This window comes from Augochlora pura, chromosome 7, assembly GCF_028453695.1.
Source record: "Augochlora pura isolate Apur16 chromosome 7, APUR_v2.2.1, whole genome shotgun sequence".
Classification (NCBI taxonomy): Eukaryota; Metazoa; Arthropoda; class Insecta; order Hymenoptera; family Halictidae; genus Augochlora; species Augochlora pura.
In genome coordinates, this window is record NC_135778.1 from 38,257,410 (window position 1) to 38,386,418 (window position 129,009).

General features: G+C 39.6%; 11 protein-coding genes across 24 annotated transcripts; all 11 read left to right on the forward strand.

The window, feature by feature from the left end:
- Window positions 1–26,844: 26,844 nt before the first annotated feature.
- On the forward strand, window positions 26,845–39,324 carry LOC144473367 (longitudinals lacking protein, isoforms A/B/D/L-like). Of its 3 annotated transcripts, none has more exons than XM_078187176.1 (5): window positions 26,845–28,478; window positions 29,281–29,521; window positions 30,910–31,432; window positions 31,725–33,801; window positions 36,239–39,323. In XM_078187176.1, exon 4 carries the CDS (start codon window positions 31,757–31,759, stop codon window positions 31,994–31,996), a length of 240 nt encoding a protein of 79 aa, XP_078043302.1. In that variant the 5' UTR covers window positions 26,845–28,478; window positions 29,281–29,521; window positions 30,910–31,432; window positions 31,725–31,756; the 3' UTR covers window positions 31,997–33,801; window positions 36,239–39,323. The 3 variants fall into 3 exon arrangements, with proteins under 3 accessions (XP_078043302.1, XP_078043303.1, XP_078043301.1); XM_078187177.1 differs by having other exon boundaries at window positions 30,910–31,189; XM_078187175.1 differs by lacking the exons at window positions 26,845–28,478; window positions 29,281–29,521; window positions 30,910–31,432 and having other exon boundaries at window positions 31,995–33,801; window positions 36,239–39,324.
- A 187-nt stretch (window positions 39,325–39,511) lies between these two features.
- Window positions 39,512–40,876, forward strand: LOC144473362 (vascular endothelial zinc finger 1). The gene has a single exon (XM_078187168.1). It carries the CDS (start codon window positions 40,507–40,509, stop codon window positions 40,861–40,863), a length of 357 nt encoding a protein of 118 aa, XP_078043294.1. The 5' UTR covers window positions 39,512–40,506; the 3' UTR covers window positions 40,864–40,876.
- Window positions 40,877–43,864: 2,988 nt separating this feature from the next.
- Window positions 43,865–45,802, forward strand: LOC144473359 (uncharacterized). The gene has a single exon (XM_078187165.1). It carries the CDS (start codon window positions 43,865–43,867, stop codon window positions 44,318–44,320), a length of 456 nt encoding a protein of 151 aa, XP_078043291.1. The 3' UTR covers window positions 44,321–45,802.
- Window positions 45,803–45,806: 4 nt separating this feature from the next.
- On the forward strand, window positions 45,807–48,614 carry LOC144473365 (longitudinals lacking protein, isoforms F/I/K/T-like). Its single transcript, XM_078187172.1, has 2 exons — window positions 45,807–46,510; window positions 47,264–48,614. Exon 2 carries the CDS (start codon window positions 47,278–47,280, stop codon window positions 47,605–47,607), a length of 330 nt encoding a protein of 109 aa, XP_078043298.1. The 5' UTR covers window positions 45,807–46,510; window positions 47,264–47,277; the 3' UTR covers window positions 47,608–48,614.
- Window positions 48,615–52,395: 3,781 nt separating this feature from the next.
- On the forward strand, window positions 52,396–54,497 carry LOC144472008 (zinc finger E-box-binding homeobox 1-like). Its single transcript, XM_078184638.1, has 3 exons — window positions 52,396–52,402; window positions 52,667–53,018; window positions 54,381–54,497. Exons 1-3 carry the CDS (start codon window positions 52,396–52,398, stop codon window positions 54,415–54,417), a joined length of 396 nt encoding a protein of 131 aa, XP_078040764.1. The 3' UTR covers window positions 54,418–54,497.
- Window positions 53,256–57,679, forward strand: LOC144472867 (longitudinals lacking protein). Its single transcript, XM_078186279.1, has 2 exons — window positions 53,256–54,706; window positions 55,418–57,679. The coding sequence occupies exon 2, from the start codon at window positions 55,429–55,431 to the stop codon at window positions 55,723–55,725; it is 297 nt and encodes a 98-aa protein (XP_078042405.1). The 5' UTR covers window positions 53,256–54,706; window positions 55,418–55,428; the 3' UTR covers window positions 55,726–57,679.
- Window positions 57,680–57,747: 68 nt separating this feature from the next.
- Window positions 57,748–60,111, forward strand: LOC144472866 (longitudinals lacking protein, isoforms A/B/D/L-like). The gene has a single exon (XM_078186278.1). The coding sequence runs from the start codon at window positions 57,827–57,829 to the stop codon at window positions 58,169–58,171; it is 345 nt and encodes a 114-aa protein (XP_078042404.1). The 5' UTR covers window positions 57,748–57,826; the 3' UTR covers window positions 58,172–60,111.
- A 7,548-nt stretch (window positions 60,112–67,659) lies between these two features.
- On the forward strand, window positions 67,660–70,384 carry Eb1 (microtubule-associated protein RP/EB family member 1). 3 transcript variants are annotated; one of them, XM_078185364.1, is made up of 7 exons: window positions 67,660–67,691; window positions 68,254–68,529; window positions 68,747–68,969; window positions 69,197–69,250; window positions 69,319–69,407; window positions 69,816–69,977; window positions 70,059–70,384. In XM_078185364.1, exons 2-7 carry the CDS (start codon window positions 68,263–68,265, stop codon window positions 70,128–70,130), a joined length of 867 nt encoding a protein of 288 aa, XP_078041490.1. In that variant the 5' UTR covers window positions 67,660–67,691; window positions 68,254–68,262; the 3' UTR covers window positions 70,131–70,384. The 3 variants fall into 3 exon arrangements, with proteins under 3 accessions (XP_078041490.1, XP_078041492.1, XP_078041491.1); XM_078185366.1 differs by having other exon boundaries at window positions 69,334–69,407; XM_078185365.1 differs by having other exon boundaries at window positions 67,672–67,691; window positions 68,235–68,529.
- A 3,731-nt stretch (window positions 70,385–74,115) lies between these two features.
- LOC144473095 (uncharacterized) lies at window positions 74,116–84,704 on the forward strand. Of its 7 annotated transcripts, XM_078186661.1 has the most exons (12): window positions 74,499–74,794; window positions 75,171–75,240; window positions 76,844–76,882; window positions 77,229–77,394; window positions 77,536–77,690; window positions 78,052–78,141; window positions 78,393–78,515; window positions 78,906–79,073; window positions 80,022–80,168; window positions 81,728–81,791; window positions 82,621–82,713; window positions 83,968–84,704. In XM_078186661.1, exons 3-12 carry the CDS (start codon window positions 76,856–76,858, stop codon window positions 84,207–84,209), a joined length of 1,275 nt encoding a protein of 424 aa, XP_078042787.1. In that variant the 5' UTR covers window positions 74,499–74,794; window positions 75,171–75,240; window positions 76,844–76,855; the 3' UTR covers window positions 84,210–84,704. The 7 variants fall into 7 exon arrangements, with proteins under 7 accessions (XP_078042788.1, XP_078042787.1, XP_078042785.1 ...); XM_078186662.1 differs by lacking the exons at window positions 74,499–74,794; window positions 75,171–75,240 and adding an exon at window positions 74,116–74,283; XM_078186659.1 differs by having other exon boundaries at window positions 74,499–75,240.
- Window positions 84,705–90,579: 5,875 nt separating this feature from the next.
- On the forward strand, window positions 90,580–116,596 carry LOC144472291 (homeobox protein Nkx-2.5). Of its 3 annotated transcripts, none has more exons than XM_078185242.1 (4): window positions 90,580–91,064; window positions 109,588–109,685; window positions 109,890–110,093; window positions 114,335–116,596. In XM_078185242.1, exons 1-4 carry the CDS (start codon window positions 90,988–90,990, stop codon window positions 114,841–114,843), a joined length of 888 nt encoding a protein of 295 aa, XP_078041368.1. In that variant the 5' UTR covers window positions 90,580–90,987; the 3' UTR covers window positions 114,844–116,596. The 3 variants fall into 3 exon arrangements, with proteins under 3 accessions (XP_078041368.1, XP_078041370.1, XP_078041367.1); XM_078185244.1 differs by lacking the exon at window positions 90,580–91,064 and adding an exon at window positions 105,167–105,198; XM_078185241.1 differs by lacking the exon at window positions 90,580–91,064 and adding an exon at window positions 105,205–105,502.
- Window positions 93,243–94,383, forward strand: LOC144472626 (uncharacterized). Of its 2 annotated transcripts, XM_078185875.1 has the most exons (3): window positions 93,243–93,457; window positions 93,708–93,908; window positions 93,989–94,383. In XM_078185875.1, exons 2-3 carry the CDS (start codon window positions 93,766–93,768, stop codon window positions 94,344–94,346), a joined length of 501 nt encoding a protein of 166 aa, XP_078042001.1. In that variant the 5' UTR covers window positions 93,243–93,457; window positions 93,708–93,765; the 3' UTR covers window positions 94,347–94,383. The 2 variants fall into 2 exon arrangements, 1 of the variants encoding a protein (XP_078042001.1); XR_013494442.1 differs by lacking the exon at window positions 93,243–93,457 and having other exon boundaries at window positions 93,470–93,908; window positions 93,994–94,383.
- Window positions 116,597–129,009: the final 12,413 nt, after the last annotated feature.

The following is a 129,009-nucleotide window of genomic DNA, read 5'->3' on the forward strand; positions in this document are numbered from 1 at the left end:
AGGTATGAAAATTAGTGTTCAATACTGTTTCACAGCTGAGATTTCTCTACAGGAAAAATTGAATTTTCCCAGACCTCTAAAGAGATTCTCTTTCGTTTCGCTCGGTTCTCTGTTACAGTTTTCTGCGAATTTTTTCTTTCACCACAGATAACCTCAAAATAATATTGCACTTACATTTCGCAGCAACGTTTCTCAAACATTGGAGTTTCCAAACCGGTGCGTACCACGAATCGATTCTTCTTTATTAACGCTGAAATATCTCGAGTTCCAGGTAGCCGACACCTGCGCGAGAAGACCGTCTGCGGGCGGCGAGAACGCGTGGAGATAGCAACGGGACGAACGCGATAGGAGGTACACAAAAACCATAAAGAACTGAAATTCCACCGACGACAAAAATTCCATCCGCGTGTTGACAAGATTTGTAATCATCAGCGATCATCCTCGCAAACAAAAAAAAAAGAACCGTCTGGATACCCGGGGATCTCCTCCGGCGATGGACAGGCCGTCGGGGAGGTCTTCCCAAAGTAGAATCACACCAGAAAATAACAAAAACCCCCCACCCCCCTCTCTCTGGCCGCACCTCGTTGAGAACGTAATCGTGCCCCCCTCGTTGATCCTTGAATCCCGATGACATGCTCGTTGTTGCTAAGCTTGAGAACTTGAATGTTTTTTCTTTTTTATCGCATGGCCCGCGCCGTTGTAAAGAGCAGCCGTGTAAAAAGACGGAGAGCGAAACCGCGGTAGAGCGGCGGCAGACCGATTGTCGGGAGCTGACTAATCGACCTCGTCGAAACCTCTGTTTCGGTTTGTTCGCAGGTTTCTTCGCGAGCCTCGGCTGGAACTCGGACGGGACGCGGCGGGTACCGCGCGCGTCCGCCGGCGGTAGCGCGACGAACGCTGGCAGCGCTAGCGCGACCGCCAGCCAGGTGCCGGCACCGTTGACGCCGCAACGACGCGCCAGACTCCATTGTCCATCGCGTCACGGCGCTCGCAACGCCAGCGCCAACAACAACAACAACAACAATAATAATCGGCCGATCAGCAGCATCACCGGGTCCGGCCACGACCGGCGGCACAATTGCTCTCGCTGCGGGAAAAGCTACAAGAACGCCTACATACTGAAGAGACACCTGCTGTACGAGTGCGGCAAGGCGCCGTCGTTCAACTGTCCTCACTGCGCGTTCAGCTCCAAGTACGAGAGGAACCTCAAGGCGCACATTAACCACCGTCACGTGGTCTCCCAGTCACCCCAGTCCACCGCCCCTGTGAACCAGCGGGCCTGAAGGAAGAAGAGTCTTCCTGCCTCCGCGGAGAGGAACAGGCGAGCGAGGTTCAAAGCGAACAGGGAGTCGGGCAAACGTTAGACTACTTTCACCGATATTGGGTCTTTCGCTTCGCGGATCTCTTCGGCCCACGCCTGGTCGATCAGTTCTCTCTTGCCTTGCAACTATTTCACAATTTTCTTCCTCACGGTTGTTCACGGTTCCATTTTGCTGCTGGACGCTTCGCTGATATCGCGTAACTATAGCACCACCTAAATTTTTATTTATTCTCCTATAACTCGATGCAATTCCGAAGTCGCGTTGTTTTTTAATCCGACCGAATTCGACAAGTCGAGATTAAGAATATTATGCATCGCAATTTTCAACTTTCATCTTCACGGACCAGAGAAAATTGAATTTTTCCAAATTGTCGATTCGTCATCAATTTGTATCGCGATACTGACAATCGCTGGTTCAGAATTACGTACAATTTACTTTATTTCTAATACCGCTTCGAACAGCTAAAAATATAGGCAACGCATATTACTATATTCTAATTTACAATGTAAACTAATTAATTTTAATTTACAATGTATTACAAATCGTTCGCTATCCTTTTTTCAAATGGTTACCATTCAGATAGAATTTTTATTGAATCTTTAAATGCACGAAATTCCAAGCATTAAATGTAATTTGTTTAGACTGAAACCGTTGAAATTAGTTTGATCCTTTATCGCAAGGCAAGAGATCGATTGCACAAAATTTGTCCCGAAGAGAATCTAGTCTACACTTTATCCCAAACACGAGAGAATTAAGATAAAAATATTATCTCGAACAATTGGACAAATATTGCACCAGGCTGGGCTCGACGCTAGATAACTGGGTCCGATGATCCAGACTAAATTAATTTATACAATTGCTTTGGCATTCTATGCATTAGTACACGCTCTTAATATTTGTGGCCAGTGATAGGAATTTTTCATTTAGACATCGAAGTACGGTGTACATTCAAAGAGGCACGGGAGCAACTATTATAGGTGTTTCTTATTAGAGCGGATGAAATCAGTGAACGGAGCGTGCACTAATCCGTGGAACGATTTTCTATAATTTTCAAATCAGAAAATGCCAGTCCCCGAACTATCTTCGTTCTATACGCGGTGCGTATAAAAAAGTTCTCCTCGAAAGATTGATCACTGTTAATGTAATCGTTGTTTCGTTTAGTTCTGCCCTATTTAAGGGACATCGAGATTTCAGTTGTTTATCGAAAACGGTGTGAACTATAGTAGCTAAATAATTGAGTCAGATTTCAAATCGACGAGTCGAAAGAGTGAGGTTAGATCGCGCGGCGTAAATCAACGATGTCCGTCATATTATTTACCCTCACTCCTTCGCTTTGAAATCTGGCTCAATCGCCTGGCCACCGTGACGAAGAACCGCGTGTTCCTGAATTGACGCTATTCGAGACAGCCGCGTACATGTGACAATACATTTCCGTCATGCAGAGAAAAAAAACAGTGAAAAAAAGAAACCACTTTTGCTTTAGCTTCGCGTTGAAAACGCAGCGGACGAGGATTGATGAACGAAATGAATTCGTTCGAACGAGTTGCGTTGCCGTGGCACAATGCCGTTGTTAGGTCCCATTTAACCATGTATAAAACGGGAATATGATGTAAAACGTATTGTTGAATATTTTGAGAGGCTCAAGGAGAGCGCCGGAAAAACCAGCTGGCTGTTAACAGGCATCGGAATCACGTGTCGCGTGTGTTACGACGACACCAATTGCTTCGATCGAACAATTGGCGTCGTCACGAAAGTTCTCTGGTTGCTGATCTACGAGTTACCGATTGAAAGATCGCGCACAAAAAATCGTTAGGTAACATTCCAAAACTTTCCCTCGAAAATCCATCGAGAAAAGTCTTTGTTATCGACGACTTTGCTTAATCGTCTTAAACGAAACTGATCGAAAAATTAAGCTTCTCCAATTTCCGAACTAAAGTCATGTAAAACCATTCACGAACGATGACAGACAGAGACAACAATGGAACACGTTGAATGGTGTCGAGGCAGCAGAGAAGACGCTTTTCCGGGATCTCTTCGAGGCCTTGGCGGGTAACTAAAATCGCCCAATTATTTTTGTACTAATTATAAGTGGCAACAGGAGATGCCCATCGCATCCGTTGATCGAACCGATCGATGACCAACGCGATGATCGTGGTCAAAGCGCGGTAAAGATTGTTGACCGATTTAAGGTCCGCGACGATTTAAGTCGGACTCCTTCGGACGGGTGTCCTGTAATAACAATAGAGGGAACGTTCGATTCTCGCCGACGAGGGTGGAGAGAGTCGATGTTCTCGGTGCAACGAAAAATCTCCGACGGTAGTAGCATCCCGGTTCTAGCTCTCTAATAGTAGTTTAAGTGATGTTCAGAGAATCTAGTCAGTTAAGTATCCTCGTTCGCGACCGTTCCCGCCCGCGCGACCATCGAAAGTAACGTCGACAGAGAAGCCATAGTGAACTCGAAGTGAGCGAACTTCTTGAAATATTATTCGAGAGACGAGATTCAAGAAGGCCATAGCTTCAACAGGTCGCAACTTCCACAGGTCAAGTGGAAGGATGTGGTGTCACGTGGTGGACATAACCTAACATTAGGACCACTATATTTTTCAAGTGATCGTATAATACAGTACGCTCTCGAATTCGTATACGCGAAAATTTTTGAACAATATTGCAGTCATGTAGGAACATAAATTCAAGTATTCGTTTAAGAAATTCGTTGTGTAGTTTTAATTAGTTAAATGACGACGGAAAAGACAATTGTGTAGCGTTGATCGTTGATGAAAGTTGACGTCTTTCTTTGAGCGTGATTAGCTGCACGCTCTTATATATTTTAATTTTATTGTTGTATAAAGGAGCTTTATACGAGAAATCGTGTTGCATGAATAATGAATAATTCGTAAATTTACGATGGTCGTAAAATTTTTGACACGTTATTAGAATTCGAGGTGTACAGGGGTTTACTATACACTGAAACCTTCTGTACACCTCTGACCACTAATACAAATTTTTGCCACCATTTACAATGACATTAGTATTTCAAATAGGAAATGAAATTTCGATAAGTGAAATATTTTATTTTGCTAATCTACAGCTAGTCTATAAACTAAAGCAATACATGATACATTAAAAATTGTTTTATGTCTCTCTTCATAGCTTCTTATATGAAAAATTATTTTGTCTATATATTTCTACCAGAGAGGAAAAATACTTTGCTAAATATTATTTGAAACTTTATCAGCAATATCTTTAGCATATCTCTATGCTACTAAAAAGTATAATTCTCCGAACAAGTAATATTTCAAAAATACATGACCAATCTAAAACAAAATCTTTATTCACTGTCTACTATTTAAAGTAACGTTTTATTCAGCTTTGTTCCTTTCATCAATTTCAAAGAATTTCACGAGAATTTCTCACATGGTATTTTCAACCAAAATACCAGAATTATTACCGCTAATAATTCCAAGCGCTCTTCTTCTTTCTCATTATTTAATGATCGAAGCGCGAGAGGTCTCGAATAGTCTGAGAATGGTCGCGCGGGAACGGGATTCGTGTTATATTTGTCGGAGATTGCGAGTAGTTTGAGGATCGACGAAACGGTCGAACGTATCCCGATTTCAGTTTTACCCCGTTCGCGATCGTTCGACCAGCTTCGGTTTCGTTCCTTTCGTCTGGTGGTGTAGAATCGTCTAGTTTAGAGAAGGGCCTAAAAGTGGGCCGCTAACCTAACATAGAGTATCCAAGATAGAGAGTATATTTGAATCAAAAAATATATATATATATTATATATAATAGATTATACATATATATACATAGACATATACATATTGCATAGTAATTTTAAAGTGATGTATAAATTGTGAATCGTATACAGCGCGGTTGAAACAGAAAAAAAAAACATGTCTTTCCACGCGGTTTGGCCGGGCCGATGGATCCGTCGGGTTCGAATTTTTGTCGCGCGGGGATCACTGTGATAATGTTGACTATTTATATGAATTGGCGGGGAGGGGCGATGTTTGACAGAACCATTCTTTTCGTTCGTATAGCAGCGAAACGTTCGCTGGAAATGTAGCAGAAAATGTTATTGGGCAATTGCACGTGGAGTACGATCGATGGGCATGGCAGACAGGAGATTAAGACAGATTTCAAATCAAAATAGTAGGAGTAGGTCACGTGATGCGGTGGCCGTATAGGAACACTCGCGGTGTCCCCCACTCCGCTGCAACGTGGAAATCAACGAGGACCACCGCGACGTGTCATCTACCCCCACTCCTTCAGCTTGAAATCTGGCATAATCACCTGGTAACCATACATAAGTAACTCATTGTTAGACTGCGGATTTAATGTAATACTTTTGACAAAACTGAGTAGTTTGAATATAAAATAGCGAAGACGCGAGAAGAATTTAATAATCGAAAAATCAATTTGTTTTGATTTTAATTTTGTTTCTTACAATCGTCTCCGGAAATGTTTGCTTTGGATCTGCAGGCTAGTCGTTGCTTTTTCATTGACTCGAAGTGGAAAGTTGCCTCTTTTTATTGTACATTATTTTTTGATTTTTTTTTTAAACGATAAACTTCTGGCTCGATTTGATATCGATGAAGAAGCTCCGGAAGCTGATACTGATAAAGAAGCTCCAAATAGTTGAGATTAACTAAGAAGCTCCAAATATTTGAGACCAGTTAAGCATAGTTTTTATTTCGAAATAAATATGGAGTTGCATAGAAAGGTCCGACCCCGCGTGCAATAGCCAATACCTCGACACGTGGCCACGACTTACGATAATTTCCTTGGTTATCGAGGACAATACGAGACACATTGCGATCCTCGCGGCAAATCTTTCTCTACGCACGAGCTTCCTCCAGAGACCCAACGAATTCGAGAAAATCCTCGACCAAGGACCAAAGACTCGACAAAGAATTACTCCGTAACAGAATTCTAGTCAAAACCCGAACCCCGACGATGATTCTCGTACCGGGCAAGCGTAAATCAGCGAGAAAAAAAAAAAGAAGCGTATCGGTAATTAAATACCGTACAAGCCCCGTTGAATCTCGTATTTAACAACGTAGACTTAGAGAATTTTACCAAAGGGAAAAAGAAGAGATAACTCTTTCCAATTTCGCTACTATTTCCTCACTTTATCTCCGTCTCGCTCTATCTGTCTCCTTGGGCATTCCTCGTGCCGAAATTATTCTATAGCGAGCTCTCGCTCGCCGTAACCCTTTTACCTTTTAAAAAATTCTTCAATCTTTAATCTTGAGAATTGTTCGATCGAACCTTTAAGCTAGACATTATAGTGTTGGAAACGATGATCAGCCGCTTTTTTCCTTCGGTGGTCGTCAATATGGTATCTCTCGGCTATTCTCTCACTCGACTTATAACCCGTCTTTCGTGTCAAAGATTCGCGATCGTCTCGCCGATCTGTTTCTCCATCGGTCCGTCTCGCCATCGATCAGCGGAACGCGTGAGATTTCTCGGGTCAAACGCGAGAAACAGATCGACGAGGCTTTCGTAGACTATACTGTGAACCTCTCAGCTTCTACGTGCTCGTCCTCGTTGATCTCGAATGATTCTAACACGTTGACGGCCAGATCGGTGACTGAACAGATAGAAAACTCAGCGCAGTGCCAAAAACGTTTCCTTTCGTTTTCAAAGCGTAGCACACCTTAGAGTCGCGATGAGATCTCTAGTCGAATTAGACGAACCTAAAGTTAAGTTTTTATTGCCAAACCGAATATTGTCTACATGTCGTAAACGAACGAAAAAAGCCTTAACTTTTGATAGAAATGAGTTCTCTTCGTTTTATTATTTATTATTTTTATTTAACACGTTATACGTATAACGAACTATAATATTATTTCTGATTACTTCTTTTCATCAAGTAAAATTTGTAAAATCAATTAGCATTGAATAGCGAAAGTGAGTAATTAGTATACCGCGGATTGTTCATATTTATGGCAAAAATGAGCAGACATAATTTCTAACCGAAAATTGAAGTTTTTCGTACTTTTCCAAGTAATTTTCTTGAACTTATTAACATTGTTAATGCAGAAGAGAACTTATGGTGAACTCGAACGATGTGTAGATAAGATGGCGGTCAATGTGTTAAAACATGAATTCCGTGACGAACTTAGGACCGAATGGCGGTATCGGACAACGAAAACGCCAGCCTCTTCCGTTTCTTCGCGAGCTTCTTTGTGCCAAAGAATTCGATGCCACCTTTTGTAAAGGCGGCCCCTACCCGGGCCGCCTCCATGTGCCTAAAATGTGATCCGAGTCGCTACTGTTATCAGTGTGGAACTGAATGTTATTGTTATTATAATCGACGTCGCGTCGCGTTTTTCATATCCGTTTTCTCGAACCGCAAAATTATTTTTAGAGCACAGATCTTTAGCGTTGTCGACGAGACACACACAGACACACATATATACATATACATACATACGAACAGAGAGCACACATCACAGTAAAAAAAAAACAACAGGAACAACAGCACACACACACACACAGAAATGAAAACCGTTGTTCGATCGGTCCGTTGGTGCCGGGAGACGGCCGCGGGCCCCCGTTTTTTGCAGGTCGATTTCGTGAGAAACCGCGAAGGGGAACAGAACGTGTCTTCCAACGAGGGGGAATACAAATTAACGAGTTAATAAAGAAAATACGGACGAGAAAAAATAGAACGACGTTCGCGCGACCGAAAAACGAAAATAATCGCGAGGGCGATGCGTTCGCCGGTCTCCTTCCGTTTAAAAATTGAACAATGGTCCGGGATTTTAGCATGCGAACCGAAGAGTATAGACAGATGCGTAAAGACTGAACACAAAACTTGTACGAAGTGAGAGGTATACATTTATTACGAGGCGTCTGACGCCGCGCAGCGTAGCCGCCGCGGCAATTAGAGCGAGTGGACGTCGTTTTTCGACGGCCGCGAGCGACGTAGGTTGTTCTATTAGAGAAAAAGAGGTTCCAAGAGATCGTGACGGTGTTGGAGAACAGTTTCGTCGAACTCATACGATGGAACTTACCGCGAATCCAAGGATATCGCGACAGTCTCGCGCGAACACGTAATATACATACGAGATTTATTTAGATTTCAGGCTCCAGCTGTTTTATTAATTTTACTAGTCAATGTGTCGTTCTTTTCTTTGAATTTTCCTTTGAAGTTCCGACAAGGCTATTTCTTGCTGTGGAGAAAATATACAGACTATAGAGGAAACAGACTATAGAGCATACTATAGAGAAATTAAAAATGTTGCATTGGTGAGATAATTTTAAAATTATTATAAGATAAAATTAATATAATTATTAATATAATTATTGATATAATTATTCTAATTAAAAAATATTTCTTTCATATTATATATTATAAAATATCTTCAACGTTGGATATTTTCCTTGCTATTATTTCACTGAAACATTTCTCGCGCGTCCACTGGACAGAGATCCATCGAATGAGTTCGATTGAACCTCTTTGCCGGCGCGCTTCCGTTGATTTTGCAACCTTCGTGCCAATATAAGTAAGGCTAGCTACGCAATACTCGAGTTGCCGTTCGCGCCAGCGAATTGTTGCACACCAAATGCCTATAGAATTATTTTGAAGCCACTTTATATACGTAAGACACGTATGCCGTGTCGCGCATGGCTCGTTGTGCACGTTTGTACAGTTGAAACATATACGGGGTGGTTGGTCCTATTATTTCACTGCAATACTCCCACAAACGAACACTTTTTTATTTACGATAAAATACCTAATAGTTTATATATTTTTAGTAACAAGTCCCGAGTAACGATGAAATTCGACGAATTTTATTTTATTTTATTTTATTTTAGTTCTGGAAACGGCTGTAAGAAATCACGTTGCTAGCGTTTTTATCGGCCACCCTGTAATCACTCAGGATCGTATACATCCGAGGGGACAGAGGGATATTCTGTCTATACACACTGACACAGACACACGTGCACACGAGTACGAGATTAACACCCACGTAGTACTGTGTATGTAAATAAAGATTGTAATGTACGTCAGGTGACACATATAGGTGCCGATGATTTTTTTCGGATCGTCGCGAGAGAAAAAGCGAACGACCGAAAGCGAGACCCGGAAGCTCGACTAGGAAGTCCGAACATGGAGAATACCTCTTGCTTTCAAAGAGATCGATGATAATAATTAGCACGTAAGCGTTCGACGAGTTTTCTGTTTTCTTCTCAGTTTTTTCTTTTGGGTCCCTTCTTCTCCCTTAGCGAAGGCGGAGGGGGGGGGGCCGGGTTCGGGCAACGATTATTATAGACGTCGGGTAGATGGACTAGTTACTGTACGCGAGAGAAGGCTGGAACGAGAAATGGAGAAAAAAAAACAGACAAACTATAATTGCATAATATTTATTATTCATCTAGGTAAAACACGTGTGAAAAGAATATTACATTTAATGGAAAGATCGGAGGGAGAGGGGGGGAGCGACTTCAACGAGAATTATCAACGCGTGTCGGGCCATCGACGACACGCGGGCGTTATATATTCGATATATTCTTTATGGTTTATGATTTTCCTGCGAACTTCAAATTACGATTACCATTGTGAGTGTATCACTGATAACCATTGTGTTAGCGAGGATACTCGACGAATAATAAACAATTGAATTTAATTGTTCAGCAACACGATCACTTCACCTCGACGTATTTGTCATTCGATACCGTTTATGTCTCGCACGGACCGGAAAATAATCGGCGGCGCGATAGGATGGATCGGATCTCGGTGGAAATACCGTGCGAATAAAATACGGAATACGTTTCTCCGCGGCGAGATTTTGTTCGAAAGAAGTTTATTAATTTTATTGGTTCTTCGAGCTCGACATTCTCGAAAACGAATCTCTGCAAGACAAGCCTTTGTTTTACAATTTCGACGATTCTTTTTAATTCGTTTTATATCGTCGGTTCCGAGGTGCCTTGCATGATCTCGTCCATGTTTTTTTTTTCTTTTTTTTTCGTCGAAGACTCGTCAATTGTCTCGGGTGTCTTGTCTCCGAACGGTGAACTCGTGCTAACAATCCGTGTCCACGTTAACGTCCGACAAAAAAAAAAACGGTTCGCTGTTCCCGTACCGTACTGACGACCATCTTATCTTTTTCAGGTCGCTTTGTCTGCCACTGTGGACGCCGCTTCAAGCACCAGTTTTCGATCGTGTGCCATCAAAGCAACGAATGCGGCACCGACTATCGCTGCCAGCGATGCTCGTTCACGTCTAACAAACTATACTTGTGGCTACGGCATGTCAAGAAAATGAACTGCCGGTCGTGAGAACGGTTCGAGAAAGACGTTTCTCTGCTGCATTTATTTTTCCTTTTCTCTTTCAACCCCTTGCGCTATTATTTTCTTATAAGTCGAAATAAAGTTTAATTCTTTTGGTTTCATCAAAGTCTGGACGGGAAAATAAAGAAAGGCGAGAAATAAAAATTTATTGGTTCTATTAAGAAGAATATTAAGGACGAGCAAGGTTTAATACGATTTATTATTTGTCTAACAAATTAACAAACGTGTGTTTGTTGAAAAATGGTAAAATGCAGGCTGCATACGTTATCTACGAAGCGTATACTGTAAAGTAACATTTGTTATCACCGATATGTTCGAGCAACTACGACCATAAATGGTTCGTGTGTAATTTGTAATTAATTAATTTGCACTTCCAATTCATTCCAATAAGATCTCTGTATTCCAATAAGACCCCTTTGTAATATAGTCTTGTATAAAGGGCTACGGCATGCGGAGAAGAAAAGAGGAGGGGACAGGTTATACCGAAATATTTGAAAATCTTATTTTTTCAGGAAACGAAGAACCACGCGATTCTTTCGAAATGTTAAATACAATCTCTTCTGTACTCTATCGACGAACATTCTTGTCCACACCCTGTTTATAAACGAACAGCGGCTTCGAGTCTGTCTTCGAAGACTCCCGACATGGATCCATCGTAATCGAACGTAAGCGCGAACGACAAAACCGAGGCACGTTTACCCTGTTACATGTAAACCCTGATCCAAGAAGAAAGAAGACGAGTTTGCGTGTCGCGCGACCGCGTGACACTGTACGCGAACAGGGGTGTCGACAGCGTTTAACGTGATCAACCGATTTCTGATTTCAGAGGAGCTGAGCCTGTTCCACGTGAAAGACGAGACGTCAACGCAGCCGGAGAGCTACGAGCTGTCGTCCCCGATGTCCTTCCCTATGAAACACGTGTGCGGCTGCGGGAAAATCTACAGCCAGAAGAGCTCCCTCGATCGACACCTGCGATACGAGTGCGGGAAAATGCCGAACGTGCCCTGCCCGAAATGCGCCAAAATGTTCAAGCACAAACACCACGTGACGCAGCACCTGAAGAGCTGCCGCCTGAAATATCCGACGAATCCGGGTTACACGAGCTGTTGAACCATTCGCGAACGAACAATTACTCAGCGACCATCATTCGTTCATCGTTTCAGAGTTCTTTCGTTGCGATTCCTCAGTCTCGTCGAGCGTTTCGGTTTCGATCGAAATGTCTCGTCTCTCACCATAACTTCGTTCGAAGCTACCGGTTGATCGAGAACCCGATTTTTATTGGTCGAACGGTTTTCCATGCGGGGCCGTTCCATGGTCGACGCGCGACTTCGTTTTAGGCTCGCCGAAACTGCAATTTTCGGCTCCTCCGATACCGTGAAGCTGCGTCGACGTCGCGGCGTGAGAAGGCGAGACGGAACGACTTTAGCCCTACACCTGCGATCTTTGGGACTTGGTCTTGGTCCGCTAGGTGCTCGGTGAAACTTTCGCGCGATCGGTGAGACTGTTCTCTTTAATATTGCAATAATATTGCAGCAGCAGTGCTACACTTACACAAATGTAATATACCGGTGAACACCGATGCATATATTGGCACATCCCCGCGGAAAACTCGTGGTAAATAATTATTGCAGCTACGAGGAGCAAACGTTTGCTCCGCCGTTCCACCGAAGAAGGATTTGTTGCCGGGAAGAAACGTGTTCGCGGCCTCGAAATATTTCTCGAATGCATATCGCTTCGATGCGAACGGAATGTTTCTAGAACAAGAGAAAGAAAATGTCGCTCGTCGTTGAACCCAGTGTGGACGCAGCTTAACGTAGCACAAATTTCTGTCTTTCGATTCACGAGTATTTCGTTGGCATTGATCGCTCTTCGAACAACTATTAGTTTCGAAGGTTTTCCCCCCCCCCCCCCCCCGTGTACCGCGGAGCTCGGGCTGGAATGCGGCCAGTACGAAATGCCCTACTCCTTCGTGTAATTTTTCATAATGAAAAGCGACGTGTATTATTTTTGTAATTTATTGACCCGGGCGTGTCCGCGCCTCTATTTCTCAAATGCCGAAATAAATTCGAGAATCTGTATGAAAAGCGTTGTATTCTTCGAATCGTTTCAGGACACCGAACGCTGGACAGCGTCTCTCGTTCTATTTAACGAACGAGAGAGAGAGAGAGAGAGACCAAGGCGGAGAGAAAAAAAAAGAATCCGTGATAGAAAGAAACGGTTAAAGCTACTCTTCGTAACCGTCGCGGCAAAAGTCTCGTCGAGATTTCAAAGTGTTTTCTGTTTTGCAACATTTTGCAGATCGGATCGGAGGGAGCCGGCCGCCGTATCCGCACCGGCAGCGAGCACCGCCGGTCCACGAGATGCTGGTGGCGCAGAAGAGAAGGTTCGCCTGCGGCACCTGCGGGAAATCGTACAAATGGAAGGAGTCGCTGTTGAAGCACAGACGCATCGAATGCGGGAAACTGCCGCAGTTCTGTTGCGAGTACTGCGGCTATCGGTTCATGCACAAGCACCATTTACTGAAACACGTGTCGGCGATCCATCAGCTGGACCAGACGAACGGGACCGTCATGTTCCAGTGACGCGTGTCCGCCGTCGCGCCGGCGACGCACCGTTAGGGAATGTTGTACTTTTGTCGAATAAAATTCTGCTGTCAACGGTGAACGCGTTTTGAGCAACTACCGGTCTTCAGTTCGTATCTCTCTCTCTATATATATTTTTTTTCTTTCTTTCTTTCTTTCGCTCTTTCTCCTCACGGCACGTTTTCCATTATTCTTTGTTCTCCGTTTTCCAGAATTGTGTGTCGCATCGAAACAGAGCGCACCCGTTTCTAACGAATGTCTATTTCGTTTTCAGGTTGGCCGACGTTGCAGCCGGTCAAGAAGACTTACGGCTGCAGCAACTGCAGCAAACAATACACCAGACGCGACTCGTTGTACAAGCACATGCGGTACGCGTGCGGCACGGAAAGGAAGTTCGGCTGCACCGTGTGCGGCCGGAGATTCAAACGGAAACATCATCTGACCTATCACTTGACGTACATGCACCAAATGCTCTGAGAGGAGTTCCAAGATTCCGGACAGCGATGGTAGACCCATCGAACGTTTCATTCAAATAGCCGCGTTTTCGTGGCCGTTTACGTATTTATTTAAACGATCCGAAAGTGTTCGGGGGGAGAAGCTTCTTCCGCAGAAACTGTCACGTTTTTGCTGCGCGAACCCGTTCCAGATGGGTCCGAGCTTTTCGTCGAGTTCGGGTGCCAAAGGAGAAGGTACCTCCCGTGAACCTAGACAATTGGATTTCTCAAATATCCACGTGACTTAATCCTGTCACCGGGCTTCACGGTTTCGCACGTGATCTGCTGCAGGCGATGTTCTCGATCGCCGAGGACCACGTTCCCGACGCAAGTGACAAGATAGCATAGATCATGGACACGGCGATGTGATGCGAGAACGACTTGCGACTACCTCAAGCTTGAATCAGCAGTGTTCGGCTCGCACGTGTCGGCATTTAAGCGGCTCGGCGATTTCGATCGAAGCAGGAGAACACGTGTATCTCCCAGCAAATCGCTGCGTTCGAGGCAGCCTCGGATCGCCGCAGTTTCGTTACCCCATTGTTGAACGTGTCTAATTTGTATAATATTTTTGTTAAAATTGACGGATGAAAAATTGACATAACCTGACATAACCTAACTGCCGAGTACACGTTCGGGAGCGAGAGAACCAACGTGGACCACGCGGAGACGAGAAGCAACTTCGATCAATCAGTTAATTGTAAGATTCGACGAATTTGTACAGAAAAAAACTGGATGTTTCGCAATAAATTTCCTTCGAATCTGCCAACGTTCTGTTTCAATGTGAAACGCAGTCTCTGCTTCTTCGTTTTTCTGTGTTGGTTTCAGAACCGAATCGAAAGTCTGCGGGAAAGCGCGACCAAGAACAGCAGGTAAGCCGTCAGTTGTTCCTATCACGTTCGTTTCCAGCTCTCTATGGAGCGTGTGATTATAGATTATTTGTGCCAATCTCGCGAGTTCTGCGACGGAGAAATTAAGTATACTTCGCCAGCGTCGAAAGCTTCGAAAAATCGTCACGAACGATATTTGGAAAGTTTTCAATGTTGGTAAAGTGTCAGATAATTTCTCTAGTCGGGAGAAGCTGCGTGATTGGTCAAGAACGTTGAAGCCTATCATTCGTCGGCTAGTCGTCGTTAGCTGCTAGTTTCCGCTTCGCGACCCTTTCACACGAGTGATCGCTCTCCATCCGATCGAAACATGATGCAAATTGGCACCTGACTGGCCGCCTTCGGGTACCGTTTCTGTTTACAGAGCTGAAGAGGACCGGCAGGAAACAGCGCGGCGACCACCACTACCACCACCGAAAACCGTATCCCTGCTACTCGTGCGGACGATCGTACACGCGGAAGGACACGCTGCGGCGGCACATGCGGGACGAGTGCGGCAAGAATCCCCAGTATATTTGCTACCTGTGCAAGAAAGGCTTCAAGCAGAAGTCGAACTTCCAACGGCACAGCACGAACATCCACGGTTTCAAGATTTGAGCAACGATCTCGAAAAAAAGAAAAATAGAACACCGCGAAATTGTATTTGAGAAAGGCTCGCGAAGCTCCGGCGATCTCGTTCTCGTCTGCCGGTCGAAACGAACGCGCGGCGGCGGCGGTCGGAGGCGCCCGAAGCTTCGCGAGTCTCTCGAATGACGACGAGACCGGCTCGCTGCTCTTTTTTTTTTCTTGAAAATAAACTTGTCGGAAGTAACTCGCAGATCTCTGTCCGCGACGTTTCGTTATTTCATTTCCACCCGCTCGTCACCCGAAGATCCGACCCGGCGTCATCACTGAAGATCGACCGAAAAGCCACCTACTTCACACGCAAGGGTACAATCATCCTCACCCTCTCGAAATCGATTATTCTGTCTTATTCTTCCGAGCATACTCCTTTCACGGACGTTGTCACAATCCTAGACTCTTCTCCGTAGCAAGCATCGTTCGCGCGCGACTCTGTGCACCGTGGCGCTCCGTTCAACCCGAAACGAGATCTCGCGAAACGCGTTCTTTCATCGTTTGATTCCTTTGGTCAATGTTTTGTATCGTCGCGACGATAAACTCGAGAAGATCGATGAAGGGACGAACGGAGTCCTACCGTGCACAGAGCATACGATGGGTTGGTAAACACGCACGGGGACTCGCGAGCGATCCTTGTCGCTGCTAAGGCTGCGTTCCTAGTCGTCGCTGAATTCGGTCAGCTAGGCACGTTGCCCTGGCAACGGCTTCGATCGTCAAACGGGTTCGCTAAACACGCCGGCATCATTGAAGATCCGTTCTATGGATAAGCGCAAGCTACTACCCGCACGCACGAGCCTAGGCTCGGGGCTCTGGACCAAGATTCGTTTGAGTAATCGAGCTGTTTCGTCCTCTAAATTTCAGGTAGTTGCTCGAGGAACAGGTATTCGTTGTTTCGGGGTCAAGATTTCTTGCCGAAGCCGTTCCCGTGCTACAAATGCGGCAGATCCTACAGGAACAAGGGCAGCCTGAAGCGCCACCTCCACGACGAGTGCGGCAAACCGCCACAGTACATCTGCAGCATCTGCGACAAGGGATTCAAACAGAAGGCAAACTTCCAACGGCACAACTCGACCATCCACAGACGCGCCTTCCTCCACGATCCATGAGCAGCGGCCGACGGTGTCGCCGCGTCGCGCCATCTCGAAGAACCGTCGTCGTCGGAAGATACCGTCTCCATCGTGTCCTTGAAGCACCTTCGTCTCGAGAAGAGAACCTGAATACGCGACTTAAGACTGATTCACGTTTTCCGTTGGGCGGTGTCGTTGCGGGTGGGTGGCGGGTCTCGCGTTAACCCTCGTTGCTACGTTCAAATAACCTTTAGTTTCATACGCGATGTCTTACGCTGGGTTAACGTTTACGTCTAAGGGAGCATAATTATTTTCTAAGTGTATAGTTACGTATTAGATAACGTATGTACAATTTACTTATACATTTTTATAACGCGTTCAACGTATCGTCTAAGTATATTCTTGGTATACGAGGGTTAACGTCGGAATAGCAATAGCTCTGTTCCTTTACGGCAGCTCGGACGTTTTATCGGGCTCGTGCAAATTTATACATTGCCTAAAAGTACCAATTAGGCAGCTTCTTCGCTGAAAGGGGGGCGGGTCTATCGGCCCCCCTCTCTTTTTGTTATTATATCTGTCGCGAACATGGAAAATTGGCCGATCTTTCTTCGAAGTTTTATCGCGATGTTAAAACGGTTGTTGTAAGAAATTCGGTAGATAAAATGGTCTTCGTTGCGTTCGAACGAAGGGAAGTAATTTTAGGTTAAAGTGGGATTTTGAAACGAACAAATGAACGCGAAATTTCCTTCTGTTCTAACACGTATTCTTTTACGTGTTCGTAGATGCCTTTAATGGAACGACGCGAACGTCGCGTCGACGGCGAGGAAACGACGAAAATCAAGCATTCTCGTCGATCAGGGTTGTTATCGTCCGGCAAACGTGTGTTCCGCGTGGAGGAATAATGAACGCGGTTGTCGTCTGACGGGCAGCGTGAATCAACCCCTATTGCACTTTTCGCTTTCTTTACGTACACACACACACACACAACACGCGCGCAGCTTCGATGCCGTATTTAGCCACCGTTTCATTTACGCGCAGTCCAGTATACTATACTTTTTATCGACGTTCCTTACCTAGCTGAATAGTTAAACGATTTAAGCGATAAGGCTTGGCAAACCTCGCGAAACTTTCTCACGGATCAGCTCTTTTAAAAGAATTCGTCTCTCCCACCGTTGTTCTTAGAAGGATCTTTCTTTTTTTCCGCCGTGCTAACAGCGGGGCGCACTCGTACCGGAACAGAAAAAAAAAAGAAGTGCGAGACGGTTTTACGGGGAGTCGCGAGCAACAGCGACGAACCCATTTTTTCATTGTGATATTCGCACGGTGTGATTGCGAGAAACGAGACAAAAAAAAATTGAGGGGAAAAACGGTAATTAACAAGTTCGACCGAGATATATGGGGGGCGGGGTGGACGTTCATGGGAGGGGGAGTGACAAAGTGGAAAATTAGAACGTATTAATATTGGTTTAAGAAATTTCATTCTGTAAGCGATGATTCTGTGATACGTTGACTAATCGTTATTCTAAAAAGAGATAAATGGAAATTGTTCGCCGAGGCCTTTGGTTATAACGTAATTCTAGTTTCGCAACGCGTGACTGTAGTTTATTATAATTTTATTATAACTGTCGAAGTACGCGTAATAAAATTGTGTAATTGCAAGGGTATATAAACGCCTGCATGTGTCTGACATAACCTTGAAACTTTTCCGGTGCCGACTGTACTGCGCCGCGCTTCTCTCAAGATGGCCGTCCGAAGCAACCCCACGAACACACCGATTTGGAAGATTTTGCCAACCCGGAAGAGATCCACGGAAGACTCGTTGGGCGGACTTCGTTCGAATACTGCAAATTTCTCAAGTTCCTTGCACACTTCTTCTCAACATTTCTTTCTTCTGTTCTGCTAATAATCATTTGTTTTCAAGTCGACCATACCGCACACCACTTCTCTTAGTTCTTCGCCGTCTGTAGCATCCCCGACACCGAAAATCGGACAACCCTTTGAGTGGTCTACAATCTCGATTTTTATGTACACGGCGTGTTTCCGTCATCCGGCACATTCGAACGTCTTTGTTAGCTTTGCCGATACGCAAACTGTGATGGAATCAATTTTCTCTCGCTCGAAATCAACTTTTCCGAGCTTTAAAAATTGGCGACATTTTTTATGTATTAATATCTATTTTTTATTATGCGGCTTTGTGTGCGCACATCGAGACGAATTCGAACACCACGAGTGAGACAATAAATCTAGTTAAACGCCGTCAAAAGGATGAATAAATTTTAATTTTTAATTAGTAAAATAAATCGATGAGATAAATGTTTTTATTCGAAAAGAATGAAAATTTTGGAATGTGATAAGATGGAATATAAATGGTGTTTTAGTTTGTGACTTCATTATCTTGATCTTTTATATATCTTGGCAAGAAATGATCGAGTGACACTGAATTATTAATGAATTTGTCGTGACGTGCAATGCTGTGTCTTAAAAATTAGATGTTAATATATAAAGAAAATGACGGTAATCGTCGGAGAAAGATGACGAGAGAAAAAGCACACGAAATATTCGTGTATCGGTAAAAGAAGCGAAGACATTCGAATATACAGGATAAAAGGAACACCCTATATATTTTCTTTATACTTTCATTGCAACGTTCTCTGATTAAACCACGCGCATTACCGCAACAATTGTTCGAAACAGAAAAGTACCATATTTCTTCTATGTTTTTATCGATGATATACCCGTGAAGAGACGCTCCAAAAATGGCATTGTTTCATTAGCGAAGATCTAAAAAAAAAACAAAAAAAAAAACGCATCGTCGATTCACGAAGAACCACGCGTTCCGGCCCCGTTCGCAGAATTAACCGGTGTTACGATTTTGATTCCAGGTCAAGCCAGGTACCCGCGTAATCTGTCCCGCGACGCGCCGGATTACCAAAAGCCGTATCCGTGCTACCAGTGCGGCCGCTCCTACACGAACAAAAACACCCTGAACCGACACCTGCGCGAAGAATGCGGGAAAATGCCGCGACACGTGTGCCGTTACTGCCACAAGGCGTTCAAGCAACGATCGAACTTTCAACGACACGTGAGGACGGTTCACGGATACATCATGTGACACGGACTGCCGTAACTGCGAGAGGACGCAGTTTCGCCCGCGGTATATTCTTTGCCAGCGATCTTTCCTAATTTCTAGTTCGACCCGAGAGCTTCAAGACACCGCTCGATGTTGCCGGCATCCATGGAAAAAGAACACACGAACGTTCGAACGAAACTGTTCGCAGCGTCTGTACCTCCCTTCATTTTTCATTGACGCGATCAGCTCTAGACGACGATCAGTGTTGTAACGCTATACAGAATAAAGCCAGATTTTCCACGGTTCGGAAGTACCTCCTTTTACAATACCGTTCCTCTACCACTAACACGAATTTACTGCGATTCTTCTCCAGATGGGTGTACGAAAGCAAACGAAGTCGAACAAGGCGAAACAGAGTTCTTTTAACTGAAATCGACTTTCGCGGTGCGACATCGAATTTCTAACCTCGAAATCGAACAACGTTACTTTACGATCGGAAATGCACGCTGAACTTTCCATTCGGTTGCAGACGTTTACTCGTTGATCCCTTGCAGTGCCATTCTCTTCGCAATTACATTGATCCGAAGTGTACCGATTCGAATCATTTCTTAGAGGAGGAACCATTTATCGCGCGCCTATATTTAACCCTCTTAGCGCCGGGAGGTCGATATGCGCTGCACTGGCGAAAAGTGTCTTATACTTATACCTTTGTTATTTATGTAATTTTCAATGAATATAGAAAAATTGGAGTCAGAGTCCTTAATACACTATTTTTGAATTATGTAAATATTGCTTTTCGTTCGATTTTCATGAGCCTCTTTCCAAACCCTAGCAAAACCGCGGAATTTGGCTTTTTCGCCCGGCACTAAGAGGGTTAATATCGATGACAAGAGACCAGAATTTTGTTAATAATTTTGCTAATTTTGCTATGAAAAATCTGCGTCAGGACTCGCCAGAGTGCGGCAAGTGGTTGATATCGAACGTCGGTGCGAATGACACGTCCGAGGAGTTTATATCGAATGGTTAGAGAAATGGCACCGTGCTTATCTAAGCACTCGGTTTTTACTTCGATGGGCCACGTACAAATAAAATGGTAGGTAGACGTTACCGTTCGGAGTACGACTGACGATCGAACTACGGTTTCAGGGTGGCAACTCGCCGCGGGACAAGGCACCGTGACCAGCTACAACGTGTACCAGTGCAAGATATGCGGCAAGAGCTACATCTGGAAGTCGTCGTATCATCGGCACGTGCGGGAAGAGTGCGGCGGCAATCGGCAGCTGGCCACCTGCAAGAATTGCGGAAGACAGTACCGGTGGCGGGACTCCCTGATCAAGCATTTGAAGTACGAGTGCGGCGTGGAGCCGCGGTACGCGTGCTCCATGTGCGGCAGGAAGTTCCGGCACAAGCAGGTGTTGACGTCTCACTTCAAGAGAGTTCACAAATAGTTCGTTTTACGACATATCGATTCTCTGTGGTCAAAAAATATCACGCGCGAAAATAAGACGGCGATCGATGCAAGAAATGTCTCCTTGGTATTTTGAAAACGACTATGATTATGAAACGCCTTAGTTTTATAATGAAGTTGAGAACGTAATTATCGAGATGTTCGTGACAAATTGCAGAATCAGACGACGAATTTTTCGCGAATATCTCGGAAACTGAAGCGATATTTTTATAAAGGAAAGAAGTTGAAAATATCCGGCTGTATGACGTGTTTAAATATCAATTTGAAGGTGTCATCGAAATCGTTTGGTGATGTCATTGAAATCCTTTTATAAATAGCTGCGAATTAGATTATATAAAAATTTTATTTCACAATTAGATATCTCGTGTTCGTTGGAACAAAAATGTGAGTGAAGGGTTAAGTACGATGCATATCGAAATGAAATTATTTTCTTAATTTCAATAAGGTACTTATCTCGCTGCAATCTTGTTTAACAATGCTAATGTTGTTACATAGAATACCTATATTTTGCGAGTTACTTTCTGCATTGTATTTCCAAAGTACTGTACTTAATTGCTTACATTTTTATGATGACTTTTGGAAATCACTGAGTGGGACTAGCATAACTGAGATAAAATTCTTAATTATACAGGGTGTCTCTGAGTGGTATGCACGAACGTGTACCAGGTGATTTATTATAAAAAGACGTAAGATGATTTATCGTAAAGAGACATCTGGTATAGCAGAAATAAAATGGAGGCGTACGGAATCGTATAAGCGCCTAGTGTACTTAAGTGATATAATAAATAGATTTTTATAGTTTTTACAAGTAAAAAAGCTACGTTGACAGTTTGTGGATTTTGTTATTGAATAATTGAGAGTTGTAAAATGGGTAGAGTAGTGGAGCGGTTACCGCGGGGGGTAACCAATTACTGTGCCTTTCGCTTATCTTTCCGGTATAATTAACTTTATATTTATCAAATGATACGTATTAAATCTTGTTGTTTGAAATTCAACGAAATTCATTTTCAGAATGAATTCATCGATTAGATATTTTACCGATAGATCTCGGCTCATTTTGGGCGCAATTAGTTCAAGTCATTTTCGACTTGATCAACATGGTTCTGAGAAATCTTTACGATGATTGCATTGCATTCTTTTTTTCGTCACTTTGTCATAAATTTTGCAGAATCCGTTTCCCCTTAATTAACCTTAATTAACAATTTCTGAAAATCAAGAATTTAGTATTGCAATACTTTCGCAAGTAACTATAATTATTTTATCATATCTGTCAAATCCGTCTGAATTTCAGTAGAAAGTAAAATGAGCGTGAAAAAATTGAAAAGTATGAAAAACTGACGATGATTTTCACCACCATGATAAAAAGTGACTAAGAAAGAATACGATGTAATTACCTTCAGAGACCATCTGAACGACAGTATTAAAAAAAAACAGTTTTATAATCGATGCATAAACATCAAATTAATTTAAAACTATATCCTCCATTTCAGAACACGGAGTCAACCATGATACTTATCGTATAAACCATCTCGTTATAACTTCATTGCCTATTCTCCTGAATATTTTATGACAATAAGGTATTTGTAAATATCATAAAACCTGTAGATTATATAGAATATCGAATCACTCTATTATTACATCGGAGACACGCGATTACCTAGGTCTGTAGGCACGCGAGCGTTGAAATGACGAACGTGAAACAGCACAGAAATAATTTTTCAAATTAACAAAATTAAAGTGCGTCAATTTTTAATCGACGTATTAATGCTAAAACGAACGAAATGCTTATGTATTTTATTTTCTCAACACACTTGTTCAGTATGCAAAACAATTAAACAATCAACGAATGTTCGACGAACAACGTCGTTTCAACGCACGCGTACCGCCACAGTCATTGTAACGAAGAACGTAGGATAATTATAACGAAGACGGCTAAATCGCCATTCGAGAGACATGTTTAGTATATAGCTGGTACGCTGTGAAGAATAAAGACAGTTAACCGTCCGGTAAACATTTCTCCTTTGTCTCTTTTCCCCCGTTCACATTTCCCCGAAACTTTTTTGATTTCACGAGAGTCTCGAAGACGGACAATACTAACAAGGGGCACGCCGTAGTAATACGCGTTGATTCTGATAAAAATTTGGGAGAGTTGATCCTTGGAAAAATTGTTCGCTAAAATAATTTTTTCTTATCGACTGTTGTTCGCATTGGTGGTGTGAAAACAGCCTCCTAAATTAGTGGTTGGAAAATTCGGTCGAATTTCTGGGAAATTGTTAAAGCTAGAAGGCAGGTTAAGAATATACTAAACAGAGAATAAACAAAGAATATACTAAAATATATTATGCGAGTAACTATAATTTTTTAGACGTTAAATATAACATTTTTTTAAAACGTAAACACCAAAATTCAAGTTCATCCATATTTTACATCTATTTATTATTCATATTTTACACTTACGCATACACAGCAAGATAGACTAACATTTGAAAGGAAAATTTTTATAATATATTTATTAAACATTTTAAGATACATAAAATCGACCAACGCTATTAAAAAGTACACAACTTCACAATTCTAGCCATATTTCTAACTCTAATAATTTTCAAAATAGTCGACCAGATTCCGACTCATCTTTCTGTTTCCGCACCTTCCATACGAACAAATTTCGATAAAAAAAAATTGCTCGAATAATTGTCCAAGAGCTGACTTTCCAAAGTCTGACTGTCAAAGTTCCATCAAAATCAGCGCGCGTCGCTCGCGTCGCGTCCCCTGGATCGCGACGACGCAATGGTAACACAATGGTCCTCGGATTGCATCAACGATAGAAATGATGCTGGTTCCACGGAATTCCTCGGCGTTCTCATTACCGTTTCTCTTTGCGATCTGTTTCAGAATCGAAACGGGACCACAACCGCGTCAATTACGACGCGCCGTTCATCTGTTACAAGTGCGGGAAGCGTTACACGTGGACGGACTCCTTGACCAGACACTTGCGCGAGGGCTGCGGGAAGCTGCCGCGACACAAGTGCACCCTGTGCGGACGAAAGTTCAAGCGTAGGGACTATTTGTTGCGTCACGAGACCAACGTTCACAAGCTGCTGTGAATACCGACGAGATTCTATTGTTCCCATCGAATGGTAACGTTGCGTTTCCAAACGCAACACGCAACTCTCTCTCTCTCTATCTATCTCTCTCTCTCTTTCTCTCTCTCTAGTGATCTTTCAATGGTGTTTTTATTTTCTACTACATTCCGAAACCGGTGCGTATACCTGCAATTGATACGCGAGTTCCTTGCGTCAATCTTAGCTCGACGCAGGTTGACGCGTTACTAAACGACGACTATTGTTACTAGAGTTCTGTATTTCTAATGACGTGCGATTATGGTGTTCGTGTTCAGCGGTAGTATACCAACCCGTGTGTTTCAGAATCTCTTCAATCACGTTCAAAGAAGTGTGAACACCTATACAGTTCCTTTTAAAACCGAGATCGTCTCGCCGAACAATTTAAACGTCGGCGCGACTCTAAAAAAAGAAAGACAAAGAAAAAAGAATTCGGCTTCCTAAAAGCATCGTTTTTCGTTGCTAAATTAATCGAAGTTAACGACTGGTCGAAAACAGAAATTATATTCTTTTTGCCAAAGATTTATTAACACGTTGAGTGCTGCTAGAGACTGACAATCGACTTTTCGTTTGGTCGATATGGATTCCAAGGACTGCATCATATAATGACATCTTTTTAGTTTATCGGTTTATATATTTTAAAGAGATATTGATTTTTAATGTCAATATAAATTTATCAGTATTAATTTAATTGCTTTTACTCCTTTACAATAAAACTATAATTACGGTAAAATTCTATACCCTATGGTATCATTAATGTTTTAAATTCAGCTTATTACAAGCTGTCAATTAAAAACTAACTGTACCATTTCGACGGTCCAAACGAAATTTGATACAGTGTGGCAATGCTATCGTTCGTTTATACTCTTCAGTCGTGCGTTCGGCGTCAAGAGCTCACGCGTTGCCGCCTGAGCGGAAAGTATAGCAAGATCGGCTTAGCGCTCAACGTGTTAAACAAGAAATCTTGCCAAGAAAATGAAAGAACTACGCCGGAACGATTTTATATCTTTATGAAAAAAGAGAATTTTCTCTGCTCTCCGAATTATATGATAACGCCGACTTGATTTTACCGTGCGACGAAGAACTGTACCTTTTTAAAGCATTTTTGGTTGAAAGTGTAAATTGGTAACACCGAACTGGACATGGAAGAATCGTGATAGTGTGATAGACATCAATTTGTTAGCGTAAAAGGCTTAATCAACAGCACTGATAACGAGAATCAAAGACTTTTTGCTCGTCTATAAGACTGATATTGACTCAACAAAACCGACAACGTACTATCGAGCCACGGATGTTTTCGCGAAACATTTCGACAACATTTAACTCAACCCCCCCGCCCCCTCGATTATTTTTCTACGATCTTCAAAGACGTAAACGAAGAGGTCCAGGACGTAAAGTTGATTTTTTGCCAACTTTGAGTTAAGTGTTGGACGCGTCACGTTGTATATATAATTACTTTCGATATACCATCGACGAATGGCTAAAAAAAAACTTTCGTATTAACGGCGGTCGTCGCTCGACATTTTTACACCGTGTATACTGTAAATCGACTTTTGAACGCGTTGTACAATGTTTAAAGCTGCGGTATCGATCCGATGTACATAACAATGTTAGTAAAACCCACGGAACACCGTACCGTTTCTTACTTAACTAGCATTTATAAGAAAGAGATCTTGTAAATAAAGTGCTCCTTAGCGACTTTCTGTGCGTAAAATGCGTTGTAAAAAACAAATCCAACACGTTGAAACGTTTACTCGAGACACGATGGACGTTCGTACGAATGATCGAAACATCACGGACGGTGGAGGAGGCGTGCCCTGAAAGGGTAAGGTTATGTTCGAAAATCGGAAATGCGTCCCCCGTCTCTCGTTCTATGATATTTATTTGAATTTACGAATCGTTCTCCCGCCGTCTTCTGTGATTTCTAATAAACTCGATCGACGAGAATCGAACGTCCAAAAATTGCAGACGATCCGTACATAACCTGATATATTTCATGGACAAGAGGCGATTGAACACGATCTAAAATAATGTACGAGATAATATCAACGTCGCGATAGTTAACCCTTTGCACTCGAAGCCATTTTAACTGGAAATCTGAAGTAATCTTTCTGGCTTTATAGTATTTCCATTTTACATAGCAATGTATATTTTATGCATAGGTAATTGATTCTCGTCGTTATCGACAGAACATAACCTTAACAATTTCCAAAATGCAAACTTTATTAGTATAAAGATTATTTTGCAACGTAATAGAACAATTTTATGGCGTCTTGCAGTCACCACTCGAGTGCAAAGGGTTAAGCCACGAGTCTTACGCGGACCTTAGCCGTACAATTGAGAATCCGAAGAACGGACCAGAAATTTATTTTCTCTATCGACGATTGTATCGATAAAAGTCTATCGACAAGCGTTCGCAGTTAAGTTTCGTGAAAAAAAAAAGAAAAAAATGGTATCAACAGCGTAATTGCCTCGAACGTTTTAATAAATTATTATTCATCGAACCGAATTGTGTTTAAGTCACTGTCACCAACACCGCGGTGCTGTCTAACCACCCTTCTATCACACCGCGCATTTAGTTCATTTCTTTTGCATCCTAACCGACAAAATACCACCACCGCGAGGCGGCGTGCACATTCCTGTCGTAATTACAGAAGCTTGTTGTTCTTTCAGTTTACTTCAGCCCAGACTATTACAAGAGGCTGGGGAGACATTTCTGCACGAGTTGCGGGAAGGAGTATAGGTGGATGCAATCGCTGGTCAGGCACGCGAGGGAAGAGTGCGGGAAAGACCCGCAGCACAGTTGCCCCGTGTGCGGGGCTAAGATACGGCACAAGTGGATGCTGAAGAAGCATTTGGTCACCGTTCACAATTGGATCATCACGAACGGGAAGAACAATTAGGAAGAGAACGATTAGAGAGGAGGATTAGGATGGAGAATTAGGAAGAACGATTAGGAAGGAGAATTAGGACGAACGATTAGGAAGAACAATTCGAGAAAAAAAGTCCATTGTAACGCAGAGAGTGTAGCTTGTAGCGTCTAACAGTATGGTAGTTGAAGAGGACACTGTCGTAGCTACTTCGATGACTGTTCTATACGGCGTTAGGTGAGCCGAACTAAATGACCTTTTCAGCTGCAAATATCATAGGATTCGCGATAAAAAATCGATATTTTTATTTCGTATTTTAAATCATTTTAACCCTCCATCTGCTATCTTTTTAACCTTCTGTCGCAACAGGTAAAAGCGGTGAGGATCTCTTTGCACTCGAGTGTGGTGACTCTGGGACAACACTAAAATTATTCTATCACCTTCTAAAATTGCCGACACATGTTTTACCGTTGAATTTTGATTCGCTCATCAAATTTTGTTCACCTACAAAAATTCGTAATAATCATACATCACAATTAATCATCATAGAAGAGCATATCTGCGTGAAGCATATCTGCAAGCAAAAAGGGTCATTTATTTCTGATTAATTGCCCTAATAATTCCTACGCGAGAACAAAGGGTATTATTACCATTCGGTTATTGATTTCATCTGTAATAGACACGATTGGTTGAAAATTTATGAACGCTTGACGAACGAAATTCTAATAGTTTCTCATAAAATATGCTAGCGATTTCTTTTTTAAAAGAAGTGTATATATTAGTTCTGCTCGTAATTATTATTATATTCCATTTTGTTTCTCTGTTACAGATTCTGTTGATTCTGTTGATTCCAAGCGACCCCGAATCTTTTAGCGATAGTGTACCGCCCGTTGCTGAAAAGATGGTACAATGTCTGTCGAGAGGCAAGGGGCTACCCAGCTCACTCCTGAAACCCTATTAAATTGGTAAATAAGAAGACCAATAAACTTAGCTAATAATAATTAAAAGTCTGAGATAAAAATAAAATGGAAGAAACCAGGAGGAGGCCATACGGGGAAGCTAGACACTAATGGGAGACAGGGGGCGTGGTTTGTTTGCAATCGGCCAGGCTCGAGTCCCTCGTTCCCCGAAAACTGGGCGATCATTTGCTGCCAATAAGAGAAACGCGAGGTGGCGAATCGGTACTCTTCTCTGTGCCATCTTTTGAGCAACGGATAGTACATTCAACACCGTTAGAATAAGCAGCTAACGCGATTGTAACCAGCTCGAGCAGATTTAACTTAAGTTCTCCTTTCACTTACGTGACGATGGCCGGTCGCCAGAGCATGACAAACACTTTGCGCAAAAGAACCGTATTTCTGTATATACGGCACATGTACAAACTTTTGATAATAAAGATGTTAATAGATGGACGGATGTGTGAGATACCACGGCGACGTTTTTTTCTTTTTTTCAGTCGTGTAGAGACGAATAAAAAGTGGTGTGATTGAAGCGGGAGAAGCGGGACACGGACTAACGTCTCTCTTTGTTTGCTGGATATCCGAGACCCGCGTATCACACGCGTTACCGCGGACGATATTTCTGCGACGTCTGCGGCAAAGTGTACACGTGGAGGCCATCATTGATGCGGCACAAACGCGAGGAGTGCGGCAAGCAATCTCAACACTACGTGTGCCCGGTGTGTAATCCGCATGACCGGTCCAAAGCGACCGTTTTATGTTGCGCCTCCGTGTATGCGCGAATCGCGCGAAATAGTACAGGCGATAGAACTGTGTGCAGCTGAAATATAACATTGTGAAAATATAAGGAGAATAGTACGGTCACACCATTTTCGGTTTGTCGAAACATTCAGAAGAAAGGAAATGTCTTTATTTAATCTCTGTTTCTCACGAGTGGCGCAGATCGAGATTTTAGTGCTCCATAAAAGATCATAACACGAACGATATGACTAGATTGCGGATTTTATGCGATATAATTTCACGCTATAAAAATAAAAAAATATAAAAACAATTTAATAATATATTTACACACTATTTTCATTTCATTTGTATTTTGATATCTATTTTTCTGAATAGTCTTGGAAAATTATCATTTTGCATACAGATCCACAGTCTAAACAAAACAGATATCAGCATAAAACAAACAGTGTCTAATAGGATTTTTATTTTAGTTTTACGATGTGTAGTCTTTAAAGGACCGAACTTCTTTTTAATGCTAATTTTTAGCAAAACGATGTATGAAAATGAGAATTTTTCTACAGAACCGCAGTCCGATCGTCGACCGCTAGAAATTTTGCGAAAAGAACCGTATTTATGTATTTAATATTTTTGCTAATAAAGAAGTTGCGGATAGACGTGTTAGATACCATATGGCGGCGATGTTTTTGTCGGCTATGTTGCTTCATAGGGAGGAATGAAAATATAGGTGATACAAGCGCGGGTGAAAACAGGACACGGACTAACGCGTCTCTCTGTTTACAGGATATCCGAGATCCGCGTATCACACGCGTTATCGCGGCCGATATTTCTGCGACGTATGCGGCAAGGAGTACACGTGGAAGCCATCTTTAACGCGGCACAAGCGCGAGGAGTGCGGCAAAGAGCCACGCTACGTGTGCCCGGTGTGCCTACACAAGTTCCGTCGCAGCGGCCAATTGAAGTTGCACCTCTATCACGTACACAATTGGCGGTCTACCTACGACGTCAACGAGTATCGAACGATGTCAGAGTCTTGATCGACCAAGCACAGCTGATAGATTCTAGATCGCATGCCCGAAACCAAATATAGTTTTTAAAACGCTCGTTACGTTCTTCTCGTTGCCAGTGCCTACAGGATGTCCCAATATTAACCCTTTGCACTCGATTGGTGACTACTGTGAGTCACCATAAAATTGTTCTATCACGTTGCAAAATAATCTTTATACTAATAGAATTTGCATTTTAGAAATTGTTTAGGTTATGTTCTGTCGATACCAATGACGAGAATCAACTACATATGCATAAAATATACATTACTTCAGATTTCCAGTTAAAATGGCTTCGAGTGCAAATGTGATAAATATTCGAGTGAACGTGATAATATTTAGCGGCGTCTTAGAGTCGACCGCAAAGGGTTAAATATTGATTTCAGCTTCGTTAACGAATTATTAATAAAACACTCGGGTCAGTCACAGTCGCAAAGAATTACTTGCAATGATTTATAACAATTTTGGGACACTCTGTATATTGATCTCTTTCTTTCCCTTTTATTGACTTGACCACGCTGCTTTAAACTGTGATCACTTTACACGTTCTTTAAATTAAATGTAAATATGTGTAATATGTCCTATTCCCATTTATGAGATGTCTTTCTACTCCCTCGATATAAAAAGGACAATGCAAAATATTTTTGTAAGAACTACAAGTTACCGAAACATTTTGCTTGGGAAGAAAAATCGGTCGAAAAATCTGCAAATCAAAATCGATTGTTTACATTATTTTAATTCGCGAACAATTTTTGTTAATCTAATTTGGCTTACAGTACGAGACTCTGCAAATTTGTTTCCGACATCGTGTATTGTATTTGGAGTTGTTAGCAATGTGAAGGTTATCTAACAAATGTAATTAATAGTAATACTATAAGGAAAAGTTAAGAAAATTAACCTTGACAACATAGTTGCAAGAGAACTCTGCCAACTTCTCCTAAGAAATTTTCACGAGGAGTCGACAATTGGTTGACAACCAAATCCACAGGAGTCGCAAGATTTCGTTCGACTTTCCATTGCCTTGTGTTCGCTTCTGGGCACACGCATGCATTCTAGATTGTTTGAACCGAAACGGCCGCTTCGTCGTTTTGGTCAGCTGACAGCCAAAACATACATTGCTGAACATCCGTTCCAACCCGTTCCAAAGTATCAGATTTCTGCTATCGGCTGTGCTCGGCAGGATCACATGACACAAAACTGTTTCATGCCTTTCCCACTTCGTTCGCATTTTTTTTGTAAAATACGCGCGCTGCTCGAAAGATGCATTTAATTTGACGCGACACGAATTACGATTGACGCATGTCTAGCATTATAAAGGAGCGTGTGCCACGCGACGATAGTACAACGTTGTGTCTTTAATTTTTAGGCCCCCTTAGGAAGTTCACCTGCGGGAATTGCGGGAAAAGTTACAAGTGGAAGTCGTCGTTACAGCAACACCGTCGACTGGAATGCGGGATCGAACCGCAGTTCAGGTGCATGTTCTGCGGGTGGCGATTGAAGCACAAGCACCACCTGAAGCAACACCTGAAGAGGCGGCATCAGTGCGATTTGTCGGCGCTGTCGTCGGCGAACGGCCAGTAGATCGTGCGGGCTTCTCTATCGGCCGACATCTGTCCGTAAATAACATACCTTGGACAGCCGAACGAGTGAGCAGAGACTTGCGAAATCGACGGAACAGTTTTTTAATATCAATTAAAGGATTCTAATCCAATTTATCAACGAGTAGGATCGTAATTTTGACGACGCGCCGATCGCGCGAATGATTTCAAGATTATAGGTTATAACGAGACACGATTCCGCGTGCACGCGTAAAGTGTCACGTGCTACGGTCAGTCGAGCAACGCTTGTTAAACTAACCAAACTAAGATCTTCCATTGCGCAACGTCCCGGTATGTTAAAAAAAAGTCGTCGTAGCACATTTTTATACGTAGGTAATCAATGTTCCTGTAACCCGTTCCGAAACTATTCACGTTATCGACTAACTTTTGTTGTACGTATTTTTAAACTGGAAGATGTGCAACGAAACAATAAAAAGACGCTTTTGTTCAAGGAAAGGTAGAATCGTGAATCCCCGTGAAAACGATTTTATTTCGAATGAGGTTCTCCCCGTGCTCATCCAGCCGAACGACGACGATTCCTTTAGCGGCGCGCTGACGAATACGTTTCCGCTTGTGATTTCAGGCTTGCCGGAGTTCGGGTACCGGCCTGGCTACATGTGCAACGCCTGCGGCAAAACCTACAAATGGAAAGTGTCGTTGAACTTGCACAAGAGGATGGAGTGCGGCATCGAGCCCCGATTCCCCTGCGACATCTGCGGCAGACGGTTCAAGCACAAACACCATTTGAGGAAACACCACAAGTCGATTCATAATTACATAGACCAGGGCCAGTTTGCGGACGACTCGATGAAGAATCTCGAGATCCGATCGTTCAACGATACGACCATGTTGTGATTCTGTTTTACCGTTCGCTGTAAACCAAAGTACACCCTCGACAGTCGTCGGTTCATTTAATGGACGACGCGATTCACTTCGATGAGTCGATTCGACAGAACCTGGAATGTTTTTGGTGTACGGTTAAATTTACACGGTAACGCGAATGCTTAAATTTACACGGAAACGCGAGTGCTTAAATTTGGACGATGATGGACGAGATTCTTCTAATTAACATGAGTCGAAACATAAATCAAACTACGTTCATCGACAAGTTTGTTATTTTATACAGGGTTATACAACTTGTTTTTTTTTTCTAATTTTCTTTATTGCATATTTATGTGATACTGATCATGGTATACCTTCAGATTTTAAATCTCGTAGTTGTTAGATTATACAACTGATTCTATCAGTTCTTGGAAAGAGAAAGAGTTCGGTACATCTAACTAGCGTCGCGAATGTAAATTTAACCGTGCGCCGCAACACATGGAAAAGTATTGCACGAGAATAATCGACGCGCCTTCATTTGGCAAGTAAACGAACGAATGAAGATACAAGTACAAATAAAAGAGAACACAGAATACCTTGATTTAATGAATTGCGATGTTGTTTCGAAGATCTTTTTATACCCTATTCCCATCTGAAAGTATCATCTGTCATCGATTACGCTTGGAACCAAGCGCGTCGAGACGACCGTGTGACCAGTCTCCCGATTGTTATACCATTTTGTTACATGCATGTGTGATTCACGAACGATCGTGCAAGTAGCCATCGAGAAGAGCGGGTGTAACTTGTGTGTGAAACAAACGTGTCCCAGTCATCACGCTTCCAGTGTCGATTAGAGACCATTTCATTCGAATGTAGTTCAAGTCCGTATAAAACGTTTAGGTATTATTTAATGTATTTCTCGTGTTATTGTTAACATGAAAGTATGTCGCAGTGAAGCAGTTTTTAATTTAAAGAGAATGCCGTGGTGAACGGAATATTTTTTTAAAGTTCACAGTATTATAAGAAATTTAGTAGATTTTAACCGCGACTGTTACGTCACAGTGATAAATAATTATATATTTTAATATCCTCGATAATTTATAGGTATTATAATTGTAAATAATTCTGTAAGTATGTTCGTTCACGTGCCGTCCAGTTTAAGTTTTATTTGTCACGGTTACATTCTGCTGTTACATTTTTTTGTGAACTCCACTGTCCTACTCTAATGACAAGTAAACGATTCTATATAAAAAAAAAGTTCAGAATATAAAATAACATTGTTTCAACCGTGATTTTGTCTTCCAGTATTTAATTCCATTTTATTTGACACACTGGATTTTTCAAACGATATCTTGCCAAAGAAAAATAGATGCTATTCCAAAGCTCCGACCTATTATTTTGCGTAAAATTAAAGTTCGTCGACGCTTTTGTCACTGAAATCGGTGAAATGGTCTCTGATCCGTAAAATTGTTCCCGTCCTTTTGTTAGCTAGGTCGAGATATCTCCGTAGCCAATTTTTTATTCGTCACTGATTTATACCCCGATTACGTACGAGTCGAACTATTCTTGTGCCGTTTGATGGTTTTACGTGTCCCCCTGTTTAAGGCAGGCCGCGACGGAACGTTCGATGCTTGATAAGATTAACCGTAAAGCCCGTCGTCTCTTGCACCCACGCACGACTCCATAATTTATGTTTCAGGTGAGGCCGGCCAGGAAACCGTTTTTCCGTGCAGAGTGTGCGGCAAGGTCTACTCGAGGAAATCGTCCATGTACACCCATCTTCGCCTCTGCGGGAAAGCGCCCGCGTTCACCTGCATACTATGCGGCAGACAATTCAAGTACAAACACAGACTACAGTCGCATCTCGCCTCGAACTTGCACACGCGACAGTTTCAATAATCGGAAACCGTCGTGGACCATCGATAGCGGTTCGACGACACCGGTGCACGGTTTTTATATCGAGGAAATCCGTGCGGATCAATTTACACGACTCAGCCCCGTAAAAAAAATCGGCGAGAGAGCTCGTACGAAGAAAATTTTATTTTCAGTAATTTATTGGTTACTTTTACGATCTTAGCAGCAACGGACAGCCGAGGTTCTCCTGATTAAAATGAGTCCAAACACGATGTATATTGGTCAACGTTCGTCGAGTAGTTTAGGTTATGTAACTCGCATAACTTGCACGCCTCAGAAAACTTTAAATTAGTCGATTTTGAGAAATTTTACAACATTTCTACTAGGTAAGAACCATGTATTTAATAGTCTTTTTATAAAAATCATAATTTAAAATTTATTTGAGGTGTGCTACTTTCGCAACACCCTGTAGGTTTCTTATTAATTAACGAAAGGGAAGCTTGATTTGATACGATTTATATCGTGTTTGGACTCATTTTAATCGGAAGAATATTGGTTATTCATTGATGCAACAATTGCAAAGATAAAGGAACAATAACTAAAAATAAAATTTTCTTAATACCGCCACATTTGTTGATGAATTGATACGCTGGCTCCCGGAATCGATGCCAATTTTACCGTGCACTACTTCAACTACCGACAATGAATCGTGTTGTTACAATGCTATATCGTGCAGGAGAGTTCCGTTTTGTTTGTTCGAGCAATTGTTAGTTTATTTCAGAGAATTACGACTGTTTTTTTTTTATCAGGTTTGATAGCACCTCGAGTGCAGTAGCGTTTCAGCTTTAAGGGGAAACCTGGTTTAGATCGCTGAGATTGTTAAGAACTGCGAAATGGTGGTTTACGAAATTTTTAAGAACAATTTTCATTTAATATTTAAAAAATAGATGTTAATTTTTTTCGTTGATACGCAAGTAAACGAACAGCCTTTAATTTCTGCCATGAACGAAGGAGATTATGAATGATTTTCATATCGTCGGTGAACTTAATTAAGCATATCAAGACAAATAAAAAATTGATATATAGGGTGGCCCGAAATGATGTTACTTCCGGGTATCGAGGGGTTCGTGGTACGATTCGAAGCGACCTTTTCCTTAGCAGAAATGCAATTCATGATTTCGTTTACAAGTTATTAACGAAATACCGTGATACCATATATTTTTGGGACACCGTATATTAACGAAATCGTACGCGAGAAATCCCCATACGATAAAGAAACTTTCGCATTGTTTATTGCGAACAAAATGGTTAATTTACTACGAAGTAATGAATTTTTTTTTATTTTGTTTTTCGTTAACAAAACATCGGCATTGCATAGCTATTTGCATGAAAACGTTTTATTTGATTAATTAATTTATTTTTTAATAATTACAAAATGGTGATTTGTAGTTAGCGAACCAGGCTTCCTTTTCAAGAGAATTTCAGAGAATTCTCCGCCGTGGAAAGTTTAATATTTTTTCATTCGAATGAATTTATACCAGAAGAATTTAAACGAAAATATATAAATTTAGCGTTAATTCTACGTAATTGTGCAGACTAGTAGCAACAATATTCATTGACGAGCCATTGTACACGTACGGGGGGGTCATATTCACAAGGACGAGAGCACTTTTATCAATCGTTCGATACCGACTTTCGTCGACTCGTCGAACGTAGTGCCATATAACGATTAATAAAAATATAAGTACGATTAATACTCATTTTCTGAAACGCGAATCAGAATCACCGAAACGCCATTACTTTATCGCTTAACACGCGAACGCGTCGTGGAAGTCCAATCGAACGAATGATAAATTTCGATGGTGCCATACAAGGTGTACGTAGAGTCCGTGCAATGAACGTCGATTGTCGATCGATCAGAAAAAAGGAGTCTAATAGAACGGTCATTTTCGAAGGACCAAAAAGACTGATAGAATTCTCTACGTGTGTCGTAATCGAACAAAATCCACGAGATATTTTTACAGAAGGATATTTTAGTAGAAACGACTGGAAACTATAGGAACCTAGCCAGCAGTTCGTAACTGTAGAGATCGGATATTTTGTTACGTATTTTCTACATTTAGGGCTTCCAGAGAATTGTACGCAAAGGCTATCAGAAACGTAATAAAGACTTTATGATAACGAGCACGAGTAGCAAAATCGTCTGATTTTTCCCCCCGCGACACTGTCGAAATCATAACCTGTGTCAAACCTGTGTGTTTCTGCGCGTGTGTATGTATGTATGTATGTATGGATACGTGTATGTCCGTGTAATAGACGTGCAGCGAGAGATGACGAGAATGAACGGTCACGTTTTGTAATTAGCGCGATGCCGTGAACCCTGAACCGTTGTAACCATTGTGAAACGTTTGTTTTTTGCAGGCACCTTGCAGGAGGTGTGGATCTGCCATCGATGCGACAAACGGTATCTGAGCCACGGTTCCTTGAGAAACCACGTGCGGGTGGAATGCGGCAAAGAGCCGACATTCGCATGCCCGATTTGCGGCCGGAAGTTCAAGTACAAGCATCGATTGCAGTCGCATATGCGATCCGTCCACCACGTTGACAAACAATTTTACGAGCCGTACAATTAACAAATGTAAACTGCGAAAAAACGATACACACTTAACCGCGGCGACTGACGAAAACACAACATGAAATTGTGCAAACAAAATGCGCAACAAGACAGAGCAATTATTAACAATTTTTATTACAATAATTTCTTCGGAGAAAAAGATATTTTATATTTGCTATGCTTTAACAGAATGTTTAAATATTGGTGACAAGAGAAAAGAAATTTTTTTGTTTTCATTTAAAGTTATTTCAACGTTTTATGAAAAAGTTTCAGAGATTTTGAGAATTTATAATATTTGATCGTATTATAAATTAGTATTAATATTTAGATAAATGAAATATTCAAAATAATCATCTCTACTCTAAGAATTGTAAGAGTAACTGTCAGAAAATTATATGATTTTATTTTATAGTTTACCAAGATCGATGATGGCTCACCTTTTTCTGAACATTTGACACAATTTTTCATAATATTATCAAACTTTTAAAAATTGAATGGTGTATAATTAATATGGTATATCTAGTAAAAGGGCATTGTAAGTTTTTTTTTTGAGACCCTAAAGGATCTTTTAGCAACGAAAACATATCGTTGTCGCACGTGTTTTACCGCGCTCCGTTCAAAGTTGCCACGATCTCAAAGACAGCGCTTAAAGGATTACTATCTACTTAAAAAGAAACGTAACAACTGGAGTGGCATCGGCAGATCTTAATAAAAGCTTGCTAGGAAACAGTTGTACAAAAATATTCAAACGCTATTTGCATTAAACAGAGAAAAACTGCCTCGAAAAAGACTATTTTACGACGAATGAAAAAACTGTGTGTTTTTCAGTAAGCAATCCAGCTGAGCAAACTACTTTATTAACCCCTTGCACTATAGTAACGAGTTAGACTCGTGATACGGATTGTATGCAGGATCTAATAAATATTTATTAATTTCTTCTAAATCGAAATCAAATTGAAATTTTCTATTATCAAAGTCTAGCAATAGAAATAATTAAAGAGACAATACAAGAAACAAAAATTACCGGGTTCCATTAAGGAAATTATTAAGCATAAATAAATGCTAATCAACGCAACGTGAAAGGATTCATAGTGCAAGGGGTTAATTTCATATCTTCTTTATTAATTTTATAAATTTTAAAATGCATTCATATTCTCGAATATTTATTTAAGAGAAGTTTTTATTTTCACATGTTAATGCACACAAATGTGCAAGTACAAAAATGTTTATTTTTTACTGCATTTTATAAAGATATAGAGATATTGAAGATTAGTTTGCTCAGTTGAATTTTTTGTTTGTAAAACACGCAACTGTGCCACTCAAATCATATATGTATATAGCTTTAATAACCTGCAGGATATTTGTTAAGTTAATATCATGCTCCCACCCTTAACCGGTAGGTTGCCACCACTGCGTACAATAGTCGATAAAAATACACGAGACGAATATTTTTGTAAGCCTTACTTCTTGCCAAACCTTCGTTAAGATTTGCCCATTTTCCCGGGTATAAATCGTATTCACACAAAAATACGATAGTATTCTTTAAACCGGCATTTATAGTTTTATTAATGAATTTTTTACACTGAATACATATGTATATTATGTATGCGTCCATGGGTCGTAGCGGTCCGTATGCGCCCATACGTCGACAAACTGCGTGCGTTCGCAGCATCCGAAAGTTAACATAATTCAGTGAAATAACATTGTTTTTCTGTAAAAGTATTAACGCATTTACAAATGGTGCAAAGCAGAGGATTATTAATAGAATTAATAGGATCATTTCACTCACTAGTTAGTATAGCATTAGTCTTAAGAATACGTTTTTGCTTTCTCCAATGGTATAACATTTTTGTTTATAATTTCAGAATGATGAGATTGATGATGATTTTTTCGAAATATCTTGAACATTTAATCATAAATACAGTTGCGTTAATTTAAAGTAAAATAATACTGTGATTCTGTATATAGAGGGACACAATATTGTTATTACCATATTATTTGACAAAATACCATTTTTTTTTAAGTTCAAAATAACCCAGACACACAGTCATCAGGTATAGAATAGTTTTTTAAGTTCTAGTTGTCCTGTTACATTGTACGGCAAATCTAATTTTCGCGAAGATTTTTGTCCAATGTAACAAATACGTATCGAACTGTATAAAAATCACGCCGACGAGAATGAAATGATTTCAACGATTTTCTGTTGTACATACTGTAGAGCTTATATAGTTTCTCGCATCTCTGTTAATAAATGTGGCTTACCAGATACATTGCAATCGCTGACCATTGCTTCGAACGTGCCAACGGTCGAGTACCAAATTTGTTTCAATATCCAGAAAGTAAAATCGTAATAATTGAAAGGTCTTCTCTCCATTTTATTCCCATTTAAATTCCATTCTACATCGCGAAGTTCGCAACAACGAGAATTTAATATTGTTTTAACCGTCTATGGGACCGCGTAATTTTCAGAAGGCAATAATTTTACCTTTTTCGCAAGCTGACGTGTGCATCTTAATTGTATAAGGTTTCTCTTAAAATTATTAAAAATATTAAAACCAAACGCCTCGCAAGTTTTCTGCAAATAAACATCCAAGGTTCGACCCATAGAGGGTTAATCGTCTAAAAATCGCGTTGCAGCAAACTTCCTTACCGCAAACAATTGTACTCTAAACGTGCAAAGTTATGTTTTTAGTCACGCCCCCCTGACCATCTGCGATCTCTTTTGCTACCATCGAACCGGTGTGTCCTCTTTTCGTGCATCGTCTTTCCTCGCTTCGCGCGCACACGCTCGTACAAAAGCATCTATTCCCCCATTATTGATTTTCCTTTTGTTTCTTTATTGTCTTCCAGTGCCGAGGCTCGTGGTGAAAAAAATTGAGAACCTGGGATATATGAGAAGACCAGTGCTTTACAAGTGCCCGAAATGCAGCAAGTGTTACCAATTGGAAACGTCGTTGAAGAGGCATCAGAGGCTCGAGTGCGGCAAGGAGCCGCGCCAGAGCTGTCCGATCTGCGGGAAGAAGTTCACCCACAGGTTCAAGCTGACCCACCATTTGGCCGCATGTAGAAAAAGAAGGGAATAGCGGACCTATCGTCGACGCGGCGACGTGAAACCGAACAAGCCTTAAAAGAAACCGCCTACCGGAAGTGCAACAAGTTTCAGTGAATGTGACAATCTCTGAGAACAATATCAAAAATCTCGGCGATCGAATCGGCGACGGTTTACTGTAATTTTTCGCATGGCTGAGAGCGTACGAAAGATTTTGTACATAGTTCGGCATATAGGATATTTTAAATACCAAGAGTTAGGCTGTTAACGAGAGCTATCGAGAGATTTGTTATTTCGTAAATATTAAAAGTGGTTATAGAGAGAGAGAGAGCAACGTCAATGAAATTGACGGCGCGTTTACACGAAGAGAGAAACCCTCGTCACGACTCAATTGTACAATTTTTGCACTTTTGAATAAAAACACGTTTTCTTGCCAAGAAACACACACACACACAAACCGTTCCTCTGATCGCGCGATGAACAAGGGAATTACCATCGACGCAAGAGAAATCATACTATCGCTGGAGCTGTCGTTCCGAGTAACAGAGCTTATTCTACTGCTTGCCCGTCTGCTCTTCTTTTGCTCTATTTATATAACCTTTTTACCTCCCCTATCTCTACTTGCGACACTCCCTTTCAATGCTGCGTGTTCACCTTAGAACAAACTCACTCGCGGCAGCTATCACATCGAGCGCGTGAACCTGAGAGAGTAACTCTCCCGCAACAACAGCAACAACAACAACAACAACAACAACTGTTCAAAAGACATTGTAGATAAGTGAGAGGTACTCTCGACAGCGCGGCTGCTCGGTACCGGACACGTGGCATGCGCCTGCATTTAGTAACGAACAGACAGGAGACTAATACTTTCATGAACATGACGCTCGCGTCGTTGCATTCTCCGGCAACGGAGAATATTTTGTAAATTTCCGAATCGTCCCCGTCGCGTCGCGGGAAAACGGCGATAAGTCCGCCGACATTGGCGTCTAACGATGAAATCCTTTCGTTTCAGGACTACTGGCGACGATGCTGCTCTCGCAAGACATACATCAGCCGCGGGGCAACAGCGACGCGCTGTGGAATCAGTTGTGCTACAACGAGACGCCTTACAAACCGAACAGAACGCAAAGGGTGAAGGACCCGAAGGACGGCGAGATGAAGTACGCGTGCAATAGGTGCGGGAAAACGTACAAGGCGACCACGTCGTTGAGCCGGCACAAGCGGCTCGAGTGCGGCGTTGTACCGTGCGAGGTCTGCCCGATCTGCGACCGAAGGTTCAAGCACAGATTCGTCTTAAACTCGCACGTCGTCGGATGCCAGAAGAAGCTGCGGCATATAATGGATAAGTGCCGTGACTCGCCTGTTTTCGATGAGCCGGAGTAGAGCTAGGCGTTTCGGGATTCTATTCCTCTCGCGACGCTGTCGCTAACGGCTCGTGTCCACGCCGGTGACACTGTCGACAGCGCCGCGACGTCACGGATGAGCAATGTAACAGGTAAAGGTTAGCGTATAGTTCGTTCAAGCGACGCGACCAATCAGAATCGAAGGAGCATCCCTGGCAGCCCCAATTCTGCCGCACTGTTCATCCGTGACGTCACGGATGGATGCCACGTGACATTTTTAGGGTACTCGTGGTAAAGGTGCTGTCGACATGGGTTCGAGACTGCAAGACGAGTCACTACAGACGAGTCACCTTAATACCTTCTAGAGCTAACATGTTCACGGCGGGAGTCTAGATTTGATATACTTCTGAACCAAAGGCTTTGTCAAGAGCTACTTTGTGTACTAGTGGAGGTTACAGCTATAAATGTTAGATAGAATAAGCGTAGTTAGAACAAGGTACGTGGTAGAGACATAAATCCTATCAGAGACAAAAGGATAGAAAGAGTCTAAGGGATTCTCATTCTACATCAGTCTGTGGCCATCAAGGCCTCCTACGTTTACCAATAAATGGCTAATTAGTTATCTTTCTGCTAAAATACGGACTACCCCAAAGGTAAGCACTTTATTCATTTGACCGGCTTTTTAAGGCAACGTGTTGACTATCAGAGAAAAGAGTTACAGAAAAACAAAAATTGTATCTTATTTTCAATTTGACGATTGGTTTACCTAATTATAGTTTCTAAACTTACGTAAACTAAACTAACGTAAATAACTGATTAGGTTAATGCTATGATACTAGATGGCAATGATGAATATTACTACACTTATTCACCGCGAGAATTATTTAAAGGGGATGACGGTCCACTGAATTACTTGTTGGATTTGCAAACCACACAATTTTTCGTACGCTCAGAATAATTCGATCAAATCTCCGGATTAATTTGCACTTTTTAAATCATACAAAGCTCGTTGCATTTTAAATTTTGCAATCCAGTGATTGTTAAAAGTTCAGGGCACGGAATTAACTGCACTTGACAGAGACAGAGTCTAAACTTTTCACCTGACGACTATCTCTTTCTGTCTCCGTTTATCTCACTTAATTAGCAAAAATAATTAATTAAGCTAACCTACCGAATACCTTGCTTTCACTACGCTTATTCGCACCATTTCACAGCTGGACTTTTACTATAGCTAGCACAGAGACAAACAGATCGTAACAAGGTTCACAAGCAACTTTCTAAACTCTCGCTATAAACATGGCTGGACTACAGTCTCCGAAAGAGGAAAAAGTTCTTTTAAATAATATTTAACGAGAGTAACATTAGTTTTCAGTTGGACATATTTCAGACATTGAAAGATCGCTGTAATTTGTTTAAACGTATGCTTTGAAATACTTAGAAGCGGAGCCTGTTCAACGTGTAGACATCAAATACGCGGAATATATAAATGAATGTTAGTAGTACGATCTGTACCGAAGGCTATCATTTAGTATCCTAGTCACTCAACTATATAAACCATTGCTTAACGATTCTGAACAATTTGATACTACCCTAACGTAACTACTCGGTGACGGCTTAACGACGAACGATGTGTTAATTAAATAGAAATGAAAACCGTCGAGACGCTTCAAGTTTGTTCGAAGCATAATGTTTTATGCGTCTGCAATTAATTCTTATTTATATTCGTATGTTTTTATGTTCGTGACTTTGAGTGGCCTGGAAATGCCGTGGCCATTTAATTAACTCGTTTTGCACAGCCTGCAGTTACAGGTGTATAATAGGAATGGATCGTTCAATTCGAGAGGAACGAAGGACGCGAATTATTCAAGTGACTTGTCTTTGGTGACTCGCTCTGTATACCTAGTTTATTTTAAAAGCAACATTCGCGAATGACTTACGGGACTCAAGCTTTTCAAGTTAACAGGAAATTCGATTGTTGTAGATCTCGCGAAGTATCCGTTTGCGAATCGAAGCGTTTAGGATATCGAACGGAAAAAGATTCTAAAGATCAACAACGCTGCAAGACGGTTCAGTTTTTCCGTTTCAGACGTGTTTTATTTTTATATTTTCCATTTTTGTATTTACTCGAGGCGACTTTCTCGTTCAAGCGAAAAAATTACGTCTATTTTTAACACGTTCAGTGCAACCAAATTACTAGTTTTAGTACCGGCTTGCTTCGCCTTACTCTAAAACGATCACGTATTCGTTACATGTAATAATTAAGCTATACATTTATTAAAGAATAAAGGCACCGCGTCGCTCGAAAAATAAACTATCTCTACGATTACATGCATCGAGAGCACGCACTCAACGTGTTAATAAGTATGTAGTGTCGTCGAACGTTCCGATGTATTTCTTCGATCTTAAAGGGAACCTAATTTCTTCAAATTGTTTGCCGACGGAATTTCTCTGACATTTAAATTTCGTTCTATTCTTAAGTTCTTTTTACGTATAAGTGACAGTCCATAAACTATGTAAAGACACTAGTCTGAGACACAACCATGTACACTAAGGAACATTAATGGAACCCAGTTTTTTCAAAACGTCATGTACCATTGAAGGCTCGCGCGCCATCTTTTCATTGTAAACGCTTCAACGCTGTACTACTCGCAATAAGAAGTCATTACGAACGACGTTCATTTTCTTCGTACGACGAATCGTTACGAGAGTTTCTCGTCGCGCGTTACCCCCGCGCGACCATTCAACCGATATTTACTTTAGAGCTAGTACCATAACACGCGTTCGGTATCGTCGTAGGTGAATTTGTACCCGACGCGCAGATTGTTTTAATTTCTAAGAAGCATTTACGACCAATTGTTTGTATACTTTTTTACCAATTACGAACCCTGCCCTCTCAACGAATAAAACGTCTCCATGAATCTATCGGTGCTTGTAGTTTCTATGCACACCTAGAAAGAAACGACATCGAACGAGTAACTTGCTACATTCGACTATGCTATGTCATAATATCGGAGCTTTCGTTCGGTTTGACGCTCTGTTAAATGAACGCTGTAGCTTGGAATCGGCAAATTCAAGTAATCGCTGTACCGCCGTCGACAGTCCGTACGGAAACTGTCTATTTGTTGCCAGGTAGTTTTTCGCCGCATCTGTTTCTGTTTGTTCACGAGTATATTCGTTCGACAGGTATGCTGTCGAAGACAGCGTGGAGCTCGGTAAACAATTACCACAATCTACCGATGGACGATCTCCAGCTGAGGGACGGGGGCTACGGCGATCCGTACTATTGCCAGGGCGTGGCGATCGATCCGAATAAAAGGCAGCTATATACCTGCAATATCTGCGGCAAGTCCTACTCGTGGATGTACAGCCTGCGACGGCACCTGTTGCAGTGCGGCAACAAAGAAGCAAGGAACAAGTGCCAGTTCTGCGCGAAGAAGTTTTATCGGCGCGACAGGTTCAAGGAACACTTGTTGGCCCATCACTCGGACCTGATTTGAAAAAACCAATTTACGGACCACCTTCGAAATTAACCCTTCGCACTCGAGCGGCGCCGATTCGGCGCCCGGCATATGTGATGTGGCAACTCGAGCGGCGCCGATTCGGCGCCCGGCCGATTTGAGGTGTTACCTCGGTCGGCGCTGCTGCGGCAGGTCCTTTGTAACTCGATCTGTTAATTTACGCTGTGCGATAAGATATTTTTCTCGGAAATACTTTCGTGGACTAGGGTTGGCTGGCACTGTAGCCAAATCTTAGCTCAGTTTAGTTAGTCTCAGTGTTGCATTCGCTTGAAACAGTCTTGGCAGTAAGTATAGTAGCAAAAAAGTGTTTGAGCCCTAAAAATATGGAGGAAAATCGAATCAGCTCAAGTTGGGACGAATTCGATTTTGCAGCGTTGGATGAAGAAATCACACTGATTTCTGACGGATTATACCGCGAAGCGAATGAATCCAGTGGAGAAGATAGTGATACACTAAGAGGTGTGAGGGGACGAAAAATTAGAATTATAGAGAGCGACAGTGAAGGTGGAAGTGAAATCCGATTAAACGGGAAGCTTCATATAATTCTAAAAGGGCCAAAAAGGGACTGCAAGGTTTGTTCTGACCGTAACACGCCTGAAGGTAGGCGGGAAAGTTCTTATTACCGCGATACGTGACCTGATAAACCTAACATGCATCTTGGATATTGTTTTACAAGATATCACACCAAACCTAATTACAGAGTATAATATTTACCAAAGTTTGTTGTTTTTGACATATAAATAAATAAACATGTGAAATTTTATTATTTTTACACATTTGTTTGTTAATAAACACTTTTAAATTACTTTTAAAATGGTTGCCTAATTTGCCCGAAATCGTCTCGAGTTGCTGGTTCGCGCCACCGAAAAAGGCCTCGAGTGCAAAGGGTTAATCCCTTAACTGTGGACACCGCGTAGAGTTGAAAAATATACACTTTATTTCCTTCGGGCACTTTTACATTGTCGACGAAATTCGGAAAAAGAATCAACGTTTTACTTTCGATGAAACGTGTCGCAATTAAGGGGTTAATCGTTCGGAATTTCGCGTGCACTTTTAACGTTAACGACGATTCTCATTTTGTGTGATACCCGTGTGCGCGACGCGTAATTGTACATCAAATTGTATTTTTTCCCAATGTTCAGCGACCGAATAAAATGATTAACGATGAACACCGCTGTATGTCCTGCGTTCCAAGTAAACTTTGCATTGTAGCACCTTCGTAGCTTAGTAGAAAAAAAAAGGATGTAGTCTAGTAGTATGGGAGTATAGTGATCCTACAACGATGACCGTAATTTCCTTTATTCCGTAATGTGTGCGATATTAACCCCTTCCCGTACTTTAGCGAGTCTGACTCGCGATGAAGATTTTTGCCCAAACATGAATATCGCGAGTCAGACTCGCGACCAGATACTTGGGCCAAACATAAATATCGCGAGTCAGACTCGCGAACAGTTACTTGGGCCAAACATAAATATCGCGAGTCTGTGTCGCGAACACATACTTGGGCCAAACGTAAACATAACAAGCCGAGCTCGCGGACTGATTTTTTGCCCGTTACGCTCGTGACTGAACGTTAGTTCCTCTCAATACCTCAGAACAGTTAGTCACGATTCTTATCGTTGCTGTTACGAAGCAGTTCAATTATTAAAATTTAAGAAACCCTTGAAAATGCAAGGTACAAAAGTGTTTAGTGAAGGCCGTGATAACGAATCTTCTGATAGTGACGTGTTTATGCCAGTTGCAAAGCGAATAAGGCATCTATAAACGTAAAAGCATTAGAGTTTACTTCCTCAACTCCAGTATCGCGTAAAATTGACTATATCACAGGTATTGCGGGCATCTACATTTCGGATCATATTGCGACTGTTTATAAACATCAGTCTGGTCTGTTTAGCGCCCGTTGATGCGGACCGCTCGGGCCCGAGTTTCGTCGAGCTAAATGGCACGGGAAGGGGTTAATGGCAAACAATCGTCGACGAAACGTTGAATAACCTTCGACAGCGTCACATTTCTCGTAAAAGAGCCGACTGCATTAATTGGACGTTGATCTAGCCTGTGAGAAACGCTAGATCGGATTACGTTGTGGAGGCTCAATGCTTGAACCATAGACTTTACAACCTCTCCGACCGTAGCTTCCACGATTTCGTTCTTTCCCCACTGATCTGTCGAGTGAGTATCTTTGGCAATATCAGGGTGTCCCATAAGTCTTTTCCGCACTATGCTATACAAATACAGGGTGATCTGTAATTATGGTAAAAGCGGGAAATGGGGGGTTCCTGAGGTCATTTCAAGTAACCTTTTCCTTTGCCGAAATGCAATCCGCGGCTTTATTAACGAGTTATTAACGAATAAAGTTGGCTGCGCACGGACGATTTTTCGTGCTGCTGCGCACGCGAGCAGGGCTGACTGAATCCTGTCTCGGTATAAATTTGAGAGTATTCCTTAGAATCCCTTTTTGGAGACAAGATTTTCTATGAAAATATGCATCGAAAACGCACTTAGTCCAAGGAAAATGGACCTTCGATTGATTATTACATGCCCCGTCTGATTAATTATTACTTGTTTCTCTCGGTAATAAATGTCAAAAATCCGAGAGCGAAATAAAAACGCAGCTCGATGAATATTTGTTGTTCTCAACTCTTTTGGAAAAAGGGCATAATGAGGCTTCCTCAGAGATAAAAGAAGGTAATAGAGCAGATTCGTTCATATATAACACGATAAATTAACCTTAAACGACATTTTTTCGCATAATTTCGCATAATTAATTTCGCATAAAATGAAGGAACTTATGGGACACCCTAATGAAATAGTACTTTTCACGAAAGATTTCTCGCGTGTCACGTAGTTACGTCTTAGTTTCCGACATAGTTGACGAGACACTGGCGCCGGTAATCGCAGTAACCGAATTCTCTCACGTTCCAGTCGGCGCGGCCCTGATGAACAGCATAGGCCCGATGGAGTTCCTGGACGCGAAGAACTTTCATCCGGCGCCGATCGCCTACAGGACCCGAATGCCACGCATGCGTTCCCAAGCGTTGCAGAACTACATGTGCGGCGAGTGCGGCAAGGGTTACAAATGGATGGCCAATCTGCGCAGACACCAGAGGCTCGAGTGCGGGAAACTGCCGAAGCATCGTTGCCGCATATGTCGCCGGGAATTTTACCGACGATACGAGCTCACCAATCACTACAACACGAAGCACGTGGTGACCGGCGAATGCGAGAATGCCTCGCAGAAAGATCCGTTGGCCACCTGGACCAATTAATTGGTCCTGTTACTCGCGACCCTGCTCGAACGATCGTTATTCCCGTATGATAGTAGCACGTAGTATATCGAAAATCGTGAATCCTTTCTAATGGGTTCGTCACAAGTTCTCGCGGTTTTAATTCCGATCTAGATTCTCTTAAAAATTTGTACTCGAATAACATGAATTTTATAATAATGTAATTCACTTTTTGAGTAGAATAGAGCGTCGAATTTACAATATATATATGATTTCATTCTCGTTAACCCGACGCTCAACGAAAGCCGAAGCTATCGAATAACATAATTATTTAAATATAACTGTTAACACTTTATCGACCGGTCGTAAAAATTTCGTTTCTATTTTGACTTTATTTATCTTATTAATCGCGAAAGATATTTAATATTTAAAGAGTTATATAATAATATTGAGGCTTGTAATACAATCTAACAAATTTATCATAATAATAGATATAAAATTAATGGTTATTATTGCAACCAATTCACAGGCTACCGATCGGGGGAAAAGGCTGATTTATAGACCGATAAAGTGTTAAGCAAGTATTACGCGAGACATTTAACTCGAAAATAATACCGCACGAACTTGTACACCAACCTATTGCACAACATAGTTCCTCTTTCGAGGAAAAACGATCAATGGTGTCGTTAAATGTATTATCTATTTATTGAAAACGATAACCACCCCAATGAAATCATTAATTTGATATCCATTCATATTGCGGGTACATTAACGGAGGAAAACTGCATTCAACAATCAATGCGTAAGAATCCATTCCACGATGCTATCGTCCTCTTTCACTTTTCACGAGAACTGCACGTTCGCGACACGTTTCGCTCCTGAATCGCTCGTTCCTTGTGTCGTCTGCTCTTCTACACCTGACTGTACTTCGCACTATCTTTGATACGATTCATATCATAACTCATTTGTAACCGCGTACGATGTATATTCACCGTAGCGTATCGCACAGAAGAACGCGCGTCGACGAACTGTACGAGTGTTTCTCACCATTTGGATTTATAACGACGATCGAATTAAATAAACGTATACAAAAGTCCGTTTGGTATTTTTCTCAGCGAATCGCCGAACCTGCGAGATACTTCATTTTACATTCCTCTTTCCAGTAGGTGTTCGATGTTGTGTGCAGATGTTTGGAAAACTTTTCTTTAAATAACACCGACGATCTCACGTGGAGAATCGAACGCGAAAAAAATGAAAACGGTGCCATTTTGCCCGTCTTGCTGCATGTTTTTCTTCCCCCGTTTCGTCACACCAACCGATGCATTGTGTCTCCGTATGGCGTTAACGCGAGCTGTTCGTTCTTCCGCAGGACACCAAGCGGAGGCGATCGATTGGTACCTGAAAACGGACCACGACGCCTCGCGGACCCTGTTCGAGTTCGTCGCCAGCAGCTACGACTCGCCGGACGTGGAGGAACGGAAGAAGTCAGCGAAGACGGTGATCTGCGACGAGTGCGGCAAGAGCTTCTCCCGCCTCGACAGCCTCCGCCGCCACGAGAAGAACTATTGCAAGGTCAAGGGGGAGAGACTGTTCTGCCGGTTCTGCGGCAAGAAGTTCGTCAAACCGTTGTCGTTTATCTCCCACGTGAAGTCGATGCACTCGGCCCTGCTCGCTACCTCGAGCCCGCGACTGACCATGCAATGAATCCACGCGACCGAGAAATCTCCGAACTTTGTCACTTTCGCTTATCGGGGATCGTTGCCGCGTGCTTAATACACGCTTTGGTCCTGCGTCGACTGTCCGACGAACTGAACATTAACCCTTTGGCCACGGCAGACCCGCGACGTCCACTAGAGCGAAGTTTATCGTTTGACACGTATCTCTCATTAATATTCAGTATTTTTAATATTATTGAAATATTATTTAATAATATTGAAATATTAAAATATTAAAAATACCGAGTTCTATTACATTAAACCAAAATTACTTAAAGTGAAATTTTCAGATTTCTTTGCAATATTTAATAACCAAATTTAATAGTAAACAGGCGAAATTTGATCTGGACGCCTATTGGCGTCTATAGTACCGGGAAGCCAACATGTGCCAACAGTAGTCAAAGGGTTAAAAGACTTTTCAAAAATTTCCTTACTGAATCAGGATTTTTCTTTTTCAGTTGAATAATTCAACGTAATTGTTTGTTCACTGTCTGCAACGACAAGTCGACGAATTACAGGATCCGTTAAGTGTGTGTCGGGCTTTGGTTGCACCATTAAGATCTTTCGTCTGTTGGGATGCTAGATTTCAAGCGTCGCGTCCGGTGATATGTTTGTTAACGGTTAAAGTGCGGATAATTTTAATAGGTTTTGTAAATTAGCGCGTAAACGTGCGAGTTGTTTTTACTTATTGTTGGCCGCGGTTGGCAGAGCGTCTCCGATCTTCCGTTCGCGTCGCGAAGTTTTGTACGGATTCGGCTAACGATAAGCGCGAAAATGTACTATAACGATAATATACGTAATCGAAACTAACTTTGTAACGTGCATCGCGGTATACCACGGTGAATAACTCTCGCGTACGAACAAAATCTGCGGAGTATATCTTGCGACTGTACCTGCGGATTACGCGAACGCTGGTTATTCTCCGGGAAACGAAAACGCGGCTCATACGTATAGCGTATATTACAGGAGTATGAGTACCCAAAGTTTTCCAGAATTTTTCAATTTCACTAACTTTCTCTCTCTCTCTCTCTTTCTCTCTCTCTCTCTCTCTCTATTCCGATGATTATTCTATCGTAAGTATTTACTATAACACGAAAGGCAAACGGGAAGCATTGGATCGACGAATGGCGGGCGGAAGAAGAAATTGCTTCGCGAACAGAAGCCTCTATGTCGTTGTATATACATGCGGAATGTAATCGAACGAATAACGTAAATTGAAATAAAAGCTCATAGTTGAACGTTTCGCAAATCGAATGAATCTCTCAGCGAGGATCCCCCTGATGTTCTGCTTGCCCGCTAGAAAAAAAAACAACACCCAGCCTCCTACAAGCAAAATTAAGTTTAATACGACTAACAACGTTTCTCTTTCGGCAAAGGTAATCGACTAGACATAACCCACGCGACTTTGCCCGGCAGAGCGACGGAACTGCGCGAGGTTCACTTGGCAGAGTGTGCATGCTTCTTGCTATCCGCAGAGCCTCCGCTCCTCTTCGATCCGCTCGATCGCCGTCCTTTTTAACAGATTCACGCGTCTTTGCAGGCGAGACCGCGGAAAGCAACACGGAGAAGGATCAAGACGACGACGTCTGCGAAGTGTCCTTCCACGGGCAGCTGCCGATGAGCTACCTGCTCTGTGACTCGTCCATCTTGAACACCGTCGAGACCAGCGCTGCGCAGAAGACCGCCAGGAGCCATCAGCAGTTCCGTTGCGACGGCTGCGGCAGGGCCTACACCAGGATGGACAGCCTGAAACGGCATCAGACCAAGTGCGACGCGTCGTTGGAGAAGCTGCAGGAAGAGGTCGAGTGGCTGCACAGGCAGAAGTTCTACTGCAGCCAGTGCGGCAAGGGGTACAAGAGGCTGGACACCCTCAGGAGGCACCAGAGACTCGTCTGCTGCGACAAAGAATCCAGCTCGTGAAAGAAACCGGACGACGGCTCTTGAACCGCGTTGCGGATCGTTTCGTGTACCTTCATCGCGTTGTCAATTTGAGCTTCTCTTTCAACCCTTTCGGTACGAGTGCCGGATATAACCGGCGTCCGCGCGACGACCGCTCTGGACGAGCGCCGGATATATCCGTGCGATGACCGGTATAAATAACAGAATTTTATATAAATAAATCTTAATATTTTATATAAGTACCTCCGAATATCTCTTAAGTTACAAGCAACACTTTTGTTCAAAAATGTCGTTTTATTGAGCACAGTTTTTCTTTAACGCTTAGGAAATATTTTCTTATAAAGGAGGACTCGTCATATGCGGCGGCAATTTTCGGCGCCTCGTACAGCGAGAGTGTCGTGGCGGACAGAGTGCTCGTACCGAAAGGGTTAATCTATATTAACCGGATGGGGGTGGTCATCCAAAAAAGCGAAACCCATCACCCGCGGTTTTAAAACACGAAGTTTCGCGAAACAGCCCTGTTTCGGCTAAAAAGTGGCATTACGTAACAATTAAGAAAGTTCGAAAGTGTAGAGCTGTCTCGAAAGATGAGGGCGAGTCTCGCGAATATACCGGTCTACTCGGTTTCTAATTTATCTTATCACGAGCACCGGTAAATATCCGTCAAAGTTGAGAGAGCGTCGCGGCGATATTAAGTAGTACTTAGGCGTTGACAGAAAGTAATTTTGTAAAGAGTTTTTCATTCGTTTGCGCGAGAAGTGTTTCGAGTGTTGCGGCAACTTTTAACGTCCTACCGGCAAATAGAATTGCGTTTATTGTCCTGCGAGCATTGCGGTATCGCGCAAGATTCGAACGGAGTTCGTTCGTATTACTGCTTGAAGTTGTTCGGTTGCGTGGATCGTGTAAGCGACGAAACCGACGGTCTAAAAGTAATTTTTAAGATGAAATATCGAATGAAATGGATTTATATACATAGCAAGGCACGACGAAAGATTTACCACAGAGGGTATAATTTGAATGATTTAGGACCGTGTCGTAAAGATCTAACCAAAGAAGAGTAACTGCGTTGGCCTATACTAAACTTGTTATTCAGTTTTACATAGTACTACTCAGAGTACAAGAAAGTATATCTTCCACGAAATTTGATACATTTCGTTTCACTCGCATTGTCGTTCGGCCCATTTATCTAAAGAACACCTGTCGATATGACATCGAGATGTTGCGTTCGTCGATAATTCCTTCCGTTTGCGCGCATCGATTCCCGGGCCTCGATCGGCTAAAATTGTCGTTCACGCGAATCGATCAACCGTTTTGTACCTGCGTGTGTACGTTCATTAAACCTGAAGCTTTGAAATTGGTCACCACGTGAACCGTGTTATACGTTATTTCAGACCTGTCCGTAGAAGTTCTCGTTAAGTTAGCTAACTTTACCGTCGCGCATTGTTCTCGTGGCTGATCGTCATTATCTTTGTCTGCTTCTCCCGCAGGTGTCGATAACGCGGGCAAATACGATGCCGCCGCGTGGGACCCGGAGAAGAAAAAGCGCTGCGGCAGCGAGGGGGCCGTGTTCTACGATAGATCGCGCTGGCGTTTGCGGGAATGCGTGGAATTCCAACAGACGGAGGACGATCCTCTCAGGCCGGACGCGTACACGTCGCTTCAGCACGCGAACTACGTGTGCACCGACTGCGGGAAGGGGTACAAATGGCTGGACAGTTTGAAAAGGCACAAGAGGGTCGACTGCGGGAACAAAGAAAAGAGATTCTCGTGTCACATGTGCAACAAGAAGTTTAAGTACCGATACGAACTCAAAAACCACATAACCGCGCACCACGGAATGTAAATACTGCATATCAATTCCGATTTAATGTACAAGCGATCCGCCATCTTGGAATCGAATGAACTATAGAAAGACCGCTCGCGCTTCCTCTATTCGATATTCTCAGCTTTTGTATTCTATACGAACAACAATTTTTGTTTGGTCTTTAGGTAACAAAGATTACTTTATTAGTATCTGTAAATGAGGAAGCGCGCTCATAAATTATTAGACTCCGGATTTTGTGCATACTCTCGTCCATAACGCGGAAAGAACAGCCTAATATTCAAATGAGAACTCGCTCCCATATTTGCTTGTTAATTGTAGATAGATATATATGTACAAAGACGTATTTCTGTGTCTGCATCTTTTTCCACGTGCATATTAAAGAATACATGCATATTAAGGAATACAATTCCATTTAATTTTCTCTGTAATATTACTATCAATCGCATTCGCATACTTATCAGTGGCAGATTAAGGTGCACCGAGGCCCAAGGCATAACAGAAAATTAAGCACTCATAATTAATACGAAACATAATTAATACGACAAAAATTAAACTTACGAAATTGTATTTATAGCATCGAGAAAATAATTTATATAATAGTTACCCTGGACTTTTGCTTCGAAAATTTATTCGACTACGTAGTCTAACGTATTGACTATGTCATTTAAAACGAAGAATGATCTTCGTCTGTTCGCATTAAAAATTGGAAGGGTAGCAAATATTTTAAAAACTGTATTCTTATTAAGAAATATGAATTCGGAAAATAATTCGAGTAATCAATAGGAAAATGCTGATATTCTTTTCTAGAATATATTTTTTAATTCTTCTTTCAAACGCATGGCTTTTTCTGAAAATTTTACACGATTACGTATTCCTTAAAAAATCGCATTTTTTCTCAGTTAAATCTCTTCTCAATTCAAAAGAATTTTTGCCCACCTGATGTGCCTTGTACTTAATCCGCCACTGGTATTCATTACCAGGCGACAGTGTACATATAATATTAGATGCACGAGTGACAGAGCCAATTAATTTTTTGTTCCAATCATATTCAATATTCTAATTTCCAAGATTCGATCGAACATCGCCGAGCTCCGTCAGGATATTTGTTCATTCGAGATAAGTCGACGCCGATTGCAGATGTACATATTAGTCAGAGTAACGCTAAACTACGACACTTCTAAAGATAAATGGTATTAATGATGTCGTCGGATCTGTGAGAGCCAATCGCGTTTTGTATCATAATTACCCTTCGTTTTACTTAGAAAATAAATCAATTGTGACTAACATAACGGTTTCAATATTTAGTACGAAGCTCAGGCAATTTACTGTTGCTTTCCCGAGGTTTGTCACGTGACTTAATAGATTGAATTTTTCAGGAACATTGTACAATGCGGATCGGATGTCGGCTCGTAAATTATTGTCCCGTTAACCGACGGACACGTCCGCCCAGTGCGAACGCGAGAAGTCTTGCAAATACAATGACAATCTCAGAAGACGTCTGTCAAGTCGAGTGCACAGCGAGAACAAGGGAACGACACGCGTGCAGAACCCTCTATGGAAAACGATACACAACGGGCTCAAAGATTTAGACCGCCATATTGACCTAATCAACAAGAAACAATGAAACGAGTGTCTTTTGTTTCCTCCTTTGTTCATTAATTGGAGCGTTCTAGAACATCCGCGGATGTTCAGGCAAGTTTAGGTTCGTTCGGACTAAACTGAAACTGTTTTCAAGCAAATCTTTCGTTGACTGCGATATTTATCGTTAATTATTACGTCCCATAGCAATCTCGATGGTAATTGTCTCACTTGAGGTAATTTTCTCTTTAACGAAAACGTTGCTGCTAGCTTCGACAAAGAATTATCTAGCTAGCAACATTTTCGCCGAGGAAAAAATTTCCTCGAATTACCATAGAAATTGTTAATTTATCAAATAGACCGTCCATTACTGATCTTTCAAGTACTTGTACCGTTCACCATTATTTAACAATTACACAGTAAACTTTGTTCCTCGTGACGCTTCGAAAATTGTTCGCAACTCAGCCAGGAACGATTTAAAGGAAAAGAAAGGACAAGGAAATAAATTTCTTCGATTCGACCCCGTGCTTTTGTTTCCGTTGAATAAAATTTATTCGATGCTCTATCATTCGTTATTATCCTGATTTGCATCCTTCAGTGCAACGGAACGCTTCTCATCGACGCAAGTTCCAATCTATAGAATCGTTAACGTCGAAGGGGAAAAAAAAATGAAATTTGTTACATCGCCGGGTCGCTGTTTCTCGTCGGTGAAAAACAATAATTCTCGCGTACGGTTTAACAATTCCAACGAACCTCTCGCGTGTGTTGCGTAGACGAGAGATACGGGTGTCGGTGGACAATCACTAAACGTCGCCTTTCTTTCTTTCGATTTCAGATACGTTAGCCATGTTGCAGCTGCCGTACACCATCTCGACGGGTTATCAGCCGTACGGGTCCGGCGGCGGCCAATCGCAGCATCAGACCGACGGGAAGAGCACGCGGAACGACGGCAGCCTGATCAACGTTTGTTTCGGTTGCGGGAAGAGGTACAAGTGGCGGGACAGCTTGCTGAGGCATCAGAGGGTCGAGTGCGGCAACAAGGAAAAGAAATTCTGTTGCACGCTGTGCCCGAAAAAGTTCTACCACCAGTACAAATTGAACGAGCACTATCAGGGCCGTCACAAGCTACCTAAAATTCGTTGAACGAGTCCTCTGACATTTTTATACGAAATTCTAACAGCGAACGGGGAGAGAGAAGCGTCCCGCGAGTTGCAAGATGGCGGACACGTAAACGCGTTATTCCGTTACGGAATTCTGTGAAACTGTCCGAGCTGTGGTTACCGATCTTTTGTAAATAACGTTGCCCTCGAAGAATTATTTTTCTTCCCGTAAATATTTTATTTTAGAATAAAACGTTTAACTGTAAGCGAATCGGTCGACTTCCTAGGAGAAAATATGTACAAAGTATATATTGTAAATAGAGAAGATTGATATTGATAATACGGCCGGATTTAAAGAACGACTTCTTTAGACGCTGTAATTTAAGTATAAAAAAAAATATGTACAAAAAAAGGTTCGAACGATCCGAGTATAATATGTTCAAGCCTTAAATATCTTCCATGTTACTTCGGACGACCGACGGATGTTCCTAAAAAAAAAAACGAACTGGCATTGGAATATGCTCGATTCTTCGCTCTTTTAATTGTTAAGGAACGCGAATCAACGCGATCAGATTCGTATTAACGAAAATCGTAAACAAGACTGTACCCGCTGTAGACACGATTGCAAAACATTGTCATTAATTTTTAATTGAACGCGCCACGGCTGAGATACTTCGGATTAAACGTAACTGGTCGGATAAAAACATATTCGTTTTGTTTCACACAATGCCGAATCTTTGTAAATATCCTAAGCGATTCGAAGGTTCTGAGCAATAGTATTTCATTAGAATATTACCACCATTCGCTTTTTATTTCTATTAGGGATAAGCACCATGGCCGGACCCCATGACAAGAACAACATAACCGCGTTGGCATTGTACAAGAAATTATCGAACATTTTGTAAATCGAGCACCAAAATGCTGTAAATATTTATAATCGATTTGTACGCGTGTCGCAGGCTCTGAAAGTTTATAAATCGCGGTCCACTGTTGTATTTTTTAACGAATGCCGATTCTATTTTCGCTAGTTAATGTTACTAGTTTATTGTTCCCGTAACGTTTCGTTTCTATGATTGTTATTGCTAGACCGAATTATTGTATTCGAGCCGACAAACCTGCTGTCCTTTTTTTATGGAATAAAACAGATTAACTGAAAGCCTTTTGGTTTAATAATTGAATTCCGCAAAATTAATGTAAGTTCGGGTACTGTATTGTGTTTAATCGTAACTGGATCATTCCCAGAAGAATTCCACCATCATTAATGTGCTCCATACCAGCTTAACATTCAATCATCAATCGAATGAGATGCCTTAACATCGTTCGAGGGTTTCGATCACTTTCGGTGATTTATTTGCCGATTTAATCGCTTAATTTCCTTAAACGGTATCGTCGATGTTATTTCCTTTATGCCAATAAATATGAAAGTTAACCGGTTTATAGAAATATTTGAAATATTAATTATTACTACATCCTGTTCTTAAATTGCAGATCAACGAAAAAAGAGAGGAAAGGAAGAGTTTAATTAATTTAGAGAGATGACTTCTTTGATTGGGATTTTGCTCGATCAAAGAATTCAATTGTCTAACTAAATTATCGATCCGAGAATAATGAAATCGGAAATACGTATCCCTTCTTCTCACACCTCGCATTGTTACAAGAGAACAACCGAAATTTATTAGCTAGACAATAGTATCTAAAAATCCTCGACTAACCCCGTTATTATTAACCACGAGTATTAACCACGTTAAGAACTTTCGATTCATCAAAAGCCTCGACACGCAACACGTCGCCACTATCGAAGCTTGAAACCTTGGAGGAAAGCTCTTAATAAGTCCAGTCTCATCCATGTGATCGCTTTCATTGTGGAAAAAACAACCGGTTGAGTGTAGTCCCGACCTTGTGCTTTGTGTCAGTTTGTCACGTTGTCACCACCAACCACGTCTCTCCTCACCCCAAAAAAAGACCAGCTAACACACCGTCTGTAAACCATCGTCACAGAATCATTGGAAAAAAAGAACCGTGTTCTATCGGAGGATTCGAACGGAACGATACCTACTGATCCTGTTGTTTGTTTTCTAGACCGGAAGTACTCGCCAGGTGCAGCGATCGAATGGTACTATCAGTACCAGACCCTTTACCTGCGCATGATGGCGAAGAATCAGATGGCGGAGAACGCGGCGACCGATCTCGAGAGCTTCGACAAGGATCAAGACACCGACAGCTGCCAGATGGAGCCGGTAGCGACCGAGGACGCCGCCGAGGAGAAGATACGCGACGCGGCCGGGAATCAAACGATCGTCGAGAATCGCGACTCGTCGGAGTACTCTTGCCCGCGATGCGGAAACGCCTACCTGAGGCTGCACTCCCTGAACAGGCATATCAAGTTCGAATGCGGCGTCGAGCCGCGATTCGAGTGTCCCGTGTGCCATAAAAAGTCGAAGCACAAACATAACCTCATCTTGCACATGAGGACGCATCAGAAATCCTAAACCGGAAAACTTGATTTTGGTCGCTGAAATCGTTTGAAAGATCTATATATCTATACATCTCTGGTGGACGAACGCGAGTCGGAATTGTTAATTGTGATTTTACATTGTTACGTGATCGAATTCTCTTTCATCCAGCCAGACTCTCGTGCTCATAATTTAGGAACTCTTTATTTTTTCGTTTTAAACAACTTGTATTATTTTAGTCGAAATTTGACTTATGACTTTCGCTGGTTCCCCAGAGATATACCTTTTTATACTTTTGTTATTGTTGAACGCGGGGAAAGAGTAATATCGAATTATAATCAGGGTCGTATTCTAATTGTACACACCTGTCTGTCGTTGTTATGCGAGCCTGTATTTGGAGAATTGTCGCGATCTTGACACGTTGAACATAATAATTCTGACTGTTCAAATTTGCATGTTTTTAAACTTTGAAAATTGTCGAGAGCATTCTTTTCCCTGTGCGTGTGTGTGTGTATCAGGGTATCGTTACGTTTACGTAGATAGAGTTTTACGATACCTTGATATTTATTACGCATAGGCGCGTAACGAGTTAAGAACAACGTTGATGACTCATAGGTACTTAGTTTTAGAGATTCAGTACACTATACGATGTTACCAAAATTCAACGGTTAAATTTTGCAGGTGTTTTTTCCCGGATATAGGTAAGGGAGATAGTAATACCGTGCAAGCATCGATAAACAAAAATCTCTGATTTAAAATTAATTTACGGTAATACACCCTTGCGCGGTGAACATTTTCTTTCACGCGGAAGATACCGACAAATTTTAATCGTTAAATACTGTGATACTCTGTATACGTGCATACACATTGTGTATATGAAAAGGGCGACGACTCGGAACACGATTAATATCGACGTTTTTTCTTTTCTTACGAAGTTGACCGCCAAAGAATACGGTTGCGCCGCTCCGCAAAGTGCAATACACAGTTCTGAACACCAAGTCAGCAAAATGTTATTTTTATTTCTTGTTGAACAAATCCGGCTGCTTAGATTTGTCATCGAACAAATCCGGTGCTTCCAATGTTTTGTACCATCGTAATCTTCTCGTTGACAAATTAATCATTATAATCATATTATTGTTATCTACGTTTTATTATTCTTGAAGCGAGTCCGTCGTGGACGCGCAAGTTTTTGTTGTTACGCAGAAACGTATTGAGTTTATGTTCAGAGTTTAATCTCGTATTAACGATTGTTCTTAGATTATTTTTACGTGTTTCACGATCCTCTATTTTGCGACGTAAACGCATAAATGGATCTCGAGAGTTGACGGGGTTGAGCAAGATTTCTTAACGATTCGGACTACGCGAATGTTAGAAGCGGGTATAAATATGAGAATATCAAGACTTCGGAACTTTCGTTGTTATATGTAAGTTAATAAAAAATCGACAAATTAATCCAAAATCGACAAATTATCCAGTCGATTGTTAGACAATTATTCGGCAAAAAGTTTCGCTCATCTTTGAGACTCGCCCACTTTTTTGTTACCGTACATAGACTGACACACTGCCATTTGTTATTTCTCGTTTACCGATCACGATCGTCTGTTTTACATTCGAGTGCGCGTCAATCAATGTTCCATTGAGATTGGAATCGATCGATTCTCCGTTAGCGTACTACACTTGTTTCTCAACGGTGTCGTGAAAGCTGTGATGATTTACAATAATATGGTCGAAAGCTCGAGGACTTATACGCGTAACGCGTATCGTAGTTAAGGCTTCCCTCGAACGCATTTTAGAGAATCTAGTGCCAGTAAAACAGAGTCCGAGAAAATCTATATAAATAAAATATTCAATTTATGTTTACAGAGAAAATCCTACGATGCGTATATATTATACATACATAGATTATAACAAGTATAAGAAAAAAAAGCAAACATACGCGATTGTAAGACGTTTAAAATAAATATTTTCTATTTTACAAGAGAGTATTCAGCATGGATCTCGACCAATTCTCTCGTTCCGTGAAATCGCTCGACGGCTCACTAAATATAACCTAGCACAGGTGCCCGACAATGCGCCCTCATAAGTAGGCCCTGAGCTCAGCATTTGACAGCCAATAGCGTCAGCCGATAGTACCGACCCACGTGAACATCGCGCAGGCACTGTGCTCGCTGATTCGTCCCGCTGGACAGACTTACACACATATTTATAATAATATTACCTAGCGCATTTAGTAAATATTTCTCATTAAACGACTATAAACATAGAGTAACATTGCTTATTCCGTAGAGATATGTTAGTGGCTGCATGTTAGGTATGGAGGAAATTTCGAAGAAAATCAACGGAGATACCACTGCAATTTGAAATTGTTTCTTCTTTTTGTTTTCTAGCTAAAATTAGAAGCCTCTGAATCGAATTTTGTTTCACGATAGCATGACTCGATGTAACAAGGTCCTCGTATGTCTGAATTTTTTTGTTTTCAATGTCACGTTGCCGTAATACACGCTTTCTCCATATTCGTCCCTCGTATCTCCCAATGGAAACGATTTTGAACGGTTTTATTGACACACCTCGACATGATGTTACAGTTTGGAAGATGCTGAAGGAATTGGAAGACGGCCCGCCGTTTCTGTGCCCGAAATGCGGCCGCACCTACTCGCACAAGTGCAACCTGACCAGGCACCTGCGCCTCGAGTGCGGCGTCGGTCCGAGCTTCGAGTGCGCCTGGTGCAAGAAACGGTTCAAGCATCGGCATCACCTGCGGGACCATCAGAGGATCCACCTATACACGAACTGCGCGCTGCGAAACTGAAACTATCTCGCCCTGGGTTGTTTCTCCGCTCGGTTAATTTGTCCCCTTCGTTTCTTTCTATGCATCACAAGTATTTATTTAAATATTTATTTATTTATTCGCAATCTTTGCCTATAACACAAGAAGACAGAGAAGCGTCTCTCTCCGTTAAACAAGAGAAAAAGATATATATATATATATATATTTTTGTTGCTCGATAAGTTTTACATAATATATTTAATGTTCATTGAGCAGAAGGGGAATCGTGTACGATTGTATATACACTGCGGAATTGTGAGTAAATGTTTACGAATACCGGATATAAGTTACCTTTTGTATCGTTGTACGTACTTATTTGAATGTTTTTATGAATAATAATTGTGGTTAGAAAAATGTTGACATAACCTGCCAATTTGTGTCGATGGTATTATAAGTTGTATTTAGGAAGCTGAAGCTTTCTACTGTATCTTCCTCTTTATTTCTACCCTGTGTACTATGTTATTATCAAGTAATCGATGCTGTGTTGCTAAACTAAATTATTAAACGTTTTCTAACCACAATTTAACGTTGCGGGTATCTTCGAATCGAAAGGTAATTTTATAAAGCAAACAAAGTATATAGGGCATTCGAAGGAAGAGTGGTAATGCTGACACTAACGAGTATTTCGTCGATTCGATGAGCGTATGGAATTCTTCGAAGTGAATTTATTAACGCGTTAACTTGCAGACCAATGTTCATATAAAGATCGATAATAATCAACGGCACCTGTCCTTAGAACTAAAAATTGTACAGAACAACTAATTCTTTTTTTTAATCCTTGTCGCTCCAAGAATTTTCGTGAACGCCGGATCGCTGGCTTAATTAAACGTGGCAACGTTGCTGCCCGGTTGGAGCGACAAGGGTTAATAGTTTGACATTCTCTCATCGTGCTAGATGACAATATGTACTTTAATTTGTATTTTGATCGATCCTATGAAAGTCGAACGACGGCCAACACGTTGATACGAATAGTGCCATTTCTCAAGAGTGTTCATTACGAGAATACATTATTTTTCTGCGCATCCTGTATATATGTTAAGAATATAAGTGCACGTGGTCCGGCCAGCAAGACGAGCCGGTAAAAATTGTCGGTAAAAACGCGATCGATGCTACCGGCTGAAGTTATTAGTTGCCGAATGCCGAGCTCAGGGCCAACATTTGGTGATCCTTTGTCGGGGCCCCTGCTTGCAAAGCCTAGCAAGTGTCAGTGAATGTTATATACGTATTCGGAAGCAGCCTTGCGTCGAGCACGTGATTTATTTACTACCTCGTCTCTTTGGGCGGACTATAAATATGTACAGTAGCGGATGAAACATGAAAGCGAAGAGAAAGAAAGAAACAAATTGGTAAAATTGGTACCGTGGTTGCAAATCTTCCCTGGAACGACGTTTCAAGTATCGTAGTTAATCGGAAGAAATATAATATATAATTTAAATGATTTATATAAAAAAAAACTAAATAGTTTTTCGGACATCAGTTTAATGGGCACAGTAACTAAGATATATTTACTCTATTTTGCAAACTATAATTGACTTGATTTCGATGCAAAAGAAAAAGTTTCATGAAAGATCCACGTTAGTAGAATATTTCAAAATCGTGCAGGTTAACCAGCGTGTACGGCAAATGTACTTAATAGTTTTTTATTAATCCTGAATTGCCCAGTGTTCACGAGCCTTTGCAGATGCAAGTTCCATTTTTCAGTTTCTGGTAGTCGCAAATTAAAACAATTCTAAAAATTTAAAGATACGTGTTACGTGACTTCTTTTTCCCTCTTTTTTTAAGGAATTAATTAAAAATCTATGTACTATTTTATCGCTATAATTCGCTAATTATACAAAATAGAAAAAATCTCTTCGAACACAAGGTATTCCTTTTGTCCAAAAGCATATGGTATACGATTTACAAATTGTTTAAGCGGTTAGAGAAAGTTATATACAAATAGCCGATATCGTCTATCTTTGTTTTATAAAAACATAAAAGCAGCTGCGTTTCGCTGAAATTTCGCAGCCCTTTGAAATTTAGAGTCGTGCATCTTTACATTCCAAAACGAAAGAAAATTAAATAAACAATTAAGAGTTACGTTACCATGCGTATAACTGAAATTAAAATTCACGCGTCTTGAATTTATGACCGCTATTGTACGTAACACGAAGGAGCTCTGCAATTTAGATATCGAACGATCTCGAATGGACGCGGTTCGAGACTAAAATATTTTCGATGTTCGTGATGAGTGTAGTTGTCGAGTTTATGCTAAAGTGTCGCGGTATTAATGAAACTATTTATTAGCGTGTAACACGTAATTGTACACCGGGCGTAGATGATAAAGGTATGCTTGCGAGAATTCATAGAGGCCGGCGAATGGACACGCGTGTACAGAAGCGATCGGTCGAAAGCAAACGAATCCGTCTCAACTTTTTGTAACCCGGTGCTTTGTTGTGTAACGTGATGCCTCGATGAATAATTTCGGATGTCGAAGTATGCATAAATAACAGAAGGTTTGCTGGTACATGAATTTCGAGCCAAATCGAGCGTTCGAATATTTCAAAGGTTACTTTAAATCGACGGAGCAGTTCGTACAAAAATGAGTTACTTAAAAAATCCGACTAAAATACTTTATCGAATAAGGTATGTTAATTACTAGACAACAGATCCTTTTGCAAATGCATAGTTTCTCGAAGTATAAGTAAATCGATGGGACTTGTACCGATCTTGTGCAATTATTACAGAATTCTTAAAGTATAGTTTAAATTCTCGTATTTTACATATATTTTCCATCCACAGATACTCATTCAAATGACTGAGGTGAAGAATTAATTTTCATTTAACTCCTAGCCGTTGATATTATAACAGAAGCCATGCTTAATTTGCATAAAAATCTGCGGTCTTCTTTTATGAATGATTATTTGATATAAATAGCGACACGCATCCGCATTTTAACCAACAATGTACGAGAAAACGTGTTCCAGCACGTATCCGTGTCCTGTATAACGCGTTCAGAATTGAATCAACGACACAACGTTAGCTTAGATTTAGATTATCAAACAGAGAGATGTTTAAAAAAAACTGCAAATACCTCTTAATTGTGCCAAAGATACGCTCTAGTTTTTACTTTCGCGAGGTCAACGCAATAATAAAGATATTCATACTTTCCTACGTGGACGATAGCGTAATAATACATTGTATGTACGTAAGCAAGTACGTGTATGTAATATGTAACGTTTAACACTAGCCTGGCCAGAGTTTCTGCCTAAAGAAAGCAACCATATCATTTTAAGCTATATATATTATTTTTTAACAGAAAAACATTTGAATAACACGAGCGCCACGTTGAAAATGAAATTATAATATAAGTAACTTTATGCTGTTACGAGATGGATAATTATTTAAATCTCTTATTACGATACAGTTTTATAATTTTGTTTTTCCTAATAAGACACAAACGAAGTTCCATTTGGTTACGGTATTTAATTATAAATACCTGTGCAATACATGAGTAATAGTGATCTGTTAACACGTTTTCTGCCGGAACTATTTTTTATGCAAATATTGCGATCACGCCACGCATACTTAACAATGCACTATGCTTTGCTGTACATGGGAAAATTTATTTTTGTTACTATTTATAGGCTGAAAGTTTATTTATTTAGTAGCAAAAACAAGCCGTTTATTTCGAAAGTGGTCGCAGCGCATTTGTCACTTTTTATTGTTGACTGTATTTGTTGTATGTCACTTTTTATTGTAACGTGTATGCCATGCGTTTAATAGTTGCTATTATTTTAATAGGAATTATTTTAGATATATTATTGATACAGCGATTATTTTTTTTGTCAGTTTATTCATATTATTTAATCAAAAAATGACTGTCAGCTTATCTATCATCAACTAAAATATTATTTGGTTTCAAAATAATTGTCAGCGCGTACAAATAACGGTGCATACGGCAGAAAACGTGTTGACGAGTTTTATTATAAGATCATGTAATTTTAAATATGTTTGAATAAACACCTCTATAATTCCAATGTCCATGTAAGGTTATTACAGTTTCATTGAAATGTTCATCGTCGGTTTTCAACCTCTCTCAAATTAACTGGTGGTTAATAATAACAATAGAGGCCCCGCTGTCTTTTTCTCTTAGTTCAGATAATAGAGGTTTCTACGTTAAATTAATCGAGGTCCATTATTATTTCCACCATCGTTCGAGTAATAAAAATGTTTCTCAGCAGTTATTAATTGAACAGTAACTACCCGCTGTCCAAAAGAAATTAGTTTATTTCCGCAACGAAAACGTGTTGCGCGATAAAACCTTGAAAAAGAGAAAGAGTAGCGTTAAGCCTTAAAGATAAGCGTGAAATTGTCAAATGTTTAAAGACGAGTGCATCGACGGTGGATATTAACGTCGATATTAACAATTAAGGAAGAAAGTACGATAGAAAGTGAACTTTTATTTAATTCTATCAAGATGGAGAATTGATTTTTCATCCGAATGTTCATTATTGTTTTATTATGCAGAATAAATATTTTGCATTATGGAAGCGCGTGTACGTTGCCCTGACATAAATTATGTTCGCATAGATAAAAGCAGAATATATATCAGTGATCTACCATACAGTTGCGAATAATTAACGAAAGAAGAATTGTTATCTATTTCTATAAAAAAAATAGTCAACAAGTACTTTTCTCCCGCGCGCATTGATCGGCTGAGATTGTCCTGTGTCATTTGTCATTATCATATTTGGGAGGTAGATATCTGTAGAAGTTTTTCCCGTCAACTTTTCTGCCATTTCGTGACCTATTATCGTTACCCTTTTCTGCTTCTCCTACAGGTGTCGATAACACGGGAAAACACGATGCCGCGCGGGACCGAGGAACGAAGGAGCGCCGCACAAGCGAAGGAGCCTCGCTCGGCGTCAGATCGAGCTGGTGTTTACGGGAATTGCAACAGACGGAAGACGATCCTTTCAGAGCAGTTTCTCACCTGTCGGTGCGAAAAGCTTACTACGTGTGCACCGACTGCGGGAAAGAGTACAAATGGCTGGACAGCTTGAAAAGGCACCAGAGAGTCGACTGCGGGAACAAGGAAAGGAGATTTTTGTGCCACATGTGCAATAAGAGATTCAAGTTCCGTTACCAATTGAAAAATCACATTCCGATACATGGAGTATAAATAATATCAATTCTGACCGATTCACTGTATACAAGCGACCACCATTTTGAAAAAAACTATGACAAATTACTCGCGCTTTCTCTATTCAATATTTTTGGCTTTTATCTTGAATTTTTGACATTTCACTTCGAATACCAATTACAATCGTTTCTTTATTTAAAATTACTTGGATTAAACTTTTTGTAAAATAACAAATAATAAATTCAAATAAATGCAAATACTACATATCAATGCTTACCGTTTGTTTAAGCGTCCTCCATTTTGGAATTGAAAAACCATAAGAAATTAATAACTTTTGTTTCGCTAGGCTCGTTTAAACTGAAGAACTTAGACTTTGTTTTTTGTTTAGAGTAAGTAATCTATTAATTAACGAAAGAAATTTTTCTTTACTTCTAATTTTTGCAAAATGACTTTTGGAAATTTGATGAAAAATGTTATGAAAGAATTTAGCAATATTTGTTTGCATTATTGTATTCTACTTTTCGAATGGGGATCGAAAGTTTCACAATCTTATATAGCGAGACATAGAGTGAATATTGCAAATTTCTGAAAAAATTTCGAATCAATTAAACATAGTTAAAAACATATCAATTCAAGTTCTGAAATCTTAACGATTTCATGTTAATCCTCGCATGATAATGGCTGAATCTGTGTTATCATCTATGTATTACATGTTAGGGAACATAATAAATTACTTATTATAAGTAAACGATAGAAATAGCTTTTTTTATTCCCTACCACCTTTCGTTATGGTAATATTAGTAATATTCAAAAAATGAATTAATTAATTGAAGTAAAATGGAGGGGAGAATTCATACTTTAGTCGTTAATCACGACAAACAATTGAAAGATATTTACTAAAGAAGAAAGATATTTATATTTAAAACAAATAAAATCGTTAATTATGATTTTTATCTTCTAACGTTGATTAATTTTTTATTCAACCTCAAGCAAAACTGTCGGCAACGAAGAAACCACGAAAATACTACGTTGGACCTGTTCACGTAAAGGTACGTTTTCATAAGTATTTTGCAATATATATTAAACACATAATGAAGACTGAACACTTACATATCCTAGTAAAAACTGATCGTTCAAACGAATCGCTCAAACGAATGAAACGCGTTTTATTTATAGATTAATTCTGCGCATAATTTTCAAAATGATTTATCTTAAACACAAAACAGACGAATCTTCTATGTTTGACACTATTTCCAAATTAACTTTCTAGTCATTCTAGGTTGAAAACTGAAAAGTTTATTCCGTGAAGAATAATTTTAATTTTAGATTTTAAACAATGTATTTTAATCGTTTGATAAAAGCAGCGTTCATATTATTATAAACGTGTCGAAGGTTCCGCGATTAATTTTGTTTGCAAGTCAATTTGCAGTGTGTGACATTTCCTTCGGATGTTTTGAATAACGCGATTTACGTCGCAGAATTTCGTTTCACCGTTCACGGTTTCAAACGGTCGCCCTTGTTGACCTAAACAGTAGAAACGCCACCGCGTATCTTCCCCGACCGTCGTTTGTCGCCAGTTACCTTGCAGGAATCAACATCGTTAGGTGAGTCACGATTTCCTTTGATATTTGCAACTACGATAAAAAATCTAGATATAACCAAAAACGGAATTAGCCGAATTCATTACCGTTATCCGTACATTAATTGCACAAATTTTATTCGGAAGTAGTATTCTAGAATTAATTGTTAAACGTAGCCCGATGTTTATAGCGTTCGGATTCATATATTCGAAATTCAAGTATAAATAATTATGTATTTTGGACATACGAGCATGATCATTAACGTATTGGCAAGCTATGAGTTTCGGTATTCGCGTCAGCTGTTTTTCAGGATATTTAATAATTAATAACACGTTTCGTGCCGAGTTGTTTTCACACTGGTCATTTGATACATTACTAAAACTTGATATAGTATAAGTAATTATTAATTATCCTGTACACAACGATCAAACGTAAGCATGTACCATCGGTGAACGTGTTAACTAAGCAAAATAACTATAAAACTGATTTAATCCTATAACTACCATCCTGGCCGAGATATAAGATTGGAATTTTAAACAATGTTTTTTTTTTCTTGATTATCAAAAGCGTTTCACTCTCGGTCTAGGACACCAAGATGGCTATTAATGTATTTTCAACGAGTGTGACAACGGGAAACATGAGCCGACACGATATGCTGGCTTGGGTGAATGACAGTTTGCAAGCATCGTTTATAAAGATCGAAGAATTGTGCAGCGGCGCGGCTTATTGCCAGTTTATGGACATGCTTTTCCCGGGTAGCGTACCCATAAAAAGGATCAAATTCAAAGCGAATCAAGAGCACGAATACATACAGAATTTTAAAATTTTGCAAAGCAGTTTCAGAAAAATGAAAGTCGAGAAGGTGAGTGAAAAATTGTTTACGACATTTATCGCGAGCAGTTTAGACAAACGTAGCATAAAATGAAGAACGTTCTTACACGAAATACATACATAACAATAATTATAGGAATCATAATAGTATTGTCAAGGGGTGATTTTTTATTTTTTACGTCGTGCATCTTCGTGAATTTATCTTCTTGTTCGATTCTATTCTATAAATTTTTTATGATCGTTCACAGATTGTTCCCGTCGATAAACTAGTAAAAGGCCGTTTTCAAGACAACTTTGAATTCCTGCAATGGTTCAAAAAATTCTTTGACGCGAATTACTCTAGAGCGGAGCCGTACGATGCTCTGGCTATGAGAGGAGGAGATACCATGGGTCGTGGTACATCCCATGGCACTAATCCAAAGCGTGTCACTCCTCGTGATGTAGTTTTATCTAAAGCACCAGCTCGTATCGGTACATTGTTTTACTTGTCTTTTTTCTTTTATATTGCATTTGATTTTATACCGCCAAACGTGATGCAGAAAAATCTGCAAAATCGGCAATATTTAACAAGACGGTTATACATAATATTTATCATTGACTTCTTCCTAATTATTTATAATTAACAATTCGTTAAAATTAATAACAAAAGGACACAGCGCTGTCTGACTTAATAACAAAAGGCAAAAATTTCACTTCAGGTGAGGGAACTACGTCTGCTGCGCATGCAACTAATGCCAAGCCTGCAAACAATAGTAATTATTTATTTGTATTTTTCCTATTTTTTTATTTTACCATTACAAAGTTGCAATTTTAAATTTAGTTAATAAAAAATCAGCACACCGTCTGCCAGTGAAAACGGGCCTTGTCAGTAAACGTGAGGACGAAAGAGTTGAAGAACTCCGCGTTCAGGTATAATATGCGTCAAATATGTTGAATTTTATACATTAATTTAAGACCGTGAAACGAACAAATTTCTCATGTAGTAGTACGCTCTAAATGAGATATTTGCTATTAAAGTATAGTAATGTATGCCATCGATATAATTCAGGATTATCGCCTATATTACTAAAAAAAACCTATATATATTTATTACTAAAAATAATTGTAATTATAACAATTACTAATAACAAGTGAAGAGAAGCTTTGTCTACTGTCAAGGTTATGTTTACTGTTTAATGTCAATGTTATTCATTCAAACAATGTTAACCTTCGAGCGTACTTCCAGAGGAGATATTTATTTGTTTCACAATCATAAATTCACATACGAGGTTCGATGATTTAACCCGGGTGCACCCAGTATAATGTATCTGTTTCTAGATGGATGAGTTGCACATAATGACGGAGGGTTTAGAAAAGGAGCGAGATTTCTATTTCGGCAAATTGCGCGACATCGAGGTAATGTGCCAAGAAGAGTGTCAGAAAGAAGTAGAGAAGATTCCCATAGTACAGAAGATTTTAGATATTCTTTACGCCGCGGAGGTAGTATTTCAACAAACTTTTCTCGTTGGAATTATTCTAATATCGCTATGCGGCACGAGATCAATTGTTCTTTTTTTACAGGATGGATTTAGGGCAACGGAAGAGTCAGAAGAAGATGGAGTCGCGGTCGACGACGAAGAAGAAGAATATTAATTGTACTTTTCTATCCAAGCAATGCGAACAAATGAACAGCATAGTACCAATGTGCGTTTCAGTTTCTTGCGTTTGTGAGACTGTATCAACAATCACTGTATGATGGACGAAGCTACTCTGTATAGATATTTAATAATTTCGCGGCGAGTTCGCCGGAATTCATTAGAGGCTTGCGTGTAATTTTGCCTCCCGATGTATAATAATAGACTTAAAATTTAAATATTTTGCCAATTTATAGTTTACCTAATATTTAAAAAACCAATCATCACTTCGCAGCCATTAGCTCCATGTAATTAGTTGCAAATGAATTTACAGCTGATTGGAAATCGAAAATTACATCGATTTCCCGGGTCTCACCACGTGGAGGTTGCTGGAGTGGAGACCCGTAAGGGAGTCAGAACGAAACCAGAATTTGTTATGGTTCCCTTTCTTGCAACAACAATTTTTGCTTAACTAGTAACGCTTTAACAAATAACTTAGTAACTATGATCGCGATCGAATGACGAAGCCCGATCGCGTTGCCTCCCGATCTCTGCTATTCACGTAGTGGCCTGCATGATCTGTAACAGCAAGGAATTCGATTAAATTCAATCGTTATTAAATGCCAAAGCAGATTATGTATTATAGGCGCCTTGTGTGCTAATAAAGATTATACTTACATCGGCATTCATTCGACAGATTAGAGCGACCGACCGAAAGTTAGGCCGACAGACCTTTCGCGAGCCGAAGCTGTCGATCAAATGAGAGAAATTGTATCGCAATGGCAATCGCGGCCCAAGGTCCCTTTGTCCCCACTCCTTCGACAGGATTATCCACGTATAAATTTCCTGAAATTATTTAAGGTAAATATTTGCGACGCGGTGCGCGAAGTTGACTGAGGGGCACAGTACGCAAAGGTGTTTGGGACGGAGTACACGAAGGTATCTGCGACGCGGCCCGCTATCCCTATTGTTTGTGTAAGAGTCATAGCGTAGAAGGGGCCACCTAATCTCACAAGTTTCTCTATTCATATTAGAAGCTAGTTGATTTTAAAACGCTGTATACGGATCAATGAGTTTTAATTGAAAGATATTAATAGAACGATTCATGATTTGTAATTAAATAAAATGAAGCCGGCGATTCTACACCTACGATTTGGCGCGAAAACTACCAGAAGCGAGAAAACGGTGCCTTGCGATTTGCTGCAACTTCAGAGGGTTGCGCTTGAAGCCTTTAAAAGAACTGGTACACCGCGTTACCAGCATAAAAGATTTCCCACATCTAATTCCAATCGGGCGAAATCAAATACAATGCCCGGAGCAACCTATTATCACGTTAAAATGATTTATTAATTCCGAAATATTAATTATACGTAGCAATCTGTAAATATCAAAACGCAAAAGAACGCGATATATGAATTCCCGCAAAGGGTAACGAAGCGATAATTTAAACTTACCTATATCCTATAAAAATGTCGGTATCTTCGTTAAAGATCGAACCATCTCCCTTCCAATCATATTATCTTTGATATTTTGTTAACGACGAGTTGCAACATTTGAATTAATTATTTTAAAAACCAGATGTTTGACCACTGGATGCTAACGACGCGTCGATCTAACAGGGGCGATGGCGCAGTTTCGGGAGGCGATAGTGGCGCTTCTGGTGGTGGAAACCAGAAAGTAAGATGACAAGCATGGTAAAGGGAGAAAAACTACATGTGGGTGTGCTGATGTCGTGCTCTCTTGTTTACTCGTTATTTTTTCGATTTACAAGCTGATATGTGACGATTTTAATTAACGTCTGACCGGTTTGACTATTGTAAGAAAATGTGATTATTTTACTGTTCGTGAAAAGATTTACGATACTTATTTCTCTCGTATAGTTGTTGTCTTTTTCATTACGAATTCGTTTTTACTGCCAATACTCGTTATCAATCTTGTTTTCACTCATCATCAATAACGCGAAAAGTAACTGACATGAAAAACTATTTCATAAGCGTATCCACAGTTTCAGATTTCCAGTCTGTCTGTTCATAGTAATAGATTTGTGTATTATATGTCGGTAACGTGTATATTTCTATTGCATTTTAATGTTATTGAAAAAGTCATAGTGCAAAATCTATATTGGATTTAATTATAATTGTCATTTGTTTAATGGTAATTAAGAACTATTGTTTCCTATACTGTTGATGGTATATGTTAGTTTGATTAAAGAAAGCATTACAATGTAAAGGAAATTTTAAAAACTACTTTTATACTATAAAGAAAGGGTTGACAATTATAAAGCTGCGCAAACTTAGTTGAAAGTAATGCCTCCATTGTTCTTTTTCAGACATTGTCCCAGTCAAGGATACCAAGATGGAAAATTTAAACAGATACGACATTATGGAAGATGGGATAAATGGCTGTTTGCAAACATTGTTTACCATAGTGGAAGAATTATCCATTGATGCAAGTTATTGCGAATCTATGGACATGCTTTACCCTGTTAATATCTTCTTAGAAAGAGTCAAATTCAAAACAAATCAAGAGCATAAATACATACAGAATTTTAAAATTCTACAAGGTGGTTAAAGATAATTGAAGATAGATAATGTAAGTGAAATTACTGTTCGTGACATTTATCAAAATTATTTTAGGTAGACAAAGTATATATTTTGAGTGAAGAATGCTTCTCGCTCGAAATACATATCTGACAATAATTGCAGAATTCATAATATGGTTTACAATATTTTTGGAGCTAGTTATGTATATGTAGAAATATAATGAATCTTTTAATAATTGATAGAGTTGAAGTTGAAGAAAATATTCATGAAGCATCTAAGAAAAAGAAGAGATTATTCTTTTATTAAATTATACATCATTTATGGTATAAAATGGTGATTATGGAGATCTTCCATTTGTGACGCAGAATATTTTAAAGGAATCTTTGTACACCCCAGAGGTAAAGTTCCAACAAATTTTGTCCATTGTAAGTATTTTAATATAACTATATGGCACTGAAACAAATGATTTTCATTACAGTATGGACTTGTGCCACCTGAAGTGTTGACTCATGCCTGATGACGAAAGAAGACTATTAATTTTAATTTTTATACGATTATTATGACTCGGTGACTCATAGTGGATAGATACAATCAATAGATTCTACCTAGCAATTAAATTCTCAAAATTTTTAACAAGAGTTTTTTTTTAACAACAAACTTTTTAATTATTAGTGCGAAGTATTAGAACCAAGAAACGAAATTATAAAAGTATGCCGAAACATGTTGAAATTGTCGGAAACAACAAGCAAAAATGTTTCAACGCGAAAACGAACTGTCAGCGCATTATTTCCCTTTCTATGATTGTAGTTGATTGTAAGGTTAAACGAATAAGGGTGACACATTTGTCCCTAGACATTTCGTAAAATAAAGAATTATTTATGAGGATAAATTCCTGTTAGATCGGAGCCGATTCATTGGTTATTCACTTAATTTCAGTCTCAATGTTTGCGGATTTCAATTTAAGAGCGATATTATATAAAAGGAAAGTAGAAAAATCAATTATATACTGCAAACCTTCATCTAAGTTGCTTTGACATAAAAATTGTTTTCTGTTATTTTGTCAAAATTTCACAGTGTTGATACTAATTTATTCTATCGCATTTACTTCACAATTTTCATATTTACTATCTGCATAAATAGATGAAAGTAAATTTTTGAATTTATATATGATTTTTCCTCATTAAAATCAAGCGAACAGATAAAATTTGGGAGAAATAGGTTGAGCAAGTTCTTTGGCCTGTAGAAAATGAGAAATTATTCGATCGATTTGTCGCCCGAGGAAGATTCGTTTGCGGGACGTTTCGTTAGGAGTGCAAATCAGAATCGGGGAGCAGAAGTGTCGGTGACCTCGAACATTCGCAAGTACGTACAATGCGATCACGAAGAAACCACGGAGATACTGCGCGGGCAAAGGTTGCCCGGCGAGAAGGTTTTTCTTCTACGTCAGTCGTTCCAGCGACCGGCACACACGTACGTTCTCCGTTCCACCAAGTTCACTGGTCTCTTCGAATCGAGGGAGCAACATCCCTCCCATAGTTCGAGGACACGGCACCGCGAAGTTAGTTTCTCGACAGAAGCTCGGTCGCTAAATAATTGGCTGCGCAAACGTCTTCTTTATCGCCGATCCAGGTGAGCATCCGGCGAGGAACCGAGCAACGCATCTGCTAAGAATATTTGTCTTCTTGATCGCTTTGCGTTGCGATTGCAACGAGACCAAGACAGGAAGCTAACAACAAGCATCGTGTATTCCGGGTGATTATATAACGCGTTAGTTCTACGATCTCGATCTTGTGGTCTTCGCTGTGATACCGCACGCGCCAGTTACTGGTTATTCGTCGATCGTGTTTGGGTGATCGTACGGCTTCGCGAGACGCGTCTTCCATGGGGTCTTGATTATGTTAGCCCCTTGCTCTACTAGTATCCGCCAACAATAAGTCTGTGTGTCGGTATTGCGGATCGGGGATGTTCCGGAGTTGTTCCGCTCCATTTTTCAACGCGGAACGCGTCGTCTTTCGTAGTTAATTCGTGGTTGTTTCGCGAGGCTGTCTCAGACACGTTCACATAAAATTTATTTACTCAAGTGTTTTACAACAATTGGACTGTGAGAATGGTTTGTGCGATGAAAATGTAACTGTCGTTGGTATGAATGGACTGTGAATCGTTACGGGAGATCAAAATTGTCTAGCTCCAACAAGCCAAAGCAAAATAATAATTTTGATTGAAAATAATGTAACAGCATTCCGAAAATTTTATAATTTGTTCATATAATACTGTTTTATATTCCACTTGCACATATTTGGATAGTGTATTTTAACCGGTTTAACAAAAATAGCGTTCATACGATTACGAACATGTCAAAGGATTTAATATTTAACTTCGTTTGCAAGACATATTGCAGAATGTAAAATTTCCGTCCACGCTTTCATTGAATTTTACGAATAACGCGGTTTACATCGGCGAATTTCGTTTCACCTTTCACGGTTACAAACGGTCGCCCTTGTTGATCTAAACAATAGAAAAACCATCGCGTATACTTCTTCGCACGCAGTTCGTCGCCAGCTACCTTAGAGGAATCGACATCGTCCGGTGAGTCTCGATTTGATACGATGCCTGTAACTTTACACACGTCAAAACCATTTAGCTTAATCAATCGAATCTGAATATAAATAGATGCGCGATTAGCCGAGTCGTCGCGCGTTGTTCGCATTATTAATTGTAAAAAGTTTCGTTCGGAAGAAGTATTCTAGAATTAGTTTATCCCTCGGAGAAAACGACTGTCCAGAATATCCGTTTAAGTTTCATCCAATCGCACCTCATCAATGGGATAGCGAATATCGTTGTTTCCATAATGACGCGCGAAGAAACAATTTTTATTTCGCGTTACGCGTCCGCGCGGCCGTTTGTTGTGTTTCTGTGTCACAGCGGATAACACCGGGTCACGTCTTTCTGATAACGAAATTGTTGTCACTACTGTTCCCGCGCGGTTTGTTTGTTAACTCGTTTAGTCAACGGAAACATGGTTTCGCGTAATACTCTTTTTGAAGAATTTGAGAATTTGTTACTTAGGTGCTAACACGCGAACAATAGATTTCCTGAAAATTTACCACGTGTTTCCGAGTGAAGCGCTTGTCGATAGATGACTTCGCTCTTCGTGGGGATCTGGATTCAAAACACTATCGAAACGGTTCTCGCATCGTAATTTGAAAGAAAGTGAGACTCGCGTGGTCCTCGTTTTTAATTAACTGAATTGAAGAACCGCGCTCTTTCGCCTGATTATCGCACAAACCCCGAAATACAGTATTAACATGATTTGCTAGGGCTACGTTATATTATAGATAAATGTTTCATCGAACCGATAAGAGATTGAAGAATGATGCCGAAGAAAAGGTCAGCTAGTAACGATGCGTTATCTTGTCATTGTCAGCATTAAAAGATGAAGTGTGATCACTACTAATAGACGAGATATCCTTCGCTTGTTTCGTTTAAACGAACATATTATCTGCGTAGCCGATTTAGTTGTTTAATAGCACGACTGAGACATTATTAATATTATGCAATATTCGTTCGACGCATTTAAAGACGAAACCAGTGAAAGTAGGAACAGAAAAGTTAATGTTAGGATACGAACATGCTATAGAACATTCGTGGAATTCTTACTTACTTGTATGTGGACAGTTCGACGACAAGTACGCGCGAATTAAATTCTTCTTTATTAAGCCGTAGTAAAATCAATAACAAATAAACAATAAACAACGCGGTCGTGATAATCTGCTATCGAGAAGGCGTGACCTGGTCCTATCATACGGAATGCACGAACTCCAATGATAGACTCTGTTACAACACAGTCTGTGACAAGGGAGAAGAATTTCTGGAACAATGCATCGTATAGTTAAAATTCTAACCCTTTGCTCTCGAAAGCCTCGGAGCTTTTAAAATTGATCTTCATTGTCTTCGTATCGAAGTCCTCGAGTTGGATGATAATTTTAAATGGAACTTCGGAACCCTGGAGCGCAAAGGGTTAAAGTATTTTTAAATTATTATATCGGTTCATATTTAAAGAATTGTTGAAAACGCGATTGTCTGTACTGAATCATCAATAAGTTCTGAGTCATTAATCCATGATGTTACAACTGCTTTCGTATCGATCACGCTATGCGCTAACGTGAACCATTTGCGCTTTTCTTTCTAGATTAACGTAAACATGGAGCATGATGGAGTTCCGCCCGTTGTAAGTGTTTCAGCCATCTTAAAAATACGTATGGACACAGTGACAAACAAAAGTGTACGCTTGTTACCAAGGATTTAAACATTCGAGTAGATGTACGAAAGAAAAAGACATAATATTATTATTATAAAAATGCATCACTGAAAGATGTAAAGTACCATTTGTTATTATTGCAATTCTTGATTCGAGCACAACTAATTTTGCTCATATGACCTTGGCGTTGAGGTAACAACAAATTGGTAGTATTATCCTTATTTTGATAAGACAAACAGAACAGACACTTTTACTCTTCACTGTGTATTCTATTATTATCTTCATTTTGATTCAATTATAACAAAAACATTATTAGGCAACATCCAAGGAAACCGGAGGTGTAAAAGGGTGGATCGAGTCAATGTTCATAACAGTGTCGCAGACGTTCGTGGGCCTGCCGCTCTTCAAAGCGATCGATTACTTCTTGAACGTCGTGGAGAAGTCAACGCAATGGAGTTTACCGGCCCATGAAATCAGCGCTGGTATTTAATGAATATTTATTTTTCACGGAGGATAGTTAATAATTATTTAACCTGTTAATCGGAGAATCGGCTTAACGGATTTTATATAAAAGATTTTATCATTGGCGAGCGTGTTATATTTAATTGTATTTTTCTGTGTAGAGGAGAATGGAAAGTTGTTCGGAAAAATTGAGCTCCTCAGACCTTTGCCTTGGATCCTCTTCATACCAGGATTGGTCATACTGCGAGTTATCAGAGTCGGCATCAACGTTGGTGCTTTTATTTTTGGCTATCCTTACGTGGAGCCGCTCAAGATGGTATGCAATTTAATATAAATACTGCCTAAATATAAAAACATATTTCTAGTATTTCCCAACGTTGGAATTTAGTATTACCCAATTTTAAGAGAAAATTATTTTATATTATAATTTAAAAGAGTGGAAAAGCCATTTATCTAATAAATGTATAAAATCGGTAATCTAATTTTTTAATCAATTCCTATATATAAAAACATAAAATTGTTGAGTGATTTTCCAGTTATAAAACTGAAATTACAATAGTGGTCCTATTAATTGAATTGGCTCCACATAAGAGTTTTTATATATAAAATTGTCCTATTAAAAACCCTTCCCAATGATGTCTTTACTCTAATAAACAAAAACAGATTACGTTTTACAGGTAAAATTCGTGCAAAGATGCCGCAGGCGGTTAAGGACAATAAACTTAAAGGCGGTGAAATCATCGAGACGTAGACCAAACGCTAACAAGGTATTTTAATAATTCGTAGCTTTAAGTTTATGTGTTTATCCGATTGTTTTCCATCGTATTTATATGTTTATCACCACGCCTATTCTAAAGCCTTGCACTCTCGGTTTTAATCGACCGTCGCACTTCCTTCGTAGTTTACTTTTGAAGGTATCCCCGGTAGACTTTGGTTTAGATGCTATCCTTTCCGCCACAGTCGATCCTCAGACGGTTGATTAAATTTAGCACTATAATAGTTTCGGTGATGGATGTAGGACAAGCTCCTGGTCAGATCCATAAGATTGACACTGTCGACGTTGTTTTGCTTCGACTCGTCCAAATTATCACCGTCCCCACCGCCGATTGAAATTTGTGTAACTGGTCTGGATTTCAACACGGTGAGTCTGTAATTATTGTGCACGTCTATCAACGATACAATTAATAATTAGAGCAATTAACCTGCTATTAACCTGCAATTAACTTATCGAGTAGATTCGCCGAATGCTGTATTATTCCTTACCATTCCGATGCAAAATAACATGAGCGCTATAACATTAAAATTTGTAAGCCATATTAACGTGCAACTAATTTTATATAGCGTTTATTTTTTGATATTATTTTACACTTTAATTCCATCTGCACTGACGCGGATGCTATAGCGATCATTACATATAAATATTAAAATATTATATTATTACTTGCACTTTTCGAATCAATTCCACGCATAAATTTACTTATTAACAATTACAAGATTGTGTAAGGGGTCGTTGAAAAATGTATCGTTGCAGGCAAGATCGCCAGATGAGACGTCGACTACCGAATCCGCCGGAAGCCCGATACCGGCGGACAGGAAACGAAAATTGTCACAAGTGAGTTCCGACTCCGAAAGTGAAACAACATTAACGAAGCTCGACAAATATGCTTCGTTGAACAGCGAGGACGATTCCGATTTCAACGTAAGTACAACCACTGGCAGAATGTTTTTCATCGAGTGGGGTGTTGCAAAGCTTACTGAAAAGGCCAATATTTTTTATATATAAGAGTCCATTTATGAGTATAAAATACATGGCGATGTTTCGATTGTTACGACACGAAGTAAATAAGAGAAATTAATTTTAATTTATTATTCAGAGTAGCGTACGGTTAAATTGACATGGGTTTGGCATAATTATTCCCCATAATTATGCTACTTCTAGAGAATGAGGTGTGCCTGTGGTCATTCGAAGTAATTCACTCTTTAGCGCAAATGCAATCCGTGGCTTTGTTTAAACGTAATTAATTAAGAACGCTCGGTTGGCGTCGAGTAAGATTTTTTCTGTTCAAATAGACAATAAAGTGAAACTCGAAATACTTTTTAAACATTTACTTCCTATCGTCACTATCGTCCCACGCATGTTATTTTTATGTGTGACAATAGTATTTTACATATACAAAATTTTGGACTTTTTAATTCGCTCCGCGCCGTTGATTCGATCGAAAACTTTCCGCCAGCTGTTGTAGAACGAAGAAATTTGTGATTGGAAATCAATATATTAACGGAGAATTATACTGATCGAGCCGTTTGTTTGAAATGTGGCCTGAGTCCACTTATTTCAACATCTAGATATTACAAAATTTTGCGTTTTAATAACAAATATATTTTTAATAATTTTGTCCTTCCTTTGTTAAAAATTGTGTTTCACAGACTTTGCTCAAATAAAATTATATAATATAATATAATTAAAAAACATTATATAAACATATGAACATTAAGATAAATAGCTCAATGTTTTTGGAAAATTGACTCGACCTACTTTCATAATGAACGGCTCAATTGTAAAAATTCTGTCTCGCACAAATGAAATTTCTTAATTATTTTTTATTAGATTCTCGATTTCTATCTCATACGAAAATGATTTTTTCAGCCGGTCGAATGCAGCTCGCAGTCGAGTTCGTCGAAGAGCGATGACGAACGGGAAGAGAACATATCCGTGTCCGAAGTGGAAGACCTAGTGGCAACCAACGAACTGTTCTTGGACTGGCCAGCGTCTGACGCACTTCCTCGCCAAAAGGTAAAGAAGATCTTCGTTGCTGTTATCTTTTTACACTTTACATACTTCTTGTGGAAGTCTGCGACTTCTTATTGAAGGTATATGAATATTTATCGAATTTATAATTATGAAACATCACGCTAACGAATTAGTTAGAAGATATCTCGTTGTTCTAATATTTTACCGATCTTTTCGAACGAATCGATTGTTCAAAGGACTTGTTATCTTTCAAGACTTTGCTATCTCTCGCGACGTTGCGTCGAAATTAATAATTTCAGATTAGAAAATTTAGAGAATTTGAAATTCCCATCTTGGGTAATGATAGCTTCGATCTGTCGTGCGTTCGAAATACATGTACCGCGGGAAATGATATTTATAATGATAATATAAATTAATATGATAATAATAATAATATCACAATTGAAATACAAAGAGTGTAGAAACACAAAAAGTACTACTGTTCGTTATATCATCCACAGTAATCACACCGCATTCATTCACTGAAAACTTAGTTAAATGAAATCTAAAGAAAAAGACACGCATTCAAAAAGGGATAATATTAAAAACACACAATGGAATAAAACAACGATCAAACTTAGCTCTAAGCCCGTCAGTCGAATTAAACTGGAGAAAAATAATAATAATAATTGTAATAAAACGACACATGAATTCATGGAAAATCTACAATAATTCCTGGACGATGATAATAATTATAATAATAATAGTAATAGAACGAACAACGAATTCATGGAAAATCTACAATAATTCCTGGACAGTATCCTCGGTTAATTGCAACGTAGCAAATTCCAAACGATAAGAAAGCTCTCCATCTTGAAGTGGTGATAAATTTAACGGAATTCATTAGCGTGCATCGGGTCGTGGAAGAGCCAAAAAGCGATATAACGTAATCGCCGTAATAATTTAGAGAAAATGGTGTAGATTGCGAGAAGTCATAAATCAGAGAATGTATCATCGGTTCGTGCTGAAAGTTGTACAGTCTGAAGTTATTCGTTTTGAGAAGAAATATAATTTCGTTGAAATTGAATATCTTTATTGAACGCTGAACCAACCGAGCACTAAAATTAACACAGTATATTTATTGTTACTATTCAGGTTTTTAGTCAGTGAAAAAAGGCAAATGCTTTTCTATAACAATATAGCTTTGATTCCCTTTTCATTTAACAATTTTCGTCGCACAAATCTGTCAATGAATTTAATAGATTTATGGCAAGTTGATTTAAACAAAATTCAAATAAACCGTCATTATTTTACACGATGGTTTCATTAGTCCAATATCTCGTTCAGTATTTTCTTAAGCGTTCTCTTTATAAACATTACATAAAATTTTGCGAATTAAAGCTAAAAGAATTCGAATAATTTCCGCGATATTTTTTACATTCTCGACTCGAACTAATCGATCGGATTTCACTAATAAATTGTCCCGTAAATTACGCTTGAAAATGAACGTAGGGCACAGTAATCGGCTGAAGTAATAACTGATTCCACTGCCCTAGTCGTGCATACCTTCGTGATGGCGGGATGCAAGTCGTTTCTCATTCGTAACGTTGAACAAATTTCAGACGACGCGCGACACGGAAACGGAGACGGCCGCGGGAACGGACGAGACGTGCGTCGCCAATCCGGGTGAGTCCGTCTACTGGTCAGCAAGGGAATACGATGACGATGAGGAGGCGCCATTTTACTCGGCCGCCAGCTGGACAAGTGGTTCATCAGCGTAAACTAACGCGTAGATCGTCGTCGTTCCGCTGGCACGCCACTTTTCCAGCTGACGAGGCTCACGTTCGCCCTCTGTTTCTCCGAGCGAAACAGCGGCAGACAGTGATCCGAAATCGGACGTTCGCCTAAATAACCTGTTGATCCATACGATCCAGAGTGAAATCCAGAATCATTTGTTACTTTTGTCCCAGCGACGAAAAGATGAATACTTCGACTCACCGCCCAGTTTTACGAGCATCCATGTCTTTTAAACGTAACGACACGGTACTTGTAAGAGTACAGTTTCATAAGAAGCGACACAATAAAGACAATTTCTTGGTCAGTTATTTAATCTTGATTGCCTGTTCCCGATACATGTTATGGCTTTTTTCTTGTTCTATCGCGAAAACTAGTGATACAAATAAATATAGAAAGCCGCGAGGTGAACGCGGACGTTTGCGCAGAATATTCTTTCGGTTCGAGAACAGAATTTTAACTCGGCCTTGTTGATTTTAATATTTAACAAAGATATTCGGTCGGATATAAGTAAGAATAAAGGCGATCCAGCTTGAAGTTTATTAATGCATAGGTATAATAATTATTTTTTATAAATCGAGATACAGTCGGTGTAACAAATTGAGCGAATCTCATTCCATCGTTTTGTCTTCGCTTGCGACAGTAACAATGCATTTCTTCGCGCGTTGCAAACGGCGATGAAAAAATTAATCAAGACACTGATGTCTCTGTCTCTTTGTAGAATCTGAAACGCAGATAGCCGCATGCGAATCGAATGATTTCATCAATGGAGAAGCGCGGCATGAACTCAGCGACAGCACGTACACGGTTTCAGGTATTTCAACTTTAATCAATTAATTTTGTCATTATTGTCGACACTTGTAGACATTCGGACGATTTGCTTTTCACAATTATGATCTTATCATAATTATGATATACGATCTTGTTGAAAATTATTGAAATAAACGTATGGTAAGGTCCCGTGTTTCGACGATTTAAACAAAAATTTTTGGTAAAACATCATTTTTATTGACGAGAGTAAATTTAATATTTTCGATCGAAGAATTTCAGAAACAGAATTGAAATTTAACGATGTCGGTAATAGTGCGCGGGTGTGTATCGACAGCCGGTATGGGAAATTTAGAATTTAGAATTTATTAAGAGCAATATAAATGAATATAATCAATGAAATCTTTTCGAAGTTTACATGTTTTAAATATATTGTTATAAATATATGGGGCGAACTAAAAATTCTAATACGTAAACAAATAATTTTAAATAAAATTTTTATCTGATTTAATTGAAAGTAGTCAATGAATTATAGTAACTTTCTAAATTCAGAAAACTTCTTAAGCTTCGTCATTTAAAAGCATTAAATATAGATGCACCTGCAACATTGGGACAGTTAAAAGCTAATCAGTGTAAGTCCACTTTTCTTTGAAGATGAGTTGCGTAGCGCAAACACACCTTTATCATAGGATCTTTCGATTGATAAATCAATATAGTCGATTTCTTCATAAATAAACTTTAGGTAGCAGCACTTATATCAACCGCGGAGCGACTAAACAAACTGAAGAAAATTACAAAAAAGAAATAGAAATTAAAAAAATGAAATAAATGCTAAAATATTGATATTAATATTATTTAATTATACTAAAAATAGTGCTTCGAATTATTATCGATGTTGCCATTTTTGCTTATTCTTTATTCGTCTAAATTTTCTGATTAATAGCTTTTGAACCATGCTACTCAGTTCTACGTTTTTTTCCAAATTAAAATAGAAATAAAATACCTAATTAAAATATACCATTCACAATTCTATTATTTCTGTAAATAAAAAAGGGTACACAATTACACGTCCCTCGTTTCCAGCGCGCGTAAATCGAAGAACATTCTTCAGCAGTCGGCGCAAGATACGTTCTCTGCTCGCGATACGATATCGAACGAAACAAACGCGTTAGAAGTTCATAAAATTGACTCTGTTTAAATATAGGAAAACACGAGCGCGGCAGTGGATCTAGATTAAGTAAGCCGATTTCAAATCAATCCCGATTATACACTGATACGAGCACCGCTCATTATCAATCAGAAACAGAAGCAGCGCCACCATCGTCGACGCAGGACGTTGCTGCTGCCGACGGCGTCGCGGCCACGCAGGAGGACGGCGACAAGATACCGGATCAGGACCCGAAATCTTCGATCGGGGAGGACGGCCAAAAGAGTTCTCACTCTCAAAAGAGAAAGCACAAGCCGAGCAAGAAACACGTCGCCCGACACTCGCAGAAGCAAGAGAACAAGCAGTTCCTCGAGACGGAGAAGAACCCGCAGTGACGTCGTTCCCTAAGCTCACGCCGGATCGAACGTTCCCTTACGCGACTCGAGGGTGGAAACCGCCTCCCCTCCCCCTCGGATCATGCCAACGCGATCGTCCGTTTAATTCTTACGAAACGCGCGCCGCTTCTTCTGGAAGCACGCGCGCGCGAGGAGCTGCGTTATCGGTAAGGTTGCAGTGTTGTAATCGAGCTTGTTGCGTGATCGACGCGGCTGCGCTGATCGACGACGATAGGCGGCCGTTGCTGCGTTATCAATCGCTATCGATCGCGATTTTTGGCGAGACAGGGGGATATATATCGTCGATTAAACCAGCGTAACCTTTGATGGCGATTTGTCCGAACCGATTCGTACGCGTCTTCTTTTCGTTAATATACGAAATATACTAGCTCTGGAAATATCATTTCGTTAAGAATCTTTAGTAGGACATCTCGCGAAGAACGTGCTGATTGTATTTTCTACGCCTTTGTACGAAATGAAGAATTCCTGACTTAATTAAGAGACGTTTTATGTTTCCTTCGATAATGTTAAAGGTTGGAAGTAGTCGAGGTTTCCCAATCGTTGAAAGGGTATGGCCGAATACGATGGTTGAAGCTTAGTGATTTTTTAATAATTATATCGACCAAGGAAAATCCGTCTGTGCAAAATTCTTCGATCTTACAACTTCTACGCCATTGTGGTTACAGGATAAATTACGCTGCGCTCTTTCTCGCGTATTTTCCACTCTCGCATACTTTTTAAGATCTTGAAAAATATTTCGCATATTTTTGATCCCATGGTGCATATTACAGTCTTTTTCATATCTTTTTGTCACGGCCAAGCTATGGCGTTGAAATTTTGCTCGATGGGGTTTTTCTTGGTCAGCTGTGAAATTTTATTGGTAAACTTCTAAGAGTAAAATTGATCTTCTTTGTTCGATTATAACCTTTCTTTTCTGCTCGAATCAATTAGCTGTTTTCGACGAGTATACTCGTCTGACTGGTTAAAAAAAAAACTATATTTAATATTATAAGAATAATACTTTGATACTCTTTATCAACCCTTTTATCATACCCTTGCCGTGCCATTTTCTTTACAATTATTATAATTAGAATTCTCTCGATCCACACTAATTTAAAAGAAAAACAGAATTTTATTTTTATCGCGAACTTACATTTACTCGAACGTTTAAATATTGCTGAGAGAATGAAATTTGATTCCTAGCTAAATGAACGGATAAATAGCTCATTACTAAATGTCTCCGTCACGAGCCTAACTCGTTAAAATACGGCAAGTATAAATAACGGCGACTCGTTGAATTACATATTTCATGAAATGTCATTTGAAGAAAATCGAACACGTACAATGTAATAACAGTAACTTACCTACCTTTCAAAAGAGATTGCGACAGCTAACTTGTTGAATTTATTTAATATTCTCTGAGAGATATGTACAAGCGGGCACAGGGCGATTGCTTCGTGAAAAGCTATGCGAAGAATGCGGAATAACGTTCTTTCGTTTCGGACTTCGTTTTTTTGAGAAATTCGTGTTTAAATTCGACATAAATTGTCGAATATTCGAACTAGATTTTCTGAAAAGCGAAACTACAAATAAGCACAGCGGTGCTCGCGTTTACGTATCTTTTAGCGACACACCCTGTACATTCGTTAGCTTGCGCTAGTATAATTACGCGTATCGCCAGGAAGAGAAAAATATTTATTTAGGAACTAGAATTATTTATGGAGTTTCTACTCGAACGGTGTTTCACAAGCGTACCAATACTTACGAGTTGGAGCGCGGAGTGACAGATCGAATATTCACACGCACAGAATTCTATTATTTCAACAAAATTGCGTTGTTATAATGTGTTTACTTTATCACAATATTATTTAATTATTTTCATTATACGTTGGAATATATTCTCAAAACGTTGGATTGCAAATTCGTGGCAAGAAATAGTAATAATAGTCTCGTCACTCTCGTCTCGACTCGTTTCGATCTGTTCAATCGTTTCACTGGTCCGCGTTCCAAGTTTCGCGTGCGAACATCAACGCGCGTTTTATGCGAACGAAAGGAAATCAAAAGTCAAGGCTGACCAGCGTTGTTATCGTTATGGATGTACGATTCATCTCGCATTGATCAATTATTTAATCGCGCGTACTATTTGCATTGCGAAATCGCTGCTCAGCTGCAACTTATATTCATAGCAATATTCGATCGAGTGCGTATCAGCGTTAGCATTCGTAAGAATTGATTGGTCTGTGAAATGTTTAGTTACTAAATAGCAATAAATTTTCGCACACGAAGTACCAGCATCGTCTGATTACAAAATTAAAAGAACGAATAATTCCCGCACCTCCATTTCTAATACAATAATCTCAAAATCGACTAACATTAACAAATAACTCATTTACAAAATTTGTAGTTTGTACAATCCGAGATTTTTAGAAAATGTTTATTTACAATTACAACTTTGATTAGAATTGTTAGCTGTATAATTAATTGTGGGCTATTAATATTAATTAATCCAATACATCATTCTATTTTGAAGTTCTACGTTCGATTCGGAACACCCTGTATATTATAATCAGCACACGATTATGCAATTGATCGCGACTGCTTCTGATTCTAATAAACTTTTGTCTGCGGAGAAGTTCTCTTCATGTTTCATTGTTTAAGAAAATTGATGGTCGCATTGTTCAGAAATTCTTTGTACTACATTATACGCGAATTTATTTGCGTAAGTGATCGCGAATATTGTCACGCGAGATATCATCGAGGAACGGGGACAGGTTGAATAAAAATTCACATTGTACCGGAGACGTTTTTGGTAATCCTTTACCGACGCAGTCGAATCGTCAGAAACACCCGACCTACAACGTGTTAATACTAATAATACTAATAATAATAATAATAATAATAATAATAATAATAATAATAATAACGATACGCCGATGTTCCATTCTTGCGAAAAAATATCCCTTATCGTGACTCACGATAACTAAAGATTACTGTCCATATGCCGTACGTGTGCTCGATGGACAGATAAGAGCGTTACACTGTCCTAGAAAATTAAACGTACCGTCGATCGTGTTTGTGGGCCATTAAGAATTCTTATTTAAAAACAGGAAACAACAAACAGGAGAACGGGACGCAAAAAAAATATTGAGAATGCTTTAAGACTTCGATTGCAAGGAAAAATGGAACCTCGAGTTTTTATAGAATATTCCGGGAATATTTTTTGATGTTTCAACGATGTTGCGAATGAATTTTCAATTTATTTTATACATTATTAAGCGGTTTACTAATTTTGCCATTTTCTTCACACGTTCTTAGACGAAAAGGGATATTAATTATTCAACGAAGAAATTTTCATTTTGAGAGCAAGTTCGAAATTCACTGTTTTTTTTTTGTTAAAAGTACATTATTTTTTGTAAAAAGTAGATTTTGATATTGAATAGATAAGTTGAGCCATTTTACAAAAACATTGAGGTAGTTATTGGAATATTTGCATTTCCGCGGTTTGGATAATTTAATTTTTTAACGTAGGCGTAAGTTAACATTTTCAAAAATTTCAGCTTACATTCTGAAACATAATCTGTGCATTCCAAAATATACAAAACAGGAACGAACAAAATAAATAATAAAGTCACGATAAATGAAATTAACTCTAAACTGTTGTATTAACTCTGAATTATCTTATCAATAAATTTGGTTAACAGCAATATATATTAGTAAGCGATAACACTCCTTATTCCTGAGAATGAGAAATACGCGACTTACGTCACTATGACTCCAACTTATTTATTTATTCTATAGATAATGCAGCTTTAAAGTCTGTCTATTTTTTAGAAATTGCATTAGATAAGTACACAGCGTTGAAAACGATACTATACCTAGGAACATCGTAGGATCCTCGTCAAAGCCATCGTTGAACATTAATCATGGATTTTATACTCGCGAACCAAAATTCATAGTTATTAAAATTATTAGTTTATCAAACCTTCTATATATCTCATTTTCCATATTTATAATTAATTATCAAAAATGTTGAATCAAATGAGTAATTTGAATACACCTTTATTTAAGTGAGAATCTTCTACGTAGATTTATTAAAGAGTTATTAACTAAGAACGCTGTCCAATCAGCGTGCGACTACAGCTGACGCGTTCCGGCACAGCAAATGGCGGCATTGCGGTTCTACCGCCAGCGGGAACAATACTTATTCACCGATTGGTCCGTGCTTTTCCTTAATAACTCGTTAAAAACACCGCAATAGAAATTTTCGGCGAGGAAAAAGTATTTTAAAATAACCTCAGGAGTTAACTATTTTATTTTATTCGAACATTTTTGGGACACCTTATATATGACTGGAGGACAATAATAATTAGACTACAGAAAAGCTGAATTATTTCAAACAGCGAGCACTTTTATTGCGAATTTATTTTGAGAGAACAACTCCCTCTCTCCCTCTCTCTCTCTCTCTCTCTCATCCTCTCCCTTTCTCTCTCACCTATGAAACCTATAACCTTCCACGTGGATTGCTTTCCACGTCAAACGTCCTCTTTCGCCGTCTTCATTGCAGTTTCCTCCGACAGTGCATCCCAGCGTCCGCTCCGTGACAATGCTTGCTGCTCGATTACCGCGAGCGTTTCGCAGATGCAGCACGCCGGAGCGTCATCGGTGCTTACTTATCGGGATCGTTGCATATATAAATACAGATACGGAAGGAAATGTTTCGCTTTTATCAGTGCACTCGTAGCAGGCACTGTTCGGTGGCACTTGTCGGCTAAGCCTGGATACTTCACCTCGAGGGTCTCTTGTCATTAACAAATTGTAAGGTTCTACCGATTGTCGAGTGCAACAATTAGTTGGTTATCTGCTGTCAAACTAATTCAAACCCTTGACACCTAAAGTAGCCGCGACGTTACCGCGAACTCGAGCGAAATCGAGCGAAAACGGCGGAACGATTTCTTCGGATTTTCTGTCTTCCATTTATTGTTTAATTAAAAACAGAGTATCAGCGAAAAGCAGTGAATTAGTAGCTCTGTCAGACTGAGAAGGTTTTTTGTGTAATAATAATTGATTGTGGTAAGGATTTTATAGGTTTTAGGGTATGGTATCGATAGCGTATCTATCGAGATCTCTTGGCGAGCGGCCTGTATAAAAACAGTAACACAGATTGGCCACCATTGACCCGAGAGATTGAGAAATCATAACACTTTCGAGATAGCACGATTTATTGTTTCTTTGTCTCTTGTATTTACCTTTGCGTCTTTTCACTAGCTCTTTTCCTTGTCGTTTTTCTTCCATTGGTATACCGTTCATTTGTGTGCATTTATCATACACACTGTGTTCGATAAAAAGATTTTAGTGGGCGTAAGTGACGAGTTAAACATTTACGAGATATAAACATTTTTGTTTACTAACATCACTTTTTGTAACTAAATCCATTCGTGTGGAAATCTGATCGTCTAGAAATGGAAGGTGAGGTTAGGTGAGAAATTTTAGTACAGTTTAGTACACTTTTCAAAACGATATAATCTTTTTTATAATTGGTCCAAGTGATCTAAATGGTTTTGGAGATGTAATAAGTTTATTCGTTATATTGTACAAACGAGTTAAATTAAATAAACTTGTATATGAAGTTAAAAATTGTGCATTAAATTAGAGAAAACTTAAAAAGTATTTAATTATACAACTTCAAAAATTGATTTAAAGAATCACATTTCTTTGAAATAATAAAAAGATTAATATAAATAATGGTGTTTTAACTTTCTTATCTAGTAAAATGGTCCAATTACAATAAAATTTTATTTCTTTTATCTCAACTTTGTAATTTCTACGACAGAAGTAGCAAAATTAATGGAACAAACGCGATCAAATTTAAATTAAATAATGTTACAAGAAAATTTAAAAATACATCTTTCAACTGCGTTAATAAAATAGTGTCAAATTTCAATTTTGAAAAATGTCTCGCGACACAGAAAAAAATCTCTTACATAAATAGCGTTAAAAATGTTTCAATCGACGGCTGATAAAAAAAATCATCAACGTCTAACGTATCAAACAATCGAGTCGAGGAAATGGAAGCATTGTAAAACATCGTCGTCGTAATTGCTCTGTCTGATTTCGCCGGAACAATGCGGTTATTTGGTAGCGACGAAATCGGCGGTCACTTTTATAACACGTACACCGTGATCGTATCGAGTCTTTTGAAAAACCGATATCATTTGGGACTCTCTGACGTTACAGTAGTCAAACTAATCTATATAGGGTGTTATCAAACAGATAACGTTGCCGGAGCTCCTATCTGGTAGCCATATTTTTGATACAATATATAGGTGATCGATATATCCACATATAGTTCTCAGTAAGTGAGAGCCTTTATTACGGTTTGGTCGACTTGAAAAATTCGTACGTGTCGCGTCGCGTCAACTTCTAACAAAAACTTTGCTTTCGACGATCTCGTAAAAGCATGCGAGGAATCTTCATCACTTGAACGCTGCAACTACGTGCCGCTAAGAAAACTGTACAAAATCGTTTTAATAATCCGACGTAGAGACTCGATTCGATCTCGTAAGTTCGATGCACAGGTGACGGCAGGTTCGCTTAGTTTCGTTGAATCGTTGGAAAAATATCGTTTCGAATGAACTCGTCGCCAAAAATCAGCCGCTTTCGCGTTTGATCGAGGACACACAGCTGCGGCAGCAGGTAGCTCCTTCGTCGAGTATTATTTAGCTGACTTCTGATCGGTGGCTGCCGGCGAGGGAAATACATCTCTACTTGTTCGAGGAAAATGGCGAACGGATACGACGAGTGCTACGACGCGACCTGGCATCTGTTTCCACCAGACTATGCAGAAGAGGAGTACAGGTACGCGTTATTAACTACTTAGAACCGTCGTCAACGTTACGTTCGAAATTCTATTGTTTAACCAGTTAGCTGTCGCGGTAGAAATGATTATAAAATGGAAATTTTTCTCACAGAGAAATAATTGTTATTCCAATTACGCTTCTTCGAAATCATTTCTAGAAAACATATAATTTAACATAAATTTCTCGAAATTCTTCTTCGATATCCTTTTACCCAGTTACTTCTTCTTTGAGCACAGCCATCAGGTTAAGCAGGCGTCACATTCGAACGACTCAATAAATAAATAACGAAAAATCAATTTCTGGTAATCTCGCGAAAGTCATCGAACATTCCGTGACATATCAGAATCTTCGGAGAAATTTAACAACGTACTATATCTGCTGTTCCAAGTCGACTTGAATGGATCGTTATCGTTGGCAGATATTTTCTCGAAAATAAACGAAACGGAGTAAAAGTGTGACATACTTACGCTATTGAAAGAAATAAAGTTTAGTGCCTTTATATAATGTATATATAATGCGCGAGGCAATCGAATATGTTTGAATTCGTCATAGCCAGGGTCAGTCGTTAATAAGCCTTTTATAGTTGTTAATAAGCCTATCATATTAGGTTAAAATTCTATCTGTTCTTAAAAAGAAATAATAAATTTTGTATACACCTAATAATGATTGTATTATTATAATAATTTAATATAATCGTAACTCTTCAGAAATATATGTCGCAAATAAAATGACATTGGCAGACATCATTTTCCGGTGGACCTAATATTTAGGTTATATATTTTAGGTTATATATCGTCCAGCCAACACCGATAAATATAAAATTAGATAAATATAAAATTAGGTGAATATAAAATTAGGTGAATATAAAATTAGATAAATATAAAATTAGATAAATATAAAATTAGATAAATATAAAATTAGATAAATATAAATTTAGATAAATATAAAATTAGATAAATATAAAATTAGGTGAATATGAATTTAGTTAAATATAAATTCAGGCAAACATAAATTCAGACAAACATAAATCCCGACAATAGGCGAAAAGCGCAGCGATTGGTCACTCCGCAGCGACCGGCTTGCCCGGCATTCACAGAAAAATCCGTCAATGTTAACCGGGATCGAAATGCGTCCTGGAAGGTCCTTCGAAAGATCCTCGGAACGCAAATTTCCCGATACGCGCGATTCAGCCTCTCGTACCGAGTGCCCGGTTGAAGGGTCGGGGTAGGGGAAGATGACTCCGGAAAAATGGAGTTTTACGTTCATTCATGAACTGGTCACAATGGAGCAGCGGATCCCGGAGTCATGAATGAACGTAGTATGTCTCGTAGTAGTAGGTGGCACGACGGGTGGGCTTCGGGGAAGCTCCTTTCAGAGATCGCCTCTCCCGTGAAGGGCCCTTCTTGCGCGGCCGTGGTAGCCACGGGGCCAAACGTGACCCGGACTCTGCACGGCCGGTTAAAGCCTAGCCACCGGCATCGTTTAAGAAACATTTAAGAAGTTATACGGGGCGCAAGGTAGCAAACCCCCTCCCCCCGACTCCATTCACGGCTTCTCGGCCCATTCTACGCGGATTCCCTTCAGTTCTCGAAATCTTAAGGTCGTAGAAAGTATGATTGTCGACTGGCTCCGTGCTCGAGCACTTGGCCCTCGAATGACTTTTTCGGAGCATCGTGTGTCTGGACTTATAATACACGCCCAGTCTGATTTTTCGTGCGACAAGGAATTTGTACTATAGACCTTAAAATTATACTTGGAATTTATACTAACGCCCTTAAATTATACTTAGAATTTATATAATACCACCGCCCTTCAAATTATACTTAGAATTTATATAATACTACCGCCCTTAAAATTATACTTGGAATTTATACTAAATCCCTTAAATTATACTTAGAATTTATATAATACTAGCGTCCTTAAATTATACTTAGAATTTATATAATACCACCGCCCTTAAAATTATACTTGGAATTTATACTACAACCCTTAAAATTATATAAAATTAATTATACTTGGAATTTATACTACAACCCTTAAAATTATATAAAATTAATTATACTTGGAATTTATACTACAACCCTTAAAATTATACTTGGAATTTGTACTGCCGCACAGTGGGCCCAACAGCGATTCTAGCTAATAAAAATTCAAAATCCAATGTTGCCAGAATCGATAAATATTGGTGTCCCGTGCCTCCCAGGGAGTTGACAACTACATGACTATCATAAAATAGTGACCTGGCGTAAGGGTTTTTCCGTAGGCACCATGAAAGTCAAGAAAAATCGGCATTATTTGCCTGCCTGCGGTAGTGCGTCGTGCTGTGCATTTCAGTAAATATATTCGTATTCAAGATATTGTGGAATAATTTGGTAATGAAATTATCGAAAGGTACGTAAAGATTTGACTGTATTTCATTTATAAATTAATTTTGTAAGCTGTGAGTAGCAGTAACTTAATTTTCATCAGACATGTGGCAGCAATTCTAGTATTTTTAAGAATATAAAAGTCTCGCAATTCACAGATCTGCGCGGATCTGCTAAAATTTTTCATAGCATTTCTTCTATAGTTCACATCAATTCGTTTTTGACTAAAATTAACTGCAATGGCCTGCAATTAACTAATATACTGCATTTTTTAGTTACGATGTCCGTCGATCGAGACAAGAGCTTTTCGAGATTTGGCGTCAAGGAGATAACATGGAAGGCAAAAATGCTGGTGTTTTAACATACGTTTTGGAGAAGTATCAATTAAGTGAAGAGGACAATGCTTACGCAAGTGTAAAAATCAAGGTGAAAAACTTAAATAGCAATTTTGCCGATAAGTGGAAGAACTGTAACCGGTCAGTAGAACTGTTTCTATGTCGACATGAGAAATGGCTAAATGAGTCTGTAGTTTTTATATCTCACGAATTCCGAAAAGGACAGGGGAAAGACCGACCGTCAAAAGATTTTTCGGAAGTTGCCGATCAATCCAAAAGGCAAAAAATTTTGCCTTTGAAATTTTGTCGTTTGCGGTTAGTACGAGTTTACGACAATCTGGCAAAAGGGATGCTGCTTCAATGGTGAAAGTTATTACGTCAGGACCTTCAGTGACAGCTAATAACATGAAAAAACTGCTTTCAACGTCGATAGTAACAGCTCCAATAAAATACACGCCAGAAGAAGCGTTAGCATTAGCCTATCCATTACTCTACTCTGTTAGTTATTCGCAGTATCGCAGTCAACTTATTGTATTCACAGAATCAACAGCATTTGTATATTCTATTTTTTGTTATTAAGTGTTAGTATAATAAATAGTTTTTTGTTACTATAATAAATATTATTAATATAATAAATATTATTGTTAATATAATAAATATTAACATGAACTTGAAGATTGAAGTCTCCTCTTTATAACGACACCATAAAAATTGACATAGGAAGCTGTCCTTGGTGATTATGATTTTTTATTAGCTAGATTCGCTCTTGGGCCCACTGTGTGCCGCCCTTAAAATTGCGGCCAAATAATTAGACATGATTAGACATAATATATCAGACATAACATATGCGTAATATAATTGAATACAGTTCGAAAGTATAACTTTTGTCTATAATGCAGGTTCAGCGTTTTCTGACAGCAGCGAAAATGTTAAATAAACTTCCATTCTGCAAAGACGTTCGCCGCGCCGTTGATAAATGAAACACCGAGCGATACATTTATTTTCTTATTATCACGTGTATCTAATCGTTAATCATACGAGACGGACAACGAAAGAAAAAAAAAAAAAAAGAAGAATAAAAAGACTGTCCGCGCGATGGTGCGCACACGTATCGATTGACCTGCATCGTGTAATAGCTGGCGCGGATATAGGTCGCGTGTGGATCTAGGATCGAGATTCGGCGAGATTGCATTGCTATCGGGAATCAGATCTCGGCACCGAACCCGAACGGCGCGTCTACCGTTTTCATTAATCTTAATAGGAATTGGTGTTACCAATATGGTAGAGAAATATTCGTATTATCGCTGGGAATTACACGAAGTTCGGATGATCGCCGTTCGCGTGCCGATGCCACATTCCACGCGTGTTTCCGTTTCGGTATTTTTATACGAGAATCGATCGACGCTATGAAAATATGCAACGTCAACATTCTGCCTTCAAATATTCCATTAAATGTTTATCGCGTCCATCCGGCGAGTTTCATGGCGAAACAATTTTTCGGCCGATTGGATGATATTTTCTAACCTGTAATTCTTCGTTCGCGTCGCATTGTTCGATTCTATTGGCAATTATTATTCTCGTTTGTTAATGATTTTTATATTTCAAGCGGCGTCTTACGTCATTCTGAATTATTTATTGCTGGAATATCGGAAGAGGTTGGAAATTCTGATTAAACGTTACGAGGAACTGCAATTTTTTGGAATGATAAAAATATTAAGAAACAATGTTCGTCTGCAAGTAAGAAATAATAAATAAATTATTTCTGATATTGTCGAAGCGACTTCTTAATGAAATCATAAATTTCAGTAGTATTTCGAATGAAATTTAATTAACTCTGCTTCCAAGAGTTAGCAATAGAGTTATACAATTAAAGTATAATTATAGTATAATTAGAATATACAATTAAAGTATAATTATAGTATAATTAGAATATACAATTAAAGTATAATTATAACATAATTAGAATATACAATTAGAGTATAAAAATACAGTATAAAAATACAGTAAAAATTAATTACGATTGCACCGCGCGCGTTCGATTTCGTCCAATTCCCAGCAAAATGACGCTCACAGTTTTACAATTTTACCCAACCGATTTTCGAACCGCGCTCGCTTGTACGCGCTAGAAAACGCAGTCTTGCAGCCTTACGGCGGTTTTCGAATTTTTCTTGTAAAGCGACGATAACGCGTCGAAAAGAAGCGAACGTTTCCTAACAGTTTAATCTAGGAAGATTAAAGCCGAAGAAAAGAAAACGCGCGCCGCGGTCGCGATATTGAAAAAGTGTCTTTCCATTCTCGCGCGTTATCTAATCCACGGCGATCGGACGGTGCTAATTCCATCGCGCGAAGGAATCGATAGTTGACGCGTTACAGAAAGAAAGGGAATCGTCGTAAAAAATCAACGGGATCGGCGCGAATGTTGGAACGATTAGCATAGTTGTGCCCATAATTATAAAAGTGGTCTAAGTCAAAATTTCAAAAAAAAATGAGTTTATCAGTTATTCTACACCACATTATTTTAAACTAAATTTATTCAATATAATTTTTACGATATCGTGAAAAATGAACCATTAGATGGTGGTTGTACTTTCAACATTCTATGGAATTCATTTCGTGTTAATTACGACAATGGTCTAAGTGAAAAATTGAAAGAAATTATATAAACATAACCTATAAACGGCGCGTGTCCCTCTTTCACGCGTTTCTGAACTAAATAATGTCATATTCGTAATAAATTTCCATTATTCGAGACTAATAAAATTCTAAATAAAAAGATCGCGTAATGTAAAAATATATTTTAATTTATGCAAATGCAATTCATTAAATATCTCGAAACAGAAATATATGACTTGGACCACTTTCATAAATATGGGCATAGTTGAAGTGTTCCAGAAAAATAGAAAATCGTCGTATATGAAAAATCAATGCGATCGGCGCGGATGTTCGAGCGATTAGCATATCTGATTAGGCGGATAGCACCGGAAACCGGAAGCGATCGTTTAAGAGCAGTCACGCATATCGGTTAGGCGAATCCTTCGCGTATAGAGTGGTACGCCTTGTTACACGGGTGCCGGACACACGCGAGAACCGAAAGGGCCGAAGTACCAACACCTGTTGGGTTTCCACCATAAATTTCGGATTAATCGTAACTCGGATTGGTCGCTTGCCAGGCGTTAACCTGGCTGCCCGGTCGAATGGCAATCGATGACGAAATCGGCTCTCCTTTTCAGAAAAGTGACGATGTTTAGGATTTTTCACGATTTTCTTTTAGCAACGCTTAATTCTTTTTCAATTTATTTTAATAAATATAAAAAAAATCATAACCTAAACAAAAATCTTAACCTAAAAGAAAATCGTAAATATCTTAGAAAACATATTGAATCTACTAAATGAAAATCGAGAAAATATATTGAATCTATAAAAATTGTTTTCAGCCAAAGTTGTACACTTTTTTGTGTAGAATATGATTTGGAAATAAAAATTGTAGGTCTGTGATAAAAAGAACAGTAACAGATTTTGACAATGCTCGCGCATTAAAAAACTAGCACTGCCATTTGACTTACATATAGATACTTCTACTACATACTACTTTATACAACCATAAGCTTCAATATTACCACATAATTTTTTAAATATTAAATATCTCCCGCGGCTGATGAAATAAATAAAATCGGAAGCAAAAACGAAAGTTTACAGCCAAATGACCGATAGGTAAAATGTTAATACGACAGGAAAGAGTTAACGCTCCGGACCATCGTGTAACAAAACATAACCGCAACCGTATAGTTTTACAATTCCCCCGGTTTTATAACGGCCACTCGACTCCGGCACTCGAGGATGACCGTTTCGATAGCCGAAAGTCTAGTGGCACTCGAGGCGCACTGGAAATTCATATTCGCATATAAACGCAGCCGTGCCATTCATTGATGATCGCCGGGCCTCGAGGCGTACAACGCGGCGAGCGAGCGGGTACCCAGCCGGGGACACGAAATTTTCGGGTCGAAATCTTGCGTCGGCACGTCCCGGCAATAAATAACGACTTCGCCGGGAGCCTCAGGTGTTTGACCGACAGGTACCGATATTGTGATGGTAATGCCGGAATAGGCGAAATAACTCGTAAATGGATAGAACCTCCATTCATCGCGGCACGTTTCAGTCTCTCAGCACCTGAAACTCTCTGCTGCAGTCTCTGCTGCAGTCTCCGGCGCGGACACGAAGATGAAGTGGCCGCTCGTCGACGAGTACGCGCAAGTGCGTCCCTAAAATTGATTCCACGACCATCTGTTTTCTTTACCTTGGACCAGTGTCGATGGTTTGCGAACATATATTTTTACTATAGAGATTGGAGCATTTATTGATATACGATAGATATTTGATATATATTCAAACGATTTGAAAATAATTTCGTTTGAGAATTTCGCAGCGATTTTGCTTGAAATAATTCGATACAATTTATGTGGTCTAAATTGTCCGAAGGAAATATGTCACACATATGATTTACAACTCCTATTTTCACTTAAAAATTGTGATCTGTATTTATAGGTTAACCCATTGCATTCTGAGATATTTTAACGCTAAATTAAAAATAGTTTTTCCAAACCAATAATTTTATATTATATAATTTATAATTACTGTATTTGATATACATCGACTCGTGTTACACAGCATTCATTTCGACAGTTTCCTAAAATATAAACAATGTTAAGGATTTAAAAGTTACTCTAGAACGTGACAAAAGAATTTTTATTGCTGTCTCGAGTATAAAGGGTTGAATGTATTATCCAAACGACCCTAAAATACGTACTTTATATCTCGAATCAGATGTAATCGAATTAAACAATAAAGATGAGTACTTTTCCATTGTTGCTGCAATCGACGACGATTTACGCGACTTATACGTAACATTCGTTACATAATTGATGATTTATCTGGTAATTAACGTTCATTAAAATCGACGCCTTCATAAAAGCCTCCAATTGTCAACCCGTGAAGCGAACAGAGATGATCCAGAACGATTAGATTTAAATATAATCTCGCGCCAGGCTGATTAACTCGAGCACGGCGTTGTCTCTACAGGGTGTCCCAAAAACATCTAGCAATATAAAAATATCTGACATTATTTCAATAAACTTTCTCCTTTATAAAAATTCTCTTCGTTACTTCGTCGACGAATTATTAATTAAAAACATTGACCAATAAGAAGCGAGTACCTTCGACGCGTGGCGATTTAGTCACTGAATATAACCAAGTTTCGTCCACTCATTGACTAAACCGCCTCGCGCCAGCGAATCTCGTCTCTAATTGGTCAATGTTTTTAATTAATAACTGGTTAACAACGCCTCCTAGAAAATATTTGCAAAGGAAAAAGTTGCTGGAAATAATCTCAGATGTTTCCTCTTTACAATTGTTAGACACCTCTCGAACACCCTGTATAACAAGCCAAACGCTTCAGCCATTTAGTACAGCCCGGCCGTGCCTAAGCCCGGATAAGCGTTGAGTTAATCCACTGTTTGCTGGAACAACCGTCTCCGCTACCAGTTAATTCGATCGCTTTGCATTGCTTACAGCGGATTTCGTTTGTAACGCGGCCCGTCTATTTTCCTCCTGTTATATTTTCAAAATTTAGCCGGAGACCACGTGTTTCCGTGGCAGCAAGAGAAACGCGGCGTGGACAGGTAGAAATGGGAAAGAGCGAGAGACAGGGGCCCTCCGCCTGGCCACCTGGTAAAGCAATTAGACCCGAACATTGGCGGCAATAAAACCGTCTGTACCGCAACAATAAGCAATAAATTGTCGGACGTCATTCTCGGACAAACCATGTTTTCTCTCCGTAGACAAATTTTTCGGGACGGCCTCTTATTTTACGACTGGTGGCATAATTGTGCGCCGCGGTGCTCGGCCAGGCGAACGGAAATAGAAAAGTACGGAGAGGGACGGTTTTTCTGAAGATGTCGGCCGACATGCGATTTCTGGTCTGCCACCTAATTGATGGAAAATCATTGCTAAAGACATACTTTGATATAATTGATATTTTTTTGTATATTTTTGAATTAATATATTAATTGATATTTTTTGAGGTTATGAATTGTAGCTAACTTTAAGGGGAAAACATGTTCCAATTAATAACTAAAAAGTCCACAGTTCCATAATATATTGTATTTAGTATATAACAAAAGAATCTATAAAAAGTCCACGAGTCTATAATATATTATATTTAATAAATAATAAAAATCCCCAAAACTCCATAAACACTTAGATCTTCATGCAAAACAAAAGACGAAAAATAATTGTTCGCGACTTAATATATCAACAATTAATTTTCGCAATACCTGCATAAAAAATCACACTTGTCGCAATTAATAGAAATCCCTTTAAATAATTATCTCAATTCATTAAATACCATCATCGATTTAAAGGTTAGGTCAACGCCCGAAGCCGAAATAAAAATGTTCGGTAGAGTAAATCATCGGGGCCGAAATGAATTTTCAAGTCGGAAAAGGGTCTAAGAGGGCAGCACTCGATGATTGGAGGGCCGTAATAGTTGGTGGCACGATCCCCTCGACATTACCCCAGTCGGCGGGAAGGCACCGCGAAGCAACGATCGCGGAGTAAAACAATGAGACGTAGACAAATTGGGTTGCGTGCTCGAAACAAGTTGGCACAGCTATCGCCAAACAGTCGTGGGATCCTGGCAAATGTTGCTCGATTGCCCGGGGAGCCTCGAACTTCTCTCTCTCTCTCTCTCTCTTTCTCTTTCTCTTTGTGTTCTTTTTGCTTTTCGCCGCCGTCCGACGCTTGGAGTTCACCGGGCGAAGAGCGAAGGAAAGGAGGAAAACCGACGAGAGCGTCTCGTTGAATTCGATTCTAACCGAGTTAAAACGGCGCAATGTTCGGACGAGGACGCTCCCCGGCACTGGCTTCGTGACGCTCGCCACGGATATTTTCCTCGAGCGTGACACACTCCGTCTTCGAGAAACTCCACGCGATATCCGCGAACCCTTTAATCCTCCCTCGGTCCTTCTTTTCGGCCTGCTTTTCTCGAACGGAGGTTCGATGGACGTCCCTTAACCCTCTCGATGCCAAAGAACGATACGTGCCCATAATTATGAAAGTGGTCTAAGTCATATATTTCTTGTTTCGAGATATTTAATGAATTGCGTTTGCATAAATTAAAATAGATTTTTACATTACGCGATCTTTTTATTTAGAATTTTATTAATTTTGAATAATGGAAATTTATTATGAATATGAAACTTTTGCGTGAATTTCATACGAAAATGTTGTTTTTAAAGTTTGAATTGACTTGGACCATTTTCAAAATTAACTAAACGTATTATAGACGACTTAAAGCAACAAAGAACCACGAGTTTGATTTGAAACAATAACTTTGATGAAATGATTTTATTAACGATCCTCAAAAAGTAAAGCATTTTTATCATTTCGAGTTTTCAAGATTTATCACTTTTATCATTTCGTGATTTTAATTATAAAAAAAATAACATAGTTCGATTTTGGTAAAGTAGTCCTCGAGTTTCGTCGGCCGCGGGGACTCTCCGATTCAGCGAGGACATTTTCCGCTAGGTTATAAATCCAAGGGTGATGGCGGGGTCATGAGAAAAAGTCAGGAACAGGTCCGCCCTCTTCCGTACTTTTGACTTTTTCGCGTCGGAGGCCGAGCAGGGAACCACGCGAGCTGACAAAGGCCCCCGGTTTGAATAAACCGGAAACCCCGCTCCATCGTCGCCTCTGTCCCTTACCTGTTCCTCTCCCGAGGCCACGGGCTCTGGACCCATGCCTGTTACATGCACATATACGTGTTCCACAGGCGTGTGTATTTATGCGGGCGCTGCTTTCCGCGCGATTTGATACAAATTGTGGGACCATTGTGCACGAGCGCGCCCGAATGCCGTCCATTTGTCGACGAGATTTGAAATTATGTTTCTCGGTCGAAATCTATCGGCGATCGTCGGTTCAAGAAACTTACGGGAACGAGGAGTTGGTATGAATGATGCGAGGGGTGGTGGAATATCGCGGTAAACGGTGGATGATCGAGTAATTTATTTATTTAGCAGACAAAGCAGAGCTTTTGAAGAAACGAAGTTAACCCCTTGCACTATAATAACGGGTCAGTATGAATGGCAAACTTTTTTATTAGAATTAATGGAACACTTTTAGCATTTTCTGTACAATTGAGGTAAAGAGTTTTATGAAGAAATTGAGGTTATGTACTTGTAAATATGCATTATAATATTTTTTTTTGTATGATATATCTTAACAATTTCTGCATAAAATATACCTTTTAAAATCGCCGTTTCTTCTCTTAAATATAACAAGAGAAATATATTAATATAAAAAGAAACCTTTGAAAATTCATTATCCAGTTTTATCAATAATCTAATTATCAGTCTATGTAACACAGGCTCCTAGCCGTCTTACATAATGAATTTCTTCTTGAGTAAGCCATAGTTACAGAGTAACCAGAGTTACCCCTTCGACGAATATTCAAAAATTCCTAAAAAATCCACGGTCCACATCTGTAATTAATTATTATTGCAAAGTATGATCTAGCACATACAAATGATGATTTTCAATTCGATAACAGTCGAAAATTCCTGTTATAAATATAAAAACACCCGCGAATGCGCTATATTAACGTATATAGTATAATTGCAGGTTCGCTAAATCTTTAAAACAACGTAGATATATTCACTGTAAATATATATTGTTAATATGCACATATACACGCTACTCTTAACTCAACAACACATTTCATAGCTTAATAAAAACCCGGAAAAATCTACAAAGCTCAATATCAATAAAAATGTAAATGACCAAATCGCTAGGATGTTAACCTCAATGCGGCAAAGTATAACAATTACCTCCGCGCGTACTTGTCCTCCGGTTAGTTCGTATAACGGAGGGGTTCCGCTGTAACCCGGAACGCAGCCAGGGGGTAAATAACGATCGTGACGACGCGACACAACGCCCGAGGACGCTTTTAACCCAGTTTCGAGTATCAATAGATCTTGATTGCGAGAGCAGTCTGTACGGGGAGAGGTGGAGCGAGCGAGGGGGGTGAGTGGCCCCTAAAATCGACAGAGGCGAGGAGAGAGAGAAAAAAAAGGAAGAAATCGAAATGACACAGTAAAAGCACCGCTAATGCTCTTTCGCATTAACACTCGACGCGGAGTATGCTCTCGGTGTAAAAGGTCTGATCGATGGAGCGACCGGATTGGTCCGGCGCGCGGCGAGGGTTGAAATCAACCCCCGTAACACTACGCCGTCGGGATTCTCGAGGCGCCCGGCCACCGATTGGTCGACCGTAAGCTCCACCCCGTGGAAACTCACCCCACCGTCGCCGATACCAGTGGATCCTGGTTCTCTCCGGCCGAGCAAAGGACTCCCGCTTCGATTCTTCCCGATGTTCTTCGAGCGTTTCTCATTTCAATAAATTCCTATTCAACGTTCTGCTATGCTGCACCCTCGAATCCAAGTAGATCGCTCTCTCGCGATGCGCGTTTCTTTCTATTCGTGCGTCGGGACGCGCGTCGATTGTGCGAATGTACGGAGTGTAGTATTATTAGGCCGAGAGACCGTTTTGTAGAAAAATCATTGGAATTCGCCAATCTTGTAATAATAAATATTGTAACGTGGCGAAATATGGAAAAATCGTCTGCTTCGCGCGAGAACTTTTCGATCGTTTCTATGATAATATTTGTTAGTTATTTTTAGTATATAACAACCCTCGTTATTACTAATTACTGTAATTATTATATTAATTATTATTGCCCAAGATAGGAACTGTGTACTAAATAAATAATGGACCTGAAATCTTAAAATCTTTTAATGCTTTCTTTGTCGTATTTTTGAGGTTAACTGGAAGCGAAAGAAAATAACTTTTCTCATGCGTTTAATAATATAATTTCTTAGTTACGACCTCTTGGCAGCGTGATGGCAATTTATAAATACCATTTTCGAAAAATATACAATTCTAAATTATATTTGTTAATTCAAAAATATTTCATTTTAAGACATTTTAATTCAAGTAATACGTATAAAACTTTATCAACCCCTTAAGCAGCTACCCCTAACAATCTCTTTGTTAACAACATAACCGAATCAAATATTGAGTACGTTATTTTATTTAGCAAATTTCGTTCCGCATATTAACCCTTTGCACTCGAGCGATGACTCTGAGTCACCACTAAAATTATTACAGCACGTTCCGAAATAATTTTCATATTATGAAAAATTAAATTTCAAAAATCATTAAAAGTATAACTGTTGTTGTACGAGTTACAGGATTCAATTTCAATTGAACATAACCTCTTTGCCTTATAAAATTATTTTAGAATTACAGTTAAAATGGCTTCGAGCGCAAAGGGTTAAACAAAAGAGAACTACGTGACTCGGCAAAACTATTTAAATAAATTTATTAATTCCATTTAATAACAGAAAAGACGGCAATTTATCGTTTAATAAAAATCTAGGATTTCTCGATTAAAGTCTATCAAGTAACAAAGTAGTCACGCTATCGCATAATTAGCCAGAAAACAGCCGTAGAAAGCATCGAACACCGTGAGTTAACCGCCCCCCCCCCCCCCCCCCCCCCCCCCCTACGGTCTTCGTGCAATTCGCGAGGAACGTCATAGTCCCGTCGCGATGCTAGCTCGCTCTTATTCACGATAGAAATTGATTTCCGTCGACGACGTCCGAAAGGATCATCGACTGGCGGTCGTCGTAGCTGGAAATTGCCCGTGGAGAAATTCCTCGTCGAGGAGTGCCGGGGTCGCGGCGGCGGCGTCGGCTGCCCGCGTAGAGGGGTGGACTTGTCGCGCTGGCCCGGCCACGCGGGGTTAGCTCTCGGGAATCTCCGCCCCTGGTCGAAGAGATCCGCCCTCGGGTTCGAGGGTGCTTGACGGCCGAAACGGCGCGGAGGTAGGGAACACTAGCCGTCAAGTGCTCGTCGAGGACACTCAAAAACTACAAGGAGAGAGAGCCCTCCAGCCGCTCGGAGAGAAGGACATTCTCTGCGCGTCCGTGTTGCCCGGGTCCTCGTCGGGCCTCCTCCGATTCTCTCTCTCTGCGGACTAAATAAAAAAGAAAAGAGAACCACGAAGAAATCGAGACAAAGTTTACGGCTGATCGAAGCCTCGAACATTTTCGCCGCGTTCGTCGAAGTGTCGGGACAGGGTAACCCCGATATCGTTCAACGGATCCACCCCGGTCCTGTTTCGCGGACCCGTTCGCGTGTTTTGTGCCTGGACGATGAATTCGGCAGGACTGGTTGCCGAACCGGAATGTGAACCACCAGTGTGCACCGTGAAATCGAAGTGAATCAGTGAAGACAAAGAGAGAGAGCGAGAGAAAGAGAGAGAGAGGCGGGAGTAGAAAGGGGACGGAAAAGTGGACGAGTGTATGAGTAAAGAAGGTACGAGAGAGGCATAGAGCAAAACAACAAACAAAATAACCGATATATAGGAAACGAAAAAAAAAACAAAACAAAACGTAAAACAAAAAAGATAACTGAGAGAAAGAGTTCGTGTGAAAAAAAAAAATAATACGAGTGGAAGCATTGAGGACGTTCGCTAAACATGTACTGACGCCGCTAAAACACCTCTCTGTGACCCTTTCAAAATGGCGGACAAGAATAAGATTCTGCCCTGGTCGCTGCTATCCTATCCGACCAGTCTCTTGAATCACGTCTGGTACAGCCACCTTGCTTTCAATAATAGGTAAACGAACCAACCAAAAAACACACCGCGTGTACACCAAGCTTTCTTTTGCCACCCCCGCGTAGAGTTTTATCGGCCAGCGGCGAACGACTGCCTCGCATGCGTTACGATTTGGTGTAATAGTATCCGGTGGTCGAACGAAATCAGTAGACGTAGTGGCAATAATTATGCCCCCAATAAACATTTATAGAATTAGAGCCGTCGTTGGATGCGCTTGTTCCTTTGACACGGTGTTTCTTTGTTACCGCTCTCGCGCTGGGTTTCCTTTATCGCATTAATCAGTTAATTGCAGTTTTTCCATCACGATATCGTCCCGAAGACGTCGAGAACAATCGCTGGAGAACAATGTTGAAATCTGTGTGTTATCGAAACCGACTTTATCGTTCTTTTACCAGCTGAAATTTTTCAACAGCTGAAATTTTTCAACAGTTGAAATTTTTTAACAGCTGAAATGTTTCAACCGTCGCGTCCTTTGTACCGCGAAAACGATAAAAGCGCGCTAAATTTCTTATAATAATCACTGTTTATTGTCGTAAGCTTTTGCCTTGTTAGTGTCGGAAATGGACTACGTTTGGGTGTGTCACGTCGACTTTTCCGTTTTGTCTCGCACGTTCAATTATTGCACGTGGCCTCGACGAGGGTGCTTATCAAAGCGCGTTTCCGCCCGATTGCCTGTATCAGTAACCGAAAATTATGTTCGCGCATGGATCTGTCGTCGAGCACACGCTCGCGAAAAGAAAACAAAACGGGATCCACGATTTCTTATCGGGATTGATCGATTGCGCGCGGTTATAGTCGCCGGCGATTTTAATGCTGAGGACGCGATTAACGCTGATCGCGATAAACCGGCGCCGAAAATGATTGGACGCGCTCGAGTTCGCGCGAGCATGAGTGGATCAGAATTATAGTGGCGAGCATCGCGTTTTCTTTCTTGCGAGGAAATGGGAGTATTGTTGTTAAAAAAATTAATATTGTTATTGTTCGCTAACGTGTGGATGAAATATTGTTAACGCTTTACAGGTAGCTTATAAATTAGGCTAACTAATAATTTACTACCTGTTAAATTTTACTAAAATAAAAGTATTAGATTATTCTCCAGCAAGCTGTCATATTATTATATAATTTTTTTAAATGACAGATACCTTTCGCGACGAATACAATAAATAAAACAGATCAAATAAGTATTGTTTAATTCTACTTTCACGCGAATGTAAAATTGTTTAGGCGAACCGGTCGGTGAAGTATTAAAGTATTTAAACAATTCAATTCACTCGATTTTTTAACCGCATTTATAAATTACAGTTCAAAGCGCAAATCAAAAAATTTGAAAGCATGACTCGTGTCACTATGATTCTGACCCATTTATGCGAGACTTCGTTTTCTCATAAATTCTCATAAATTCTCATAAATTCTCGGCGTTTAAAACTCTCTTCAGGCGCGCCGTGTACTTCTCGTCAGGCTTTCGTTAAACATTTCCGCCACAGGTGTTTCGTTCCGCGGGCCGAATTGGACAATTTTTGAGAACTTGTTTCATTAAAATCTTGTCTACTTCACGGAACTTCTTTCATTAAAACCACGCGCCGTTCCGAGATGCCGGGAGAACCGCGTTACTTCTACGACGAAGGAAAAGTTGCGACGGATGTAAGAAAGTTACGCGGTCTGATCACGACGACGACTTAACGGAGAACCCATTCGGCACGGCTGGATTTTGCGCAAATGAAATTTTTCATAACTTAATTGCCATTTTGCTTAATATATATATTTTTTGGTAGAGTTATATATTAGCATTAGCTATATATTAATTTTAGCTACGTATCAGTAGTATTAGCTATATATATTCTTTTCTTAATGTATTGTACACATATTTTCACTTTAATCGTTTGCTTTAATCATTAATAATACAACTGAGTAATAATCATAATTATAATGATTAAAATAACACGTCCGCGGAAGTCGCTATAATGGCGCGTCGTGCCCAAGGGGGTTAATTAACATCAAAAATCGCCCGCTTTTGGTCCCTCGATTTTAGTGCTGAATTTAAAGTCGAGCTATTAATTAGTTTCTGAGATATTATGCTAGACACACACTACAATTTAATTATCAATTTTCTCGATTTTAAGCTTTGGGAATAGTACTAATAGAATACATATAAATATGTTTTCTGTTAGTTGAAATATGCAGTTCTGAAAATATTGATTATTCAAATCAGAAATATTGCCTTAGATTTGAGAAATTATGTTACAATTATTTACTTTACAGTTAGATTAATTTATAATTATTTGATTTATAATTATTTGCTTTATATAACAATAGACCAAACTATTACTGTATTAAATTCGTTTGATAGCATATGTTTAATTGACGATTGTAAATTTTGAAATTCCAAGTTCAAATCCATTGTTAATTGTTAAAAATCCCTCTAGAAACCATTCTTGGATCTATATAAAAACTCTTAGGTCAAAGTTTACGAGCTAACACGTTGACATAACCTTCATTACTACCACCCTTATCTCAAAAACTAATTATCAACTGAATTTTTACATTTATATCTCTTAACCCTTTGCGTTCGAAGCTTTCATTCAATTCTTTAAATATAAGCCACTAAACCAACATAAAAATTACTTTAACCACTTGCACTCAAGAGCTCTGTAGCAGAGCCATTTAATCCTTTGCACTCGAAGCCATTTTATCTGTAAAATCTGAAATCATTTTTCCGTCACGTAGTATCTCTAATTTATTTGACAACAATTTCATTTCAATTTCAACTATTCGGCAACGGTTTCATTTTCACAATTTTCTAAATCTGAACATTGTTAGTATAAAGATTATTTTGAAACGCGATAGAAAAATTGTTGTTAAGGGTTAAAATATATCTCCAAACTCAAAGTCTCTGCTACAGAGACGATAAAAATAAATTTAAAACAGCTCCGCTGCGAAGCCCTCGAGCGCAAATAATAAACATCTTTATATTAAGATATTAATACAAGATCTATACATTAAATAATAAACATTTTATCGCGAGCTATCGCGTGGCACAAAATTCCGATCGGAAACCGTCGATGAAGGCCTCAACTTCGTCTTCGCTCTTCCGACAGCCGTCGCATTGAAGACCGTCGCGTCCGTTCTCTTATTTCGGAAAACTTCTGGGACAGCCCCGGGGTCCGGCGCATTCATCGAAACGTCGGAACGTGCCGCGATAATAGGTCGTTTGGCTTAAACTGGAATTGCCGGGCGATTCGCTTCTGTGCCGGGGACAGGTTGTTTGGCAGGAAAACTGCAGGTATCCGCGGAAACGGTCCGGGGTGTCCCTCGACGGAAAAGACGCGTCTAATCGGGTTTTAACCCGGCGGGGAGGGAGGGTGGCCCCGGGTTTAGCTTCTTGACGCTCGCCGACGCCGAGCCGAGCTGTTTTTCCAAAACGGCGGCGCGGCTTTCGAAATTGGATTAATTTGCTCCGGGAAACCGAGCTCTTTTTGTTTGCGACTTCTCGACTCCTCGCGGCTGGTAGTAGCGTACCGCTTTTAGTATACCTGGCTGCGAAGCTCCTGTTCCGTTGACCGCTCAGACGCGGAACAACTTTTCTGCACGATGCCATTTCTCACACGTACATCGCTGTAACTAGGCACCACATACATCGCTGTAATTAGGCTACACATTTGCTGTAATTAGGCTACACATTTGCTGCAATTGGGCTACACATTTGCTGCAATTAGGCTACACATTTGCTGCAACTAGACTCCACATTTGCTGCATGGTGTTTTCGGCGACGAACTAGGCTTTCAGTTGATGTTTATATAGATCGCGTAGTAAAGCGTTGCTGGTTAAACAATATTGTAGTAACGTCGCGTAGGTTATCGACAATTTATTCGAACGACAAAGATCGATCTCTGGAAATATTTCAAGCTCGAAATTAATCGTTTCATGGAGAAATTTTTTGGGTTCGAATTACGACGTTCGATTTATCGCGAGATTTCTATGATTGTTTGTTTGTTTTTGAAACGCATTTAGTAGCTCGATAAATGTTAGTTCGCAGGCTAATGTGACTCGAACGTCTTTTTAACGGAGTTTTTAATGTTTTGTTGTAGAATATTGGAGAGCATAAAAATGCCTCGGACGAGTTTCCATATCCATGACATCCTTCAGCTCGACTCCAAGCCGTCCCAGGAGGAGGCGGACGTCCAAGGTAATTACGATTTTTCTCGAGATTATTTCTCGTCGAGAAAAACGAAGCTTTCGTTTTCCACGAAGCTTTCGTTTTCTACGAAGCTTTCGTTTCGTACGAAGCTTTCGTTTCGCTCGATACTTAAGTTTCGCTCGAAGCTTTCGTTTCGCTCGACGTCCGAGTTCAAAGCCTCGTCGCCATAGTTTTCGATATTTTTCCGTGCAGGCAGTACCACCGTTCTACCGAACGCGAACGATGTTCCGTCGGCGTATCAGCAATTCTTCGAGCACACGCAGGCCATGCTGCAACCGGCGTTGTATGCGAATCTGAACAGAGGGACGCTACCCCCGCCGCCACCTGGCCTTCTTGGATGGCCGGCTGGACCGACGCTACCCAGCACTCTGCCCCAGCCTTTGGAAGAAGTGAACGGTGAGTGACAAATTCGCATTTACACCGTTTTAATGTAGTCGCTTAGAAGGCGTCGGTATTCTGGCTTTGTGTTCGATTTCTGAAATAGTTTAAAGGAAGTCTCGCGTCTCTTTTAGCGCCGAATAGAATATATCGTTGTTGGTATATTCTCAATATTTTTATATTTATTCTCTGTCAATGTTTTTAACAAATAACAGCTTCAGTGGTTTATTTAGCCAATTATTTTGTCTTATTGATTTCGAAAATTTTTCTTTTTTCTTTTTGGATAATTTCATTTTGCCATATCATTGCAATTAATCTTCAACATCATCGTTTCGAATTATTTTATAGTTAAATCCTAGGTGAAATAGTTAATAATATTTCCTCATAACGTAATTTAAAGTACTTCATTCAAGCATTAAATGAAATAGTATTATATTAGATTACATTGAATAGTATTATATTAATATTTATGAAAATTTCATTTTGCATCTCGTATCATTGCAATTAATGTAATCTTCTATATCGTCCCTCGAATTACTTTATATTTAAACCCGAGTAGGCAAATAGTTATCAATATTTCCTCGTAACGTAATTTAAAATACTTCATTTAAGTTTTAAAAGAAATAGTGTCATATTAAATTATATTAAATACTATTATTTTCACTTATCGAAATCTTTCAATCTTTGCTGTTTCACATAAAATCATTACAGTGTTAATTACATCATGAAATCATTACATCACGGTTTGAATTAAGTAGTATTGAAGAAATAAATAGTACTGGTATGGAATTGAAATCTTATTTTGAAGTTTAAAGTTTAACCGAATTTGTTAATGAAAATTTTGTTGTTGAAATTGAATTGTTCAGAAGTTGGAGTTAATTATAATTTAATTTTGGCAAGTAAATTCAATAATTTTGAACTATTGATTGAAATTCGAGTTAAATGTTATTGGTTAAGTTAAATTTTAAGTTAAATTTCCCGTCGGTCCCATCGCGAGCGATCTTCCGTAAGAATCAGGAAGGTTCTCTCTCGTCGCTGGTACAAGCACGCGATTCGCAAATATCCGTTTATAGAAGGGGAAGAACAGCGCAACCCGTAACCCTTATTCATTTAACACCCTACAATTGGTCCGCTCCGGCTAAGCAGGATCTAATGGTCCTATAAAAAGGTCCTTGTGGTCCCCGCGCGCCGATTGGCCCGTATACGAGGACAGATGTCCTTCCGAGGACAGATGCATGTCGCCCCGTAGGCCAAACGATGAATCGGGATCGTCACGCCCAAAAATTCCTCCAGCAGCCCACCGCCTCTTTTCACGGTTTCTTCTTCCTTATCTCTTCTTTTCACATCTCTCTCTCTCTCTCTCTCTCTCTCTCTCTCTCTCTCTCTCTCTTTTCCCACTTCGCCAATTTTAGGTTATATAGCTTTTGGAAAACGATCTCACACTTTATGTATTAGGGTTGTTCTATAAATTCCTTCCCTTTGATGCGAAACCAATAGGCGATATTTGTTGTTTAAGGTTTATTTGTTATGTTAAATATGAGCAGCTCTTCTCTATTATCTTCTTTTATCTCATAGGAAGCCTCATTATTTTACCAAAATAATTCAGACTTGCAAACTATTCGTCGAGCTGCGTTTTCATTTCGCTTCCAGATTTCTGACATTTATCCAGAATTTTTTAACTAAAGAAACAAGTAATGATCGGATAGGGAAAGGTCTAAGGAGTACGAAGGATCAGGTAGAACGTCCCCCAATCAAACAGTAAGAGTTTCTGTCTCACGGCCAACGCAACATGGCGGTCTCGCGTCGTCGCGACGAAAAACGACGCCTCGTCGGTGTCGCCGATTCCGCCCGATTTTCGACCACGCCGGCTTTCAATTTATCGAGTCGATCACAATATTTTGCAGAATCGATCGTTTCACCTTGCGGAAGGTGCCTCGTAGCACGCTACGCCCTTTCCAGTCCCGCCGAATGCGCGAGAGAACTTTCCTCGGACGAAGTCCTGGCTTCGCCGACGGTCGAATTCTCCAAATAATTTTGATTTCGCATAGCAAATTCGCAGACCGTTTATTAGCATTAAACTTACAACCCTTTATCTATTTTTTTTCTTTTATATCGTAGCGTCGCCACAGGAGAAACCGTGGCAAGAGTCTAATTGAAATCACGACTGCTAGTCGTGGCCTAATCTTCCATGAAAATAATACAACGTCGGGTCCCATGGGGTTGCCAGATCAGGGTGGTATCAAACAGGCTGTATATATTTCTTCACACCCTCCCCGAAACCCGGGCACGGGAATCGTTCACAAAAGCGTTATTGTGTGCCGGCTAACGTGGGGAACTCTCGTCGATGTACATTAAATTAGCGTGTCTACCGGCCACCGTGGTATTTGCCACTTTAGCGAGAGGCTAATCAAAATATTGGTAGATTAAGCCCGGGCACAGTGATCCGTGTCGTTGTATCGCTTGATTCCGCTGTTCCGATATACGTCGGAACTACGTACCCATCGAAATTATCATAGATTGAGCGATCGTGCTGTCCGCAGCTTAATTTTTCGTTGCTGCGTCAATCGTATAATTGTATAATTCTATAATTGTATAATTGATGGTATTATTTATTCGGTATTGACGGTATTATTTATCCGGTACTGACGGTATTATTTATTCGGTACTGATGGTATTATTTATTCGATACTGACGGAATTATTTAATCGGATTTGAAAATTTAATTTCAACCTAATTTATTATGTCTCTCTTATTTTGCTGGAAGAGTCGAAGCTCGATTTAGATTTTGTCCGTCGAGGAATGATAATGCAATAAATATAACGTGTTCAAATTGTAACAAATATATTTATAAATTACGTTGCGTTTAATTTTTATTTTTTTTTTTGCAATTCGCGGTTAAACTATTTTTTGGTAAATGAAGTTAGGTGTGGTAGAAGCATACTGTTGCACTCCGACGGCGAGGCTCGGATCCACTTGAACTCCGAGTATAAGTATTCTTATTTCACTGTATAGTTTCTTAGAATTCGTTCAAATTATATAAATTATATTCTATAAATTCTATATATAAATTATATTCTATAAATCCTATATTTAAATTATATTCTATAAATTCTATATATAAACTATGTTCTATAAATTCCATACCATCAAAAAATATGTTGTCTGCGCCATAAAAAATATGTTAACGCAGATTGATAAATAAAGTTTCCAATTACCGTAACCATACTCAGTCATTGTTTTGTCAAAAAGAAATTCACCGTTCGGGTGTTAATTACACTGTCGTAATATGGCCCGATGACGTCATTAGAGAAATGACGCGAGCAAATTGCAGCTGTACTTTTAACTACCCTTTGATTCTTAATAATGATTGCCGACAGATGCAGCTCGTATCGATTTCTTAGCTCTTGCTGGCTCATCCTTCGTTGAGACTATCCGTGCTTCGACTTGCAGGTGTTAATCTACGATTTTTAAAGAATGTAATCTGTTCTCAACGATTATATAAAACAGAAGTTAGATGATGTTAAGGTTACGTTGTTGATGAAGTTATATTTATTAGTTATTTGTAGTACTATTTTATTCATTTGTGTTATTAATATCGGTTATTTATATATTTGCGTTATTTATTATTTATTACAGTATTATTTATAATACTATCATCTTGATAAGCTACACAAATTTTTAATCATTTTCAAAATATAATTGAAGAAATTATGATATGAATGTCATTCGGATTACATTATTTGCAATTATATTGTATTCGAATTATACTGATTTCGCTCTCCGAATTAACTTTTGTTTAATAATAAACTTAATATTAAATTTAAGAATCGAATAAAAACTGTCCAGTTTTACTCTCTTTAGTTAATTTGAATTATTAGGAAAATAGTAGGCGCTTAATATTGATCAACAAGGGAATAATTAATTATATACTTAAACTAGGACTAACATAACCTGCCTTATTTCATTAAATTCGATCCGCGAATATATAATATCGACAATATTATATCCTCTTTTAGACTTTCATATTCTTTGCATTTATTCCTTATCACATTTATTATATTATTAATACATACATTACTTTACATTTATTATTAATTCGAACACATACTTCGACGAAGTAAAATGAAAAAGAAATCAACTTTTTCGGCTCTGAAAAAGATCGAACCAGATTAACCAGAAATGAAATAAAGTCAGACTATCAGCCTACGATCTTCCTAAAATACAATCTCCCTCTAACGCGGTTGTTTCGCCTATTCCAGTGTTGCAGCAGCCAGACTCGACCAGCCCGACGATCTCGGATTTATCGTTCGCCCCGAAACAGGAGACGAACCACGAGTGCAAAGAGGAGGAGTCGGTGGACTTCGAGGACGACCAGCAGAACAACGAGACCCAGCCGCACGAGACCGAGCACAAGAAGCGAAAACGGCGGGTGTTGTTCTCGAAGGCGCAGACGTTCGAGCTGGAGAGACGTTTCCGCCAGCAGAGATACCTGAGCGCGCCGGAGAGGGAGCATCTCGCGTCGATAATCCGGCTGACGCCTACCCAGGTGAAGATCTGGTTCCAGAACCACAGGTACAAGACGAAGAGGGCGGCTACCGAGAGGGTGGTCGAGGCTGGCGGTAGCGGATGCTCGCCGAGAAGAGTCGCCGTGCCGTTGCTGATCAAGGACGGCAAGCCCTGCCAAGGGAAGATGATGGAATCGGCCGCGTACCCTACCACCGGCCAGGTGCCGATGCCCCCCTACATGCAGAAGCCCTACTGGTGGTAAACGCGGCTTGTCGAATCGCCTACCTGTGAATCGTCGAGACGTCTAGAGTTTGCATCTAGTCTGATCAATATCGAAGGACAATCGAAAGCTTCCTGGCTTAGAAAGCCTCCTTGGAAAGGCTTCTACGTCGCTTTGAAGACTCCGGTGACCAATTGTTTCGACTAGCAACCCTTGTCGACGGGTTCTGTGAATCGCAAATGCCGCCGGCGATGCTGCGAGGAGAAATTAGACTTAGCTACCTGAGAGAGAACTCGACGAAAGTTTCAATTGCGAGACACCTAGAAGAACGTTCTCGACGAAGAAATAACCGAGCTAAGTACTGGACTTAGCATGGGTATAACTCAACAACGAGTGGTTGGCATGGTGTCGAGTAAACAGCGTAACGTGTCGGGTTTCCCGAATAAAAGAGTTATCAGACTTTTAACAATATCAGAGTCGGGGATCTACACAGATAACTCTTCTTCGAGACGTCTCCCTAAACCTGTCACGGAACGAAGGAATACTAGTGTGCCATACACAATGGAATCGCGTTGGCAACATCGGCGACTCGTCGGAATCTGAAACAATGATCGTGCTTCGTCGGAACCTGAAACGTCGCGTCGGATAAACAACCGGCGAGTCGGGGAAGCTTTCGTTGGTCGACGATCATATCCAGGCGACGATTCTCACCGCGAAGGTGTCGCGCGGACGATGTTCGCCCGGTGAGGACAGTCACAAGATGGCGGCGTTCGACGGAGGGAGGAAAGAATGGCGCGACGCGCGCGAAACCAAAGATAAAACTTCGTGATTAGTGTGGTGAACGTATTCGCCGGATGTTTGCAATGAGTCGCGAGGAAGTGATCTAGCTCCAGATAAAAGAAACATAGATAAGTAAAACAAGAAAAAAAACGAGATACGGTAGAGAGTCGAAATAACATAAATTCACTGTTCGCGAGTTCGAAACCTGTTTCAATTTTACGTTGTACAAAATGGTCGCCCGGGGTAGGGGGCGCGCGGGGGCGCGTTAGTTGACTTTTGCGAATTGTAAGTTCCGCGGTGAACTGCGAGAAAGAAGGAAAGGATAGACGAGTGTTCCCGTTGAGATTAATAGCGTATGCGTGACTCTGTGTCTGTCTGTGTGTGTGTCTGTGTGCGTGTGTGTGTGCGGAGAGGGAATGAACGAGCGAGCGCCGGCAAGAAAGAGAGAAAAGAATCGTGATGATGATCGTCGCTTATGTAACTCGAACACCTCGCTTTCTATCAATCTAATCGCGATATCAAGATTAAATGATGAAAAACAATTTCACTTCGGCGTGAAATCGTTTCGCGGAAAATAAATGTCGGACACCGTCGTCCACGATTAGAAAACAAGAAATGCATTTATTCCGTTGTAACATTGTAACGTTTCGTTTACGATGATAAATTAAACAAAGATAGTAGAGAGATTTCAAACAGGAAATTATCGAATAGCTGCTCACCGATCTTAGCGAATTGTTCATTGATTATCGGACGTTTGTAATATAGAACATGGCCAGTGTTTTTAAGCCTAAGTTACTCGCGAAACGAACGATTATTTTTTACCGAACGGCGTCTCTGTGTTAAATCTGTTGGAAACTATATTGTATAGATGATAAATACGTGGATGTGACACTTGAACAGTTGATAGAACAGATTCCAGTTTATCGCCTTTAATTAGATATAGGTTGTATATATGTACATTTGTGTATAATACATAGTAGTCTAATATATCAAATACATATTTAATAAAATTGAATCTTAAACAATCGCAAGCGTCTCGTCTCTTCCCCTGGATATTACAAACATTATTGTAATAATTAAATATTATTTCATCACTAGGATCTTTATGCAAAATAGAAATAAAAATATATCGCTTCCTTGAATTATTTTAATATTTTTACTATTTAAACATTTTTAAAAAGATAGTACGATAAAATGATTAGATTCTTCTTGCGCGTTTTCAATTTTATATTTCACTCGCTATAGTTGATTTCAAAGGTACACTTTATCTGTACAAACAAATTTAAGCGTTTTAATTCAACTCTACTAAAAAGTTTTTATCAAAGGTCTCTAAATCTCTTAATAACTCGATAATGGTTCATCGCGGAGCATTTATCGAATTCGGCAGAATTACAGCGTAACAGTAAATTGAGTAAGCTATAGTACGGTCGCGTTTAATACGATCAAACAATAAGCTGCAGACAGTGTCCTCCCTTTTCGCAGCCCTCGGCTCCTTTTTATTTCTCTCCTCGACCGTTCCATAACGTTTCCCTTTTTCGGGGACACGCCGGATGCCGGTGTAGCTTGAGTGACAAGCTTCCGGTTTCCGTTTCCGAGCAGCCATCTTGTTACCGGTTTAGATTTCCTGAGGGCGTCCTATCTCCAGCCTCGATGGGGAGCACCCGTTTCGACCTCCGTCGGAGACTTTTCAACTTTCCGCGAGCCGATTGTTCTTACAACAAATCGACGGTACGATAGTAAATTATAAAAGAAAATTGAAAAATTCTTACCTTGCGGATCTTAACGGATAAACATTTTTTAACTCGGTCACAAGAGTTATATTTATTTGTTATTATAGTATTATAGTTATATTTATTATTAATTCAGTTAATAATAAATGTAAGGGAATAAGTTTTATATGAATAAATAAGGGAACAATTATAAAATAGGTTACTACTATATTTTATTACTAAATTGATTCAATCATTTAAAGAGAATATCCTTAGCTTTAATCGTGAACTGAATATTAATAACAAAATTTCTCTAATAGACGCAGTTCCTAGAACATGGACGCGATATTGGCGGACGATACATGCAGTAATGGTCCGTGCAACCATTCATGATCGACCACACGTGGACAATAAAGACACCGTGTTCGCGGTCGAACATGTTCCCGCAAACATCCTTATCGGCGATACTTTCTTCCCCGCGATCGACAATTATCACCCGGCGGCCGGATCGATCAGATTACGTATATTACGTACGCCGGGCAATTCGTTCGTCGGACATTTTGCGCTCGTGACATTTTTGCGCGACGACGTGGTAACATTAATCAATCCGTATCTCTGAATTATGTCGTTGAATTATCGCGTCAGGCTACCGAGCTCTCGAGCAATTGTACCGATTGCAAGTAATTCTATCGCTTTTGCCACCGCGCAACCAACATACATTTCTACTTTACTTTTTTATACAATCGTAACTGTATTAACGCTTAACCTATAAATCGGCTTTTTCCTCCGATTGGTAGGTTATAAAACGGTTGTCGTGGTAATCAATCATTTGATATCGATTATTGCAATAAACGTGTCGGATTGTACTACTGTAAACTTCAATATTATTATATTACTATATATTAATATTATTATATAACTTTTTAAATATTAAATATCTGTCGCGATTAATGAAATCAATTTTAGTTGAAATAGAAACGAAAATGTAATGAGCTAAATTTTTACGACCGTGTTAATACTAAATTAATAGGACGTCGACAATTTTTCAAACGAAATAACTTTAATTAATTCCGTTTCGTAATAACTTTGTTCGACTAATTTTTACGAGAATGAGTGCGCAAAAATTTAGTTGGATTCCAATCGGTTGGAATGATATAAAAGTAACGCTGTTCGACATTTTTATCTGCAATGATAGCATAATAAATATGTGTTGTGTATAGTGATGAGATATCGAACACTTGCAATTCTAACCTCAACTACCGCGCTACAGAGCCAGCAATAATTATAGCAACCTTTCGAACTGCTCCAATAAAATTAGCTATTAACAATTTATACTAGCCAATTCCTTTTTATTATAGAAAAATAAAATGTCACTCATAAATCATAATTCTGAAATTTCTATTTAATATCTTTAATTTTATATTTCTATCATCAAATTTCTATTTAACAAAATTCAGTAAAAATGTCCTTTCGGTAATTAACAAGGCTGTAAACTGGATCTATATCGAGGTTGGTACTTTTATAACCCGCTAGCTGCTCCCTAAATAAATAAATGACAAAGTAATCACACGAATTTAATACCTAAATCATGTCAGAATTGAATATCGAACTATTTTAATTACAGCAACTATACCTTCGAAAAGCGTAGTTTTTCCCGCCGCATGGGGGTGTCCACGGCGTTCCCGAATGACCATAGACGATTCCACGTTGTCGCGCAACGGTTCGCGATGGATCGTCCCTATCTGTCGATCCCTTTCGCGGCAGTTATCTTGGCTGGGGTCGAGAGACGGGTAACGAGAGACATGACGTAGCGAGGTAAATGGAGTGGACAGCGGGCAGCATATGCTTTGTGCCGGGTTCTTGTATAAAACGAAACCACCCCACGTAGGAATATATGTACGGGACAGAGACGCGGGCGTAGCGCGTCGAACACGCCGCGGCGCTCTGTGCTGCGGTGCGTCGAACCGGAAGCGCGAGATAACATTCAGCCGGCTAGCGGGCACGCTCTGTGATTTATATGACCAGCCGTAATCTATAGAGATTTGGACATAGTCCGACGACTTCCAGCGTTTTCGCCACGGACCCGGGGGCGAACCAAGGAAACGCTTGGTCGACGGTCGTTCTACGGTCGCGGGGGGCCGTCGAGCTTCTCGGTCTCGAGGAACCGGGGAACGAGTGGGCGAGACGAGTAGGCGAAACGAGTAGGCGGAATAGTTGGCTGACGATTGGCACGCAACAACTGCTTGTTACGGAGAATCACGGTAGATTATAGTATTATAGGAATTACTGCAGCACAGATTGCTATTACAAAAATTCCTATTAAAAATTGCTAGTACAAAAATTTCCATTGCAAAAATTGCTATTGCAAAAACTGCTGTTGTAAAAATTGATATTACAAAAATTGCCATTGCAAAAATTGCTATTACGAAAATTGCTGTTACAACAATTGCTATTACAAAAATTGTTGTTACAAAAATTGTTGTTACGAAAATTGCTTTTACAAAAATTGTCGTTACAAAAATTGTTGTTACAAAAATGGTTGTTACGAAAATTGCTATTACGAAAATTACTATCACAAAAATTGCTATTACATTGCAAAAATTGCTACTACATTAGAAAAATTGCCATTACAAAAATTGCTGTTACATTAGAATAATTGATATTACAAAAATTGCTATAGCAAAAAATAATTACTAGTACAAAAATTTCCATTGCAAAATTTGCTAGTACAAAACCTTCCATTGCAATAATTGCTAGTACCAAAATTTTCATTGCAAACATTGTTGTTACAAAAGTTGCTACTAAAAAAAATTGCTATTACAAAAATTACTCTCACAAAAAATGCTATTACAAAAATTGCCAATTCGAGTAGAGTACTAAATATATCAGAGTGATTTAAGTTTACTGTAGAATATTAAATATACCAGGGAGATTTAAGTATACTGTAGAGTATTAAATATACCAGAGAGATTTAAATATACTATACAGTATACTATACTATATAGTATTAAATATACTAGAAATTTTGAAATAATATACTACAGACATTAAAATATACCACAGAGTACTAAATACACCACAAAGATTTAAACATACCCCAGTGATTTAAATACACGACAAAGCTTCGAATACACCTCAAAGATCTCGAAAATAACGTATTCAGCGATTAAACCCCGAAAAGGAATCGCTTAGGCGCGTCCTGTCCCTATGCTCCTAGGACCAACTACAAGGGGTACAGTACAAGCCGTCGCCGAAACGAGAAAGGACACGGGGTCCAGCCGCGGCGGTCTCAATCAATGAAAGAAAATAAATTGATAGTTTGTCGAACGGCGGGACGTCCCCTAATATTTCCGAATGTAATCGAGGGGGTGTACACGCACTTCGTGATCTAAGGAAAAAAAGAAAGAAGGAAGCGAAAACAGTTGAAGTGAAAGGAAGCGCGCGGGATGGACAAGAGAGCGACGGAGAAGGGAACACACGACAGAGAGAGAGAGAGAGAAAGAGAGAGAGAGGGAGGAAGAGAAAAAAAAAACGAAAAAAGTTCGACAATGCAGTTACGGGTCAGAGCGAAGAGGGTGAGTGGACGACACCCGTGTTCCGGGGGTGTTTTATTGGCTGGTTTCCGTGGGGTGGAAATTCTCTGTAATGTATGAGATGTTTGCGTGGACTCTTTTAACCCTCTGCCGCTTGCATACGTTACCGGGAGACTGTTTTCGGGTTGCTCGTCCCTTCTGGAGCAGACCAAATGAATTTCCAAGCACGGCTTACGCTAATTTCTGTGTCGGCTGATTATCATCGCTCGTTTCTCCTTCGTTCGTTTCCACTTCCTTCGTCCATGTTATGACATTAGTTACACTTTTCAGTTCTAAAATAATTATTTCGATTCATTGCAAGTAATAAATAAGCACTGTAGTTATATATTCCCTGAATTGCGTCATTCTATAGTTAAATATTAAACAAGGTTATGTCAGGTTATGAATTTCAACAGAATCGTTCAGCAATACTAATAAAATCTCATCGAATTAAATGGATGATAAATAGAAAAGAAAAAATTAAATAGTTCCGTGCTTTGGAAATTCATCCCTGAAGAGGTTAACCCCTTGCACTATAACTAAATATGAATATCATTAACTTCTTTTGATACAATTTAATTCTTCTGTTATGAAAATCTAGAAATGAAAGTAAGTAGTAACAATACAAGAAATAAAAATTGTCTAGCCCTATCGAGGACAGTATTAAAAACAAATAATTGTTAATCAACGCAGCGTGGAAGGAATTGTAGTACAAAGGGTTAAAGACAGTCCACGTTCGGCGTCCTGGAAATAGATTATCATCTAACTCGCGGTGTGAACTTTGATTATACGGTAGCGAGAATAATGCGTGTAGTGCCTCGGCTGAAAAAGAGCGTCGCGGGCGTACAATCGATATCAATTAGGATGCGTCTTCCGGTCACGTGTCCCTTGCGCCCCCGTATGTTATCGCCACGTGTCCCACTGTGACTTTTAAAAAACGTTGATAAAGAGGGAGCGTCGTTTCCGGTTCCGATGCCAATCCACGAACAATAGTACCTACTCTAGGCTTCAAACTGGATCACATGACCTGAAGGGTTATCAGAAGTGGTGCGCAACCCTTATTTTCTGCTCCGCGTCGCCCGACGCCCGCTACGGAACGCATCGTGAATTCTGCAATCGTGAAACCGAATTCGTTACAATACAAACAATGTATTATTCGGTGACAATTGTTTAAAAATTCTACGCTAATTTTTTTATTCAATTTGTCTATTAAATGGTAATCAAGGAATTAACTAACTTGATCTACTGTATTTCCATTTTATATTCTTTATTATAGTTTATGCATATAAAATTGAACAGAAAGTACGATACTTGCAGTATTAATCATTTTTAAAATACAAACAATCCTAATGCTGTTAGAATTAATTTTCTAAGCAATTTTTCGTGGCGCCTGAGACTTGCTCGACTGCAAAGGGTTAAAACTTTCACCTCTGAAACCATAACCTCTAAACGAATATTAAAAATAAAACAAAAGTCTAACAAACGGTTTATTAGCAATATTAAAAAATAGTTTAACACTGGAATTACTCTGTTAAAAAACAATTCCACGCGAGTATAGGTTTGTTGGAGCGTGCTATTTCATTCCGAAAACAAAGAAACACGGAAAAAGCCGGGAAAGGAAAAAGTTTTTCCCGTTCCGGGATTGCCGCAAAGGCGCGTTTAGTGTTTGTTCGATCAGGATTCTTTCGACGAGTCCGACGGAAATCTGAATGTCCGTCTGCCATCGGCAACGGGGCTAGGGTAGGGGAGGGGAGGGGAGGGGAAGAGAGGAAGAAACGCGGCCGAAAGTTTTTCAATCCTGAAAACTTTCTGGCCGGTAGTCCATTGTGCTCTGAGCAGTTTGAAAGGAGTCTATATGGATGTTGAACGGTCGAACAACCGATGTAAAACTGGTCGAGGGGCCTTTTTTGTGTGAGTACGCGAAGTTCCTGACACTCGTAATTACTGTAACACAACCTTGAAAACCGAGCTCGAGAACTTATTTTATTCGAGCGCGATACCAACTTCGATTGAAATTCCAGCTTTCTGTTCCGCGATCGTCGCTTCTTAAAAGTTTCGAACATGTAGCATCAATTATGTTTATAATATTTTATTATTTCTTGACTTAAAGATATCTCGTCATTTTCACATTAATCAAGGTTATGTCAATGTAATATGTCTGTATAACCTCTATTATTTCTTGACTTAAAGGTTAAAGCATTTGATCATTTTCAATTTTATAGACAGTTCTGTCGGAGTTATAATATTCAGTTGATTGTCTGAAGAATATGTGAATATTAACAATTGTCATATAGCTTCTCTCTTTTTGAATTTTTCTTTTTTATGCAAGAATTCTTTAATATCCTCGCTAATTATAATACATTGTAATCACTGCACTCGAGACATAGTTATAATAATTATTACATATATTATTTATATTATTAACTATTATATATATATAGTAATTATAATATTTACAATTACTGCTATCTTAATGTAACTGTATACAACGACTACAATTCTAATTATTAAAACTACATTATAATTCCTATGACAACAATGTACTACAATAATGAATTGTGTTAATTACGATTACTTTATTTTATAATCTATGTTATTATTGTTACAATAATTATAATTATATTACTATTACAACGATTACAATGTACTACAATTTAAAAAAGAATTGAACATAAAGAAAGAATAAATAAACGTGGTACATTCCAGCGATTAAGGTACACATAGGTGAACGTCTAATGGGTCTCAATGGCGTAGACGCGTCCCGTCGTCGAACAGAATAAGACGATATCGTCCAGAGGAATCTCAAAAGCCGAGTGCACGGGGCGCACGGTTGGACCGTTGCCAAGATGGCCTTGCATCGCTCGAGATGATAAGTCTTTGCGGGCAGAAAAACTCCTAGGTAGATTAATCAAAGCAGAAATTTCCGAACGGCGAGCGACCACCGACAAAGCATATTCCCCGCTAAGAATGGATCGTTTCCGGTTCCGCTCTCTTTATGGTACATTGCGGCCCAGCGATGTATTAAGATTACTTAATCAATAAATCCGCCGTACGGAAAACTAATTCGTTTTTCACCGGGGACCGCTCCGCTACTCTACGCAATTATCCTCTCGCTCTCTGGCAGGGTTGCCAACTGTTCGATTTCTTTTTTTTTTTTTCCATTCGTTTATCAGGAATACTCGAGCCGTTGACGAGTTCAACAGCATTTTAGAGATTCCGTCGCAATAAAATGTCATCGACGAGAAGTTAATTAACTGTTAACGATTGCGACTTTCGTCAACGATTTTTTAAACAATTTTTCAATTCGACGATTTCGATTTTCTGCTGATGATTCATTTGTTACTATAAAATTGTTTAGGCTCGATTTAAATGATTGTAGAGTGCCGATATATTATCCTGATATTTATTGAAGTCGATTAAAAATGGAAGGCAGATGCAAAACATTTGTATTTTGCATTAAGAGATCCGTTTAATTCTGCTACGTTTGCGCGTTCGAAATAACAATTGAAATTAGTGCGATGGTAGGTAAATGTAATAGATATTTTATTAGTGTAATATACTATATTATATTAATGATATTAATTTAATAGATATTTTATTATATTAGTGATATTAGTAGATTAGATATTATATTACATTAATGATATTAATAGAATTGATATATTATATTATATTAGTGATATTAATAGAATAGACATTATATTATATTAGTGTAATAGATATATGTATTAATAAATATTTAAAACGATTCAAGGGTATATCTTTTATCCACCAAATTTTAACCTTCCAATTGCGAACTAATTTCTAACCGAATACTTTTAACTATATATAACTATTAAAAATTACACTAAAAAGAACAAATAGTTTCAAACCAAAACAATGTTTCCTAAATTTAATACTTCGACCAGTTATATTGCAACATTTCGGTAAGCGAAAGGCCGATCGCAGATATCGAGTCCCATTGTTTGATCGCTTAAGTGTGACTAACGATCCGTTAACTAGTGTTTAAACGACGCCGCTGTTGGTTTAACACGTGTTTAACCATTGCCGCGCACGCGTCTCGTGCAAACAAGCTGTTGTTCGACTTTTCGTTTCCCAGAGGAGGACGCCCGGTCTTCCTTGACGGCAAACACCTTCGAAGCGAGAAACATCGTTCGAACGAAACATGCTTCGGGGCTGTGAACTCAAATACGAGCTGTTATTGTTAGTCTCTCGGTGGGCCATTTAGGCGTCTCGATGCATGGATGGTACTATTTTTCTTGAACCCTCCGCGGACTGGATTTTCTTATTGGATGTAAAAGTATTTGTGAAATTGGGGATTGGTAATTGTAAATCATTGCGTGTAGGTGAGAAGAGAATGTGAAAACGTTTATGCTACTGAGAATAAATAATTATAAACTTGTATATAGAAAGGAAAAGAAAATGTAACAGCTTAAACAATTTTATTATAATTCATTCGCTTTGCATTACGCTGAATTTCTCATTCTTAAACAATATTTTTATCATGCTCTTCAAATTAAATTCCTCCAAGTCTAACTTTTTATAACAAACAATATCTGCCCGGTTATATGTATAATATATAACAATATTTCCTCTAAATAAATTTTAAAGTGTTCACACTGAAACGAACTTAAAGTACTTAAAATACTCGACACACATAACCTGACACGCTGATACTATCATTTAAATAACAAAATATCTACCAGCGCTATAAGTTTCTTAACTTATTAAAGAAAACATTTAACGCAAGCCCGCGTAAATCAACATCCGCAGAGGCGGAAGAACAGGAAGAAGAAGCGCGAGAAAGAAACGGGGCGGGGAGGAAAAAAGTGTGCCAAATCTCTTTTCTGGGCTGCAGCACATTTAAGCAGATTTAGCCGCGAGACCGGGAAACGTTTAAGAGGATGAACACCCTTGCGAGGGAGCTCGGCGCAAAGTAGTCGCGATTAAGGAACAAAAAGTAACATAACCTCTGCCCCGGGCCGATACAAATTCTCGTCTCGATCCCGAGCGAAAAGACGCCCATTGTGTCGCTCGAATTGTGATCCCGCCGCGATGGCATCGATACATTTTTCCAATGGGGTTGATTTATTTTTCTACAAGGCACAGGCCGCAGATGTTGTTCAACCATACGATCCCTTGGTATTGGACAATGTTTTTCTTCGCGATGTCTCGACGGAGCGCCATTTTGTTACTTGATTGCTTACTTTTGTCAGGGGAGACTAAGATCAACCCCTTGCTGTACTATTTTGTTTATAGTTACAAGGAAGGTTTTTGTACTGTGAAGAATTGTTAGAAGGGAAAGGAAAAATATTTATTGCGTTTTTCTAAATTTAATTAAATGGTATTATAGCACGTTTCAGTGAAATAACAAATGACTAGAGTGAACGCTGTTTCTATAATAATTTGCAAGCGTCAGTTTTGTATATTCAACCATTTCATTGCAACAATCCTCACGATTCACCATTTCGCCGAGATTAGTATGCGAGACCGATTCCGTCGTTCGGGTCAACGATTCCGACCGGGTTTCGTGGAAAGTATTTTCGCGGCCGGGTCTTTTAGAGAAGGTTAATCGCGGTACAGCCGAGATTATCCCCCACGGGCGGATTTCGACGGGGCCCGTCGCGCTCCTGGAAATATTCGTGAAAACACGTCATTCAGCCGGGGCGTTAACGCGCGCATTGATTTCCCGCTCAATTTCGTTCGAATATACATTTCGGTTTCACGGCGGATCCGCGCCGGCGACACGGGTAAACACTGTTTCCCGTCGCGTCGTAAGCCGACGTTTACTCGAATTGAGATACAATGGGCCGCTCGGTGTTCCGTGAATAAGCCTGTTAAACGCGGACACTCGGCACGTAAACGGGATCTCCATAGAAACGGAAACTGCTCGCTGGAATAGTACTTAATTTTCGTGCCGGTTCACCGAATTTATCGAACGACGTGTCTTTTCTTTTTCGAAGGCGAACCAAACGTTGCAACAAGCCCGACCAAAATGTTCGCGCGATTTTTCGACGATTCTTGAGATCGGCAGTTCCAAAATTATTATTATTATTATTATTTATTAATTAGTATGAATGTTCATCCCTCCCTTTAAGAAGAAACCAAATTCTCTTGTCATCAATATGTAAACATTCGAGTAGATATATAAATATAATGATGTACCTGGTAGCTGTATAATAAAAATAAAATTCCTTTTTTCTAAGAAATTAGTGCGATCAAAAAAATTCTAATCATAGCAATTCTAAAGAAACTAGCAAAGGGGTAGTTTTGACAGGCGTTATATCCAAAGGTTCAGTTCTACTTGCAAGTTTTGCAAATTGAAAAATGATCCAAAAATAGATTAATTTAATAATAGTTGATTTAATTTAATTAACCTAATAATACAATAATAATAAAAACTTCAGAACAGAAAATACAGAGATAAAATAGAAATTAGAAACAAGGAAATAAAATGAATACTTCCTTCGACGAATAATGTTGAAATATTTTATCATTTTTAAATATAATATTTAAATCGAAATATTTATCCTACGTTAGGAGTGTGCATTTGTGTAACACTTTACCTGACTTCTGTCGCCGAGCGTATTTGTATAGCTCGGTATAGTTCTGTGTAGCTCGAAAAATTCTTATCGCTGAAAATGTAAGCCGTTCTCATTCAATCGCGTCCAATTCTCACGCCGATACGTATTAAGCAATAACGGGGACATCGTCGAGAATCTCGAGTGTCTATTAGCTTTAAAAGAAAAAAAGGGGGGGCAGCGGTAGACACAGGAAAACGATAAGATCGCGGAGAGAGAGAGAGAGAGAGAATACGGTGCGTTGTTTCCCCGATGAAATCCCGAAACGGTTTCGTCACTCGTGCACACACGCGCGCGCGTATCAGCGTTACCATCGTTTAATGGTTTCGAGCGCGTGCTCGTCCCATTGTCACGGGGCCAAATAACCTCGACAGGGCGTGGGAGGGTCGGTTAATGCATAGCCGCGAAATTAGGGTGTTCCGACCGGTGGTCGGCCGGCGACGACGGCCCGTGTATTCCTCGACACGGCCCTTTAATCGTGATCGCTATAGGGCCTTAAATCACAGGCCGTTCCTGATACGCCTATTAACAACCGTTTATAGTGTGTCCTTCGAGGCTAATTCACCGTTCGCATCTGGTAGCACGAGATACAAATTACACACCGTTTTCCACCCTGTGTAATCTCCTTCGCGCGGCGAGCTGACGAGTTCATCTTCTCATCGCGGTGCTTGGTAATAAAATAATTTTTAGCTAACTGGTACCTTATCAAAGTCTAACCCCTTGCACTATGATTCCTTTCGCGCTGTGTTAATTAGCATTTATTCGTTCTTAATATTTTCTTTAACACCTTGAGCACCGCGTCACTAATTTTTGACCAATCTTGGAAATTCATTTTTATTGTAATATATCTGAATAAATTGAATTTGTCTAGAATGTTTCGAAAGAGTTCCAATACCACCCCTTATGATAAATATTAACTTTCTAGCTTCGCTTTAATTAATTAAATTGTTTTAACTGTGTTAATAGGACTAAACAATTCCTATTTCTTTATTTAGCTTCGTCTCTGTGCCTCGGTAACAGAGTAATTAAATTTAATTTCGATTCGAAATAAATTAACAATATTCGCATTTAGTTATTATAGCGCAAGGGATTAACTTCATTAAATTGCTACATGCTCTGAAATGTTAACCTAGTCAACTACCATTTAATATAATATATTCTTAGCGATGTTAAGATTTAAAACTAATTTCATTAGAGAAATCTCTAATAAAAAACTGTTAGGTACAAATTTTCATCCATTATAATTAGTGCATCCCAAAGAAATTCCTATTAAAAAACAGCATAATAATAAAAGAAACAACGAACTCTGATCTCCGTTCATTTCTATTAACTTCCACAAAATCGCTAAAAATCAGCACAATTTGCAGTTTCAAAAATCAAAATAAATTCTTTGCTCGTCGCAGAATATACTAAAAATCGACACCGACTATACAGTGTTACATACAGACTGTTCTTACAAGAAATTGTTTCAAGACGCTCGGATCAATACACCGCGAGTTTCGCGACCGAGAAGTTCCGCGAGCTTTGTAAAAAAATCGCACGTAAACGTAAAATCGTGAAATTGTT

Bases quoted from the DNA above. Each gene is read 5' to 3' on its own strand.
- LOC144472291 (XM_078185241.1), top strand. From the start codon at position 105,405: ATGGCGGACAAGAATAAGATTCTGCCCTGGTCGCTGCTATCCTATCCG. The intron at 105,503-109,587 runs GTAAACGAACCA...GTTTTGTTGTAG, and splicing joins CACCTTGCTTTCAATAATAG to AATATTGGAGAGCATAAAAA. The intron at 110,094-114,334 runs GTGAGTGACAAA...CGCCTATTCCAG, and splicing joins GCCTTTGGAAGAAGTGAACG to TGTTGCAGCAGCCAGACTCG.
- LOC144472008 (XM_078184638.1), top strand. The intron at 53,019-54,380 runs GTAAATACTGCA...TGAATTTTTCAG, and splicing joins ATAACCGCGCACCACGGAAT to GAACATTGTACAATGCGGAT.
- LOC144473365 (XM_078187172.1), top strand. From the start codon at position 47,278: ATGAACAGCATAGGCCCGATGGAGTTCCTGGACGCGAAGAACTTTCAT.
- LOC144473367 (XM_078187175.1), top strand. From the start codon at position 33,731: ATGTACACCCATCTTCGCCTCTGCGGGAAAGCGCCCGCGTTCACCTGC. The intron at 33,802-36,238 runs GTACAAACACAG...TGTTTTTTGCAG, and splicing joins CTATGCGGCAGACAATTCAA to GCACCTTGCAGGAGGTGTGG.
- LOC144473095 (XM_078186658.1), top strand. From the start codon at position 75,994: ATGTTTCATCGAACCGATAAGAGATTGAAGAATGATGCCGAAGAAAAG. The intron at 77,395-77,535 runs GTATTTAATGAA...TTTTCTGTGTAG, and splicing joins GGCCCATGAAATCAGCGCTG to AGGAGAATGGAAAGTTGTTC. The intron at 82,714-83,967 runs GTATTTCAACTT...ATTATCAATCAG, and splicing joins CAGCACGTACACGGTTTCAG to AAACAGAAGCAGCGCCACCA.
- Eb1 (XM_078185364.1), top strand. From the start codon at position 68,263: ATGGCTATTAATGTATTTTCAACGAGTGTGACAACGGGAAACATGAGC. The intron at 68,530-68,746 runs GTGAGTGAAAAA...GATCGTTCACAG, and splicing joins GAAAAATGAAAGTCGAGAAG to ATTGTTCCCGTCGATAAACT. The intron at 69,408-69,815 runs GTATAATATGCG...ATCTGTTTCTAG, and splicing joins TTGAAGAACTCCGCGTTCAG to ATGGATGAGTTGCACATAAT.
- LOC144473362 (XM_078187168.1), top strand. From the start codon at position 40,507: ATGCTGCTCTCGCAAGACATACATCAGCCGCGGGGCAACAGCGACGCG.
- LOC144472626 (XM_078185875.1), top strand. From the start codon at position 93,766: ATGGAAGGCAAAAATGCTGGTGTTTTAACATACGTTTTGGAGAAGTAT. The intron at 93,909-93,988 runs GTCAGTAGAACT...AATTCCGAAAAG, and splicing joins AAGTGGAAGAACTGTAACCG to GACAGGGGAAAGACCGACCG.
- LOC144473359 (XM_078187165.1), top strand. From the start codon at position 43,865: ATGAACGCTGTAGCTTGGAATCGGCAAATTCAAGTAATCGCTGTACCG.
- LOC144472867 (XM_078186279.1), top strand. From the start codon at position 55,429: ATGTTGCAGCTGCCGTACACCATCTCGACGGGTTATCAGCCGTACGGG.
- LOC144472866 (XM_078186278.1), top strand. From the start codon at position 57,827: ATGATGGCGAAGAATCAGATGGCGGAGAACGCGGCGACCGATCTCGAG.